Source organism: Lygodium microphyllum, chromosome 12 (assembly GCF_053477565.2).
Source record: "Lygodium microphyllum isolate KBCC chromosome 12, Lygodium_microphyllum_v1.1.10, whole genome shotgun sequence".
Classification (NCBI taxonomy): Eukaryota; Viridiplantae; Streptophyta; class Polypodiopsida; order Schizaeales; family Lygodiaceae; genus Lygodium; species Lygodium microphyllum.
In genome coordinates this window covers 105,734,181-105,878,359 of record NC_141146.1, presented here as the reverse complement: position 1 = coordinate 105,878,359, position 144,179 = coordinate 105,734,181, and the positions used below count along the sequence as shown (strand labels likewise).

The 144,179-nt window shown below is 40.1% G+C and overlaps 1 protein-coding gene across 4 annotated transcripts; it reads right to left on the bottom strand.

Moving 5' to 3' along the window:
• Positions 1 to 44,999: 44,999 nt before the first annotated feature.
• LOC148028135 (actin protein 2/3 complex subunit-like protein) lies at positions 45,000 to 110,161 on the bottom strand. 4 transcript variants are annotated; one of them, XM_087689814.1, is made up of 12 exons: positions 109,799 to 110,161; positions 91,173 to 91,368; positions 90,553 to 90,615; positions 90,361 to 90,472; positions 90,169 to 90,273; positions 89,989 to 90,062; positions 89,804 to 89,909; positions 85,741 to 85,816; positions 59,497 to 59,685; positions 59,167 to 59,290; positions 46,040 to 46,267; positions 45,000 to 45,766 (listed from the first exon to the last, which is right to left on the bottom strand). In XM_087689814.1, exons 1-12 carry the CDS (start codon positions 110,137 to 110,139, stop codon positions 45,722 to 45,724), a joined length of 1,659 nt encoding a protein of 552 aa, XP_087545940.1. In that variant the 5' UTR covers positions 110,140 to 110,161; the 3' UTR covers positions 45,000 to 45,721. The 4 variants fall into 4 exon arrangements, with proteins under 4 accessions (XP_087545940.1, XP_087545939.1, XP_087545938.1 ...); XM_087689813.1 differs by lacking the exon at positions 85,741 to 85,816 and adding an exon at positions 85,633 to 85,693 and having other exon boundaries at positions 45,000 to 45,796; positions 109,799 to 110,159; XM_087689812.1 differs by having other exon boundaries at positions 45,000 to 45,796; positions 109,799 to 110,157.
• Positions 110,162 to 144,179: the final 34,018 nt, after the last annotated feature.

The window sequence follows — 144,179 nt, the reverse complement described above, 5'->3', positions numbered from 1 at the left end:
GCTTTGATCATATACTCTCGCACTTCGGGGAGTTGAAGGTATAACATACCACCATCGAGGTTGTCGGGGGTTTGGATAGAAGATTACTTATTCACAAATACGTACAAAGCGAGTTCAAACCATTGTGACATAAACCATGTCGTATTACAATTAGCAAGCAAATGACTCTATGCACTTGTTCACAATGGGCCGGCAACACAAAGGTGTCGCGCAAATCCGTCCATTTTTTTCGGAATCTATTTCGAGAAATCCAGATGGACCTCGTCAAACTGTTGCTCCAACTCCTCCAAGTACCACTTTAAACCACTGCACATCGAATAGTATCATGGAGAAGCTACGGTAATCCACCGTAATAATACTTTGCAAGTTCCCAAAATACTCCATCTCATCCACAACCGTGTTCAGATCCGTTGCTCGTCACCGGCTCTCTTGCTCGAACCTTGCCATGATACCACAGTCCATTGCGGAGCGCATTTTGTCAATACGCTCCACGCGAAAATGCCGTCCACGCGACCACGCTGCACTATATATTTTGTATTGTACATTGAAACACTCAAATTAGATGTCGCATATAAAATTTAGATTCAACATATTCTAAACCCCTCATCACCTTTGGACTACATCCCCTCGAGAATTCCCACTCCTCCATTGAGACCTCTGTCCCTTCGTTGGATGCTGCAGTCAAGGCTCCATGCAACCATCGTGTTGACATAAACCGCGGCATCTCCTCCATGCCTTCGGGATATCGAATCGGTTGATAACGCGTACTACGTCAGAATTCAGCTCGCGCTTCCTCTCGATCTTGCCTTGCAATCTGGTACTTGGCGAGCCACGTCTCCATGGAGGCATGGTGCAACATACAAAAGCGATTCACCTTCTCTTCCATGGAGGCATCCATTCTTTTTTCTACCCCATTTCCAACCACCACATCTCCAGTCAGTCTATCATCGTCCTTCAGCGTCCATAGCATTTCATTGTCTGGTTCCACCATTGGTAGTCATTGTGAGATATGCACTAACGCCTCTAACACCAACCAACCTTCCGCCATGCTACCTTCTGGCCGAGCTCGTTGTCGCACAAAGCCTTTCAGGGTTTTCATGAAGTGTTCCAGGAAGAACATCCATCGCATATGGACAGGTCCAGCAATCTCCACTTCGTTCACAAGATGCACAAGAAGGTGGACTTGTATCGTGAGCATGCTAGTGGGCAGGTATTTCTCAAAGAGATAGACCGTCTCCACTGCTCCTCGCCTCGCGGATTCAATAGAGGATGTCTTAATCTCTTTCTGTGAGATCCATTGTGCCAAAGTCGACAACTTGTAAATGGCCCAGCGAATTTCTGGAGTAAGGCATCCTACGATCGCGATCAGTAGGACAAACTGCCACAAATGAGAAAGCATTATGAATAATGGCCACTTTTCAAATTGCAAAATGCCCACGCTAATTACAATCCATTCTGTTCACAAAACTGGCATATCTTATGCCAATCATGGGATTTTAGCCCCGACAATTAGTCATCTTTAGAAAATGCAAACCTGAGAGAACGCATCATACCCGTCGGAGTGCGGATAGACTTGATTACTTGCTTCACAATGCGCTCTTCTTTAGTGGACAAAACCCAAGGAGCACGAGGAAGCTGCACTCCACCATCAGCACTCGACTGCGGCCAAAGCGCCTCCATCTTACCTACCTCCTTCAAATCCATTCGTTCCTCTATAGTGCCTCTCTTTCCTGTGATGTGATCCCATAGCAAGCTGCCCACATTCTTAAAAATATGCATGGGATCCAACAAGTGGTTAACCTGTAAGTGGGTCCAATATGGCAACTCGTAGAAAACTGAGAACCGTCGCATTCCATTTGGATGTGATTCTGGGTTTACCATTTTCAGCTCGTACCAGCTTGCGGCATTCATACGTATTGGAGGTCGTCCAAGAAAACCTTCCCTGAGTTCATGATCCTCAGGCAAGAAAGCGGCGTGTCCTTGATATACCATCTTCTTCATGGTTCGTGACCTTCGGGATTCTAACTGTGGCCCACACAATGGACATGCATGATAACCTGAGGTAACCAGACCTGTAAGGCGAGCCACGACCTAGTGAATACTTGATTGAATGAGATAAAATATAGATATTACCAGCGAGAATGGAGGTCTGCTCACCTGAGCACTCTCCCAATCCCGAAAAGTCATGCATCATCCATATGAGAATGGCTCGAATGTTGGCTGACCCGCCGACCATCGCGCCTGCTCATATCTTGCACAGTGACCCCCTCCTCCCACAAAATCTTAAGCTCATCGACTAATGGACGAAGATACACATCCATATTTTTTACTTTGTAGCGGCCTGGGACGACCAAGCTAAGGATGAGATGTCCTTTCTTCGTAGAAAGCCATGGAGGGATGTTGTAGTTGACAAGCACTATAGGCCACACACTGTAAGAAGTTGAGTGCAGACCGAATGGGTTCACACCATCCATTGCGAGACCGAGCCGAAGATTCCTTGGCTCTCGTGCAAAGCCTGGGAAGGTAGAGTCAATGTGGCTCCATGCGCGCGAATCCGCTGATATTCGTTGAACTCCATCCGTGGACCTATTCTGCACATGCCACGTTGTCAAGCTTTCCATGCCGGACATGCGAAACATGTGGTTTATGCGGGGGATGAGCGGAAAGTGTCTGAGAACTTTTTGAGGGATGGTTTGCCCTTGCAACTCCTGTCGATACCTATGAGCACCACACTTTGGACATGTCTCCATAGTCTCGTATTCATCTCGAAACAATATGCAAACGTTGATACATGTATGGATGTTATTGTAGTCCATGCCAAGCTTCCGTAAAGCATGTCGTGCATCATCACGAGACTCAGGCATGGTATTTGCAGGTGGTAATATATGATATTTCAATAACCTGAAAAAAATCATAAAACACCTTGAAAAAGCACAAATGTTTGTAACAATAGTGTCAAAAAAAAAATCAATGAAGCCTATGTGCAAGGTACCTGAATAACTCGGCCATACTCGTATCGCTCCACCCGTATTTTGCTTGCACACTTAAGAGTGCAAGCAATGTCTTCAACCGAGATACTCGGCACCCATCATATAATGGTATGGATGCTTCCTCTCTAAGCGGATTAGATGTCTCGACATCCATGGGAATCAATGCATCGATCATTGCCTCCATATCAGGCTCCAAGATTGTAGGTAGGTCGGGAAGGTTGTCTGTCTCCTCTAGCATTGACGGTATAGATTGGCCTTGCGAGTGGTGAATTGGCTCCTGCAATCCATCCATCGCACGTCCACGAACTCTTATAATTGGCCGCAAAGGGTGCACTCCCCCTTGGGACGAGACATCACCCCCTGGATAGAAAATTTGCCAAAAAGACCCAATCTTATTGTGTATGGTTTTCAATTAGCTTGCGAGTACAATGCATGATTAATATTAACTTCAAATTACCGTTTGCTGAAAATCCGCAATCGTCTGATCAATGATCTCAGATTGAAAATCGCCAAATCGTCGTACGTGTTCTATAGACAATCGGCGTTTTCGTCTAATTGCCAACTTGCATTGAGAGCAAGGACATGGGACACACTGATTAAGATATGCCTCGTGATCTTGAACAATAAGACCTTCGTTTTCCATCTTATCTACATTACAGCAAACGAGGCTCAAATGGATAGCTTTATGGAGATGTATGTCAAGTTGCAAGTTGACCATAAGCTCTTGCATTGTACATAGTAGTTGAGAGATTTATTGATGTTATATCTCGGCCCTATATCATGCTCAAGGATTTGTTTGTCCCGGTAGATAATTATTCGTTATTGTAAAAAAAAAAAGCATTGGTTCATAAGGTTCATGAGTCGAAGACTAAATGTTTGGACTTGACTAAAAGATTGGATAATGGCTTAGATGCTAAAAGGAAAAGTGATGAATATGTTACTTCATCATTGCAACAAAAAGATTGGTGACAAGGATGCTATGATTAATGAAGTTCTTCACGAGGTGAATATAGAGTTGAAGGGGATGGAACACGATTCTTCTTTGGGATTTAATGGTGATAAGTCAATTATTTGTCTTCTTGTACAACCATTATACCTTATATACCTAGCTACAGTCTCTAGGTTATGTACTTTGAGTATCTTAGAGGGGCTCTACTAGGATTACTTATACAACTGTACTAGAGGGCTTTGAGTATAAGTAATCCATTTATGAGCATCATTGAGGATCTCTTAGTCTAATAATAAATCAGTCTCAACAAAAAGCATCTTAGAAATGTGGTTTTTTTGTCCTAGGATCGCGTATTAAAATTAATGCCATCTATGAAATTTATCAACTATAGTAATAAAATTTGTTTCAATCAATTCTACTCATAGTCATAAGACCTGAGAGAAAATATCCTATGCTCAATTTAAGAGATTAACACAATATTAGTGAGTTTGGGAATCTCCCAATTTCCATTTTTTGAATACTAAAGAGGTGGCACCCGGATAACATGCCCATAAGTTTCTCAAAACCATATGATGTGACCTATCATTGGAAAGCACTTGAAAAATGGAATCTATTGAGCAATAGAGCGTTTGATTTGGAGTTATAGTGTTCAAGTTATGACAAATCCAAAGATTTGACCACGTGTCCCAAAATTATGGGAAATTCCCATATTCCCCAATATGGTGTTGATTCTTCTTCTATAACAATACTTTTGGGTTCATTTTGATGAAGTACCGTAATGACCATTAGCTAGGGTATCATTTTCTTTTAGTCCTTCCATTGACTAGTCGGCATGATTTCTAATTTGTTATGCCTATAGAGTTAATACAAAAACAATGAATTATGCATATCACAATTAGATCCCCTACTTGGACATTATAAAGGACATGACCAATTTTAAGCCATCTTAAAGAGTCACCAATGTACGTGGCCCATGGCAAAGCACATTGCATACCATTATCGATAAGTCTATTATCGTGCATCTTAAATCTCCTAATCAGACTTTATAAAGTGTATGACTAATTTTTAGCCCTCTTAAGGAGTCGATGTAATGGTACCCATAAAAAAAGCAAAGTGGATACCATTACCATAATCATGGATATGCTATCGTTCCAATATATGTTATCTTTCTCTTTCTCTCCCTCTCTCTCCCTCTCCCTCCCTCTCCCTCTCTTTCTCTCGCATTTCCTCTCCCTCTCACAATATATCTTAACACTCTCCAAAAGCAAAAGGGAGAGGGAGAGAGAGAATGCACTCTCCCTCCCTCTCCCTCTCCCTCTCTTTCTCTTTCTCTCCCTCTCTCATTTCCTCCCTCTCCCTCTCCCTCTCCCTCTCCCTCTCCCTCTCTTTCTCTCCTTCTCTCTCATTTCCTCTCCTAAACAAGCAAAAAAGAAAGTGATTTAAACCTTTAATAAGCAAAAGGGAGAGGGAGAGAGAGAATGCACTCTCCCTCCCTCTCCCTCTCCCTCTCTCTCTCTTTCTCTTTCTCTCCCTCTCTCATTTCCTCCCCCTCCCTCTCCCTCTCCCTCTCTTTCTCGCCCTCTCTCTCCCTCTCCCTCTCTTTCTCTCTTTCTCTCTCATTTCCTCTCCTAAACAAGCAAAAAAGAAAGTGATTTAAACATTAAATAAGCAAAAGGGAGAGGGAGAGAGAGAATGCACTCTCCCTCCCTCTCCCTCTCCCTCTCTTTCTCTTTCTCTCCCTCTCTCATTTCCTCCCCCTCCCTCTCCCTCTCCCTCTCTTTCTCTTTCTCTTTATCTCCCTCTCCCTCTCTTTTTCTCTTTCTCTCACATTTTCTCTTCTAAACAAGCAAAAAAGAAAGTGATTTAAACCTTAAACAAGCAAAAGGGAGAGGGAGAGAGAGAATGCACTCTCCCTCCCTCTCCCTCTCCCTCTCTTTCTCTCCCTCTCTCTCCCTCTCCCTCTCTTTCTCTCCCTCTCCCCTTTCTCTCTCATTTCCTCTCCTAAAGAAGCAAAAGAGAAAGTGATTTAAACCTTAAAAAAGCAAAAGAAAGACAGAGGGAGACTCACCGATGAGATATGGCGAGTGTGGGGCGGCTCCTCTTTGCGATGAAGGCTCCTCCTCTTCTTCACGAACAACGGCGGCAGCGGCGGCGGCAAGTCTTCTTCCTCTCCTTCTCTCATGACGGTCGCTCTCTCCCTCGCTCTCGCTCTCAAAACACAAAACGTGCAAACGTGAAATGAAACCGTGCTCGGTTTCAGCCCGCTTTTTTCCCTGTGAAGCGTCGCTATTTGCGTCGCAAGCGACGCCGCTACCCGCTATTGCTACTAGCTCAAATCCTTGTAGTGTAAGTGTGTGTATGTGTGCATGCACGTGTACACACACATGCTTGCATGCCCATGTATGTGCATGAGCGTGTGAGAGATATATTCTATAGTATATTAGAATTGAAAAAAATCTCAAACTAGTTTCCAATCCTAATTGAGCACACCTCAAGCTAGATTTAAGAAGAGAGAGATAGTTGTGTTTGGGAACAGATGGAGGAATCAGAAGAGTGATGAATGGTAATTGTGTCTAAATATGTGTATTTATGTGATCATTAAATCACATTCATCACGAATCACACTAAGCCATAAGGATGCTACATAGACCACCATGATGGTAAGTGATTAGAGAGCAAAGGGTAAATTATGGTGAGGCTATAGAGATCTATCCTATCAAAGCCATGAGATTGTTGAAATTACTTTTCTGTCTCTTGCTTTGTATACATCTCTCCTTCAATATAGAGGTAAATAATCTAAAGAGGAATCGTGGTGCCAAGAGATATAGTGTTCATGTGTGTGTATACCAAAGGAATTCCCACAAGGACAATTGATTAATACTTTTCCATGTTAACTTTAGATTATAATATGCCATCATCACACTTATCTTAGCATAGTGCCTATGATATAAAGAAGACTCCAAGATACAAGAATTAGCGACAATTATTGCACCAAGACTTACATGGTCAACCTAGTTTAGTATTAAAGAATTGAGTAGTAATGTGCATGTGTGTATGTGTGTGCATGCATGCACACACGTGTGTATCATGTAAGGACAGAAGGCTATTACAAAACTGTTATAATGATATTCGTGTGTGTGTGTGTGTGTGTGTGTGTGTGTGTGTGTGTGTGTGTGTGCGCGCGCGCGCGCGCTCGTGCACACACACACACACAATAGGGAGTAAGGCTCATCAAGTAGTCCTACTCCCCACTACAAATAAATGTACTACCAAGATACTAAATAGTACATTAGGAGTATATCATTAGTAGATCAATATATCTATCCTTGTGTTCGATGTGTCAATGTGTTGTATCTTAATGCAACATATATTCAATATTGATTTGAAAGGCTATAAGATTAACCTCCTCATATGCAAAAGAATCTAATTGTGAATATCACTATAATATACATGTAAATTATCAGACAAGAGGTGAGCAATGCTAAATTAAAGTAATAATTTAGAGAGAGATTTGACAAATAGTGATAACCTTTCAAAACATTAGGATATGAAGTACCCATAACACCCACAAGAACTATTCGATTATTATGGAGCTAGAATTTAGGGTTTCCAATGTAAACATCACAATAATGCTCCCAATAGGATACACCCAATGGTCATAGCTTGTACAAAACCGGTTGGTTTGGTGTAAACCTAGATTGACAGGTACTGTTTTTTAAATATAATTTTGTAATGTTTCAATAATCATTATGATACTAACATGACCAATGGTTAGTAGGGACACAAGAAATGTGTGTGTTTAGTATAAAAATCCCCTCAAAAAATGAATCGTATAGGGTAACTAAAAATTTAATAAATTATTACAAATTTAATATTTAATTTAAATACATACAATGAGATATGATTTTAAATATGATTAGAAATTACAATCAAACAAGGATCCTTTGTATATGAAAAAATATGTGTAATTTATATTTTGAGATAGTACCCGAACAAAATATCATTGAAATGAATATAAATATACATAACATGTTGAATATTCTCGATATTAATACCTAGGAGTAGTCTTTTCCATGCCTGACTAAGTGAAGTGTCCAATTATTACTTGCATCCATATAAAATAAAAAGATGAGAACCTTAGCTTCTAATACGTATTCAAGGTGTCAACACAAGACCCAATTGTCATTCTGATCGCACCTACAAAGCTAGAAAGACTAATGCTAAGAACATGTAGGAGGTGTCAAGTATTACATCCCATGATTTAATCCAATGAAACATATTAAAACAATAAACTTTAGTATCCTTAGACTAAATTTCTCAATCCTTGAACTCTAGAGCATGAGTGAACAAATTCTAAGGTTACATCAATATCTCAAAACTTCCTAGTCTACAAAGTTCCTCAATCTCATTCAAGAGATATGAAAGATCGCCATGGATCTTCAATCCTACCGGTAGTAATATTTAATACAATAATGTATTCAAGTACACACAATAATCAAAGAAAACAATTAAACAATTGTAATGCTACTCACATTTGTCAATTAGGCATATGTATTTTGAAAGTTCATTGTCGTGATGCTGCACATCCACCACTACTATGAACCTAAGGGCAGAGCTTTTCACTAGGAATTTGGACCCATTAGTCAGCATCATTAGGAATTTGTTTTCCATTGTGTTTGTCTTTTTGTTTGCATTCTGCATTACGCACGAGCACATGTAGATAGGCTAGGCACATATTCTTCAGTGCATTCATTAATTTTTGTGTCGAAGCATCAGTTGATTGATTGCATATCATGGATCCGACATTGCATAAATCTCAAATCATATGAATAGTTGGGCATCACGTACATTTTTCCATGCATGTTCTCTAGGACACATTGCATAAACATGTATATATGGAGGAGTTCTCATGATTTTGTGGGAGATACTACATGCAACAACCTTTGCCAATGGAGATTGTGGAAGTATGTTTTATGTTCAATGCGAAAAAATTCACAAGCAAAGATGAATGTGCAAAACTTGTACAATGTATGGATGAACTTGTTCAAGGATTGGATACCTTATACATTTGAATGTTAAGAATAGTTGTTTCCATGGAAGTGCCAATAATATTGAAGAAAAGGCATTCAATGACAAAGGGGAGGTTGTCTTATCAATGTGATTTAAGGGGTTTAAATTTGGATGGTGAACATGAAGATTGATAGAGTTGTCTTCCAGATTTGGGATGTGACACCACTGCGCTTGAACCTACCCTCGGAGCTTGCATCACAAGACATTGCCATTGAAGGAGGCTATTGAAGAGAAGTGGACCTAAGTGGTATCATCAATTTCAGTCCAGAGGGAAGCCATGGAGAGTTCATACAAGTAGAGCCAACTAACCAAAAGGAAAACAAAGTAGACGAAGATGTAAACTTATTCTTGGTTAATTTTACCTAGATCCACTCAAGAGGAGTCTAACATCTTTGGAACTAAGAGATGTGGTATCTACAACTGCTCTATCTACAAAAGAGCAACATATTACCCCTTCAAATGGCGATGAAAAGTTTGTCGAGTCTTCATTTTCGAGACAACCTAATGTGTAAAGAACAAACAAAGATAGCCATTCGCAGGATAAGGAAGGTACATTGAGTAATGTGGATGCTTCAAATCGCAACCAACATAAGTCACCGTAATCCGGGGCACGAGACATCTCCATCCAAATCCTTGCCCCGAGGATTGGGTGGTAAAATGCTCTCTTGATGCTTCATTGGTTCTGTCAATAGGCCCATTGAAGGATTCCTGAGAGTCCTTGAGAGATGGTGTAGACCTTGCATTTTGCGTAGGGACATGTGACCTCTTGACAAACATTGATGATGGCCGTTTTTGTGATTTGCCTTTTGCAGAAGAACCACCTTCCTTAAGATTCTGGTGTCACTGATTGTGATGATGAATTTCTTTCTTTAAGTTCTTGTTGTTGCCATCCACAACCACTTGTTGCAAAGATGCAACATACCACAATTTTTTCCTTTTTGGAAGGGGGGACCTTTTGCTGAACAATGACTTTGGTCTTGAAAGAGGCTTTACAAAGATTACTACATCAGCTTGACCATTCTCTTGGAACTTGCCTTAGCTTTCTCCTAGCATTGGTGGCAAGAATGGGAGATTGCTTCCTAAGGTGTGACTGCTAGCGTTTGGGATTGGCCTTTATGCCTGCAATATGATGCCCATGGCTTGTTCCAAGCTCCTTCCCCTGGTTGATTGTACCAACATTGGGAGAAGCTACAAATGAGAAGTGCAAGAAGCCATCTACAAGCTCTAACGATATGCAATAGCTTTAACAGACACAATTTCAATCTCGTTATGGCAAGCAAGGTGTAGCAAGGGGTTTCTGTATCGCTTGAAGAGAAGCGACCTACTACTGCAGGGGAAGGCGATGTAGGGCTTTCGTAGCCAGTGTGGCTTTCACACATGGAAGCAGATCGAGAGAAAGGCCTTCTACATGTTGAATCTGAATGGCACTGGTGGTCCTAAGCTAACCATCTTCCCTCTTAGGATATAACAGCAAGGTCGTCAGGCTCATAGACAGCATCTAGACACAAAAAGAGTAGCTTATGAAGCTAGCTTGAGTTGAGCTTTAAGCTTCTCGCCTACTTTGAAGGTCATCATCAAGTTCCATGGAATGTCTTTTGAGTCGAGCTATGAGCTCCTTGCTCTCTTCAAAATTCTCATCATCAAATTCTACGAGAGTGGCTTGAGTTAGAGCTTGGTGCTCCTCGCCTTCCTTGAAGATCTTTCCATAAATCCAAACATTCCACCTTCTTCTCTTCTCTCTCAGTTGGAGATTTCGACCTAGTCTTTCCTCGAGATCTTTTGATCATATCCAAGAGTCGTTTAAACATGTATTTGGTCTATATCTTTAATCAAAGAATTTGTTTTCTCATTTGTCTTGAATCTAAAATTCTTATGGATAATTATTTTACGTTGAATTCTCCCATCACAAAGCATCCCTGTGATGAGTAACTTTCACGAACCCCTACACAAATTTTGTGTGACATCTGGTGAACCCGACGTAAAAGCATCGCTTTCTGACCATCAAGATGGGAGACTCTTCAAATAATCCACCCTCTTCATCAACGGCTTCTTCCTTTTCGACTGATGAGATGAAGACTTTATTACAAACTCTTTCTTCAACCATTATGATGTTGAATCAGCAGATGCAGTTATCTATGCATCGACAACAGCAGTGACATTTGCGCAATTGGATCAACAACGACTGTCGCATCACGATCAAGAGCATACACATGGTATGACCAAGGCAATCGAGGCTATGGTTAGTGAGTGAAAATTATTTGATGGCCAGAATGTTTCAGCCTACATTAAAGCCTTTGAAAGCCAAATGCACTTCTTCGGAGTTCCGACCAATTGGAGCAATTATTTCTTATGAATTGGCATGCCTGCTCTATTGGCTAGAATGACAGATTTGTTTGTGCAAGATTCTAACTTAAATGTTTTCAAGAAAGTGCTTAAAGATGAATATTTTCTCGAGGATTATGATATTGCTACGTAGAAGACATTCAAAGAGTGGGTTTATCAGCCCAACAAAGGACTTATTGCTTCTGAGTTGTTGCGAGAATTTGAAGAGCAATATCACTAGTCGGATGCACTAGAGTAAAGAGCTCTAAACTCAAACAAGGTGGACTTATTCTTGTAGGAGGCGGCAGATCCTGCACTTCAGGATGAGTTGGGAGAGCATCTTGAAGACTGTACACAGCCTATAGGATTGAAGATGGATTGTAAATATGCTATCGATGCGGTTTCTATACTAACAAAGAGATGGAGAGAATTGACCAATAGGACATATGACAACTCTTGATTTTTAGTTTTTAGCAATGCTGAAAGATCCTCCATAGTGTCCAGCATGATAGCCCATCATAGAGACCATCAGTAACCTCCTCATCAGAATCAATTTCTTCAATCTTCTTCAGGTTCGTATTCATCTCGATGTCGAAAAGCAGCTTGAATCCAAGTTGCTTCTCCGGCTTTAGATCTTTTGTCTTCGAGCTTTTTTTTATCTTCTTGCACTTTCATATTTTGAACGTCTGCCATACTCTGCTCTGGTTCTGAAGAATAAGAAGGTTGAAAAAAGGAATCATCATCTCTTTTTATTTCTCCTCAACAAGCTTTTCGACTCCCTAAGATTTCACCATCCTAAATTTGTAGGGGTGGATGAAATTGGGATTGAAGCTGGAGGTGGACTAAGTGACTGCAACTCCATTAACACAATACTAGTGAGTTTGGGAATCTCTCAATTCCCATTTTTTAAATACTAAAAAGGTGGCACCCGGATAACATGCCCATAAGTTTCTTAAAACCATGTGATGTGACCGATCATTGGAAAGCACTTGAAAAATGGAATCTATTGGGCCATAGAGCGCTCGATTTGGAGTTATAGTGTTCAAGTTATGATAAATCCAAAGATTTGACCTCGTGTCCCAAACTTATGGAAAATTCCCATATTCCCCAATATGGTGTTCATTCTAGTCATCTTAATTTGTAGGTCTTTTAAGTTCTTTAAAATCTCCTCCATCATACCATCGACGATGAATTGCAAAATTGCTAATTTCATGTTGCAAGAAAATTCGAGTGTTGAAAATTCTCAGCCAAAAGTGTTCTTTGCTAAAATATTTTAGCAAAAAGAGTTGGGTGTTGTTTATACACAGCAAAATTTGAGTTTTTCAGGGTATTTACTACAAGAGCTGAAATTTGTAGGTTGTAGCAAAGAAGCCAAAATACATACAAAATATAAGAGTTGACAAGAAGGTTAAATTACCTTTGGATAGTGATGAGGATTTGCCAATGTTTACACTATTTATGGAGATGGATATGGATATAAACGTCAATATGGTCAAGGCACAAGCAAGACTTGTTCCATTGAAGGAGGAAAGAGAATTTGGAGTCACGGAATTGTTTGATGATCAACCAACCAAAAAAGATCTAGATGCTATGGAAAAGATTTTTGCAGGAGAAAATACCAAGCGATTAGATGCTGAGATGATCTACGAAAATTTAATTACTTTGATTCGTCCATATGATCCAAGAGGATGCTGCCATATCCTATATCAACTTACCTACTTGTCATATTACCTAGATGATTACCCATATGATCCCGGTGGAAACAATGCTCCAAGTGGTAAACAAAGTGGCACATATCGGAGGATGTGTAGGTTTCGAGGGGGCGTATGTCGTCACGCTGCGTGTCCACCACTACAAACCTAAGGGAGGAGTTTTTCACTAAGAATTTGATCTCATTAGTCAGCATCATTAGGAATTTGTTTTCCATTGTGTGTGTCTTTTTTTTTGCATTTCGCATGACGCACGAGCACATGTAGATAGTTTAGGCACATACTCTTCAGTGCATTCATTAATTTTTGTGTCAAAGCATCAGTTGATTGATTGCATATCATGGATCCAACATTGCATAAATCTCAAATCATATGAATGGTTGGGCATCACATACATTTTTCAATGCATGTTCCCTAGCACACATTGCATAAACATGTATATATGGAGGAGTTTTCATGATTTTGTGGGAGATACTACATGCAACATCCTTTGCCAATGGCAATTGTGGAAGTATGTTTGATGTTCAATGTGGAAGAAGTCACAAGCAAAGATGAATGCGCAAAACTTGTACAATGTACAGAGGAGCTTGTTCAAGGATTGGATACCTTATACATTTGAATGTTAATGACAGTTGTTTCCATGGAAGTGCCAATAATATTGAAGAAAAGGCATTCAATGACAAAGGAGAGGTTATCTTATCAATGTGATTTAAGGGGTTTGAATTTGGATGGTAAACATGAAGATTGATAGAGTTGTCTTCCAGATTTGGGATGTGATACCACTGCGCTTGAACCTACCCTCGGAGCTTGCATCACAAGACATTGCCGTTGAAGGAGGCTATTGAAGAGAAGTGGACCTAAGTGGTATCATCAATTTCAGTCCAGAGGGAAGCCATGGAGAGTTCATACAAGTAGAGCCAACTAACCAAAAGGAAAACAAAGTAGAAGATGTAAACTTATTCTTGATTAATTTTACCTAGATCCACTCAAGAGGAGTCTAACATCTTTGGAACTAAGAGATGTGGTATCTACAACTGCTCTATCTACAAAAGAGCAACATATTACCCCTTCAAATGGCGATGAAAAGTTTGTCGAGTCTTCATTTTCGAGACAACCTAATGTGTAAAGAACAAACAAAGATAGCCATTCGCAGGATAAGGAAGGTACATTGAGTAATGTGGATGCTTCAAATCGCAACCAACATACTCGTCGCCGTAATCCGGCACGAGACATCTCCGTCCAAATCCTTGCCTTAAGGACTGGGTGGTAAAATGCTCTCTCGATGGTTCACTGGTTCTGTCGCTAGCCCCATTGAAGGATTCCTGAGAGTCCTTGAGAGATGGTTTAGACCTTGCATTTTGCGTAGGGACAGGTGACCTCTTGACAAACTTTGATGATGGTCGTTTCTGTGATGTGCCTTTTCCAGAAGAACCATCTTCCTTAAGATTTTGGTGTCGCTAATCGTGATGATGATTTTCTTTCTTTAACTGCTTTTTGTTGCCATCCACAACGACTTGTTGCAAAGATGCAACGGACCGCAAATTTTCCTTTTTGGAAGGGGGGACCTTTTGCTGAACAATCACGTTGGTCTTGAAAGAAGCTTTACAGAGATTACTACATCATCTTGACCATTTTCTTATGAGGGGAAACTTGGAGCTTGCCTTTTCTTTCTCCTAGCACTGGCGATAGGAATGGGAGATTGCTTTCTAAAGTGCGGCTGCAAGCATTTGGGACTGGCCTTTATGCCTGCAATATGCTGCCCATGGCTGTTTCGAGCTCCTTCCCCTGACTGACCGTACCAGCATTGGGAGAAGCTACAAATGAGAAGTGTAAGAAGCCATCTGCAAGCTTTGACAATATGCAAAAGCTTTAACAGACATCCATCTTGCCATGGCAAGCAAGGTGCGACAAGGGGTTTCTGTATCGCTTGAAGAGAAGCACTACAGGGGAAGGCGATGCAGGGCTTCCATAGCCACTGTGGCTTTCGCACATGGAAGCCGATCGAGAGCGAGGCCTTCTACATGTTGAATCCGGATGACACCACTGGTCCTGAGTTTACCATCTTCCCTCTCAAGATATAACAGCAAGGTCGTCAAGCTCGCAGACAGCATCTAGACACAAAAGGAGAAAAAAGCTCAAGATAGCTGAAGACCTTTGCAGTGAATGCGAAGAAAGGAAAATTAGAACATGGTGGCATTAAGAGTACTCTGTGGGAGCATCAAAGAAAAACTGAACCTGTCGATCTCAGACCGAATATGACGACAAAAAAAAGAGGAGGATGATGAAAGTGGCAACTTTTAGAATGATATGTTTAACAGCTTTAAAGCTATTAATGCCTTAAGGCTTTGGCAAAGAGTTAAACGTTAGCTTTTAGGAAAGCGTATGGCATAAAAAGCCTAAGGATTTGTTGGCAAAAGTCAATAGCATAACGTTGCTTGAAAAACTATATAAGAGGCAGTAATGGTGCTCTTAGGGAGGAGAAGGCCAGCATAATCAAGTGAGAGAGGCTAGAGGTGGAGCTTGTATCCCTCGCCTCTTCGATCTCGCCATCGAATTCAAGAGAGAAGGCTTGAGGTCGACCTTTAAGCCCCTCGTCTACATTGAAGTTTCTGACACCCCATCAAGTAGCTTATGAAGCTAGCTTGAGTTGAGCTTTAAGCTTCTCGCCTACTTTGAAGGTCGTCATCAAGTTCCATGGAGTGTCTTCTGAGTCGAGCTATGAGCTCCTTGCCCTCTTCGAAATTCTCATCATCAAATTCTACAAGAGTGGCTTGAGTTAGAGCTTGGTGCTCCTCGCCTTCCTTGAGAATCTTTCCATAAATCCAGACATTCCACCTTCTTCTCTTCTCTCTCAGTTAGAGATATCCAAGAGTCATTTGAACATGTATCTTGTCTATATCTTCAATCAAAGAATTTGTTTTTTTATTTGTCTTGAATCTAAAATTCTTCTGGATAATTATTTTACGTTGAATTCTCCCATCCCAAAGCATCCCTGCGGTGGCGAGCAACTTTCACGAACCCGTGCGCAAATTCCATGCGACACCGCAAAATGGTGGGGCTAGATAGTATTAATATCATGACAAAAAGAATCGTGATGAAGGAACAAACTCCCATTATTTGATGGATCAAACTAGCAAGCATGTGGATCAAATGTGTGAGCAAACCTATAAATAGCATGGGCTTCAATGAATGTCATGCACTCTTTGGAATTATGCCACTATTTTGTGTAATGCCAAAGTAATCGAACAAATCAATTAATCTAGCTTGGATTTCTAAAAGAGGTGTATGTATCACACATGCATTATCCTTGTAGTGAGGCAACCAACACATAACTTAGCACCAACACAAAGAGAAGTTCAGGAGTGGATAATAAATTGCATTAGCATGATAGTTTGATGTTTTTATTTTGAGCTTTTGAGAAGAGCCATTCTTCATTGTGCCAAAAGATAAGGGTGCCAACTACCAATCAATATGGCTAATTTTTAGCATATTATTAAGAATCTAATTCGGTAGGATCCAAGGCTATACAACCCACCTTCTCATGTAAAGTCTCTTTTTTTTTTTTGAGAGAGAGTTCTTTTATATATGTAGAATGTATGCTAGATCTTCAAGACACGTCATGAGAGGTAGCTAGGAAGAAAGGGGTATGCACTTATAAGTAGCTACAATGTGTACTTAAAAGCCCCATCCCTTAGGCAAACTTAAAGAGATGGTTGGCAATATCCCAACAATCAATGGTACATTACTAGGGATCTAAAATAGTTTGCTTATAAACCTTCAAGTGATTTACTAAAGAAGAGGGGTTTTGTAAATTGTTAGAGATTGTCACTATCATAGAGGATAAAAATCCATGTGTGTGTGTGTGTGTGTGTGTGTGTGTGTGTGTGTGTGTGTGTGTGTGTGTGTGTGTGTGTGTGTGTGTGTGTGTGTGTGTGTGTGTGTGTGTGTGTGTGTGTGTGTGTGTGTGTGTGTGTGTGTGTGTGTGTGTGTGTGTGTGTGTGTGTGTGTGTGTGTGTGTGTGTGTGTGTGTGTGTGTGTGTGTGTGTGTGTGTGTGTGTGTGTGTGTGTGTGTGTGTGTGTGTGTGTGTGTGTGTGTGTGTGTGTGTGTGTGTGTGTGTGTGTGTGTGTGTGTGTGTGTGTGTGTGTGTGTGTGTGACTACTAAATATGTATGTTCAGTGAGGTAAGTATATATACAACTTGATATGCAAATGTCCATGGATCTTGTGTGTACATGTTTGTGCGTATAAGTGTGTGGAGAAAAATCAAGTACAGGTAGTGTGTGTGTGTGTGTGCATGTCTATGTGTACACACACATCTGTGCATTGTCATGTGGTTCTATGTCCAATAATTCAAACTTATGGGAAGTCTGGCAATGACTAGTTCCTATGGGTTTTCTCTAGCTATGTCTATGTTGCATTTCTACTAACTATGATCAATTGTCATGAAGTTTGAAGTGGATTTATACCTCCATGTGACTGCAAAGGAATAAGAACTTGATTCTAGGTAGCTAAATGGTCAATCTAATGACCGTGTATCAAATTTAAAGTGGATGGTTATTGCAGAAGTCTCCAGGATAGCATTTGTGGTTTGCATCACATTTTTTAGATGCTTTCTAGATATTGACCAACTTGTTTGGATTGCAAGGGAAAAAGCATATTGTATTGCTGGGAACTCTAGGAAAACACTAAAAAGCAAGCAGGAAGAAGACTTGTCGATGCTTTTTTTATGCATGTAAGAAACTGATGTTGGATCTTTAGGACTAAAGTGGACTGATTCGTGTAGAGAAAATAGGCAATCTACTATTGTACATGTAAGGAGTACATTGTTCTTCTTCAAATCTAGAAGAGATATGGCTTTTTATTGTCCTCAAAAGAGGAATTTATATAGACTATTTTGGAGTATTCATATTCTACTTTTGTAGTAAAGTAAAGCATAGATTATTGGGTTGAAAGCTCTCTTATAAGCTTCATGATATGGATTTATTGGCTTAGCTGGGCTGGTTTGGTGCTAGACTATTCATAAGCAAGTTCAGGCCCATTTTTGAGCGTGATATCTATTGTACAAAGATTGAGCTCAACCTCATACACAAGTAATATATCCTACAATTGGGTTTCATCTTACTCTTGGATTTATGCTACTTCTTGCCTTCTTTTGCACATTTTCTTTTCTAGATGCTACAAGATGAGTCCATATTTTTTGTGTAGAGAAAATAGGTAATCTACTATTCTCCATGCAAGGAGTACATTTTTCTACTTCAAATCTAGAAGAGATATGGCTTTTTATTGTCCTCAAAAGAGGAATTTATATGGACTATTTTGGTGTCTTCATATTCTACTTTTGTAGTAAAGTAAAGATTATTGGGTTGAAATCTCTCTTGTAAGCTTCAAAATATGAATTTATTGGCTTATGTAGGATGATTTTGTACCAGACTATTCATGAGCAAGTTCAGGCCCATTTTTTAGTCTGATATCTATTGTTTGATGCTTGATCTTATGCTGCATGGTAGACATTGAATCTTATGGGCTAAATTAAAGTAGGTTTTCTCTGAGACATAGCCTCACATCAATCATCTATGTATGAATGCATATGTTGCATAGAATTGAGCTCAACCTCATACGCAAGTAATATATCCTACAATTGGGTTTCAAATCTAACTCTTGGATTTATGCTTATTCTTGCCTTCTTCTTTTGCACATTTTATTTTCTAGGTGCTATAGAATGAGTCCATATTTTTTGCAACTTATATTCCATGGTTTGAAGCTATGCATAAATGAGATTTATGCAAAAGAAGCTACATGGGGTGAATTTAAGAAGGCTCTAAATGAAGAGTATTTCATAGAAGATGCAAGATTGGCTACTCATTGGACTTTCTTCAAGTGGGTTGTGAAACCCAATAAAGAGCTTGTAGCTACATAACTTTTGCACTAGTTTGAGTGCAAGTGTACAACTAAATGGATACTATAGAGTGGCAAGCTCTAGAGTCTGAAAACATAAAGTTGTTTTTGCAATTGATTGATCTTGCTTTGAAATTTAGCTTGGAAGAGCTCTTGGAAGATGAAAGTAATGAATAGGGGTTGAAAATTGAATAGTCGATATTAAAGATATTGTGTTTATGGTTGTCAGGATGCATGTTAGACCTATGTCTTCAATTTAGGCAAGGTAATTGAGCACATAGCTAAGCAAATGTTGAAAGGTGAGTGAAAGGTGGAACCATAAGCAAAAGCAACAAGAGAGGAAGAGCTATAGAGGATCAAGCAAAAAAGGAGAAATTGGTATGTGGGAACTCCAACAGTCACAATGTGTGACAAGCCTTCCCTTATTCTATTTGTCACACTAAAAGAATAATAATAAAGTAACAATGATGCACACCCCACCACATGCATTGTATAGATATGCCAATTTGTATACAAGTAAATATAGAGGCGACTAAGCAAAGGTGGCCTTTATCCCCAACAATCTCCCACTTAAAGGTGAATGTGCCTCATTGAGGAGTAAAAGAAAAAAATTAAAAATTACAACATGTACATAGAGTACAATAGGATGAGGAAATTTGTCATCTCATCCTATGCTCATCAATCTCCTAAGGAAGGCATATTATTCCACTAGGAAACTTTAGTGAGCACATCTGTAGGATTTGTATCCATAGGGATCTTGATAAGCTCAATGGACTTTTTCTCTACCACCTCTCTAATGAAGTGATATCCCATCTCAATGTGCTTTATCTTTGCATGTAATACAAGATTATGGACAAATTGAATGGCACTCATTGAATCAAAATGCAATGTAGGAGCTATAATCATACTACCAAGATCTACAACCAAACCACCTAAACATAGGGTCTCCTTAAAAGCCTCATTGGCTGCAATGTACTCAGCCTCGGTAGTAGATAAGGCTATGCATTTTTATACCTTGGACATCCAAGATTTAGCACCTCCAACATAGGTAAAGACATACCTAGAGGTGGACTTCCTACTATCTGCATGTCTTGGTAATCTGAGTCATTATAACGTATGACTCTTGTATCTTGGCTATCATAGCAAATGTATATATCTACAATGCCTTTAAGGTATCTCATGATCCTCTTCATGGCATCCCAATGTTACCATGCTAGGTGCAACTATATAACATACTACAACTCACATTGCAAATGCTATATCAAGATGAGTGGCTATCATGGCATTTATCAAACTTTTCGCTACAAATGCATAGGGAACCTTGGTCATCTCAGTCCTCTCATTATTTGACAACAAACAATTGGCATGACTAACCTTCACATGAGAAGGTAAAGGACAGCCAATAGGCTTACTATCCTACATATGAAATGGCTCAAGTACTTTGTGTACATACTCCTTTTGGGACAAAAGTTTCTTAGAGAGATTTTGCATAATATGCATACCGAGCATGTGTGAGGCATGTCCCATATACTTCATCTCAATTTTCTTTTTGTGATGAGACTTTAAGGTATCCAGCTCGGCATGAGCACTCCTAGCTATAAGCATATCAGAGACATATCATCAACATAAAGCATCAAGATAATAAGACTACTATCATGGGCCTTCTTTTTATATAGATACAATCCATACCACTACGGGAATATCCATGTGAATGCATAAAAGCATCAAGCTTATGCATATTTAAGCCTATAAAGTCTCTTCTTTAATTTGCACACTAGGTGTTTCTGGCCTTTCTCCATAAAGCTTGTAGGCTATTGCATATAAATGTCCACATGCAGGTCCCCATGTGAAAAAGTCATCTTAAGATCCATTTGATAAAGATCCAAATCCAACTAAGCAACAAAGGCCAAGACCAAGCATAGAGTAGTCATCTTAAGATCCATTTAATAAAGATCCAAATCCAACTAAGCAACAAAGGCCAAGACCAAGCATAAGGTAGTCATATTCACCACGAGAGAGAATATCTCATCAAAACTAACTTCATTTTCTTGCTTGAATCCCTTAGCAAACAATCTGGCCTTATATGCTAGCTTAGGGTGACTAGGGGTACTCTTCAACTTATGCATTGACTTGCATGGCAATACATGCTTTCCATCGAGGAGGCAAGGAAACTAAGTTGCATGTAGAGTTCTTCTGTAGTGAATGAAACTGAGGACGTAAAGCTCTAGTAGAGCATCTCTAGCCTAGATGTGGGGCATGCACGACTTCTCCTCTCTATCCAATATCATTATCCTACACAATATGCAGATCCTAGGCCACTAAATCATCAATAACCATAGTAGGCTATCTCACTAGGCTAACTATATTGTGACATGAGACTCCTATTGAAAGATCACCTTGCATATCTCAATCACCTGCTTTAGTCTCATATGTATCTTATTCTCATGGAAGATAACATCATGGATGTGGATAACTTTTTGAGCATGTGGATCCCAGAGATGATAACCTATCTCACTTGTATCCCCATATCCAAAAAGATACATTTGAAAAACTTGGGATCCAACTTATTATGCTCGTCTTTGGGGATATGGCAAAAAGCCTCACATCCAAAGACCTTTAAGTATGCATACGAGGGAGGTTTACCAAATCATATATCTTCCATAACTTGACCACCAAGAGTAGTTCATGGGGATCTCTTAATGAGATGCATGGTAGTAGTAATTGTCTCTCTCCAAAAATGTTGCGGTCAGCCTACTTGACTAAGGACTCTTTCATGTATAGTCATGTTCATGCACTCAACAACACCATTCTGGGGTGGGCTATATGGGGATATCAACATATGCTTAATATCTCTCTCATCACATAGCTACTCAAAAGCCTTAGAGACATACTCGCCCCCATTGTTAGACCATAGTCATTTGAGTCTATATCCATATTGGTTCTTAACCATGGCAAGAAAGCACTAAAAATTAGGTAAAACATTTAATTTTCACCCAATAGGATAGCCCCAAACGTTATGCAAAAAATCATCTATAAACATAACAAAATACTACATGCCACCAAGGATTGATAGGGTAAACATCCAAATGCACTAGAGCCAAATGCTAACCCATATGCAGCATAGAACTAAACTTATTATGCGACTTATAAGTTTGTCTACCACCACAAAGACAATGATCACATAAATTAAAAAAAGGAGTAATCAAAGGTTGGAAGATACTAGAAACATGTCAATAATTTCATTCCTTTCAAAGATATGTGCCCAAGGCGATGGTTCCATAAAGATACATGCAAACAATGAGTCATAGCCAATACATGGTCAACAAATCCAAAAACAAGCAAAGGGTAGAGGCTACCAACCTTGGCATCTCTAGCAAAAACAAAACTGTCACAAGTGATCTTCCAATAAGAATTGCCAAAAGATACATGGTACCTGTCATCATCCAACTGTCCATCTAAAATAAGGCTTTTCATCAAAGTTGGGACATGGCATACATCATGAATAATAAATAGAGCATCAATACCTACCCTAACATCACATTATGGTAGATATGGACTCTCAAAGGGCCTTTTATTAGGAGTTAATCTCCTTTTTAAGCAAGAGAAATTTGAGGTAGACCAATAAGAGAGGGGATGGTGTGTATATTTTGTTAAGTTCCCTTTCCACCTTTGATTCACAAGGGTAGTTTCTCCAAAAAGTTAAGCAATTTTGTGTCATTTTTCCTTTTGAAAATTGTGGCTCCTTTCCAAGAACATCTCATGGCATGACACGTGTAAAGGGAATTGGAGGGGAATTTCAATTTTCAAAATTCAAACTTGATTTTTGTTTTGAAGGCACCCAAAATGCAGTGTACATGCTACATGGCAAGAAGCATGATGCGTCAAATATCCAATACCATGAAAAGTAGAATTATTGGGTCCACTAGCCTTTAAAGGTAATAATTTCCTTGACATCATGTGTGGAAATAGAACCCATGATCTCTCGTTTAGAGGCCTAGGCTCTTACCACTAGGATAAAGAGCCAATAGTGAAAGAACATACAACTTGTTGCACAATAAACCAAAACATCTATGCTTATTATATTATTTTACATTAAAAATAGCCTCTTTTTTAGGATAAAACCATCATTACTCTCATCATAGCTTTCAAACCCACCACTTTGACCAATTGAAAAAGTAATCCTCCCACTAATCAATTTTTTATGAGGCCATTTTTAAGTCCATATTTTCCCTAATGCATGTGCTAATGATATCAAATGCAATGTCTTCCCCAATCTTATAGAGTCCATAACAGTACGGTAGCTATGAAACCAATGGTGATGTGAGGTAACATGAAATGAAATCCCTAAATCAAGAAGCTAACACTATGAGTAAGAAAATGATGCATCGATCAATTGAGTACCATGAATGTGCAAGAATATAATCATAATAACTATGCTCCCATGCATTTATCTCCTCTATCTTCACACTAGACTTAGGTATAATCTCAATAGACTTGATATTTTCTTATACTTCCCCCTTGTCTTTCTCATTGTGCATTGTATGGCATTGTGGCCTACTATGACCCTCTTACCCATAATAATTACAAAGAAGACTTACAATAATGAAACTTGCTATGAGATTACCTACAAGATAGAGAGTTTCTCGTGTTAGATTGTGAGGCTCTACCATGGTTATTATTACCATTTCCAGCATTTTTTCCTCTAACAATAAATGCATGAGAAGTGTGGTTTTCATCAATAATCTTCATGTTTACTTATTCTATCAGTAGAGCACTCTCTACATTACCGCATTTAAAACCATCCTAAGGGGTTTAGCACTCATAGTAGTACCAAAAATATCACGTGACTCAAGCAGTGTGAGAAACAAGAACAAAGACTTTATGTTATCCTCAAACTTGATGTCCTACAAAATAGGATGGCTAAAAATAGAGTGGAACTCATTCAAATGAGTAGACCTAAGCATACCCTCCTTCATATGAAGGCCCACAAGCTTGTTTAGCCAACACAACTAAGATGCACGACTCTGTTTATCATAAATATCAAGGATCTTCTTCCATAGATCATATGCACCACCCTCAATAGAGACAACATTGAAATACGCATGTTTAGACAAAGGCAGTATGATAGTGGACTTACATAACTCATCCCAATAGTCTCTATCCCAACCTTTTGGTTTTATGCCCTTTGTCTTCAATGGCCTAGCCTACTTCTTCTCCACCACCAAATCATGCCATATCGGTGTCTTCCAATGTCAAAAGTTATTACCATCAAGCTTCTCAATGTTGAAGATAGCACTATCAACTAAAGCATGAGAAGTACCTACCATAATGATTGCAAATGATAAGAGACTTGGCTACTATAATTAGAGTAAAATAGCCTTAAAACTAATCCAAAAGGGTGGGAAAAAGGATGGAAACTAAAAAGGATATAGCTCTCCATAAACTACAATCAATAGATTGCCAAAGCAAAATGTCTGCTCTACAAAAGAATGCTCAAAATAGTAATTATTATACTACTATATTGTATGTCAATCCAACTATGGAAAAATAGATAAGAAAGCAAGCTCCCACCACTAGGGATATTTGATAGTAACCATGATATAAAGAATACAACTAGCAGTGAATAGGCATAGTCCATCGATATTAAGGACTCTCATAAACTCAAAGTGTTAGTGAACTATACATCCCATAAGCATATACATCATGCATGTAAAAGATCTTAAGGGCAACTACATAGATTTGCCAAATGCACAACTAACTAAGAAAAGAGCAATGATGCTCATTACATGACTAATATGCATGTATACATCACTGACAAACTACTAACAAAAGTAAGTGCCAATGTCCAGAGCATACATCGAATCAAATAAGTGCACAATCAAAAGTAACTATATCAAATAGCATAGATGATAGCATAGACATAAATCAAGAGTGTCCCATTATCTTAAAGAAACAAGCTTTGCCAAATTTACGAGTAGAGCCCCCCTAGCAACCTCATCGCCTCCTAACCTAACATCCTCCCTAAAAAGAGACCTCTTGCATTGAGGGTTGGTCCTAACACCCTATGCAAATAAAACCAGCCCCTTGGTAAAGGGCTCTACCAGTAGCCTTGGGGGAGACCAAGGGCATACCCAAATTTTGCATATGTGGGCACAATATATCTTTTCTAAAATCCACAAACAAGGCAATCAACCTATTTCCAACTAGGAAACCATCTCTTTTCTTAGCACAACAAGCATATCTTAAAACAATCCATCAAAATTAGAGCATTTTCTTTTGAATATTCCACAGGAGAATATACATTCCACATATTATTTCCCCCTAGAGTACAATCATATAAAGCAATACATGATAATTCCCCTAGTGTTTGAGGGTATGATACTTCTCAACCCTCTTTTTTTTTTCAAAGTTCATAATCTTTTCTCCTAGATGATATAATGTGTTAGCATGCAACACTTAAACATGCATGAGCAGGGCATCTATATTTACTCTTGGTAGTTCTGTCCTTTAAGGGATAAATAATGACTAGTTTCTAACAAACAATTCATTTCCATATCCTAAGTTCATTATAAGTTGCAATTCCCTCCTAAATACACCATAATTTAAGGATATTCAAGGTTCTTGTCTACATAGATAGAAACTACCATTTTCCTTCATTGTTGCATGTAGTAACGATAGCTAACTAGATATAAACCAATCAACTACTCATTTTAATTAATCAAAATCCCTTTTAATCTATTCAAAGACACCTAAACAAACGTTATTGTGGATGGGACCTTGTTCACACATGCAACCTCTTGTTCAACTCCAATTGTCTATCAGTTTAGGACCATCACACTAAGCAAACATTTTCTTATGTGTTCTTTTCTCTAAACCCTTGCAGTGCCTCGAATCCGTATGTCTTTGAAGTAAAGTTTAGCAAGCTAAAATGAGATACATAGGGAAAAGTAGGGGGATACTTTGAGTAGGAGACAAGGATAATACAAGTACTATCTTTATCTCTATTCTTCTCTCTTTCCACACACACACACACACACACACTCTCTCTCTCTCTCTCTCTCTCTCTCTCTCTCTCTCTCTCTCTCTCTCTCTCTCTCTCTCTCTCTCTCTCTCTCTCTCTCTCTCTCTCTCTCTCTCTCTCTCTCTCTCTCTCTCTCAAATTCTCCCTTGCCTACTAGTAGAGCAGAGAAATGTCTTCTTAAAGCCTTAATAACCAAGGCATTATAGCATTCAAGCGAGTCGTAGATACCTAGTGCTTTCAAGAGTAGCATTTAACCTTTATGCGATTGTGATGCTAATGGAGATCATGTTCACACCTCTTGTGATAATGATTATAATAATCCAACTATGATTTTGGAAGGCTCTTTGATTGATTGTGAAGCTACGATGCTAGCATAATTGGTGATGAAAGGGTGGTTGATGCTCCAAGTCTGACACATGATAACATCGATGATGAGCATGAAGATGATGATGTCAATTGTGCATTTTTTGTAGGCAACAACCCTCTTTTTTTTACATTAATTTGTTTTCATTAAGGCATTACATTAACACAAAGATTTTAGAGCTTATAGGAGATCCCAAGCATGTTCTTGGTGTGGAAACACTAAAGGTTGGGACAAAAAATACATATGAGATTAAGTTTACCTAACTCGACAATTCTAGATCTATGCAAGGTGCAATCAAAAATGGTAATGTACTATGATATGTTTGTTGAGGAATGTAGTGGTAAATTGCAGTTTTTTATTAAATTAGATAAAAGTGAGGTTGCTAAGGGACTAAACCTTGAAAGAATTAGTATAACTTTGATGAATAGAGACTTAAAATTCGATAAGAACACTCCAAGGCTTTAATGTTCAATTAGAGGGCCATGTGTGGTGGCTTCCTGCATTTGAAGTTCCTATGAAAACATTTAAATTGCTACAACTATTATTTACACAAAAAAGCATTCCAAGCATCATCCATCATCAAGAACATGGTGAGATACTCTCAACTAAAGGGTATTATGGTGAATAAGTGGTTGAATGGCATCATGCAAGAGACTTTAAAATTTTAAAATGCAATTATGGAACCTCCAATTGCAGAAATCAAAAATATCCATACCTATATTACTTGATAGAGAGGGTTGAAGGAAAGGATAGGAAGAATGGTGGCAAAGGCTAACAATTGTTGCATTGACACTTGATAAAGAAGATCCCACTTTGAAGCCCATCTTCAACATTCCATTGGATTATGTTTGCATTATTTCATTGCATGCTTTTGTTAGAATTATGGAGAAAAAATTATATGAAAATATTTTATTTTCTCATTGGATGCAACTAGAAAAAGAATCCATTGCAACATGCAAGAATGTGGAGTGAGTGCTATCAAAGATTGAGCTACCGAAGCATATCAAGTAACAATTGAAAAGGACGGGAAGAGATAAGGAAAATCTAGTAACTTGCCAAAAAAATCATTGCTTTGGAGGAGCAAAGGCTACAATGTTTCATTCAGCATCTATCAATGAGAAAGGGAATGTCATAGTTTGTAGGTTGTAAGACTATGATGTGTAAAAAAAGCTATGTGTTGTGATTTCTAATCAAAGTAATGGAGGAAAAACAAGGCTAGAAAAAGCCATAGTTTGGATTAGTGTCAATAAATTCGCTCCCTCACTTTAGAAGATGGTGTTTAACAATGGATATAAGCAAGAATTTATTGATGCTATACATAGCTTCTACGAAAATGTGGTGGTGTGTGAGGTAAATTCTCTAGCACACATCACATGGTTTGTACTAAGTCAAGATTTTAGAAGTGTATAAATTGTATAAATTATTGAGCATATTTTTATTCATATATATTATGTACATTTGTAGTATATCCTTGAGTGCATGGGATATACTTTGTTGAAAAGTGAAGAAGCACCGGAATTTTTTCCACACAAGGGATAGAAAATTCACATTGGATAGCACATGGTGCATACCAAAGAAAAACTAATCATGGTGGAGGGGTGAACGGCAACAATCTATTTATCCAATCAATATATTGGTGGTACATGATCATAGTAGTAGATGAAGCTCAACTCTCATGAAAGAATGCAAATGAAAGTGTTGATGAATCGACTGCAAAAATTATTGAATCATGTCATGTCACTAAAAGATCATGTTATGATGCCTCGAATGCCAAAGAAAACCATGCCAAGTGGCTAGAAACAAGGCTTTGAGAAGATAGCAATGGGTTTGAAAAGAGCTAGGATAGTAAGGAAGAATATGCACATTGAGAAAGTGAAGATTTGAACCAAAAAACCCTGAAAGTATAGTTACCTAACATGTAGGATTATAAATGCCAAAAATGAAAACTACTATAGTCAAAATGCTGGCAAGATAGGCTTAAGTCCTAGGCTTAAATCCAACATTATAGTAATTAAATAATGCCAAAAATTAAAATGTAAAATGATGTAGAAAAAATACAAGAAAGAAGTTGCTAGAAACTTGCATTACTAAGACACATAGCGAGAGAGAGAGAGAGAGAGAGAGAGAGATGAAATACACATTAAATATTATATTAAAAACCTTTGAAATAAATAAGGCTATTAAAACTTTGGTTGCCAATCTGTCAAAGCGTTAGTAAAAGTTTCAAAAATCACTAAAACTACAAAACAAAATTTTCTAGATCCCATCTCACTATATGAAGATATTCTTGTTGTAATGCTCAACTCATTACAATTTATCTGTGGGACATTTTATAGATTGCCACCATGCCATCCTTTCCTAGATATGTGTTTTTGATAGCACACAGGTTTCTTTGCAGTTGGCTGAAAAATTTTGAAGTCAAAGTAAACCTGATCACTTTGGAAATAGGGCCCATAGATATTGTACTTGGTTGTGATTGGTTGATGACATTAGGCAGGATCACTATGGATTTCTCACAGTTATATATGGAGTTTATCTCCAATGGACAGCTCATCCATTTACAGGGAATTCCTAGTAGATCTGATTTTCAGCTTATCACCATTCAACAACTCAAGAGAGAGTACAAGAAGCGCTCACAGATATTTGTTTTGCATTTAAACAAAGAAACACAGGATCAGCCCAATAATTCCAAACCATCCAGCCTTGACAGCTCTTCTTGAGGAGTATAGAGATTTGTTTGAAGTACCTACTTCATTGCCTCCTAAGAGAGCGGTGGATCACCCCATTGATTTGGAGCCCAACTCAAAGACAATCAATAAGCCACCTTATAGACTATCAAAATGTGAACGAGAGAAAGTAGCCAAGCAAATCAAAGAGATTCTTGAAATGGGATTCATTGAACCAAGTTTTTCACCTTATGCATCTCCAGTCCTGTTAGTCAAAAAGAAAGATGGATCTTTCAGAATGTGCATTGACTACAGGGATCTCAATAAGATAACACTGAAGAACATGTATCCTATACCCAGGATTGATGATTTGCTTGATGAGCTTAAGGGGGCTCGATTCTTCACGAAGATTGATTTGAGATCAGGGTATCATCAAATTCGCATGAGAGAGGGTGATGAAGTCAAGACTGCTTTTAGGACTGATCGTGGGCTCTATCATTTCTTAGTGATGCCATTTGGGCTTACAAATGCTCCAGCTACCTTTCAAAGCTTGATGAATAAGATCTTGCAACCTTTCCTCTTTCAGTTTGTCTTGGTGTTCTTTGATGACATCTTGATCTATAGCAAGACTTTACAGGATCATTTGTCACATATGAGGAAGGTTTTTGATGTGTTGAGACATCATAGGCTTTTTCCTAAGGAGAAGAAGTACTCTTTCATGCAGACTGAAGTGGAATACTTGGGGCATATAGTCAGTGAAAAAGGAATACAGACTGATCCCAAGAAGGTGCAATGCATAAGAGATTGGCCAACGCCTACTACTACTACCTCTCTTAGAGGATTTCTTGGTCTATCTTCATTCTATCGCCGATTTATAAAGCATTATGCGGCAATTGCAGCTCCTTTGAATGACAGGTTGAAGAAAGAGGCTTTCTTTTGGGATGCTCTTGTAGATAGCAGCTTCAACCAGTTAAAGAAACTACTTACTTTTGCTCCTATCCTAGTATGTCCGGATTTCTCCAAAGAGTTTACTATACAGTGTGATGCTAATGGCCGTGGCATTGGGGCTGTTTTGCTTCAGGAGCATGGAGTAATTGCATTTGAGAGCCGTAAGCTTACAGATAAGGAGATGGCCATGAATGTTTATGACCAGGAAATGTTGGCTATCCTGCATGCAATCAAGAAATGGCACCATTACTTATATGGCAGCCGATTCAGAGTACATAGTGATCATCGGGTACTCAAGTATTTCCTTACTCAGTCAAATCTCACTCCAAAGCAACGACGATGGGTAGCTACATTACAGAATTATGACTTTGACATCACTCATACAAGGGGCAAAGATAACATAGTGGCTGATTCTCTTTCTGGTATGTGGGCATGCAAAGTGTCAGCCATGACAGAACTACATAATGATTGGATTGAAGAATTATAGGAGGCCTATCTTTTAGATGAGGAATTCAACCAAATCTTTCAGAAATTACAGCAAGGTCTTATGGAAGAAAACTCGCATTACCAGCTTAAAAATGGTCTTATTTGGTGGAAGGGCAAGATTGTTATTCCCTCTACTTCTTCTTTCAAGCGGAAAATTATGGAGGAGTTACATTCTTCGCCTCTAGCTGGATACTTGGGAGTTTTCAAGACTTATGACAGGATAAGCAAAAGCTTTTATTGGAAAGGACTGTGGAAAGATGTCAAGGACTTTGTTATGAAGTGTATGCCTTGTCAGCAAAATAAGGATAGCACCCATAAGCCAGGAGGTTTGCTACAGCCATTGCCTATTCCTACGGGTAATGGACTCATATTACTATGGACTTTATCACTGGCTTACCTACTACCAAGAAGGGGTGGAATAGTATTTATGTAGTGGTTGACAGACTCACCAAAGCAGCTCATTTTATCCCAACAAAAATTCAGTTTACTGCTTCTCAAGTGGCCAATCAGTTTATGGAGCATATTTTTAGACTACATGGATTACCGCAAGTGATTGTCCATGATAGGGACTCAAAGTTTATGAGTAACTTTTGGCAAGCGGTATTTACATCTATGGGCACTAAGTTAGTTCCATCTACAGCTTATCATCCCCAAACTGATTGGACAGATAGAGAGAGTTAATAAAGGGTTGGAGACTTATCTTCGCTATTTTTGCTATGATGTCCAAACCTCATGGGATTCTTGGTTACACCTGACTGAGTTTGCTTACAACAATTCCACTTATGCGAGCATAGGAGTTTCACCCTTTGAGGCTTTGTATGGTTACAAGGTGCCCTTACCCACAGTCATCTTTAATGAAAAGATCAATCCTCATGGGAAGGAAGAGTTGGAAAGAATGCAGACCCTTCTTCAGCAATGCAAGGTGAATCTAAGGAAGGCTCAAGATCAAATGAAGATGTATGCTGATGAGAAGAGGAGGCCTTTAGAGTTCCAAGAAGGAGAGTTGGTTTTGTTGAAAGTGCCCAAATCCAAGTACTCTACGTTGAAAGATGGATCCAGTAATAAGCTTGCCCACAGGTTTTATGGCCCTTACAGGATCCTTAAGTGGATTGGAAATTTGGCATACAAACTAAAGCTTCCCTTTTCTACAAAGATTCATAACGTCTTCCATGTTAGTCAGCTCAAGCCGTTTCTCAACTTTCACACTAGATGTCCCTTGCCTTTTTCTCCCTTAGGTTGTTGCATATAAATCTCATCATGCAAGTCTCCATATAGAAAAGCCATCTTTATATCCATCCGATAAAAGTGTGTTGTGCAAGAAATGTGAATACCAAGCATAGAATTGTCATCTTGACCACAAGAGAAAAGACTTCATCAAAGTCAACATCATGTTTCTACTTCAAACCCTTAGCTACCAATCTCACCTTATAAGTGGGCTTGGGGTGTGGAAGGATATTTTTCAACTTGTATACCCACTTGCATGGCAATGCCTTCTTGCTACTAGGAAAAGAAACCAAATCCCATGTCTAGTCTTTTTTATAAATAGTCAAACTTTAACAACATTGTCATGTCCCATGAGTAACTATCGTCTTTGTGTATGGCCTCATCATAAGAGAGAGGCTCATCTACATTTGTCACCGTAACATAATCCATGGAGGGCATAAAGTGCTCAGGTTGACATCTAACTCTAGTAGATCTCTAGTAGAGCATCTCAAAGTAGGTTGATCCTACACAACAAGTGGATCCTAGACCACTAGAATATCAACTGTTGTAGGCTATCTAGTTGGCAATATGGGAGAAAGAGGCTCCTAAAAGATCACCCTATGTACCTCAACTACTTGCTCAAAGGCTGCTTATGCACCCTTTTCTCACAGAAAACTATATCATGGCTATGGATAACCCTACGAGCCTGCAAATCCCATACATGATAGCCCATCTCACATGTATCCCCATAGCCAAGAAAGATACATTTCACAAACTTAAGATCCAGCTTATTACACTTTTCCTTGGGAACATGGCAAAATGCCTCATAACCAAGGACACACAAATGAGCATATGATGGAGGTTTCCTAGTCCATACCTCCTATGCAACTTGGCAATCAATAGTAGTACAAGGGAACATGTTAATCAAATGGATGGTTAGTAGTAAGTGCCTCAGTCCAAAAGTGCTACATTAAACCTACTTGGCCAAGCATACTATATACTTGAAACGTCTTGCTCATGGATTTGTCAATACCATTGTAGGGAGGGGTTTAAGGGGAGTCAATTGGCACTTAATACCCCACTCATTTGCAAAACTGCTCAAACGATTTTGAGACATACTCAACCCTATTATCTAACCTTGGGCATTTTAGCCTATACCCAAAGTGATCCTCAATAAGAGCAAGCCAACACTGAAAGGTAGACAAGACATCTTATTTCTACTTAATAGGGTAAGCTTAGACCTTATGTGAGTAATCATCAATGAAGGTGATAAAGTACTTTGCACCTCCTAGCAGACTGACATAGCATGGGACCATATACATCCAAATGAATAAGAGCCAAAGGCTCACCCACACACTTCATGCCAGACTTCTTTTACCTACTACGTGCCTGCCTGTAATAAAAACAATGATCACAAGACTCAAAACACTTATAGTCTAGGGACATAAGACACTGCAAATTGACAAGCATTTTCATTCCTTTCAAGGACATATGCCCAAGATGACAAAGCCAAAGAGATACATGTGGAACTACAGCCACAACCAAAACATAGTCAACTGACCCAGATACAAGCAAGAGATAGAGGGTACTAGACTTAGAACCACGTGTAATAACAAGATTCCCACTGGTAAGCTTCCATGAGGAATCACCAAAAGAGATAAAATAACCTATATCATCCAAGGTGCTAGTAGAGATAAGGCTCTTCATGAGAGTTGGTACATGACGTACATCATGAAGAGTGAACATGATGCCTAACGCAAACTACAACTGGATATAACAAATACCAACTATCTACAATCCCATGTCATTATCCAAATGGAAAAGTCTATTCATACTATGATAGGAGTAAAAACACTCTATATACGAGGGCTCACATGAAAGGAAGCCCCTAAATCAATCAACCAACACTGAGTATATCTTGACAAAGCATCAGCCAGATATGAAGCATCCAAGAAAGATACTATCAATATGAGATCGTCAGACACATCACACCTAGTGATCCTCCATTGGCTCAAAAGAACTTAGTGCACATCAAATGCATCCTATTACCTTGAGCATAAAAATCTAAAAGTCGGTGCAAAATAAACTCTATGGCCCAAAAGGAGAGGTAGCACAACAAGTGCCTATGGGTAGATACATATACTCTAGTAGTGTAGGGAGAAAAAATCAATATCGGCAAGCATCAGTGGGAGGTCCAATGATGCCAAGATAGGAGCATCCAATGATCTGCACATCTACCTATGGAGAAGTCCTCTAATGTCATCAAGGAGGAAGATGATGATCGCTAGTGCCGACCAAGGTGCATCACATCGCCCTTGCCACGTTAAATTGCCAATGCTAAAGTGTGGTCTTGACGTCACGAGTTGTTTCAATTGTTAAGCTCTTGGAAGCCGGATCATCATTTGAGGCACCATTGGAGGATGTCACAATAACGTGTCGAAGAGCAATGTACCACTTTGCTCACCTCGCCCTATCCATGGCGCCCACATCAAGAAATCCCCCGCATTACATCTAAAACAACCTTGGAATGCATAGATCATCTTGAATCAAGGGATTGGACTTTGTAGTTCCTTTTGCCGTGGATTATCTCCTCATGAAGGCCACATATCGCTTGGCATGAAAAGCACGATTCCATTTGGTCACACCATCCTTGGGTCTTCATCTTCTTCTTGAGGTGCCCCTTCTAGCACAAATCTTCGGGAAAGCACCTAAGAAGCATACATTGACTCCTTTCAAAGCTATATGTTGATGCACTCTCCTTGCAAGGTCCATTTTCCCTGTGCATATTATCCTTCTTCTTTTTTCACCACTATGCATGGAAGGGATGTAGAGAAGGAAAGAGGCCTGCTTGGCTAGATCAGACTCAACTATGCATGCCTCTACTGAAACCAATTGTGTTGGCTCTGTTTGTTCATATCCATCTCTATGATGCACAAATAGATGCAAAATCCATTGCTATTAAGTTGCCATACTACACCATCTTGCATTAGAAGGCCTTGCTTGGTCAATTGAGCTAGATCACCCACGTGTAAGTTAGAAAAGTTTGATGACAACTATCAAACCTTCTAGCCTATAGTGCAAGGGCCATCTCCCTCATTGTGTCCACCTTGAAGTAGCCATGTTTACCTTGATGCTTCAAGTAGGTCTAGAATATCTTGCACAAGCCGATACATGGGGGTGCCGCATATACCACCTTTCCTCTCATAGCCAAATCCATTTCTTTAGCTGTTAGTAACGGCCTCTTACTATTGAGATAGGAATTTGTGGCCCAAGTTGAGACCAAGCCTTCACACTTAGCCTCAGCAGCTACGTTGGGCTCCTCGCCAATCCGGATTTGTCTTTCATCACCTGGAGGGTGAACCTCTACACAACCTACTCAGTTTTGCCATGAATCCATCTGACCACAATGACGTCACCTAATAGATTGCATCCCTTTGGTCCTGAGACTGGTATGGGCTTGAATGCACAAGTAGACTTTGATGATGATGAAGATTCTCTAAAAGATACCCTCATTCGAAGTATAAGACTACCACCATCCTGTACCTCCACAACTTGAGTCCCATTCTAGAATATACATTCATCATTGTTTGTCCACACTAGGGGCACCCCATTACCCGTGTCTTCTTTGATGTATGAGTGCTCACCTCCCTTGCAATCAGCCACTATAGCACAATCTCTTGCATCGTCAATTTTGTAAGAGTACACTTGCACCTCATTGCTGAAGCAAACATGTTTCTCCTTGCAAGCTAATTTAGTTTCTTGAGGCTCCAGGGTTGACTCCATCATCTCCCCCTTCCCTTGTGGTTCGAAGCATCATTGGATTGAGCCCACTCCCCAACTTGGGCCTTCATCTATTTCCTATTTTCCGCTCATCTCTTGTTGTTATCAGCCCTCCTGGCCTCCACTATACATGAGTATGTCTCTTCACGTGGCCCCTCATGGCCCTGCATCTCATCACCATGCATGGCCCACTTCTTTATACTCGCCGGCTTCGCAAGTTCTTTGCAATCTAGTCACTAGACCTCATCATCCTTCTCTTCCTCCTCTTTCATGGCCATGTGTTTAGACTCGTGGCTCACGAGTTCTTTAGCACTACCCAGCCCCTCATGGCCCATCATCTCATCAACGACACATGGCCTGCTTCTTTATACTCGTCGACTCCATGAGTTTTACATAGTCTAATGCCTCATCATCCTTCTCTCTCTCGCACAAGCCATTTGTTTAGACCCGCGGCTCCAAGAGTCTTATCCATCTCAACCTCACACACAGCCATTCGTTTAGACTCGCAGCTCATGAGTTCTTCACCTATCGGTCACTTGACCTCACCATTCAACTCAACACAAAAACGGCTCGTCCATTGAGACTCATGGCTCCACAAGTTTCATCTTGTTCCTCATCAAACTCGACCATTAGTTTATCCTCCCAGCTCTAGGAGTCTTCTGCTCTACGGCACTCATCACATTCGGCCATTTGCTTAGACTCTCAGCTCACGAGTTTTTCAATGGTTGGTCCCATGGCCTCATCTTCTCCTTCTACAGTCATGTAACCCTCATCATCTAATTCACTATTTGTACCATTCACAAAAAGGGCCTCTAGCCTGCATGCTTTTCTCTCCTTAAACCAAGTCCTCACCTCATCAGAACATTTGAGCTTCATGCACCACATTGAGGTCAAATGATGCTCAAAACCACAAGACCAATGTCAGGGGAGTGGCCACAAGGATTGCCAAGGGTGCTTAGGAGCTCGGGGAGCTTGTGATGATACTCAGGTTGATTAGGGATAGAGGCTTGAAAAACATGCACAATTCAAGCTAAATTACTGCTAATGTTTGCTACTATTGTTGGGCCAAATGATGCACAAGAGAAGCTCCAATAGGTCTCAAGGAAGCCCTTGAACAAGCCTCAAGTGATGGGAAGAAGCCGGGAGCTCAATTCATACATTGGGGCAAGGGATCCATGGTTGCCCCTAGAATAGGTCTCAGGGAATCTCGAATAGGTCTCAAGGAAGCCTTGGAACAAGCCTCAAGTGATGGGAAGAAGCTGGATAGCTAAATGCATACATTGGGATAAAGGATCCATGGCTGCCCTAAAATGAATTGTTGAGGTATTTATGAGCTGAAGAAAACTGAAGGGGAAGAGCTCCTCGATCTCAGATCTAATACCAATTGAAGAGGGGGATCCTTGAGTGGAAGCCCACGAGTGGAAGCAATAGCTATGGTGAAAGGAACAAAAGAGCAAGAGCAAGAGAAGACACAAGATGTGGAAACTCCAATTGTCACAATTTGTGACAATTGTGACAATTTGTGACAATTGTGACAATTTGTGACCTACCTTCCCTTATTCTATTGCCATTGAAAGAATAAACAGTAAAGTGACAATGATGGACATCCACCACCTACAATGTACAGATGTGCAAGTACTGTCACTATAACTAATACACAAGCGGCTAGGCACAGGAAGCTTTACCCCCAACACGCCCCATAGATCTACAAGATGCCTTGATAAGGGCTTAACCACAATCATTGAGCATAGTTAAAGAACATAATATATTGGGATTGAGGATCACCCAATAAAGGACCTCATGCCTTCATAAAGAGAATGCAAGGGCAATGGCAATTTGATGCAAGGAAGATGAAAAAGGTGATACAACTTGCACCTTTGTTCCAATAAAACAAAGTAGTGGTGTTCAAAGGTATTTTGATTTGCAACAAATTGGGCCACTAAAAAAAGTAGTGTCCCAAACTAAACTAGCCACCTCAACAATGGAAATTTCATGGCCAAAATAGAGGGACAAGAGGAAGAGGAATAGCTACCATAGTAATCATCATAGGAGAGGAAGAAGAAGAGCCTTCAATGGATGCCAAAATAGAAAGGATGATTCATGCTACTCTTGATAAGGAGAGACCAAACTGCCAATTCTTGGTAATTTAAAAACCAACAAACCATCAAGGTAAACCCTTCCAAGTTTTGATAGATTGTGGAAGTACTCATTCCTTTATTTCTTGGGAAGGTGCGCAAAAATTAAGGATAGAGATTGCACCAATATTTAAACTCTTACTAGAGTATCCCCATCACACAACCCTAAATCTAGATTGTTTCTTTGTAGTTCAAAAAAATCTTGTTAAAATAATGATAGAAAAATATAGATAAACAATGTTGATAATCTAAAATCACAACTATTAGATACTTCAGGATCCTTGTGGATAACCGAGATGTCAAGTAGACGGACAATAAGCTATAAATACTTAGAAGGAAACTCAATTAGTAATTACCCTCTCATGATGGCACCTAGTCCTCGTGCCTAAAGCAAGTTAACCTAGCAAGAGATCCAAAATCATGACTTAAACCCACAAAACTTAGGGCCTAAATGGATGATTACGCACAAGAGCACTTATCATACTGCTTGATGCATTGAAAGGAATGTTTGAAATGCTTATGGTTTCTAAATAGAATACCATGGTTGAATTTATGGTTGAGTGCACTAGGCCTCCCCCAAGGATAGTGTGATGGCTCTATACAAAGGGAGATAAATAACCGCTTCAGATACGAGGACTAGCATCAAACACTCTCTATAGGGACTGGTTGTATAGTAGGAGGCACCAAGCAGTCAAGGGGGCTCTAGCCATGATTCCTTGGGTATGCTAGGACTAGTTTGTCCCCCTGCAAGGTTAGGTGGATCTCCCAGAAGGCCCAATGCTAGTTGAGGGCGGACATGGTGATTTATTTTGACCTTCAAGTGGAGTTTGGATACAGGCTTGAATAGTTATTGAAATAAATATAATAATATTTTAAATAAAATTTTATTTATTAAAAATATTATTTTATTCATCTTTTTTCCTAAGTTATGCAAATAAATATTGTTTAAAAGGTTTCATTAATTAAATTTATTTTTATAGGTCTAACTAAGTTGTGTTAGATTAACTAGGAAACTAAAGAAACTCTTTGAGGGAAGTGAATGGTTATAGATCCATGATGGATCTTTTCTATAACACGGTGGTTTTGGTTGAGTGAGAGGCTTCCATCGTAACTCAAACATTATAATAGGCAAAGCTAGGAAGGGCCAAACATTAACTATCCTAGGAACCTAACCGGTTTCGTTTTAAGGGGTTGAAGTTGAGACTATACCTCATACGTAGAGGGATCTATGCACATTGCTCCCCCTCATTTCTCACTCTCTATGAACCAAGTCTATTGCTTCAGCTTGAGGGATGATAGCTTGTGGGGTTGAGGCAAAGCTACCCTTGTGAGGTAGGCTCAAGTACTTCAAGGTTACGAATGTTCGGTTATTCTATTAAGGAGTTTCAGATGGCAATGAGCTTGATTACTTCTTGATGGACTCCTAAAATCCATGCTATTAGGATCCATTAGATAAACATGCTACATAAACAATATGAAAACTCAATGCTCTACATAATTGTATCATCGTGGAAGAATGGAATGGGCTAAATAAACCTACCATGTCCTCTTAGATGTGGAGGATTAGGGATGCCCAAGGGTCTATGTATGAACTTAAGTGCATAAGGATGAGATAGGGAATAAAGTTAGGAACAAAAAGCATGACGTTTGGCAAGATTAGGGGTAAAACCAAGTTGTGTGGGAGAGAAGAGAAGGTTACAAGCACTTCACTGCACCAAATTCTTAGATGCTCCAATCATGGATAGCAAGACCTAGAGAAAGGGCATGCACAGTCACATGAAGTGTGGGAAAAAAACAAGAAAGAGGAGGGCATGAAACCCAAGAGGAAGGGGAATGTTGTGTGCTACCATGAACTATTACAAATAGGGATTTATTTGGTTGTCCTATACTTGACTATTTTGATGTTTTCTTGATTCACTCCTATCTTGCCTTAAAAGACTAAAGTATAAGTTGAAAGCTCAAAGGAGGGTCCTTTGGTGATTCAACACACGGCTTATCATGTCTATATGGGCTGAATAATTTCTAGACTATTCATATGTATCTATAAGATTACTTTTGCAATACAAATATATTGTTTGATATCCACACTTGTATATGATGATTTATTTGCATATGGATCTGAATATAGTTGGGTTTGATGTGTATGCTATATATGGATTTTACACAAGATTTTATGAGTTATACAAAAGCTACAATTAGGGCTTGATTTAAATCAGTTCCCTTTGCTAGTAGGTGATACCTTCTCTCTTTCTTTTCATCTTCTTTCACTAAAATCCATATACCTATATTACAAGCTCTTCTTTCATGAGACCCAATGTCTTTTGGCCATACATACCAAGTCTCTCAAAAACATGAGGAGATCAACAATGATATAGAGCTACATGATGCTCTTCAATGATGCATTGGAGGCTATCATTGAGAGGTGGTCAACCCGAATGCTACCACATTGCCTAGGAGAGGGCACCTCAAGAGACGACCCCACATCCACAAGGTAAGCTTTTTTTTATTTTAAGTAACATTGGAAATGGGTTGTAGCATTTATCACATTAACTTTTCTTTATTCCTATTTGTGGTAGGACCCCTCTTCCATAGACTCAAGCCATGCAAGGTTGCAGTCATGTCACTTAAGCTGAGGGATCTTCTCAGTCTACTCTAGTTGTGTCTCCTATAACTGTAACAAATTTAGACACATTAAGAAGGACTACTTGAATCAAAAAGCCAACTATACAAGAATCATCATTTCCTTAACAATGTAATGAAACCCTTCTCTAAAATGTTTTATTGCACACGCTCTTTCAATGTAGTGCTAAAGGCCTCATGTATCAAGGGGGGAAACATACACCCTTAGATGTGGTTAAGTGTTGTATCCCATAAGCCAAGAGAGAAAATTTTGTCATATCGAGAAAGCTATAAAATAATGTACTTGGCATAATTGTCAATCAAGCAAGCCTCTTTCATGTCATCATGATTCTCTACTCATTCTTCTTCTTTCCCCCATAATCAATTCTCGTATTCATTCTCAACCATGTTTTGCAACATACCAACATCCACCAATACAAGTAGTAGGTGGCTGCCACTACAAGTAGCAACTGCTAGTATGAGTGATAAATTGGTAGTTTCCATGAATACTAGTATAATAGGTAGCTACCATACCTATAAATAACTACTAATATATTTGGATGGAGGATTGATAGAGATTCTTTTAAAGATGAAAAGTTTATGGGCCAAACCGAGTAGTTTCCTAAGGTTTTGGCCTACCTTTCAACTTACCTCTACTCTACTTTGAGACTAAATCCTATTTTCCTATCTTCCTTCATTCTTTCCTTGAGATTGTACTAATTAAAGGTGTTTTCCTCTTCAATCTCTCCATGGTGATGGGAGAAAAATGCTAATAATCTGATCATGTGAAACTAAAGGGAAGAAAGCTCTATTCCCCCATGATGTGCAATAGTAAAATAACAAAGTATAAGTTAATATTAAAAATACTATATAACTTTTTACATGTGAAATAATTTACACTCCCACTACTTCGAATATCAACTACCAAGTGTCACTACCTCCAACCCGAAATTCTAATAGAGCTAGTGTGCCACCTTATCATGCATATGCCAAACTATGTTAACATAGCTATGTGTGCCTATCATCAACTCATGTGACCCTACCTTACCCGATAATTACCAAACTATCACGGTTGGTCACACATTGGCTAATTTATATGCCTCCATCCTTGAGCATGAGTTTAGCTATTAGGCAAAGGTGGGATCTTAGAGCACAAGCTAGTTTCAAGACAGGCTTCCCTACACTAGATCACATCCTTACACTCAAAATGATTATTGAGGAGGATAGAGCTCATGGTAAATGGATATATTGGTATTTTGTGCATTTCCACAAATCCTTTGATACATTATAGAAAACCAAATTGTTGCACATGCTATATGATTTTGGAGTACTGAGGGAGCCGATCTAGGGGACTTTAGCATTACACAAGAGGGTCATCAATAGAGTAGAGACACCTGAGGGTCTTTCAACACACGTTCATTCAAGCATTGGGGTAAAACACGGATGTCCCCTCTCTCTAATGCTTTGAATTGATAGGATCTCCTTTATCCCACATAAGATCATCAAAGATGAGTGAGGAGCTACTTCAATTAAAGTAGAGGTGCTCACCTAAACACAAATATGCCCATGACTCACTCTTGAGTCCTCCTGAGAACTTGCCACGGAGAGGAATATCTCATGGTGGTATGCACAAATGTCATCGTGTTTTGAGCTACATGGCTTTAACATGGACAAACTAGTCCCCCTTTCAACACTCTATTGATACACCATCTCTCATCATTCAGAGATTAGCAAGATTATTAGGGTGGACCTCACTCAATTGGATACTAGGAAGACATGGCTAGCATGAAAGCATGAAGTAGGGACAAAGATGTCTTTCTAACAAGAGCATATTTTCCATACCACAAATTATGGCTTTATTGTTCATCCAAGGTACACGAATACCCACATTTTTCATGGGATTAGATGTGTTATTGGCAAGTTAGAGTCTAAGACTAGTGCCATTGGTTGGCTGCACACATCCTCACACCAATTAGAGACTCAAACTAGCATATATAGGTCCATACCCCCAGAGGAGTGTGTATGCTAGATGTGTCAACTAGAGCCAAAGATAGAACATCACTATGTTTGTCATTGCTCAACCTATTATGAGGTTAGAGTGCTTTCATTGCCTCCTCAAAGATGGGTTTGGGACACCATCAAGAGTCCTAAATTACATTGATGAATGATGCCTATGCCTCTTCCTCCTTGAGATAGGATAGCTTAGAGAAACTCTCATCAAAAGTAGAGCTCCAATGTGCCAAAGACCTAACCAACGAGTTTAGATTTGTGCCTATTCTCTTATGTGATAAAATGACATGCTCATATTCCATTGTGCCATGAGTGTTAGTGACCTTGTCATGCAAGATTCGTGTTTCATGAGTTCATCTTGGAGAACCATTGAAAAGCCCTCAACTCTCATGACTCCAAAGCTAGGATGGTATACATATTCCCAACTATTGTAGTGCATTTGTGAAACGCATTAAATTTTCTTTTTGCACCTTAGTAAGCATGCAACTCTTATGAACATTGAGAACTTCACTCTTACATCACATTTTATCATTGGTTCATCTTTTGTCACCCACATTGATTTCTATGTGATTATATGGCCTTAGCACATTTCAAAAGATTGTTTTCCATTCTCAAGGCTCAACAAATTTGCTTCTTACTATTTGGCAAGCATACTACACTTGGTATAAGCATGCACACCTTTATCCTTATCTTACATCTAACAAAGGGAATGCAAGCTTCCACATCAAGTAATGACTCCTTGTGGTAAAGTCTAATATTCACCATCCTAAATGTATCTTGTACTAGGTGTGCTTCACTAAATGCATTATACTTGTCACACACGATAATCCATGCAATATCAACCATGAGATCATGATATTTGGTACTTTTTGTCAGAAGGGTGCAAACACATTTGCCAATCCATTGCCAAGGACATTTCATGATTTTCTACTGAAGCCAAGAAGGGAACCTAAGCAGATATACCCTCAATTGTCAATCGCACTAATGTTTGCTAATATGCATGTGCAGTAGATGTCCAAGTAGTAAAAGTACTTCTTGGACCCAAATTCAAAGCTTCATCATAGAGCCCATGTTGTGCATAACAATAATGTTGTATTATAAACCAAAGGTCTCTTTCCCTCAAGATTTGTGAAGAGATATACTATTACGAGTTAAAAGATCTACTATTTCAAATAGACACCAAACAACCATCCATCTGCCTTCTCCTAGGGTCATACATGTGTTTCGGTAGATTCAAGAAACTTTTCAAAACCATTTAATACTACGTTGCCATGATATTGAGAACTATTTGCTATAAACTATACACGTGCACTGGCATGCTCACTCTTTCCTCGATATAAATATAGCAAGGCTACTACATATTTACAGAAAATCAATATTTACCAAGTTGTAGAGCAATACTCTCTTGCTCAACACCAAACCCTAGTTTACATGCACCTCCATTAATATCGCAAGGGCAAAACCTAGGGGAAGAACCTCAACTGACTTCCTACCCTAGTTGCAAGGTATACCAAATGACTTTCTCAATTGTCCTAACCAACCGAGCAAACATAAGCACCAAGACCATGAGAGGAACACACACACCAAGTTTACAACTAGGAAGTAGAAAAATCGATGCACAAGAACTCACTTGGCAAAGTGCACACATTTGGTTGAGCTAGAGAAACAATTCACAATGAAGGCGGCTACAACTACTAAGATTAGAAGTGAAGTCAACAAAACGACAAGAGTACAAGAGATGCAAAAACAAATCAAAACGTACATGAGACACAAAAGGATAGGTATAGCGCACACTATTTTTTCAATAGCTAAAGAAGCAACATTGCAAAGATTGAAATCCATGCAAATCTGCCACACCTCCCTAATAGCCAATATGAATTAACACAAGGAACTAGATGTAGCTCAAAAGGTTTTATCTTACATAAGCTAGAGATCAAAATAAGACCATTGTTGGAATAACAAGGATTCAATGACCACATGGAGCATCACCAAGCAAGCAACTTTGGAGTTTGAAGACATATAAGATAGAATTTATATTGCATAAGCTAGAGATCAAAATAAGACCATTGTTGGAAAAGCAAGGTTTGACCGACACAAGGGGACCCTACCTCACCACAATCTCTCTATGCTAAACAAACCCATGAGAGATGTCCTTATATGAGAGTGCTTCCTGAGCAATTCCATATTGTATCAAGCTCACAATCTCTATACGCCAAACAAACCCATGAGAGATGTCCTTATATGAGAGTGCTTCCTGAGGAATTCCACATTGTATCAAGCTTAGACATCATTTTGTAGGACATGGAAAACTCCTTGAATTTTCAGAAACATTTTGGTCTCTCAGGCTGATTTGGCCTTTCGTAGACGTTAATATAACTCTCTCTCTCTCTCTCTCTCTGCATGTGCGTGTGCGCACCTACGTCCTTTGGCAACCACTGCAATTTGTTCATCTTGTTCATTCATCTCCTTATACTCAATGAACATGTCATAATCAAACACACCTGCATTTATTTATATTAAAACAGAGGAGACAGAGCCATTCTTCATTATAAAGATGCAGAATATAAGGTCACCTCCTAAATTCAGAGATAATAAAACAGCTATTCTCTTCATGTTTTCTTCATGCCTCTTATTCTAATCTAGAAATGAGCCTGCTCAAAAATGCATGCCATGAACGTGGATATGCAAAATCTTTTGATCCACTTTCTCACCACAGGTATCTCCTGTAGAAAGTTAATTTATGAAAAAATCTGACATGATTACATATGAACACTGCTAGTTTTGCCTCAAATTTGCAGAATTGCCATGTAGAGGGATGGGCTACTCCTTACAAAGTCGAAAATCACTGATTACATTACAAAGAACTGAGAGAAAATCAAGGCAAGGATGAAACTCATCTGTTATTTAATATCATTGTAACAAAAGTTGGCCATATAGTTACATGATCAGAATTCATCTCAAGGATAACTATAAAGCACCCCCCACCCCAATAAAAAGAAAAGAAAAACCCAAAAACACCAAAAAAAAGAAAAAGAGAATTCATCTCAAGGATAACCATAAGGCAGACATGGATTTGGAAATAGCTGTGAAAATGGTACCAGATACAGTGGTCCAAAAGACTCGAGTGTTCTTGCATACCATTGTAATCAATGGAGTGATGTTTCATGAAGCGTACAGAATCAACACGTCTCTGTATAGGGAAAGCTTATGCCCCATTCTCTCTTCAAAGAATTAGTGCTCGATGTATACACAGACTCAATTTTAACAACACCAGAATATCTACAAGCTAACTTCCTCCACAGCAAGCATTCCAAACTTTGAGTGTGCCAGTAACTTCACCTGCATAACCTGCATTGGCCTCTTCACCCAAGGCTGTGTTGGATGGAATTTTTGCCGAAAAGACATTGCAATTTGTACCAGCATCATTAGAAGATGCTATTGATCTGAAAACCTCCATGCTGGGAGATTTATCAAGCTGTACAGCTCAATTAACATCTTCCTGTGTTCGCACAATGTCAGGATATCATGCACAAGAAACATCAACAGCTCAGTTCCTATGAATCCTCGTAGTCTCCATCCTCACGACTGCCTTGATACACCTGCAGAAGATAAGCAGCCCGATTGCGTACCTGGCCATTTATCAGTAAGGCCTTATTAAACTGCAATTAGCCCAGTACGAAAGAAATTTTGAAATTCCAACCCAAGGTGGCCTTTTCTGATTTATAAGGCATCATTAAACTGCAGTTAGACCAGTAGGAAAATGTTGAAATTCCAAGCAATATAAAAACAACAAAAAACAAACAACAGATTTACTCTCCCCCACCCCCAAAAAAAGCCACAAAATTAATTACATAAAAGTAGTCAATGCTTACTTTTGAGGCATATGGTTTCCAGTCTGTACTGGAAATCTGATAAGAGCAGGACTTTAAAAAGAGAAGCCAGGACTCCAGTTCTGGGGAACCAAACTTCAGAAGGGAATTCGACCACAGCCAGATATCTGCCAGAGACAACTGATGATACAAACTGACAAAATCGACACCTTTCTTGAGATCAACTTTTTGGAATATCGAGAGTAGCTCCCAGACACTACCACCAACCACCTGCAGAAAATATTCATCTTTATATGAAAAACAAAGGTACACCAGGCAGAAATACATAGATCACAGCTTAAAAACACACAGTAAATAGCACTCATGAGAAATAAAGGGTTTTCTGTTATTTTTTCATGAAGTAGAGATATTTGGGATGAACAGCAGACTTCTCCAGAGTCAAGACTCCAGAAAATTAAAGGAAATCCCAGACTTTGTTGATAATATTAGGATCAAGCATTCCCATGTTGTATGAGCAACAGCAAATATGCTCTACTCTTTGTTCGTTCCAGAAAGCCTTCGCCAATGCTATTTTCATCAACCAACAGAAACATACTGCACCTGGTAAAGCAAGCTACACCCTGTGGTAAGGCATACAAAAAGACATTGTGCAGGCTGTGTGCAACACATACACTCTAGTCTCTTTCTCTACAGATCACAGGGTTTGTTGTTGCCAGTGGTCTTGGGCTGCGTATAAGTGCTTTTAGAGGAGATCATGTAGAAATTTTGCATGGGAGATCTAATCAGTTCTCGAGAGTGTTAATAGCAGTTGGTGAGAGCAATTTACAATTAAGAGAGCAACCAAGGTTAGACAAATCTGTGAAGACGAAACCACCCTTCCTTCCATGGATGGGTGGTAATCCCCTAATTACAACCTGGTTACAGTAGCAACATTTATTACAAATTTGAGAAATGTAAATCAACTTATAATCTTGGAGAATGGACACCCTATTGGCCCCAAAACTAGCACCCGTTTCAGTATTTCCTTAACTTATTTGAAGAAGAAATTGATATACGATGGAATTTTCCCAATCCCTTTCGGTATTCCAACTCCCCTTGCTGTCGAAAATGACCAGCAAGTCTTCAATCTGATTTGCCCCTTAATTCGGGCAATCGATTGGCCTTTATCTGCTTTGGTAGAGATGGAAAATGCCCAAAATTCAGCACTTGAATTTGACTGAAAACAACTTCAAGCCTGTTGAATCCAAGTCTTGGAGCTTCCAATTTCTGGCACACTTCCCAAAGCTACTGCTAAACCCTAATTTCTGCTGCAAATTAAGATTTACAGCAAAGCAATCTGAAGTTTATCAACCTCTGGTGATCTCAATGTTGTAATCTTCCGAGCAAGGCTGTAGTAAGATTGAGAGATGAGACAGAATGCTAAGGAGAGACAAAATTCAAACATTCTTCCTGACGAACTAAAGAAAATCAGTCATTTACTACTGTTGCCCTGTCTCAACAACCTGTAGATGCTATCACCTACTATTGACTAGTCTTCTCCTGCTCTTGGCTACCTCAGAAGGTCCTCCAATGGCTGCAGATCAAACCAGCAACACCTCCTCCCTCTCTCTTGTAGGCTGAATGCACTAAAAATGCCTCTCTCCAATCTCTAAAGACGTTTTTCAATCTTGCATGGGCATTTATAACAAGTAACAACCTTCCCAAATGATTTTTTCAACATTATCCATAATTAAATATTAATTTTCAGTCTTTAAATATTGAAAATGAATCTAATAACTATTTCGATGCCCAAAAAAATAATCTAACTAGCCAATAATTAAATTGGCTAGGCAACTTCCATTCCCAAGTGTCTCTTTGCCATCTTTGACCATCAAATTGGCATTATGTACCATTAAACGCCATTGCTTTAGTGTCACCGATTGACATTTATGTCCAAATAAATGACCTAGGCCAACAACTGACACTAGATACCACCAAGTACATGTGTGGCATAACTTATAGCAACTTTTGCCTTTGGCATTGAAAGATGACTTCGGGAAAGACAGGAAAAAATGATGAAAACCTCTGAGCACCAATGATTCTTCTCCTCCCAACCACGCCTAGATAAGTGCTGGCACCTCTCACTCGTATTCCTTTGCCAGTCGTCCACTTCTCTGGAGTCCTACTATTCTTGGACTCTCTTACTCTCTAAACTCCCCTTAACCCCGTTCGGGCGCCCAAGAGCCCGGACGGTCATTCTCGTGCATATTCCCCTAGATTTACCTTAATGTCACATTAAATGTCACTTTTAATGTCACATTTCATATTTATGACCTTAACGTGACATTAAATATCACTTTTAATGTCACATTTCCTTCCCCTTAAGAATCGGTTTCGTCCTCGAAAACGATACTTGGAAGGTCTAACTGTAAATCGGGAAACCTTTTCTTTAAAGTACTTACTCGCTCCCATGTTGAACTTTCTTCTGAACAATCTTTCCACTTAACCAAACATTCCTGATAAATAGTATTCCTTGTTCGTCGATTACGAACATTTAATATTTTTTCTGGTTCATGTGGATTAGATTGGTCATAGAAAAGCTTCTCAATAACATCATTTAAGATTAGATTATCCAAATCACCCAGCTTCTTTCTTAATTTACTTACATGAAAAACTGGATGTATTTTACTACCGACAAGTAGTTGGAGCTTGTAAGCCAATTCTCCCACCCTTTTAAGTATTATGAAAGGACCACAATACCTTGGTGAAAGCTTTGGACATTGTCCCTTTTTCATAGTTTTAGTTTGTTCAGGCACCTTAAGATAGACCAATTCTCCTTCTTCAAAGGAGATGTCTCTTCGGTGAGGATCTGCATATGCTCTAGCTCGATTTTGAGCTTTTTTAATATTTTCTTGAGCAAATTTTAACATACTATTCATATCCTCCAAAAAGTCTTTAGCTGCCTGAACCTTTTCCTTATGCAGTCCTACTGCAAAAGGAGCTCTGGGCTGAAACCCATACATTAACATAAATGGACTATATCCAGTGGAAGAGTGCTTGGCACTGTTATATCCAAACTCTGCTATCGGTAAATACTCTTCCCAATTAGTTTGCCTTTTACTTACATATGCCCTAAGCATATCTTCAAGAATTTGGTTAACCCTTTCAGTTTGCCCATCTGTTTGCGGATGATCCGCCATACTCATGCTAAGTTTAGTATCCAATTTCCTAAATACCGCACGCCAAAAATGGCTATCAAATTTTCTATCTCGATCAGAAACTATATTTGCCGGAAGGCCATACAATCGGTATATGTTCTCTACGAACAATCTAGCCAATTCTGGTGTTTTAACATCAGTTGAAGTTGGAATAAACCTAGCCATTTTGGTTAACCTATCCACAGTTACCCACACGAAGTCGTGCCCCCTCTGTGTTCTAGGTAAAGCAACAATAAAGTCCATGGAGATACTCTCTCATTTTCCCGAAGGAATTTCTAATGGATGGAGAAGTCCTCCCATTTTTAATCTTTCAGCTTTATTAGCCTGGCATTTATTACATTTGATCACATAGTCAAGGACGTCCTTATTCATTCCAGGCCAATAGAACTGCCTTTTAATAAGACTATAAGTCTTATTAACTCCTGGATGTCCCACACTAGGGGTATCATGACACTCAAAGAGTATCTGGCGCCTTATTTCTGTATCTTTCAGGACACATACCCTACCCTTGTAGAGTAAATAACCATTATCAATGGTAAAATTCTTCCACTTGAATCCAGTTTGAGCAACCCCTGATGCTCCATTTCCTTGTTGAACATCCTCAGATATTCCTTCCTCAATAGAAGCACTTTCATTTGGATCCCCATTTTTTATTGCTTCCCATATGTTGGAATATGCCGGATCAACCTGGGATTTTCCTTTTAAAGATTCAAGCAAGTTGGAAGTGAACTGAGTAAAACTCAATTCATTAATGATGGGCATTCTGCTGAGTACATCAGCTACTATATTATACTTTCCTTTTCTATATCTTATCTCATAGTTGAACTCTTGGAGGAGTTCGGCCCATCTGGCTTTACGCCCGTGTAAATCCGGTTGATCATTAAGCCACCTAATGCTTTCATGATCCGATAAAATCAAAAGTTTGGCACCATACAAATAGTGCCTCCATTTCTTCATTGCATATACTATTACATATAGCTCCCTCTCATAAACAGAATAATTCTGTTTTGCACGGTCTAATTTCTTGCTTTCAAAAGCAACTGGTCGACCTTTTTGTAACAAGACCGCGCCTATTACCTTATCACTGGCATCAGCTTCAACCACAAATGGTTTGTTGGGATCCACTATTAATAGTACTGGAGCTGTAGCAATAGCTACCTTAAGTTATTGAAAACTTTCATTTTGGTCTGTTCCCCAATTAAAACTTTTCCCTTTCCCTTTAAGTTGGTCTGTCATTGGAACAGCTATTTTGGCATAATCTCGAATGAATCTACGATAAAATCCAGATAAACCTAGGAAGATCTGCAGCTCTTCCAGGTTCCTTGGAGGTGGCCATTCAATAATTGCCCTTACTTTTTCTGGATCCATGTTGATTCCCTCTTTCGAGATAATATGCCCCAGATATTTGACCTCTTGTGAAAGAATTCACATTTAGTTTTCTTCGCATAAAGGGAATGTGTTCTTAACAGTTGGAATACTAATTGTAAGTGTTCCAAATGTTCGTCTCTTGATTTACTAAAGATCAAGATATCATCCAAAAAGACTACTACAAAATGTCCTAGATAGGGCCGTAAAACACTATTCATCAGCTTCATAAAGGTAGCTGGTGCATTAGTGAGGCCAAAAGGCATCACTAAAAAATCATAATGCCCGTATCTAGTACGAAATGCCGTCTTGGAAACATCTTATGCCTTAATTCTTATTTGGTGATAGCCTGATCTTAAATCTATCTTTGTGAAGAATTTTGCCCCTTGCAATTGATCAAAAAGATCTTCCATTCTGGGCATAGGAAATTTATTCTTCACTGTTATTTTATTAAGTGCTCTATAGTCAACACAAAGTCGCATAGAACCATCTTTTTTCTTTACCAATAAAATTGGTGAAGCCCAAGGTAAATTACTGGGTTGAATAAACCCTTTATCCAGGTAATCCTTAATTTGTCTTTCAACTTCTTGATGCTGTGTTTCACTTAACCTAAACGGTGGTTTTGAAATTGAGTGTGTATCCTTATTTATATCAATTGGGTGATTTATATCACCCCTATCTGGTGGAAGGCCACTTGGTAAATCAGAAGGAAACACATCTTTAAAATCATCTAACAAACTATTCAATTCATTATTAACATTCAACTCACAAACATAAGAAAATTGTTGCTTTATATTACAGAAAGTAAAAGTATTATGTACAAGAAGATACCATAGCATATATACCTCACAAACTTCCTTCTTTAGCAGCTTCTGAACTTCAGTAGAACACAGCAAAGGATTATCAGATACTTCATGTTCACCTTGAATGACAAAAGTCTTACCATCCCTTTCAAATTCCAGTGTATTATGGTGATAGCTACGTTTTAAGGATGGTTCCAATCCCCATAGTCACTCCCTCCCTAGAGCAATATCAGCTCTTTCCATGTTCATTATTTGGAAATCAAGCTTATCTTTATATCCTTGAATCTCAATTTCCAAATCGGATACCATTGTATCCCATATTTTATTGTCTTGGCCTTGCATCATACAAACAACATATTGATGCTCACTGTTTTGTTGGGGAAGTTTCAATTTTTTGACAAGTGCATAATTTATAAAATTATGAGTGGCAGAGTCATCAATCATGACTCTAACCCTTTTTCCAGCTATCAATCCATGTACTCTAAGTAAATCATGTAGCCCAAAAGTAAGCTGCCACATAGAAGTTGACATACAACACTTATGTTGTATGTCCATGTGCAAGACCTCTAAAGATTTATACTTTTCATGGCCCTTTAATTCTAAGGTCTGCACTACATGGATTTGTTTTTTTCCCTTGCCCTTGTCCTTATCCTTTCCTTTGTCTTCCCCCTTTTTCTTTTGAGGGCAATTCCAAGCAGCATGGTTAGGGGATAGGCAATTGAAATACAACTTTTCTTTTTTGGCCTTATCAAAGTCATCAGGACTTAACTTTGGCCTCATATATGGTTTCTTTTCAAAAGGTTGTTTTTTACCCTTAAAAAATGGCATTTTCCTTTTAAATTTTCCCACAAATTTTGAGGTTTCCAATTCCTTAGACTTGGGCTCCGTATCAGTGAGACTAGTGAGTGTACCTGGACACATACTATCTTCATAAATTAATGCAAATTTAATTGCCTCTTCCAGCGTCTTAGATAAACTCCATTTTACTTCCTTTCTACAGGCTTTATCTAGTCTCCTAATGAATCCTCTTGTTTTTTGGAATTCATCTATTCCTTCCAGTTTGAGGATTATCTCACGATATTCCTCCAAATATGTCAGCAGGGGTCTTCCCTTTTGTCTGACATAATCCCAATCTTCCCAATTTCTTTCCATTTCATTTTCAGGAAGAAATTCTTTCAAAAAGAAAAATTCAAATTGAGCCCAGGTTTCAGGTATGTTATTCGCCTCCTTTAAAGTTCGCCACCACTTATATGCTTTGGGCCCCAAAGTTAAACTAGCCTCCAGTGCTTGGAGATGTGGTGGGGTATTTTTTAATTTATGTAAATCTTCCCATTTTTGGAGGAAATTAAAGATTGTGTCTTTATTCCTATCTTTTTCCTCCCCGTAAAATTGAGGTGGTTTCATATCCTTTAGAACTGGATTATCCCTCAATTTATGGTAAGGTTGGGATTCCTTAAGATCTCGCATAGTCACATCTAAATCTTTCGATGAAGATGGGACATCTGAGATTTCTATCTTATTTTTATCTCTTTCCAACAATAAAGTTAATTGAGATTTTATTTCAGTAAGTGTTTGAGTTAAAAATTCCATTTGAACCCCCTGAGTTTGCACACGAGCAGCAAGATCATCGAATTGCTCTCGCGTAGCAAAAAATTCTTCCCATTGTTATTCTTGTATTTCTGGTTCATGGGGATCTACCATAGGTTGGTCCCCAGAACTAGAGCTTTCCATTACCCTTTCTTTCCCTTTTTCTGCCATTAATACACTGGAATTGGAAAGCAAAAATAAGAAATTTGCATACAAAGTAAAGTACTTCCCTGATTTTTAATGGCAGGCGGTGGTTGCTGATTTGGAAAGAAGCCCGAAGAGTAATGAACAAATTTTATCTTCCCAGACTAGAGCAGTAAAGCAGTCATGCTGGAAATTCAATTTCCTGACTTCAGTCGTGTATGACATTCTTCTGTCCCTCTCACAGCAGTCGTGACAACAGTCGTGTCATGTCCATCTCACAGCAGTCGTGACAACAATCGTGTCACGTTTCACATTTCGCCTCCGTCTACTGCAGTCGTGTCCCGTTTCCTCGCGACCCCACGCCTGGTCCTCGCAACCCCACGCCTAGTCGTTTCGTCTGAACCTTTTTCCTGCCCGTAACGTATCACATTTATGTGACGTGGCACGTCTCACTTTTTTTTTCTTCACGGCCCGTCGAGTTTTCACGGTGCCAGATACTCACACGACCTTGCGAAGGGCTGACGACTTGGCGGGCGACTGACGACCTGGCGGACTACTGACGATCTGACGAACGACGGATCTGGCCGTTGAACCATAGGCTCTGATACCAATGAAAGATGACTTCGGGAAAGACAGGAAAAAATGATGAAAACCTCTGAGCACCAGTGATTCTTCTCCTCCCAACCACGCCTAGATAAGTGCTGGCACCTCTCACTCGTATTCCTTTGCCAGCCGTCCACTTCTCTGGAGTCCTACTATTCTTGGACTCTCTTACTCTCTTACTCTCTAGGCTCCCCTTAACCCCGTTCGGGCGCCCAAGAGCTCGGACGGTCATTCTCGTGCATGTTCCCCTAGATTTACCTTGATGTCACATTAAATGTCACTTTTAATGTCACATTCCATATTTATGACCTTAACATGACATTAAATATCACTTTTAATGTCACATTAATGTCACAGGCATCCTGTGATTTCCTTGGGTCCTGAGCTCATAAATTTACTCTAACCCCAATTACACCTCACATGTGCAACATTTACTTAACCATGTGATTAAAAATTAATCCACATGTTATGTGAGGTTTCAAAAATACATGTCCTCATGACAGAAGACCAAGTATAAGAGCAAGTTGTTGGTTAGTAACTACCATTCGCTGAAACTTAGGGATTTAAAGTAGAATCAGCTACTATGTAGCTAGTTTGAACCGCTCTAGTAATCTTAAATAAATACCGCAAGGAATACCAAGCTTTTGGGCCAAGCTATATCTTTTGCCTCTGAGCAAGAGCATTCTAGCTCCCAATGTGTGAAGTACTCTATAACTGAATTTGTGAAAATGCTTGACAAGTTAAGTTAATTGCTGCCCTTTGCTAGTGTGAAGGACGGTTTTATGGTTCTCTTGCCATGAGCACACCATCTTCTTTAATAAGGTGAGCATGCGGTTGTACAAGTTAGTCACCACACTTTGCTAGTGTAAAGGACAGTTTCCTAGTTCTCTTGCCAGGACCACACCCTCTTTTTAATGGAGGTGTGTGTGTGGTTGTATCTAATGCAAGCAATTAAATCAAATTTCAGCAATGTATTTCAGCAAAAATGTCTCAAAGTTATGATTTGTAGGAAATTCTGAAATCATCCAAGCAAGAGGAAACACAGCATGTTGATGATGCTTTGGGTGGACAGCCAATGGATCAGCATATGCATGTGACTATTTCTCAATCTCGTGAGCGAGAGAGGGCTAATTTAGAACAGAGTTGGTCAGTGCAGCTAACAGGTTTGATTGGCTTTTTTATGCAGGGCTTTTGTTCAGCTTCCCAAATATCAAAAAATGTGCTGAATTATTGGATCCTTGGACTAGAAGGAAGAGACAAGGTTCACATGCAAGGAAACCGAGTCTGGTTCTAAGAAACAGTGTCACTATCATTGCAAATGAGTGGGCTGATGGTCACTTTTGTTACATTCATGTAGTTCTTGCCTATGCTCATTAAAATTTTCACTTCCCATGATGGTTAAGCACAAAATTGAGTCTAGACTAGCTATGTCAAGTTTGGTCAAAAGCCATCCGTAATGTTGATGCCCAAGATGTTGTTCAAGTGATAGGGGATAGTGAAGCAACAAACATGGCTATTGGGCCCTCTCTCTCAAAGGAGAATGTTAGCTTCATAGCTTGCCATACTTTGTCTCACATTGAGTTTAGAAAAAGATCACAAAATGGAGATTTTCTCAAGTATTGTGGCACCCTCTTTGTCTATATCTTATCATGTCAAAAAGGCCGAACAATTTGCAGAGTATTTTGAAATAGATTGTCTCCACTCATTGTCCCATCTATTGTACTACCAAGGTGTTAGAATTTGCCAATTCTGAGCAATGCACAATGTAGCTTATGCAATGTGGACACTTATTAAAGTGTCAATTTAGGGTATGTACACCTAGTGTCTTCGGACATTAAAATAGTGGCACTAGGCTCTAGAGTAAATAAACCTAACTCTAGTTAGTTGGTGAAAGTGTGGTTAGGCAAACCTTAGTTGTACTTTCCACCTATCTTATCAGTTTAGTAAGTACACTCTCGTTCGGCTCTCACACTATCTACAATCTACTATTCACTCTATGGTTTCTCTCTTCTCCATAGCTAGCTGTTCTTTTCTACATTTGGTATCAGAGTGTTCGATCATCATGACCCCTCGAGCTCCAAACCGCTACCATCTCGACTTGGTATCATAAAGCAGGTGAAACTGTTGTGAGCTCTCCAGCTAAGCCTTTGCCACCCCATCATCTTGTTAGTTGCCTAGCCAATCTGCTACCACCACCAGCCGGCTCTGCTAGCTCCTTGCCCAATGGCCATTGCTCCTGCAACACCACTCGGCTGCACTGCTTGCAATGCCCTGACAACGCATGTCCCTACCACCACCTGCGCCGCCGTCGCTTGCGTTGTCTACAACACCACCACCAACCCTTGCTACTCCCACCATTCTACCCTGCTACACCTCCTACTTGTGCCACCACCTCAGCCACAGCAACACCCCCAATTTGTTGCCGCTACCTCTGTCCTGGACAACACGCCCGCCTCAGCCCACCATTGTAAATATGTCCAGCAATTGTCAACACTTCAGAATCCACCAATATGCTTCCCAAGGAGGAAATCAACATCTAGAAATTTGGGGCTTTTGCCTAATTGAGCTCTCGTGCACATATCTCCACCAAAATTGCCAATATTATGCAATTTCTTCCAAATTGGTGCAAGAAATTTGGGGCTTTTCTAATTTTTGGGTGTTGCACACACCCGGAGGTGAAGTCCAGTTGCTGGTTGCTATGGGCACATCCGGAGGCAACATTACACCAAATTCAAGGCTGTAAGTATGAAATCTATTCTATTTGTCAAAATTTTGTTGACAAAATTTGGGAATTTTGCTTGGCATGCATCCGAAGGCAGCAAACAGGTGCAGCAACAACATTCAATTCCTGTTTGGTTAATATTTGGCAAAAAAAAAAATCTAAAGATTTCGGGATTTTCAACATCAAATTCGTATTTGACATGCATTCCAAGGCAAGTGCAATGGTACAGTAGTGAATTGCTGTGTATTGCAGATTCAATACTGTTTTGTACAGCCTTTGCACACATTTCAAGGCACTTGATAGTTTTAGACTGTTTTTGGTATTTGCAATCATATCCCGTGTTGGGATCTCAATACTCATGTTTGCACTTCAGCTTGGAAGTGTTTTGTTGCAATTTGTGCATTGCAGCAATGGCTCAACAAGGTCACAATGACCACCACAACATTTCGGGTGTCCTCATTCAAGAGGATAAATCAGATGGCACCAACTACTCCTTGTGGAGTTCTATGGTGTGCACTCTATTTGTTGCAAAGGGTCTTTGGGATTTTGTGACCAGCAATCAGATTCTAAGGATGCACAAGCTTTATCTTTGATTGCTCGTTTAGTGAAGAGGGCAATTATACCTCATATCTGGTCATGTAAGACCTCAAAGGCAGCTTGGGATATCCTTAAGCAGATGTTTGCAGCGTGTAATGCGGCTAGATCCTCTTACTTGAGAAGAGAATTGGCCAATGCACACATGGATGAGGATGATGCTATGACAGATCACCTCACTTATATTCAAGAGTTGAGAGAGCAATTGCTGAATATTGATGAGGTGTTGACCGATCATGAGATGATCAACATCACCCTGGACTCTCTTCCAGAGTCTACTATAAAAAGATATACCCGTGATACAGATAAAGGAAAAAAGAAAGGAAAATGCCACATGCCACTATTATAAAAAGCCAAGCCATTACATTGAAGAATGCAAAAAAAGATTGGCCAAGAAGAAGAAGAAAGACTCCAGTCGAGCCGTCCAAGAAACATTGGCCACTTGGTCTTCGGATGGTGATGCTACAACCAACTTCCTCGAGGAGGATTATGCATTTTTGACATGTAGTTATGACACTTCTAAGGCTAATTCTGCATTCAATGCTATTGACACACAACATACATGGTACTTTGATAGCGGGGCATCTAGGTCATAGTTACTAGGAACAGGGTATGGGGAACCATGAACAAGGGGAACGCCTAGAGTCAAGAAACGGGAACAAAGGAAATGGGAACGGGAACCCCCAAAATGGAGGGAAAGCCCAGATTCATGAAACGGAAATAAAGGAAATGGTGCGTGTGCGCGCACGCACACACACACCAAGGAAAAAAATTACACTTGGAATCTAGAGATATGAATAATTGAAAATGCATAGAAATGACTTTGTTAATTTAATCACAAAATCATTGATCAGCCATATGGCATGTACACATAATTTATAAATTGGCCTATTAACAGCCTATTTCAATTTCAACCATAATCCATAACATTAGAGACAATAATCAACGATAATAAAGATTTAAAACATTGTGATCAACAATGTTGCATAAGTCCAACAAATGTGCATTGCAAAGCCACAAAATATGAACTAAAATACAAGTTACAATAGCTCCTAGTTGATGGCAGGTCAAGATAATAACATGCAACCTCTGCACTCTTGCAATGGCAAAAGAGGCCACAAAAGCTATCACTCCATGGCCATGGCAAAGCATGACAATGGAGTTTGGATGTGCAAGTAATCATTAGAATTTTCATTTTAAATACTTTATGGCTAATCATATTGAAGAGAAAAATTCAACAATCACCTGGATATCTACTATAGTGATCGGTGTGTCACTCATATTGGCACAATACCCAAGGTGATTATGTTCATAAAGCTTGGGCTAGTGCCCCAAGATTGACACGCAAAAGTCTCCAAAGGCTTCCCACTTAGTTGGTCGATGGGAAATTGCAACCAAAACCTTGCCTTTGTTGATGAGTGCAGCATGGGTGACCCTTGGAATGAGTTTCCTCACTATGCTCATTTTGTGGCTCATTAGCCAAACTATCTTTAGGAATTCTAGGTCTTGATTTCAGACCCTTCATAAGCTGGTTTCAATGAATGGGGACTTTGTTAAATGATGTTGAGTACATGGTCATGATTGTCTGAACTTTCCTTTGATGAGCTCGTGTTTGGAGGCAACATGACCCTTACACCATAGAAGCAAAGTCTCAAATACAACATTTGAGTATGAAAACCCCAAACGCACTAAACATATGCTAATAGGTGAAAAGTAGCATCTTAAGTGCTGAAATCAAATAAGGTCCCTTGCAACCTAGGGTTCATCACAAAAACGAGTGGAGAAGAATCATCAGAACAAGAAAGTGGCTTTGAGCTTGTACTTTTTCACATTAAAAACTCAATTTTGTTTTCATATAGAACTCCTATTCTACAAGGTTCTTTATGCACCTCAAGAATTCAAATTGAAAGTTCAGAAAGTTGCTGACTGATATGGTTAGGGGTAGCACGCGATCATCCAATTTGGCTCTAGATAGGCTATGCCACCCTTCTAAATTTTTCAAGTGTGGAAGCCACTTGAATCTTCTGCAGCATTTATTTCAGCTTACTTAAGAGTAACGGTGCATACAGGAAATCCCTGCATACTTTTGCTTGAAAAGCCTGGAAGATCCATTATGTCTCAAAGTGCAGACTGCATATTGAGAGAAAGCCATACCTTTTCAGTTGTGATTTTTGAAAGAAAGTAAAGTGCTACACTACGTTGCAGGTCCTTTGTCCGCCTTTCTGTACTGTGCAGACTGCGTGTTAGCCTCAAACAGTTAACCAATGATCTATCAGCTCTGCAAAACATCACACACAACAAATACAAATAAATAACTACAAAAGGAGGCCTCACCAGAAACAGTTCATATCATTTGCCAAAAGAGAAGAGATCTTTAAAGTCTCATCTTCTCAAATACAATTAAACGTGTTCAAAAGGTCCTTGTCCAGAAGTTCAGGTTGTGGAAATGAAAGGGCGTATTTGATATTTATCATCTAGAATTACCGTGTCATAGAGATTGCTATGTTGTCACAACTAGATGGCCATTCATCCTCAGTGAAAGACATGATAATGGAGCTGAGACAATCCTGTATTGATATGCCAAAGCACAAAAGATGCCGATCTAAGGAAAGGGTGGCTACCAGCACCAGTAAACTCTCAGTGTCTTTTACTGAATAAACTTGCTGTGTATGCCTTCAATGACAGAAAGAAATAGAACAAAGAAATGAATTAACCCACCTCTCTCTCTCTCTCTCTCTCTCTCTCTCTCTCTAAGGATTTTGAAATAAAGTACATAAATATTGACAAAGGGCCTTATGACCCACCAGATGGTGTCAAAAACAGGTATAAAACAACACAAGAAGTCAGAAGACCAGTATGCCAAGAAAAGGAAGCCATGAAGTGGGTTACAATCAGGTGGAATGGATGATCTCCAACCACAGACAGCCACCTCTCTGAGGACCACACCAGTAGAGATCATGGAACTCACTTGCCACAATGGTAGTCCTCAAACGCAGCCCACATGACCAGAGATACTTCAGGCCGAATCAAAAATGAATATATTACGCATCCTCTAACTATGCCAAAGACCAGTCCAATGTAAACAATGAAAGAGGCAGGGATGGCCTGGCTGTAAAGCACATGAAAGGCAACTTGACCAAAACCCAGGAATGGATGATTGTATGATGTTGTGTTACTGTAAGTCTACACTCTGGAAATGCAACCCCAGACCTATCTAGCCACTAGGTAAGAAATGAAGACACAAGCAAGAGTCTTGTCACATATGGTGCAAAAGATGCAACTACCACAGGGGACCTTGCAGGTGTAGCAGCATTGCTGGTTGGGAGAACCCCTGTAAGGAGCCTCCAAATAAACACTTTCCCCTATAGGGAAGCCTAATCCTCCACAATTGATCTGATCACACCACTTAGCATTAATATCACATGGAAGACCAAACTGTTGAGAAACCATTTCTTCAGTTCATCACCTTCAGTTAGGGTTTCGCACTGACAACCCCAAAAAGGGCTGGCGCCGTCATTTCTGGGCACTTTATCAGTGGGCGCCCACATCAGTGGGGTACTACCCTAGACTGAGCATGCCTATTCATAGGCCACATCTTCCCACATTCTATATACTGACTGTTCATTCTTCACCTCTCTTCTTCTGTCATCAGATACCCTTCCACACTCTCTCCAACCTCTCCACTGCCCCCACACCCCTTGCAGGAGGACATCGAGGTTCATGGTTGGTGTCTTCTTCCTCATCATCTGCTGGAGTCATCCTCACATCTTGGCAACAGCCCATACACCTTGGCCAGAGCTCATACACCCTGGCGACCATCCTCTACAATTGGCGTCAATCTCTCTCCATCATCTAGGCACTCCTTGCTTGCGTTTCAGCCTTTGGAGGCATTCCCCACAGTTAACGTCTTCCCAACAGGCCCTACACCTTGTGTTTTGGGCCTCCAGCCATCTGGCGTCATCATCCTCAGCTGGTATCATCTTCTCCAGGCTCTCCACATTGCGTTTGATCATCATGGTGACTTCTGCTCTGACTCGTGACCTCCTCTACAGCTGGCTTCATCACCTGAGCTGCTGGAGTCTGCATTTGGAATCCTGGCCCCCACTTCCATCATTTAGCATCTGCATTTTGCAGCCCAGACTCTCCTCCTGGCATCAGAGGACTGCATTCTGCTCCATCGATAGCTGGTGATCACTCTCCTTCACTCAGACAGCATCTGAGAACTGCGGTCCACTCCTCGACAGCTATCCTTCACCTTCAGCATACATCTTTGATATTCCTACTGCCGGAGGACTGCGTTTCACTCCCTTTTCACTGTGCAAATACCCTACATGTGCTGCCGCCTGATTCAAACAGGACACAGTGCAATTATCTTCTGAGCTTCGGCTCCACTGTATCAGCTTTTCTCATTATAGCATGATTCAGTGCATTATCATTGTGTTCTTCAGAGTTTCTTTTCTTTCTCAGTGTTTGCCGTATACACTCTTTGTTCCACCCCGCAAACCCTATTGTCTCTTTGGTACGTCGTTTTTCTCTCGACATGGTATCAGAACCGGAGGTGCTCAAAGAGCTTCAAAGATCCTCTACATCAGAGAAGGCAGAGACAAGTTGCGGGTTTGGCATCTTCTTCTGACTACCCCCCATCTTCCGCAACATCATTGGAGGTGCTCAAAGAGCTTCAAAGATCCTCTACATCAGAGAAGGCAGAGACAAGTTGCGGGTTTGGCATCTTCTTCTGACTACCCCCCATCTTCCGCAACATCATTGGGAGATATCCTTCTCCTCCTCTCCCACCCTTTTCTAGGTTGACACTCCCATGATATGACTTCTCCATAGGCAGATGGACATACCACTAGGTGCTCCTATTGTGGCATCACCGAATACACCACCACTGCTTGCCGACTTCGAACTTTGATCCCCGCCCCCCTAGAGTATATGCCTCTTCCACCAAGCACTCCTTGTGCCACCTCTCCTTTCTGGGCCACAGAGATTGTTCGGCATCGGCTATCAGAGTACTCTGCTCAAGGCAATAAGACGCATTCAATGCGCACCAAGTCCTTTCGAGCACATGGAGAAACGATTGGCACTACGACCTTCTGGAGATCGTCACAATGCCAACGACAGTCTTCTCCCACTTATTTTCAAGTACAATGGCTTCCACGACCTACAACTCTGCAGTCCTCTCCATCAAGAGACTGTGATTGTTTGATACCGTCTCCTCGTCAATCCGCTCCTTCGAGAGATAGTGGCTACTTGACTCCTTCCTCTTCTTCGACTACCCAGTCCGCTCCACTAAGAGACAACAACTGTTGCCCACCTCTTGCTCATTCTGAGCCCCACCCTTTCCCACCCTCGACTACTCAGGTTAGAGAGGCTATCTTTGGGAGCTCTTCGACACCCTAGATACCTTCTTCGGCACGACCGGCAACACTTCCTTCATCATCAGACATTTCGAAGTCCGTGATCCATGAGTTTTTGGATTCCCTATCTACTTCAGCACGACCGGCAACACTTCCTTCATCATCAGACATTTCGAAGTCCGTGATCCATGAGTTTTTGGATTCCCTATCTACTTCAAAGGGGGATGTTATTTCTTTGCCCTCAAAGGGGGCATCTACTTCTTCTTCGACTTCAGCGGGGCCCCCTCCACCTCCCACCTCAAAGGGGGAACCTACTCCACATGACATTCCTCACCCATCCTCTACTTTCTTGGGGTGGCTGTCTTCCAGCAGTCATCTCTTCTACTGATACCCAAGAACTTCAAGTACCATCTAGATCAGGACCTCGAAGGTTCAACTGTGACTTGGTAACGAGGCCTCTGTATTCCTTCCAGCATGGATGCACGGAGCTAGTGGCTTCTCTCCCAAGGTTGAGTTTTGGGTTCTCAAGTTCACTCTATCTACTATTCTTTATTGCAGGTTCCCTTTCCGCTGGAAATCTTGGATCTTAGGGATCCTCTACATCTTCTTCCTCCTCTTCTCTTCGTGCCTTGGTCACTTGGTCAGCATGGAGCCACCTCTCGAGATCGAATACGGGTATATCCTTATGGTTCTTGGCACCACGCAAGTCCGACATTCCTCCTATGAAATGCATGTTTTCATCATCTTTGTACTAGAGCGCTTGGGCAAGTGAACAATTTCCCCACGAGGGACACTGTCCAAGTGGCACCTGCTGCATGAGCATTTTTCTGCATGTAGTATTGCATCTCTTCGCTCCTCTTTCTCCATCCCTTTTTGGGCTTGAGAGGGGGTGTTGAGAAACCATTTCTTCAATTCATCACCTTCAGTTAGGGTTTCGCACTAATAGCCCCAACAAGGGATGGTGCCCTCATTTTTGGGCACTTTATCAGTGGGGCGCCACCTTAGACTGAGCATGCCTATTTATAGGCCACCTCTTCCCACATTCTATATATTGATTGTTCATTATTCACGTCTCTTCTTCTGTCATCAGACACCCCTCCACACTCTCTCCAGCCTCTCCACTGCCCCCACACCCCTTACAAGAGGACATCGAGGTTCGTGGTTGGTGGCTTCTTCCTCATCATTTGCTGGTGTCATCCTCACATCTTGGTGACAGCCCATACACCTTGGCCACAGCTCATACACCCTGGCGACCATCCTCTACAATTGGCGTCAATCTCTCTCCATCATCTAGGCACTCCTCGCTTGCATTTAAGCCTTTAAAGGCCTTTCCCACACTTGGCGTCTTCCCAACGAGCCCTACACCTTGCGTTTTGGGCCTCCAACCATCTGGCATCATCCTCAGCTAGCGTCATCTTCTCCAAGCTCTCCACATTGCGTTTGATCATCCTGGTGGCTTCTACTCTGACTCACAACCTCCTCTACAACTGGCATCATCATCTGAGCTGCTGGAGTCTGCATTTGGCATCCTGGCCCCCACTTCCATCATCTAGCATCTGCGTTATGCAGTCCAAACTCTCCTCCTAACATCAGAGGACTACGTTCTGCTCCCTCAATAGCTGGTGATCACTCTCCTTCACTCAGACGACATCTGAGGACTACGGTGCGCTCCCTCGACAACTGTCCTTCACCTTCAGCATACATCTTTGATATACCTACTGCCGGAGGGCTGCGTTTTGCTCCCTTCACTATGCAGATAACCTACAAGTATTGCCGTCTGATTCAGACAGGACAATGCAATTATCTTCTGAGCTTCGGCTCCACTGTATCAGCTTTTCTCATTATAACATGATTCAGTGCATTATCATCATGTTCTTCTGAGTTTCTTTTCTTTTTCAATGTTTGTCGTACACACTCTTTGTTCCACCCCGCAAACCCTACTGTCTCTCTGGTACATCGTTTTTCTCGACACAAATATTATTTTCTTTCTGAGCCATCTTGTGATAAACCTAATTGCTAGATCACTTCAAAAACCATTCCTCCATACAAGTCCAAATCAACTGGCAACCCCACGAAACTCGAAAGTATTTATGGATATGATGGAAAGAATAAACTCGAGACCAATTGATGGCATCTCATACAGCCCACAAACCCAATCGTGCCACCCTAGATGATAAATTAAGTTGAACTCAAGACATGACAATGTGACACCATGATGCCTAGATTCGAGAATGTTCATGCGAGCTCCCATCCTGCTCAATGAAAGTATTAAGCTAAAAAATGTGTACCACACATTAAACGTTAATTAGCTCATTAAACAGCCCCAAAACTCAAATTCACTTAGTGTGCTTCAATGTCCCATAGACAAACTCCTAATTGGTTCCTCATGTATAAATAGAGAGTATGCTAGGTCACTCCAAAAACCATTCCTCCATACAGATCCAAATCAACTGGCAACCCCACAAAACTCGAAAGTATTTATGTATATGATGGAAAGAATAAACTCGAGACCAATTGATGGCATCTCATACAGCCCACAAACCCAATCGTGCCACCCTAGATGATAAATTAAGTTGAACTCAAGACATGACAATGTGACACCATGATGCCTAGATTTGAGAATGTTCATGCGAGCTCCCATCCTGCTCAATGAAAGTGTTAAGGGAAAAAATGTGTACCACACGGCAAACGTTAATTAGCTCATTAAACAGCCCCAAAACTCCAATTCACTTAGTGTGCTTCAATGTCCCATAGACAAACTCCTAATTGGTTCCTCATGTATAAATAGAGAGTATGCTAGGTCACTTACATGCCTTGTTTTGCATCTTACCCCAATTCTTCTCAACATCCATCCATCAAGTGCCTCATTCAAGTAGTGCCATGTGAAGGGGTGAGTGCGCAATGGAGTGCGAGATCAAGGCATTAGCTGAAGAATTGAGCTGAGCTTAGCTAAGCTAAGAGTTAGGGGGAGTAAACGCAAATATAGGTGTATCATTGTGATGGTACACAAACAATAAAAGAATGTATTTACATGTTAGGGTACATTAAGGGTGTGTTCACACCCATAAGACGGAGACGAAGGGACTTTACACCCAACAACCTCCCACTTAAAGGCCCGAAGTGGTACCTTTAAGCTAACCAACTCCCATAAAAGAATGCAATGCCAATCTTGAGCCTTTGCAAGACACTTAGTGAGAATATCTGCAAGGTTATCTTGGGTTTTAACCTTAGTTAGTGTGACAAGACCATCATCCAAGACCTATCGAATAAAGTGATATCGAACATCTATGTGTTTGGTACATGCATGGAGCATAGCATTCTTAGCTAGACATACTGCACTCTGGCTATCACAACCAAGCACTAGAGTACGTGAAGACGTGAAGAAAGACCAAAATCCTTGACCAGACAGCCAAGCCAAATAGCTTCCTTAGAAGTTTCAGTGGGCTGAAATATATTCAACTTCTTTAGTACTCAATGCCACAACTTTCTCCAATCTTGAACACCAAGAGATAGCCCAACCAACCAAAGTAAAAACATACCCATTGGTAGATTTCCTAGTATCAAGATCTCCTGCCATGCCTGAATCACAAAATCCCTACAACTCTAGTTTACCCTTTCCATAGCATATACACTTTTCTTGTGTACATTTCAAGTATCTGAAGATACATTTCACTGCTTCCCAATGTGGCTTGCTAGGGTTAGACATAAATCTGCTAACAACTCCCATTGCATGAGCAATGTCAGGGCGAGTTGCAACCATGGCATACATCAAAGATCCACAAGCTGATGCATAAGGTATACCCTTCATGGTACTAGCAACTGCATCATCCTTAGGGAAATCAGATTTGCTAAGCTTTGAATGTGGCGGTAAAGGCACACCAAGAGGCTTAGCATCAGCCATATCAAACCTGTCACGTACTTTGTTGATGTACTTGTCCTGTGAGAGAAACAACAAATGTTGCCCTCTATCTCTTTTAATGTGCATGCCCAAAATGTGTTCAACTTCCCCCAAATCTTTCATGGAGAAGGCTGAACTCAGCGGCCTTTTAAGAGCATTCAAAGTACTCTTATGCTGTCCTGCAATCAGCATGTCATCCACATATAAAACCTGCACAATAAGGCTTCCATCATCAGCCTTTTTAGTGTATAAGTAGTGATCTACATGACTGTGTTCAAATCCATGGCTAAGCATAAAGGTATCAAATTTTTTGTACCATTGTCTAGGGGCTTGTTTCAGCCCATATAAGTTGCGTTTCAGCTTACAAACCAAATGCTCTTTTCCTGGAATAACAAATCCTTCTGGCTACTTCAGGTATAGCTCTTCATCCAAGTCACCATGAAGAAAAGCAGTCTTCACATCCATCTGATCCAACTCTAAATCCAAGGATGTAGTGAGAGCAAGCATAACACGAAGAGTAGTCATCTTCATCACTGGTGAAAAGACCTCTTGGAAGTCTATGCCTTCCTTGTATGTATACCCCTTAGCAACAAGCCGTGCCTTGTACTTGGACTTCCCATCAATACATTTCACTTTGTAAACCCATTCATTAGGGATAGCTTTCCTATCCTTGGGCAAAGGTACAAGCTCCCATGTGTTATTTGCATATAGAGACTTCATCTCTTCCTGCATAGCAAGCTCCCACTTTCTCTTGTTTTCACATGATTGTGCCTCTTTAAATGTCAAAGGCTCACCCTCATCAATCAACAAAATGCAATCCAAAGATGGTTGAAACCTCTGTGGCTGCCTTCTGACATGTGTAGACCGTCTTACCCAATGATCTGTATTATCAGGCAGTGGGCCTACATCCTGAGGAATGTGCACACCATCACTAGGTAGCTGATTTTCAGCATTTTCTTGCTGCTGTAATCTGTTTTCAGCATGTTCTTCTTGCTATCCTATTTCATCCTATGCATCTATTTGTTGTCAATGATCTTCTAGCTTTAGCACAATAGGTTGCTGATCATTTTCAGCATCGAAAGGGATAGAACTTTCAACTAATGGCTGCTGAATGGCTGGGTGTTCATACTGAAATTTTACCTTCTTTTTGTCAAGATCACCATGTGTAGCATTTTTCAATAACTTTGCCTCATTAAATACTACATCCCGGCTGCAGACTATCTTCCTGCCTTGAGGAAGCCAAACTCTATAACCCATCTGTCCCTCATCTCCATATCCCATGAAGATGCCCTTGATGGATTTCATGTCTAGTTTGGTCCTCTATTCTACTGGTACATGCACAAAGGCATCACAACCAAAGACACGCAAATGGTCATATGAAACAAGTTTGCCAAACCAAACCTCTTTAGGAATGTCATTTTCCAATGCACGATTGGGAGAGCGATTACATATATGAACTGCAGTTTTAAGAACCTCTCCCCAAAACTGTTGCGGGAGATTAGCTGTGGACAACATGCATCTGACTCTCTCACAAAGTGTGCAGTTAAATCTTTCAGCCACGCCATTTGATGCACGATTATAAGGGTCTGTCAACTCCCTGTTAATGCCATGTATCTCACAAAACTTGTTAAATTCATTTGAGACATACTCACCCCCATTATCTATCCTTATTGCTTTCAACTTAAGCCCTTTTTGTGTGGTAACAAAAGCATGAAACTTTTTAAAAGCATCCAATACTTCCTTTTTGCTTTTAAATACATACACCCATCACTTTCTACTGAAATCATCAATGAAAGTAACAAAGTAGCACGCATCCCATACAAATTAACAAGCATAGTGCACACATCAAAGTGTACTAAGTCAAGAGCATTAGACTTCTCAATGACACCAAAGTAATAAGGAGGCTTCACATGTTTTCTATATAAGCAATCATTACAAAATTCAAGACCAGAGCCTTTTACATCAAATCTCCCTAAAGAGGAGAGAACTTGAAGGCCTTTCTGGCTCATAAAGTATTTTGTGCCAAGGCTCCATCCGTGAATGGACTTCGGCCACAGCCAATAACTTGCCAAGTAATGCTTTACAATGCAAGTAATATGAAGTCCCCCTTTTGTTGCCTTTAACAATTAGCATAGAGCCCTTATGAACCTTCCAAGATCCACCACCAAAGGTAGTAAAATACCCTTTAGCATCAAGTTGCCCAACTGATAGTAGACTTTTCTTTATGCCAGGTACAAATCTGACATTCTGCAAAATCAGCTCTTGGCCATTTTCAAGAGCCAAGTGGTGTCAACACCCTCTATCTCACATGCATAGTTATTACCCAAGTAAACCTTGCCTAGGCAGCCTACAATGTATTCAGAAAATGACTCCAAAGAGAGGGGGTGACATGAAAAGAGGCACCGTTGTCCACTATCCATGATTGTGACAACCCATTATGATCTGAAAGTAAGGCATCAATTACCTCCCCCTTTTGTTGCCTTTAACAATTAGCATAGAGCCCTTATGGACCTTCCAAGATCCACCACTAAAGGTAGTAAAATACCCTTTAGCATCAAGTTGCCCAACTGATAGTAGACTTTTCTTTATGCCAGGTACAAATCTGACATTCTGCAAAATCAGCTCTTGGCCATTTTCAAGAGCCAAGTGGTGTCAACACCCTCTATCTCACATGCATAGTTATTACCCAAGTAAACCTTGCCTAGGCAGCCTACAATGTATTCAGAAAATGACTCCAAAGAGAGGGGGTGACATGAAAAGAGGCACCGTTGTCCACTATCCATGATTGTGACAACCCATTATGAGCTGAAAGTAAGGCATCAATTACCTCCTTTTTGGTGATGTGCATATCACCTGCTGCTGCCATAATATCTGCATCATTACATGAGGCTAGAACAAGTATCTCTTCAGTGTCAGAAAGCTCTTCAATCACCACACTAGATACAACATTTTCCTTGGCAACTTCTTTTGAGGAGGAGTTGTCATCATCTTTCTTATCATCCTTCTTTTTCTTACCCTCCTATTTTTTTCTTTCTTGCTCTTTCTTGAGGTACCGGCAATTGGGCTTTTTATGCCCTTTACACCCACACTGATAGCATGTGGCATTCTATTGTTTGCCCTTGCTTTTCCTTCTACTTTTCCCTTTACTGGCTGCATTACCCCTCTTTTCAGACCTGCCTCTTACATGGTAAGCTGAGCCACTACTTTCGCCACTAGACTTTCTTCTGATTTATTCATTAAGGATTGTACCTCTAACACCATCAAAAGTCAAAGCGGGGTTGTTGCTAAGTGACACAACCAAAGATCCCCAGCTGTCAAGCAAAGTCATCAACAAGAAAATAGCTTTCAATTTATCATTGAAAGCCGCCAAACCAAAGTCCTGCAATTGACTCAAAACTCTTGTAAAAGCACTCAAATGCTCAAATGCTAGCTTAGACTCATCCAACTCCATGTTCACAAGTTTACGCATAAGATGCACTTGATTCACAGGAGTTGTATTTTCATAAGTGTCCTTAAGCTTTTTCCATATAGCATAACCTGTATCAAGACGCTTGATGTTTGTAAGTACATCATCAGACACTGCCATCTTAATGTATGCAATGGCCTTTTTATTAAGTCTAGCCCAATCTACATCTGTCATAGCTGCAGGCTTAGTCTCCAAGAGAGCATCTTCATAGTCCTTGAGAAACAAAATGCCTTGCATCCTATCTTTCCACAAGTCAAAGCTCGTTCCATCAAACCTCTTGATTTCAAAGAGGGATTTAGTGTCACTGCTATTAGAAGCATTTGCAGCCATTTTTCAGCAATAAACTAGAAATTCAATGCTACATTTTGTGACAGCAAAAATGAGCTGAATTTTCGGCTGATTTCAGTCCAATTTTTCAGCAAATAATAGCAAGATTCAGTCCAAGTACATGTACAGCAGTAGAACGAATGACTTTCAGCAGTATGACTGCAATTTCAGCATACATTAAATGCATACATCACTGCCAAGTAACTCCCACTTCAGCAATATCACCAAAAATACATATGCAACAATCCCAAATCTGCAAATGATCACTAAGACTGCTGCAATATGAATAATCAGCAAATACATCAACTCAATGGGAGCTGTCCAACATGTATACTATATACGTATGTGTTCGTATTATCTTCTGATACCCAAAACACGAAGAAATCTCCGCAATTTCTCCAAAATCGCACAAGCGGGAGACAAAAAAGCTCAAATTACTCGGCTTATAACCACAAGATTGCTTCAGCAATATTCCCAAAGTGCATTTCATGCATTAACTTTGGCAAAATCCACAGATTTCAGCAAAAGCCCCAAATTTTCACTATCAAATCTCCCCCAATTGCATTAATACATGTTACCAAGAGCATAAAACGGGCAAAATTAGTAAAATTTCGCAAAATTTTGCAAAAGCCCCAAATTTCTCAAGTCCAAATGTGCACCAATGTTAGCTAATCTAACTCAGCGGAACAAAATTTCACCAATACAGCAAAAGCCCCAAATTTTATGGGTCCAATGTTGAGAAATTTCACTCAAATGAGTAAAATTTCAGTAAATTTGGCGAAATCCCCAATTCAAACACAAACAATGTCTGCAATTTCTGACGCAAATCCTCAATTTTGCATGAACAGCACTCAATCTGGAAAAGCCCCAATTTTCTGGGCCTAAATCTGCACAAAGCTGCGCATTGTGCTTGCACGCGCGAACACATTGAAGAGAGGAGATAAAATAACCCAAAATTTTCTAGAAAAAAAAACGGAAGATAGGTCCATTGACCCGCTGTCCAGATCTGTGACCTGTCAGGCGCCACATCGCCTACCCAACGACCACCCATGATGGTCGCGGGTCGCGCTGGCACTTGGTCGCTGGCGTGTTCCGGCTGGTGGTCTGCAACGTCACGCTCCATTAGTCTAGTGGCTCCACTAGATTGTGTTTCACTCTAGTTTGCTGCCACAACCACCTCCAGCTCTTGCAATGGTTATCCACAACTATAGTTTTCATCCTATTGACTTCTTCAGGCTGCATTTTGCTCCAATTATTGTCCTCTACATTCAGCCTACTTTTGTGATCATCTCCAATTGTCGCCCTTCAGCCTAGTGACTCCTATAGGTTGCATTTTGCCTCGGCTTGCCAACTTCATCGTCATCTAAAGCAAGTCGTCTTTGCATTTTCAGCACTTCTGTTCATCAGCCTCTAGTCCAACTCATGGTTACTACACTCAAGATCCATCTCCGGTGGATGACACACATCAATACCTCCCTCAACTTGCTCCCACGAGAGCCGCTGGCTGTTGGACAGCTCTCCCCTGGAGCATTCTATATATTTTCATTCATTCATTATTCAATTATCTTCATTTTTGCATTTTTGCAATTTTGCAATAGTATTTGAGTTCATGGTGTTTCAATTGTGATTGTACATTGTGTTTTCTTTTGTAAATCGTGGCATATATTATCAAAGCTAGTGCTCTTTTGGCGACTCTCTTGAGGCATTATGGTCTTGATTTGGAGGACAACACTCCATCATCAGTGGCACCTACTGCATGAGCATTCTTCAACATATAGCATTGCATCTCCACCTCACTCTTCTCTTGTTCCCCTTTTTGGGCCTAAGAGAGGGTGTTGAGAAACCCTTCACCCGCAATTTGCGGGTGACGCAATTTGCGTTTTTGTGTTTCTGCGTTTTGCGCTTAGAGTTTGCAGCCCCAGAAAGGGGCGCCATCCTAGACTAACTGTGCCTATTTATAGACCACTCTCTCATTCATTCCTCATGGCTGATTCATTCTATCCATCACCTCTTCTCTCCAGCCTCTCCACTACCCTCACATCCCTTCAGGAGGACATTGCGGTTCGTGGTTCATGGCTGTCATCATCATCTTCCTTGTGCTACGGCACCCTTGTTCCTTTGTATCACATTCACTCCATGATTCAGATCTTCATCATTCCATTCATCAGGGTTTCTTCTCTCTTCTCTTTTCTTCTCCATGTTGGCCGAGTTCACTCCGTGTTCCTCACCGCCAACCCTACTGTCTCGCTAGTACGTCATCTTTTGATACCTACAACACCCAAGCACTGAAATAAGAGAAGGTATCGAACTTGTGCTTGAAAAAGCATACCGTGGTTCGTATATATACCTAGAAAAATCATCTGCTATCGAAAAAAAGTATAGCACGCCATTTAAGGCGACTGTGGATCTGAAACCACAAAGATAGACATGATTGAGCTAAAGGGGTTCCTCAGCACAAGTGGTAAACTACTTAGAGAAGGATGTACGATGTTGCTTACCTACATAACATGCTTTACAGACCTCACGAGATAGTTTGAGACGTGGAAGGCCCTCAACCATCCCTTAACACGACAACTCATAAAATGGCAATCAGCACTCAAAAGAACGTTGGTGCCACATAGGTTGGGTCTCTTTGAGATCGCCATTTGGCCAATTGCTCCTCTGAGACTATCATAATTTGGGTTCCTAGTTTGGCCATTGCAACACCGTTTTCAAACCAACGTTTTTCAAATTGACTTCGACCCTCTGATTGTTACTTTAGTTGCTCTATCTCTAAGAGATTTGGTTGGCAGAGCACATCATTGAATGTCACAGTTAAGCGTAGTTCGTCGGCTTCCTCGTCAGAGGTGAGTCGCATGCATTCATGCAAGAGCTTGTTATAGTGCTCGTCAAGATGTTATTGCTCTTCCCAGGATAGGGGAAATGGCAAGTATTCTTCAAGCTGCTCCTTAGGAAATAAACCCATGTCCACAAGGGCGTAGACATGTGCGAATACTTTGAGTTTAGCATCCAACTCAGTTAAGCATTATGCGACACTTCTATGTTCAACGAGGGCTTGCTCGGCTGCTATCTCATGCTTGTAGTGGCGAAGGCTTGGAAGCGATGAAACTCTGAATCATCAACGGTTGGCTCAGTAAGAAAATTGATCATATGATAGGGGCCATTAGGCTATGCCTTGCCGCAAGCAATCACTAAACCAATCTAAGAGTCTAGAACCTCGACTATGGTTGCTGTGAAGAAAACTGCTCGCCCCAACTAGCAATGTTAATAAACGGACAACAAGTTCACCCCAAGCTAGGAAACATGATAGACATCATACAGCAAAGCTAGATCCAAACCTTAGTTAGTGGCAAAATTGACACAACCCTAGGCTTGAATCTTGACGGAGGAGTTATTTCCTACACGGATTCTCCTGGCTGCAGGGGCTCGGGCATTGAAAATGTTACCCATAACAGTCATGTGATAGGTAGCTTCACTATCCACAAGCCAAATAGGTACTGATGTACTCGATTGTGATGAATGGGCCGTCTCTATAGTCACCTCGTCAAGGGACAACTCGCATATGCGAACAAGACTTACATCCAATGTCGCTAAGGAGATAATGTGGGCCTCTACAAACCATTCAAACAATCCTCTGGAGTTTAGTTCGTCAATTGTGATGACTGATCGATGGCAATGTGGGTCTAGCCTCACCACTGCCCCTGCTAAGGGTGCACCACCATGTTTCCCTTCCTAGGGATTACCTGACCAAGTGCGAGGGTCTGATTCTTTGATTTTGGCTGTATGATTCTTGCCTTAGATTAACACTCGTCAACATAATGACCAATCTTTTGACAATGTTGACAATACCAATTCTTCTTAGCTTCATTCTGCCATCCAAGTTTAAGAGTTTATTGTGTGGATCCTTAGGATTCACTAGTCTTGTTTTGATTTTGATTTTGATTTGAAATTTGTTTACCCTTACCTTACGGCCCCTTCTGAGAAGATGCAACGAGAACCCCCTCTTATCAAGGATGTGTTATGAAATTGATCGAACAACCGTGTGCAACGCAACAGCTGACACTCAAACTCATAAAATGTGAGCATCTGAGGCTGTGAAATTCTGTTGTACAAAACGGAAACATTTTCTTGGCAGCTTGTTAAGAAATAGGATAACCCCCTTAAAGTACTTAGGAGCCCCAATGCTTGAGAGCTCAACGAGAAAATGTCACTACTCAATCAACTTGACTTTCAAGTCATCCTTGTCAGTGATTTAAAAAATTTGGAGCTCATGATCCAAATTGATGCAAGGGATCCTATCCTGGTATAGTGATTAGTTAAGTGTGCCCAACGCTCAAATGCTAAGTCGAAATATTGAAGCTGAGAATGAAACTCAAGTAATAAGCCCTACATAAGTCCAACAATAGCGAAGACATTACGAGCCTTCCATGAGTGGACGACCTCGTATGGAACAGCTGCAAGATCAAGTTGGGGTTTCAATCCTTGCACTAAATCCCATAGATTCTGAGAGTTTAAGATATGCCTCATCAAATTAGACCAAGTGATCTACTTTGATCCATTGAAACATGTCTTGTCATTAAAATAATACTTGACAAAAGAGAAGTTAGAACCATCAGGTATCTGTGAAGGTGGATAGATGGGATAATGTGGAGGATAAGATGGTGTTGGTGGTGGTGTATAAAAAGGAGAAGGAGATAATGGTGGATAGGAAGAAACAGACTACTAATGACCAATAAGTGCTGATGCAAAGGTATCGAAACTATCATAGTTCCATGTGGTACCGTAGGTGAAGGTGAAGACACTAGGATACAATAGCCTTGTCCAAATGTCGACTGGCATATAACATGATGACTAGATGTTCCACTAGGTAAAACCATAGAGACAAACTGCGGCACTAAACGATCCACACTCAAGTATATCTAAGATGCACTCCTAGAGGAATAATCCAAAAGTAAGCGTATGGGAGATGGAGCCTCCGTTACAAATACACCATCCGAAAACGAGTATAAAGAGGTCCTAAAGGTTGTGCCTAAATGTGCAAAATCCCCCGATGTGGTGTGTGGTGGTAAAGGTAGTGCACTTAATGAAAGCACAAAGGAAGGTGCAGTGAAAGATGAGGGAGGGATGGATAGGAGCCCAAATAAATTAGTGATAGATATTGTTGTGGAAAACATGGTTGGTTCCTTTTGTCCATTAAATGCATTAGATAAAGATGCACCTACTCCAAATTGACCATGAGAAATAAAATCATTTGAAGGAAAAGAAAGGGAAGAAATACTTACAAGTTCTTCTTTTAACTTCTTACCTAGTTTTGAGTTCATAAAGTAATACATGTCTTCCTCATTACCTAGAAAGTGGTGTGTAATTTGAACTAGGTTCCCCTTGCAGATAGCCAATCTATAGTGGAGATTCGAAAGGTTCTGCAAGATCATTAGTTTTGTGCACCGAATCTAAAGAAGATAACTGAAGCTTACCTTCAACTTCCTACTCAACCTTATGCATAGGATGAAATTATTCTCATCCGTAGAAATTTGATATAATCTATGAACTCCATGGTAGTCTAATGGTTCTCCGCCCATGTTAGAGGCCCACTCCTAAATATTTCCGCCCCTGTTTGACTATGGAGATTGAAGCGGTAATGTGAATACATTCAAAGTTATCTAACCCTTCTACTGTTCCTGCTTCTACAATTAAGCTTTCCAATCAAAGGCCAAGGTTTCTTAGAGAGTACCTAGCTTTGATACCATGTGACGGAAGGACTAAAAGAAAATGATCCCCTAGCTAATGGTCATTATGGTACTTCATCAAAATGAACCCAAAAGTGTTGCCATTGAAGAAGCATAAACTAATGACAATTAGGATCAAGGTAACTCAAAGACGATGAACACAATGAATAATGAAGTGAATGGCTACTAATAGTGCTCATATAGTAAACACACTATGCAATGAAACGCAACAAGACAGTCTCCATGTGTCGAACACCAACAGACACAGCCACAAAAGACTGTATCTAATGTGGAGATGCAATAGGGGAGAGAATATGCAACAGAGAGAAAACCTAGCGATTGTACCGTACTGACAAACGCGAGTTAACTATTGATGGGCGACATATGAAAATTGGTGGCGACAGTGCAAATGCTAATGATGACAGTTGGAGGAGAGAGATTGACTGCAAGAGCAAATAGGATGATGATGGCGACAGCTCCTACTGATGGCGATTAAATACAGATGATGGTGACAATTAGTAAAGACCCTAACAATAGCAAATGCAAGTTTTCCAATGATGGCAACAGCTCTAGGAGGTAGGGGATAAGTGAGAGATTGAAATCAAATGCCAAATAGATGGAGACTACAATGGAAGACTCTAACCACGATGTCCTCCGTGAATGGGATATGGCAATACAGATACGGCTCCTGAGACCTGCAAAAGTGAGATTGAGAGAGAGTGGTGGACTACATGCCTATTTATAGAATGTTTGGGGCACCCAAATTAAGGTTTTGCATATGGAACACAATGACTCTTTGGGATCGTATTTCTTTTTTAAGTAATAAGGTTTATTCATTAATTAAGCGTGTTTTGGGGTTGTTTAAGTCCGGCTAATGTATTTTTAGCTCAGCACACTCATCATTTGTAGGCTCCCATCTAGAAGCCAAAGTGAAAGCTATGAAACTCACAGCCCTCTACAAAATCGACTAGAGAGGAAATAAGTTATCATATAGAGGCATTAGGCTATACCTTGATGCAAGAAATCACTAAATTACGTCTAAGTCTAAAACCTCAACTATGGTCACAATGAAGAAAACAAAAGCACATGCAATAATCAAGGTTTTTGATTCTCCATATTCACTATTCGACACTTGCTCACAAATCTATTGTAGCTTACTATGTTCTCTTTTCTTACACCAACAACATGCTCAAATGAAATAGAAGGTAATTTAATAGGTACACTATCTCATTGAGAGCATAATACTACCTCAAGGCCTTCACTCATGGAAAAGTTTGAGCAGGCACAATGGATTCCTAAGAGAAAGGTGTCTATAGTAAGTTAGTTGTGTGTAACTCCTGTAGCTCGGACAAGCCAAGCCTTCACAATAGCCGCAAGGCATACTTTTTAGTAGAGCATCAACTCCAATGCCATGTGAAGGTATGCTAGGTTTTGTACTGTGAAAATACAAACTGTACGAACACAACTAAAACAAAATAGCTCAAGCAAATACACAAAATGCAAAAATAGGAAAGAATAGAGATGAAACTGAAAGAATAATATATGTTGAATGAATGAATCAATGAATGTAAAAAATGCAACAAAGCAGCCCGACAAAACCGATGACCCCCATGGGAGCAATCAAAGGAAGATATCAAAGTGTATCCGTTAGCCTGCTTGTGCTAGTCATGTCAATCTATCATCTCTTGGTTGTGAGCTCTTGTCAAAGTCTGATGGAGATATAGGAACTCTGGCAGTTTAGGTGCATTTTCTTTCTTTGTTAGCTTCCAGTGTGCATTCCTAGGCCAATTACTGCTTTCCATAGTCTTTGCCATCTGGGATTTTTTTGCGGTGTCCCCTATTTTTCCTGAAATTTCTTTCTATGTGACCAGCATTTATTGCTGGTCGGCCAGCATTTATGGCCTCTCCTAGATCAAGTCAACCAGTTTTTTTGTGCTCTTGCTATTTATAGCTGCACCCCCCACTTGGCAGACACGCACACACTTCAATATTTTCTTTGCAGGTTTGCTTATGGAACACTTACAGCATTCTTGTGCATTTGAGATTTGTGGCTGTTTTATGAGCTTAATAAAGGTTGAATGTATAATGTACCTTTTTAGCTTAACATAACCATAGTCACATAGAATGGGAATGTATAGATGGAAAAGGACTCCTTTCAGATAGAAAACAAGGGCACTAAGTATATTATGTCAGATGGGAGAGGATCGAGGTGCAGCTGAAGTGCAGTAGACAGTGTGAGAGTGAGAGACAGAGTTGAGCACGATACCCAATGCAATAGTATTGAATAGAGTATTAGCTGAAAGTACAAATGATAACCCTTATACCTTAGGGTTATAAGGGGCTGTTCACACCCGAACACAGTAAGTGCCCGTAAGTGTGCACCACAAGCACATACAAAATAGTACACATAATCTGGGGGAAAAAACCTCTCCTACCGAGAGTAAAAAGTGCCCCAGTGTCCTAGTGATCACCCGCACACTCCCATATGAGCGTAGGCGTAAGTAAGGCGTGTGAGATACCCAACAAACCCCCCTGGAGTGAAGAGTGATCAAGTGTACAAGGATCATCCGCCACCAAAGGGCGTCAAATTCAAAGCATCGCGAAATGCTTCAAATTTGTCTCGTGGAAGAGCTTTGGTGAAGATGTCTGCCACATTGCTGGTGGTAGGACAGTAGACAAGGCTGATATCACCTGCATGTAGCCTCTCTCTGACAAAGTGGTAGTGAATCTCTATGTGTTTCGTGCGAGCATGAAACACAGGGTTCCGTGCCACTGCAATGGCACTCTGACTGTCAGTATATAAAGGAGTAGGCTCCGTAACAGATACATCCAAATCAGCAAGTAAGCGTCTAAGCCATACGCACTCAACTGCAGTAGTGAAGGCTGCCTTGTACTCAGCTTCACATGACGACGTGGCAACAGTGGATTGTTTCTTGCTAAGCCAAGAAATGCATGACGAGCCAAGAAAGAAACAATTGCCACTAGTGGAGTGACGAGTATCAAAATCACCAGCCCAATCAGAGTCACTGTAAGCATGTAACTGCAGTGGTCCCCCCTTGGCATAAAGCAATCCAAGAGCTCTAGTACCCTGCAAGTAACGAAACACACGCTTCACAGCTTGCCAATGCGACATACGAGGCTGATGCATGTACCTGCTCAAAACTGAAACGGCAAACTGTATGTCTGGCCGAGTGTGGCATAGATAGATGAGACATCCCACTGCTGGAGCATAAGTATGGATATCAAACAAATCACTGTCATCATGTAATGACAGTTTGAGCCCAGGTTCCATGGGTGTACAAACTGGCTTGCAATCCTGTAAGCCAAACTTCTCAAGAAGTTGCCCAATGTACCTTGACTGACATAATCCAATGCCTCTAGCATCATGTACAAACTGGATGCCCAAGTAATAGTGCAAAATACCCAAGTCAGACATGTCAAAAGTTTGCTGTAAATTATTTTTGAATGCTGAAATCTGATCAGCATGTGTTCCAGTGAGCAAAAGGTCATCTACATATAGACACAAAATCAGCATGGATCCCCCCTCTTTATGTACATAAAGGGTAGACTCAGATGGGCTGTTTACAAACCCCTGACTAAGCAAGAAAGCATCTATCTTTGCGTACCAAGCTCGTGGAGCTTGTTTCAAACCATATAGAGCTTTTTTCAGCTTGCATACTAAATTTTCTGAGCCTTCAACTGCAAAACCAATGGGCTGCTGTACATACACTTCTTCCTGAAGTTCCCCATGTAAGAATGCAGTCTTTATATCCAGCTGATGCACTTTCCAACCAAAATGTGCAGCCAAGGCAATCATAGACCGAATGGTCGTCATACGGGAGGTAGGAGCAAAGGTCTCCTCATAGTCAATGCCCTTTTTCTGTGCGTAGCCTTTAGCTACCAGCCGTGCCTTGTACTTATCTATGGATCCATCTGCATTCCTTTTCAATTTGTAGACCCATTTCGTACCAATGGCACGCTTGCCAACTGGCAAAGACACCAAATCCCAAGTATGATTCTTATGAATAGAATCCAATTCAGCTTGCATGGCTGCCATCCAATGCACACTATGTCGTGCATCCTCAAAACATTCAGGCTCCTCGTTATCATGAGTACATGCTGCCATAACAAACTCCATGGAATGTGCTGAATCATGCAGTCGAGTTTGCCTTCGAGTACGACCAGCCAAGGGTGTTTCCAAATGACTATCTCTCATAGTCTGCGTGTACCATCTAGGCACCTGTCTTGCTTCCTGACTGTGTACAAGTTCCTGCTGAATTTCAGTTTCAGCAATGTGCTGATTTACTGCATGTTCCATAGGAGCAGCTGGCTGAACATTAGGTTCATTTGCTGAAGTACCAGCTGAATCACCAAATGTGATGGGCAGCAGCCCTTCAAAGACATCACGGGCAGCCTGATATGTATCAAAACCAGCCAAGGATAATTCTGATTTTTCATCAAATACAACATCCCTGCTGACAAAAACCTTCTTGGTCACGGGATCATAGAGTTTGTAGCCTTTGCTTTCACTGCTATATCCCATAAAGATGCATTTTACAGCCTTGTTGTCCAACTTCTTTCGAAGTACCTGTGGAATATGGGCATATGCAAGACACCCAAAAGTACGGAAGTGGCCAACAGAAGGTTTGCGGCTGTGCCAAGCCTCAAAAGGTGTGACGGTTTTCAAGGCCTTGGTAGGGCATCTGTTCAAAATGTGGCAAGCGCACATGACGGCTTCCATCCAAAAACTATGAGGCAAACTCTTTGCCTTCAGCATACATCTGGCCATCTCCATGAGTGACCGATTTTTCCTCTCTGCTACCCCATTCTGCTGTGGAGTATATGCAGTAGTGTACTGATGGATAATGCCCTTCTGCTGCAAATAAGAATTCAGCATAGAGGACACAGCTGGCGGAGTTGGCGGGGCTGCAGGCGACACACAGGAGGTGACGGGGTCACAGGATGTAACGGGCACAGGCGGCAGAGGCGGGAGCTCTGATAGACAGGTGGCGGGTGGCCTTTAGCAGTGACGTGGCGCTGAGTGACTGATGACCTGATGACGGGCAGGACTGAGCTGCAAGTGACGTGGCTGCTAACGAAGGTACAGGCTGCACGTGCTGTACCAGACAGGTACTGACGAGCTGTCAGTGCTGACGCAAGTCCTCGGGAACCGAACAGAGCTGCTGACCAGCTCTGATACCAAATGTCAGATGGGAGAGGATCGAGGTGCAGCTGAAGTGCAGTAGACAGTGTGAGAGTGAGAGACAGAGTTGAGCACGATACCCAATGCAATAGTACTGAATAGAGTATTAGCTGAAAGTACAAATGATAACCCTTATACCTTAGGGTTATAAGGGGCTGTTCACACCCGAACACAGTAAGTGCCCGTAAGTGTGCACCACAAGCACATACAAAATAGTACACATAATCTGGGGGAAAAAACCTCTCCTACCGAGAGTAAAAAGTGCCCCAGTGTCCTAGTGATCACCCGCACACTCCCATATGAGCGTAGGCGTAAGTAAGGCGTGTGAGATACCCAACATATTAGAGATTACCACATCACTATAACAGGTTGACAAGCTTTGCAGCATATGATGATACAAGGGCCAAAAAGATAACTACTTCAATACAGGCTTTGCACAAAACTCTCACATGATAAAGAAATTATTAAATTTTCAAACTTCACCAATATACAAACCAAGATAGCTTCATCATACTACACGTTAGTGACACAAGAATGGGAATAGTGGCACTTATGGAGTGTGTTCCCAAGTTCCTTTTAACACCATGAAATAGATTGCCGTGTAACTATGACCATTTAACAATATGGTATAGAGGAGAAATGATTGAGCTCCAAAGCACCATGGAAGATCCGGAAACGAGCCAGCGTGGCAGAGCATCTGCAGTAGTGTTAATATGGATGGTCTAGCCCAAGGAGTGCAAACTAGATACACTATATGGAATAGAAATCCAATCATCAAAGATGTTGATAAACATCCTCCAAACGATGTGGATGATACAAGATGTGCCCCTAGTATCTACCACTTCTTAGCGACTCATAGGAATCCTGATTTCAGGTATATGCCCAAGTGAATGCACATTTCCAAAAGTCATGACTGACCCTGATACCAAAGGTCCAAAGGGAAGGGAAAGACCTCAATAATATCTTCAAACCCCTCTCTCCTCCTCCTCCTCCTCCTCCTCTTTTTCTTCTTCTTCTTCTTCCATCATCTTTGGGTTTGTCAATCTCTAAACTTCCAGATTCAAGTTTTGCTCATGCAAAGTCGAATGCCAGCTCTTCCGCCTAGAGCATGAGCATCTGATCCATCATCCATCAAGGAAATCGACACATGATGAATTTCGTCAGCAATGAAGAGACTAGGAATCAGCCATACCTGTCTCGAAATCAGTCAGTAGAAATGAAAAAAAGGGAAAAATAGAAGAAATAGGAAAATGAATATTAACTTTTCGTGTTTAAAAGCTTTTAGAAATATAAGCCTTTGAAACATCAAATTATTAATTTATGGACCTTAGAAAAACAAATTAGGACAATTACACAAACAGAGAAAATTGTGGAGGGAGAGACAAAAGCCAATTGACAAGGAGAGAGAGAGAGAAGGATGCTGAGGAGAGAGAAGGAAAGGTTTTCATATGTAGGAATATGGTAGGAGATTTGCCAATTGTAATTGCACTTCACCAATGAAGAACGTTTCTCTTGTACTACATGCCAAAACCATAGATTTATCAAATGCCTACTTGCAGTCATATTTGGTCCATGTATTGACTGTCAGTCCAGAGATACATAGCCAGTGAACCCATTACCCCATCAAATTGGATCTTTGGAAGACCCTCTACTGCTCAGCATCATTCACACTTCAATTTGCTCTTTTAACCTACTCCAGTATTTGGGACTCTGACATAATCCAATTACATGGAATGCCTTTATTTTTCAGGACAGCATTAAGTGAAGGGACATATCCATTGCTTGCGAGTAAGTGTCATCCTATGTCAATCCCGGTATCTTACCCAAGGAGCATGCTGATCCTTGGATTTTAGCTGTTTCTACAGGCCCTTTTCAGTTCTAAATTCTTGGGCTTCATGATGAGGGGCTATGTATTTACTATTCATGTAAAAGGCTTTTATTAAGACAATGGACCTCTGTACAAACTTCCTTTTTTGTAGTTAGTACATTACCATGTGTTTTTCTCTTTGCAGGGGGGACAAGAAAAGGTGACTTGGTTGACTTGGCCATTTGATGATGGCATAGAAACAGGGAATGGCTGTTCCGGCTTGTAGGAACGGCCTAACACGTTCCAAACCCTCCAAGGAGGTGAAACGGCCAGGGAACGTCCCCTGCTGTTCCCAAGGCCATTCCCCCTGCCGTTCCCTGTTTGGAATGGCCGTTCCAAGCATGTTGACCGAAAATTGACGTTTTTTTCAGTTTTTTATTTTTGCTTGGGTCACACTCCTACCACATGTTCACCCATCTCCATTGCCTAATGTACACACACTAATCTCTCTCTCTCTCTCTCTCTCTCTCTCTCTCTCTCTCGGGTTGATGATTCAAAGTGTCAAGACAACCCACAAGCTAATTAGGAGTCCATGCAAAGTTCAAATTTGATGCATTATCAACTCTTGCAAATCACAATCAAATTTCAACCTATCCTCAATTCCAAGGTATTCATCCATTTATATTGTCTAATTTCAAGGGAAATTGGGATAATTGGGGCAATTCAAGGCAATTTGGAGCTATGGGGGTGATCAAGTCAAATTTGGGACATTTGGGTCAATTTCAAGCATTGAGGGGTATTGAGGCAATTAGAGGGACATTCTTTGGGGCAATTTGGGTCATGCAGGGCATATTTGGGGCACTTAAGACATGTGCTGTTCCTGTTCCCCGACCTTGGATATTCCCCCCGTTCCAGGGGGTCCCGTTCTCATTCCCGTTCCCCATTCCAGGTAACTATGGATGATGGGATTGTGCACTGCAAATGGGGAGATGTTAGAGACAAGATGGTGTTAAAGGCTGCTTTATTAATGCAGACCTGGATGACACGGGCATTGACTGCTTGGCAAAAGACTGACATTGCTGCTGAGCTTGCATGCAGATTGAGCACATTGAGTGGGAAGATCCATGGCCAACTAGCATGGCTGTCAAAAATGATGGGCTGAGAGCAAACACAATGAAAATAGCTTTGCAGAAGAGCTCATTGAGTTGTGTGCCATTGAACATCAAAGCAAAGAAGGCGCAGAGCTTTGCCACTGCCTGTTGGAAATGATATAGTGACTCAAAGAGAGGAGAAAACTCAAGCGAGTATTTCTTGATAAATTAAAGAAAGAGAACTGAAAAGACGAGTTGCATCACCCTGTTTATACAGGGGCCACGAGCTACACCAGCTACCTTACCCTTTATTTAATGCACCTAAAGTGTGTTCATATAGTGTGATTCATACTCATAGAAAAGGTGTTTTATACACATAAGCATGTTCACATACGAGGGAAAATATTCCCAACAAGATAATAGCAATTGGCCTTCTAGCCAGCACCATATGTAAAGCCAAAAACCTGCTAAGAGCACCATTAACCCAAAGGAAAATCATATTATCTAATACCCCAACTTCAAGAGCATATATTTTATCATACTTGCCTATTTGAGTTTGCAAATGCTTGCAAACGTATAATATAGAGTGGTTGTTTGGATAAGACATAATTGAGCTTTTTAGTAGTTCAGAAGATTATAAGCTTTTAACAAAAGGTATGTGGCTTTGCTTTTTGCCTTTATCCTATAGCACGTGAGATGAAATTTCTCATCTCATCTTTATTTCTAATACTCGCAACAAATTGATTGATGAAATTAAGATATGATACCTATAAAACAGAAAAGGATTTCTGGTCAGGTGACAAACATACCTGCAACATACTTCCATACATGTATGGCTCCTATTTTGCTTCACAGAACTACACAATAGGCTACTTTTACTAGCTAAAGAATGGTCCCACCCAAAAGCATCGTCGGACTCCTTCATTTCTGCTGCGTAGCTTATTAGGGAGGCTAAATGTTCACACAAAAGCCTCCCCAATGAAGATAATAACACCTGTAATTTCCATTGGTCTAATCGAATGAAGAATCACAAGTCATATTGTCAATCACTGCCTTCCATTTACTTAGTGCTCTCAATGCGCTTGTTTAGATATAGTTCATTGACTGCATGTTATCTACACTTGTCATCGACACTGAAGCAGGACAAATAATTGGGACTTTGGATACTTTACAGTGGGGGAAATAAAAAGTTCATTGACTGCATGTTATCTACACTTGTCATCGACACTGAAGCAGGACAAATAATTGGGACTTTGGATACTTTACAGTGGGGAAAATAAAGTTTACTCTAGGTGCAGCCGAGTATGTTACAGGAAAAAAAGGAGTTCCAGTAAGTCATGTGGTTTCACCGTCTTCCAAAACATAAATTTTAGAAGGTAAAAATTATGTGCTTTATGCCCAGCCTCCTGAAAGAAAGCAAATGCCAGACGCATGTATCTTCAATTTAAGTTTCCATAGCATGCTTCTCACATTTTTTCAAAAGCCAGTAATGAAAAACATAAGAAGAAACTATCAATTTAGAAAAGGAAATTCAACTCATGCAAGAACAGTGACTGCCTAAAAAGTTGGGATTGCAACATACAGCAAAAGATTAATGCAAAATAAGAAAAGTTCATTGATCACAATCACATTCCACGTTGCTTCTGCAGAAAAGCATGCAACCTGTTTGAAAGCCTTTACACAGCAGCTCTACCAGTACACACACAACTACCAACTTGTGAATCTATCACATAAGCTCTCACTTGCAAGCAGGACAAGTAGCCACAGGATCACGGCTCTTTAGAATCCAAAAATGCCCGTCACCTAAACAACCAAAGAATGTCAAAAACAAACAGAAGACTACTGCTTACCTGGTTCTAAATGCCACACTCAGAAACTGTAAGAGAGATTCAAGATTGTGAGGTGGACCCTCAGGTTCCAAACTCGCTGGTAAAAAAGTAAAATTCAACTGTCACAATCGTGTTAAAAACATACTTATTTTCATATGATGTTCCTGTTAAAACTCAGGTGTGAGTTCCAAAATATAAAACAAGTAAACCCCACCAGACAGACAGCTAAATGAAGAAAAGAGTTTTTAAATGTAAAAAGCTCATGAATTCAAAACACTCAATTGACACTAAATGAAGAAAAGAGTTAAGCGTAAAAAGCTCATGAGTTCAAAAACTCAATTGACACAAACTAACTTCAAGAGACTGAAACAAAAGATATATCTGCAACATGATTTTGCTCTCCTCAATCATTAATGGTTCAATTGAAAATGCATGGCTTCATCAATTTACATTGTGCATAACCTAGTCATATTGAGCACTTTTGAAGTTGCAACTAGTGGCAGCCGGTGTACCTAGTTTTGCATGCTTGAAATTAAAATCTTACAATATAAGGATACCATAAACCTGCAACACTAAACCCTGAATCAGCAGATATGCCACACAACCATCTACAGGATTGAAAGGTCTCATTCTTAATAGCAGTGCAGACAGACTGGAGATCACTTTGTGGAGACCGCATATAAGTCTTGCCAAGACAATCAGTCTCAAGCTGTCACCCATCATGATGCCATATATCAGACGTGACATTCAGATGGGAATTGTTCAGTAGGATCCAGAAAACATCTTGCCTTTTGGAAGATTGTGAGATAATAGCATTCAAACATGCACAACTGAGAAGATGGAGAAGAACCAAATGGAACACTAATATTGATAATGCAAGGGGCAGAAGATTCACTGTGGCAGAAGACTGCCACAGCAAATTCACAATGCACTCCAGCCCCTATAAAAAACCTGCACAGTCAGCCCTCCATACTACAGAGTATACCCAATTAACCGTCCCAACACTGGAAGCTGTTAAGGAGTGGCTAAGATTCAATGAATACTCACGATCCCTAAAAATAAGAAGGGTTTGCCTTAAACAGGCATCCAGAATAGCCCACCACCTGTTAGACCAATCTAACATGTCTGATCAGTCCAACTGGAATAGTTGGCTGACACATGGGTCGACACTGCAAGTGCCTGCAAATCAACTCCCCAACCACGCCCACCCACCATATCATCAGCCCATCCTCGGTCACCATAGTCTTCCGGTGGACACAAAGAAAATGCCTCGTGCATGGGTTCAAACCGCAATGCCTTATGGCATAATGTCTCGGGTGTGATAAATAAGACTTAACAATGGTTGTATCTGTATTTCAGGGCCTCAACAGTTGAACAGGAAAGAGAAGAAAGAGAAAAGAGTCTGTGAGCTGCATATTTTTTCCTCCCAGCCTTGGCATAGACCAATTTTGTAATTAATTACATAAATGCTTAGCAAGTGTAAGCATGTCTAGCCCCTATGCAAACATATTAAATGGCTGAATCCCTGTATGTTGAATGGCCTAAGCCCTTGGTCAGAAGTCACTTACATGTCGTGGCCCCCTTAAACCCGGTACATGTATGTTCTATAATACACGGTCACAACTCCCTAAAATGATTCCTTGTAGATACTAAATTAATTAATTAGCACTTTAATTATGCAACACTTCCTTCCCCTTAGGAACTGTTTTTGTCTTGAAAACGGAATTGGGAAGGTCTAATTTACAAATTGCAAAACATTTCTTGAATAGTGCTCATGCGCTCCCATGTTGAACTCTCTTCTAAACAATCCTTCCATTTTACCAAGCATACATGATAAACATTATTCCTATCTCCTCTATTAGAAATATCTAAAATAATGTGAGGGAATGCTTATCAAAGACCTCTACTATCTCATTTGCAAGGACCCCTTCCTAGGGAGGCTCTGTTTCCTATTGGCTTTAACATCCAATATGGGAGGGGCATCAAATGGGTAGGATTAGAGCAACACCAATAGACACTCAACACTAGCACCGAGAAGGCATTTCCTCACCTTTCTTATCTAAATAGGGAGTCTCTGTTTCCTATTGGCTTTAACATCTAGTATGGGAGGGGCATCAAATGGGTAGGATTAGAGCAACACCATTAGACACTCAACACTAGCACCGAGAAGGCATTTCCTCACCTTTCTTATCTAAATTCTAGAGGAAATTGGACAATATTTTCTAGACTAGGGAAATCTTACTCTGCATCCAGCTCATGCCACACAGGACTTTCCAACAAGGCATTTCGTCACCTTTCTTATCGAAATTCTAGAGAAGATTGGACAATATTTTCTAGCCTAGGGAGATCTTACTCTACATCTAGCTCTTGCCACACATGATTTTGCAATTGGTTATTGGCTTGAATACGATAGGATTCATGTTGCCTCTGCTAGATGCAAAAAGGTAGTGGAGACACAAAGACACTACCTTTGGAATTCTCTAAGAGCTCAAGAGGTCTCTAGGAGAAATCTTAGGCTGGTCTTTCATGATGGCACAGACGTCTTGTGACTTGAGGAGCAACTGGTTGGGCACAAGAGATCTAGCCTAGAAGGATACTCAAGCGATTTTTAAATTTGTTGGAACATTCAGTACTATTCCGACAACTCTCTCAAGGGAAGTGATATTGTAGATGGGAGTTAATCACTGGTGTTTTAGTTTGGTAAATTTGGACAATAAGCTACAACCATGCCATCGAGACACATGAAATATCTAAAACAGACACTATAAGAAGATCTGAACACAAATCAGCCAGCCTTCAAGGGAAATGGAAGAGGTTGCACAGTACCTTTGGTGCAAAAGTCATGCTTGCAACTGCCATGACACAATAAAAGAGCTTAAGGATGTTGAACAACACCAGAAAAATGACGTCTATTATCTCATTATTTGGAAACTATTGACCCAAGATATCCATAAGCTTCCAAAATCCTCCAGGTTGATTCATATGAAGGCACAAGACTCTCAAGGGAAGGAAACTACAAGGCACCTGTTGAGTTAAAAATGCATTAGTCTTACTTAAACAGCCCCAAAACTTGCTTAATTCATGAAGAAACCTTGTTTATTTAAAAGAAACACGATCCTAGAGAGTTTCTGTGTCCAATAAGTGCAAACCCACTTGGGAGGGCCCAAACTTTCTATAAATACATATGCTGCCCTCCATTCAGCCCTCAATCTCATTTTTGCAAATTTCACGTGTTTCAGCTTGCTACCCACACCTTGTTCGCAAAGAACATCTCAATCGAAGCTGTCCATTGCTGTTGGCGCCTAATTTCCAACCCTCTTCTCGCAGTTTGGAGCTGATCCCAGCCAGGCGACTATTGTTCCTGTACTAACCTGCTGCCGTACTGCCTGCCACATCATCTGCAGCCTGCGTTTGGCAGTTTTCTCTCTCCTCCAACTGTCGCCAGGCTATCCAGCCTGCGTTTGGCAGTTTTCTCTCTCCTGCAAGCTGTCCTGCTTGCGTTTTTAGTCTTTCTCTCTCTTGCAGGCTGTCATGCCTACGTTTTTAGTCTTTCTCTCCTCACTGCCGTCTGCATCAGATCTGGCTTCTCACTATTGCGTTTGCTGGTGTTCGAACATCCGGAGGCTGCCTTGCTCATTACCCCTGCCCTAATCCTTAAGATACAGGAGTTCAAGGTTCAGTATTTATTCACTGCATGGTGTGTTTGCTGCATGAGCATTGTATATTCAGCAGTTATATCACTTCAGTTATTTTCTATGTTCATTGTCTCTGAGTTACCCTGACCCTAACTGAGTTCGTTTATCAATCTATGCTTTGTCATACGATTGTTATTTGTGTTTCTATGTCAAAGTATTTCTTTACAGCACCATTGTAGATGGGAGTTAAATCACTGGCACTATAGTTTGGTACATTTGGACAATGAGCTACAACCATGCCATCAAGACACATGAAGTATCTAAAACAGACACTATCAGAAGATCTGAACAGAAATCAGCCACTTTTCGTTTGGTGCAATAGTCATGCTTGCAACCACCATTACACAATAAAAGAGCTTGCAGCTGTTGAACAGTAGCAGAAAACTGACCGTCTGTTATCTCATTACTTGAAAGTGTTGACCCAAGGTATCCATAAGCTTCCAAAATCCTCAAGACTGATTCATATGAAGGCACCAATCGATAGCCTTTATTATCCTACATACCAAAAGCGACCTTAGTGTGAAACATCTAAGCCATTCACATTACTAGGAAGTTTTTGATAGCCTGCTCACACCTTTGAATTCTGCAAAAAATGACAAAGAAAACTGCAAGCCGACTTCCCCAGGTTATTGTCGATTGAGTATAACACTGACAAACTCAAAGGCAACTATCAAACATAAAACCAAACATTCTAAACATGAAAGTTGAAACTTGAAAATAAATTGTTAGAATCTATCTTCAAGTTAAAGCCTACTTGTGTTTAAGATCCAATGAAAAATCTCATTGTTGAGTTTGACACTCAGGGCAGAGAGCCATCCACTCCTCAAAAGCTGTGTCATTAACGCTTCTGCCATTGGCCCTGTTTACAATGTGCAAGCCTTAACATACAATGTCAAGGACAGTTGGACAATTTTCAAAAAAAACATATCCATATCCAAATCTATACCTGCTTTGTCCTGAACAGGAAACTCCTCCATGACTTTTCCACTTGCAGCAAAAAGAGATTCTACAATAGGATCTTTAGGCGTTACTTGTTGGATATTACCAAGCTCCTGCCTCTGTAAAAACTTAGCATGCTTAGAGAAAAGAAGAAAGAGGTATGAAGCAAACAAGTTGCTTGGAAAGTGATCTGCAGTACCCGTAAGCCAAATAATCTCTCCCCCCATTTAGGGACTTCTATAGTTGCTTCACCAGCATGAACCTGGCAGAGAAAAGGAAAGAGAAGCAGAAAATAGAGACAAGAAAGAAAGAACTTGTGTCAGTCATTTCAAGAAGGATATACAAAACCAATCATTCTATAGGCTGCTGTCAAGTTTCCAAAATGTTGGCTTCTCACTCAAGTGAGAAGAGCCACTGGATCATTCTGAGCTTTTAAGGTTGATTCACACTTGGGGAACTCTTAAGAAATTCATACTCAAAAAGATGCTCAAACCTGCTTTTTCAGCTCAATTATGATACTAGTGTTAAATGGTATAAAGGTACTAGTTATCTTAGTATTCAATATTTCCATCCATTTCATGCACTGCAACTATCTCTGTAATTATTATGTAAGCTGTTTTTCATGGACTTTCAGCCTGTCAAAAGAGATTTTGGAGTGGTCTTTACAAGTTGAAACCTTTCTGAAAATTTCTTAATGGTGAACAACTACTGAGGCCATCCTTTTTCTCTCAACTATAGACTTGCTGTATTAAAATTCAGCACCTTTTTGCAAAGGGTCTGAATAGTTATAATTATTAAGAAAGAACCCCAACAACATACTTGTTTCTCACACATGTCCACGAGTTCCTCAAATTGCCCTTCCTTTCGAGTCTTCCTCTTAAGATCATCACATGAATCTTCCGAATCAGAATCATAGGGGGAAATCTTCTTTCTTTTTCTTTCCCTCTCCAGCTTCTTGTCCCTCTCCTTGAGGTGATCTTTGAGAAGGTCATCAATATTCAAAGCCTTGGATCGCCTAATATACAGCAAAAAACTTGATGTCAGCCTGCCTCCCTCTCTCTCTCTCTCTCTCTCTCTCTCTCTCTCTCTCAAGCAAAGCTTAAAGAGAAGACAAGTAAAATGAGTGTCAAAGGGATGGAGGGAGCGTGAAAGACAACACAAGAACCTAAAGACCTCGAGAAGGAAAGTGAGGGCTAGGCTGCACAACAAACACTCACAATGAATGAACTTGAAAACCCAAAGAATGAAAGAATGATGAATGACATACAATGATAAGACAATGGGGGCCCCTAGCTTTCATGTCTCTGTGACCAAGGCTGAGGCGTGAACCACAAAGTCTGGCATTGACAAAGTGCCTGGAGATAACTCCAATGTTCTGGCTGTTCAAGGGAAAGCAGCTGAGAAGGAATCTGTACTATGAGGGAGTGAAAGACAGTCCTCTGAGTAGGTGGATGTCGAAAAAGACACCGGATGAAGGTGGACAGCAGTGAAGAGATAAGCAATCCTCCATAGCTGTGGGTGATGACAAGGATGATATCCAAGGGCAGCAGCAAAAACGAACTTGACTGTTGATGGAAGGACTTGTAGCAGCAAAAAACTTGAATGTCTACTGACTCAAAAAGCCTTCATGAAGGTCCATGGGCAACAGCAGCAGAAACGGCATTGTCTACTATATCAAAATGCCTTCGAAAAGATAGACTACTCCAAATGATAACTGGCAGGCTGTAACAGAAGTAGGAGCAGAAAATGCAGCAGTCCCGACTGAAATGATGACATGGCAGGTAGCAAGTTGGATGTTGAAGGCGACAAGAGGGTGGCCTATCCTAGCGTAGAACACACCGACAGCAGAATAAAACGCAGCCACGGCAGGTGTCATGCAGGGTGATGGACCTCCTCCATGGGTGGCAGCATGGTCTATGCAGGCAGAAGGTGTTGCAGCAGCCCAGACTCTGTAGGCAGCAGCTCCAGTGACAATCCACCACCCTACTACACAAGGGCAATCAACTGAGGGTAGAGGGAGCACTTTGTTGAAGACTGAGAGTGGTTAATAGAGACCCAAAGGAAGAGTGGACTCGAAATGAATGAGGATGACAATAGGGGCCCCCACAACAGTCCCTTTTATAGGGGATTTTGGATTTTGGTGCATATGTCATACCTTTTAGGGCTGAATTAAGGAGCAATGATTATGCATTAGTGCATGTAAATTGATATCTAATGCTAGCCTTTAATCTTCGTTGCTGAACACCCCCTCTAAGGCCCAAAAAGGCATCCAAGACAATGAGAGAGACATGCTCCACCCAATAATTAACTTAATAATGTAAGGCAATAAGTACACAGCCAGATCACCATTAAGGGCAACTATGTGGAAAGGGAGTCAATGAAGATGATCAATAGCTGAGATGGGAGCAAAACACAGTCCAAAGGACTGAAGAAGAGGGACGTGTAATTCAAGGAGGGAAGGAACTCCACCAAAAAGAAAACCTCTAAGGAAGAACAATAGACAAAGTGATAGATGAAGGTGCACAAAACTTGACCTCTAGAGAGAAGCCAACAACTCCATCTCCATGCCACTAAGAAAGCTAAGGCATGTCTGATCTTAGGCCTTGAGAAACAAGACATTATCCCCATCTCCATGTAGGACAAGATTTGAAGGTGCAGCCACCAAGGCATGGCTGAAAATTCAAGACTTTGGCCTAAGTAGAATATATAGATTTTATTAGTGGTATACATTTCATAGGTGTTAGGCTCGTATATGGGCACCTTTCTAGTAAGTTGGGGGGCCCATTTAGCACTAGCTCATTTGTCCCAAGTCTCGCCCTAGAGTCTATGTCACGGGGACGTGAAAATTTGAGATGCTTTAATCTTGCTAGTAACATTTGATTAAGTTATTAATCAAATGTGCAAGGTTGTTTAGCACATGTGATGCACATGGCAGTTATTTCATGGGAACGGACCAAGGACCCCGAGGATGCAATGGGTTTTAAAGGCAAAAGTTGTGTTAAGTTATGCGAACTGGGTTTTGGTGGTCAGTTGGTGCCAGGTTGGACCCTAGGACAACAGTTTGGCCATTAAGTGTCAGTGGTGACACTAGTCTAAGGGTCAACAGAGATTGGGAACCACTCCAAGTTGCAAATGGCCTGGCCAATTTCATTACAGATGGGCATGTTTAATTTTGGGCAGGTCAAAAGGGCTAAATTTAATTTTCAGAATTAATTAATTCTGAAAATTTAATTTAATGGCTGAAAATGCATTAGGAAGGCTACCACTTGGCAAAACTTTTCCATGCAACTAGGGAGAAGACTATTGGAGGGTGGTGTAAGCTGAATTGCAATCGTTCAGAGCTTGGTAGAGGGAGAGGAGGTGATCAAATTTGGCTCTGAGAAAGGCGACGACGACTGATCACACGCCGCGATAGGACAGGGGGCAGCAGGATTTCTCTTCTGCCTCAAGAGAGGCGGCAGTAGAAGAGGAGGGCTCATCAGCTAAGCTCAGCTGAGCTGAAGCTGTTGGTGCCATCATATTTGTCACAAAGTTACGAATCAAAAGATACATTTCAGATGATTTTCTCTCTCTCTAAAGCATTCTCTCATCTCCTCCAATCTATGCTCAAGCATTCTCAGTAATTCTCAGCCATTGGTAGTAGAGTACAGCCAAATTTAGTGGACAGCAGAGAGTTTACTGCTGTAAACACTAAATTACAGCAGTAATTAGGGTTTAGCAACCACCTTGGGACCCGTGCCATCAGTCAAAGGCATTGTACATTGAAATCAGCACCAAAAATTTGTGGAATTGTGAGGATTTGCCAACCCATCTATTGTAAATTTGGGGCAGCATTTGACCAATTGGGGTTCCATTAGAGCAAGTCCTAGGTGAAAATCAAGGGGCAATTTGCCCGAATGCTTTGCTGATTATTGGAACAGCAAGGGGCTTTTGAATCAGCCAAGGAAATCGTGAAATCTCGGCTTGTAATTTATCCATCAACAATTGAAATTAAAGAAATACCGAAAGGGGCGCCAGTTTTGGGGCCAACAGGGTGTCCACTGTCCTCATACAATGAATAAATGGGCAATGGAATCCTGATCATGATAGAAGAAATGTACAGAACAAGCCATAGATGAATGGCATGAGATGACCAATAGTACCTTCAGTCTACCTCTTTCCAAGTGAATGTGATTCAATGTAACAAGAATGGAGTGGAGTCTATGTAGATTGAAACCAGCCTTCCTTCTCGGATAGGGTGGTTTAACCTGATTAAGCACCTAACTACAGCAATTAGCAAATGAACGTTAACTGAAATGCCCACTTTACTTTCATAAACTTGGACAGTGGACACCCTGTTGGCCCCAAAATTGGCGCCCCTTTCAGTATTTCTTTAATTTCAATTGTTGATGGATAAATTACAAGCCGAGATTTCACGATCTCCTTGGCTGATTCAAAAGCCCCTTGCTGTTCCAATAATCAGCAAAGCATTCGGGCAAATTGCCCCTTGATTTTCACCCAGGACTTGCTCTAATGGAACCCCAACTGGTCAAATGCTGCCCCAAATTTACAATAGATGGACTGGCATTTGAAATCCTCACAATTCCACGAATTTCCGGTGCTGATTTCAGTGCACAATGCCTTTGACTGATGGCACGGGTCCCAAGGTGGCTGCTAAACCCTAATTACTGCTGTAATTTAGGGTTTACAGCAGTAAACTCTCTGTTGTCCACCAAATTTGGCTGTACTCTACTACCAATGGCTGAGAATTACTGAGAATGCTTGAGCATAGACTGGAGGAGATCAGAAAATACTGTAGAGAGAGAGAAAATCAGCTGAAATGTATCTTTTGATTCGTAGTTCTAATGACAAATCCGATGGCACCAACAGCTTCAAAAGGGGGGTAAAGCACCAGCTCAACTGGTGAGCCCTCCTCTTCTACCGCCGCCTCTCCTGAGGCGGAAGAGAAATCCTACTGCCCCCTGTCCTATCACGGCGCGCGATCAGTCGCCGTTGCCTCTTTCAGAGCCAAATCTGATCACCTCCTCTCCCTCTACCAAGCTCCGAACGACTGCAATTCAGCTTACACCACCCTCCAATAGCCTTCTCCCTAGTTGCATGGGAAAGTTTTGCCAAGTGGCAACCTTCCTAATGCATTTTCAGCCATTAAATTAATTTTTCAGAATTAATTAATTCTGAAATTTAATTTTAGCCCTTTTGACCCTGCCCAAAATTAAACATGTCCATCTGTAATGAAATTGGCTAGGCCATTTGCAACTTGGAGTGGTTCCCAACCTCTGTTGACCCTTAGACTAGCATTAATTAATTAATTAATGCTAGTCCCTAGTGTCACCACTGACACTTAATGGCCAAACAATTGTCCTAGGGTCCAACTTGGCACTAGCTGAACACCAAAACCCAGTTGGCATAACTTAACACAACTTTTGCTTTAACACCCACTACATCTTCGGGGTCCTTGGTCCGTTCCCATGAAATAACTGCCATGTGCATCACATTTGCTAAACAACCTTGCACATTTGATTAATAACTTAATCAAATGTTACTAGCAAGATTAAAGCATCTCAAATTTTCACGTCCCCGTGACAGACCTCCCCCTTGAAAACCTTGCAATCGTCCTCGATTGCACTACATTGGACCAAAGCAAAAGTATACTGCACTGGAATTTCAATTTGGCATGACAATCACCACAACATTAGCCACTGTTGTCGAACCGTTGCATATGCGTAAAACTTATTGAAAATATCCAGCTAGCAAACATAATAGAAAACTGAAAAACAATCCAAAACTGTTGCTAGTAACCATTCGATGCATCCATAACTCATGTTTCTCAACCGTTTTGACTTCAAAACCACATTAAAGCATATTCTCAACATAAACCATGGCTGAAACTGTCAATGACATTCGTTTACATGTGGCTGTCCATGGAATCAGCTGTAAACCATTAAAAACTGAGCATGACCTGATCATAAACTGATCATGGACTGATATGAGAACTGATCACAATGGCTGCAAATGTGACTCCAAACTGATCACAAGCTGATGGTAAAAAAACTGATCAGAAACTAATGCAAAAACTGATGCAAAACTGATACCAAAGTGATCATAAATGGTTCTGAAACTGATCAAAAACTGAGCTGAAACTAATCAGAAATTGATCTCAAAACCGAGGCAAAAACTCATGCCAAACTGGTCCAAAAACTCATGCATAAGTATACTCTTAGAGCCGCGGTGACAACCATACTCATATACATGTATCTCACAGTGACTAGTACACCGAGTAGTGACCTCATGGCAGACATACTGTCAACACACTACCTTGGATGTATGCTGAATACATCCGAGATCCACTTCATACGAGAGCTGTCCAAAACCGGTAGAGTGGAAGTGCTACCACCCCCTTGAGCATCAGGCAATGCTCGGGACCCCTGCTCTACTGAACCTGAGTAAGCCAGATCCAAAGTCGGCTCTAACTAAAAGGCATCGAGATAAAGTTGCAACAATTGAGGATGGTCTGCCAAGTCATCCTCTTCCATCCATTTTGCATTCATTGGTGAATAGTTTTGAAACTTCACCAAATATCTTCTGGAAATTTTACCTCTGACCTTCCTTTCCTTATGTGCCAAAATCTGCTCGGGTACCAAAATCTCATCTAGTTCCTCAACCTCTGGCTGAATTTGTGCTAATGATCGACTCAAGCATACCATGATACTTGAAAATGTGCTGGATAAATAATTGTGCCATATGATCAGCCTTTATCTTCTTCCTCACCGGAATGAAATGGGCTTGTTTGCTAAACCTGCAAATAATAGTCCATATCCCATCATTCCCTCTAGGTGTCCTAGGAAGCTCAAAGATAAAGTCCATAGCAATGCTCTGCCAAGGCCTATCTAGAATAGGCAAGGGCTGCAGCAAGCCCGGCATCTTTTGCCTATCATGCTTTACCTTCTGACATACTGCTCTACATCATGCCTCAAAGCTGGCCAATAAAAGAAATGCTCCACTGCCTTGACTGTGGCATCAATACCTCTGTGTCCTGCATACGGAGGAGCATGACTTTCAATGATCACTCTAGGTCTCAACTGCTTTGTGACACAGTCGTCCATGCATCATCAGAAATCCATCTCTTAGCATGAAATGCTCATGCCTTTGGCCATTGCAAAGCTGATCATAAACATTAGCAAAGTCCGAATCAACAGCATATTGCTCTTTCATGGCATCCAACTCAGTGTGATAAACCATAGTGACGGCTGAAATTTGTGGCTTACGTGACAGTGCATCAGCCACAACATTCTTTTGACCATCAATGTGTACAATCTGAAAATGAAACATAGAGAGAAAATTTGCCCATCTCATATGCTTCTCTGACAACTTAGTTTGCGTCAGAAAGTACCTCAAAGTCTGATGGTCTGTCTACACTGTAAAATCAGCCCCCAACAAATAATGTTTCCACGTAGACAGTACATGAATTACAACCAAGAGCTCTTTCTCATAAACCTGTAAATTCCTCTTTGCACCATGGAGAATTCGGCTCTCATAAGCCACAACTCGGCCATCTTGCATTAGAACAGTCCCAATGCTATTACCACATGCATCACACTGAACCAAAAATGACTTCCTTAGATCAAGCAACACAAGTACAGGATCTGAAGTCATCTTTTCCTTCAACTTTTCAAATGCTGAAATTTCTATTGCTATCCATCTAAATGGCACACTTTCTTTTACAAAGCATGTAATGGAGATGCAATTTCAGCAAACCCGCGTACATACTTCCTATAGTAAGAACATAAACCCAAGAAGCTGCAGATCTCATGAACATTCTTCAAAGCTGGCCATGAACGTATTGCTACAACCTTAGTACGATCCATACGAATACCATCAGCCGATACAATATGTCCCCAGAAGTGGATTTTATGCAAAAAGAATTCACTTTTCTTGTCATTGATAACCAGCCTATGCTTACGTAGCTCATTAAAAACAATGTCCAAGTGCTTTCTATGCTCCGTCTCATTCTTTAAATAGACAATCATGTCATCAAAGAAAGTACCCACAAATGCTCTATGTGGCCGAAAGATGCGATCCATCATTCAATTAAAAGTGGCAGGAGCATTCGTAAGTCCAAAAGGCATGACAAGAAATTCATATAACCCAAAAGATATCCTGAAAGCTATCTTAGGCACACCCTCCAATCTAATGCGTATCTAATGATACCCACTTTTCAAATCTATACGGCTGAATATTGCTGCCCCCTACAATCTATCCTTAACATCATCGATCCGAGGGATCGGAAAGCGGTTCTTTATCATGATCTTGTTCAGAGCACGATAGTCAATACATATACACCATGAACCATCCTTTTTCTGCACCAAAAGCACTGGAGAACAGAAAGGAGATGAGCTGGGCTGAATCAACCCTTTTTCTAACAGCTCATTTACTTGACTCATAATCTCCTGTTGGGCTGCACTGACTCTATAGGGTGGTTTATTAGGAGGGCTACTTCCAAGGATAAGGTCTATGCCATGATCTTCGGGTCTTTCAGGTGGTAGCTGCCTTGGAAGTGACTGAGAGAAGCAATCAACATACATTTTCAAAAATGACATGCAATCCTTCTCTAATTTAGACATATTTCCAACATTCTCACTATCATCCTTATCCTTAGCAAAAACTAAATACGCTGAAAGATGATTTTTCATTACTTTAGAAATAGCAATTGCGGATACAATAGGGACAGATCAAGTGTGAGTGTCTTTCCCTTATGTTGAATAGTGATCTCTTTTGCATATGAATCAATCACTACATGCATACGGTGGCACCATGGCATACCCAACAACACATCACAATCCTCAAGTGGAGCAATGTAAAACTCTTTGTTGTCCACATATCCCTGTATGTGCAACCGAAGCTTTCCAATGAGTGGTGTGACAGGTTTTGCATGACCCTTACATGCCATTCCAACTTCCCCCATGGCTCTCAGCTCACCCTCTTTGATGCCTAGACGGGCTGCCATGTCAATAGAGATGAAGTTGGCTCGTGCGCCATTAGCAAAGAAGATCAATGCATGCTGATTCCTAATTTTGCCCCATGCTCTACACAACTCAGTAGCATCATTATTGGGCTGATCACTAACAACATCGGACACCAATCCCACTGATGTTTTGGGCCTTTTATCCTTAGGATCTCCCTGACTTTCTGATTTTGCAGCTTGCTGCCTATTGGGACAATTCTTGGCAATATAACCCTCCTGTTCACAAATAAAGCATTTATTTGCAGTCATCAATTCCCTACGTTGTGCAATGTTTTCAAGCCCTTTCTTTGCTGTTTTGGCCTCTTTTTAGGCTGGTTTTCAGATTATGCCCCTTTTCTCAGCCTTAAACAACTTTTTATTCGGCTTCTCCCCGCTCTCTTGGAAGCCCGAATCCTTTCCACGCAGCAAAGCATCGGCTGTAGTAGCAGTCTCTATGAGCTAAGACATGCTAGACACGGTGGATTTTATGCAAAAATCCCTAATTCCTTTGGGCAGCCCACATACATATTTTTCCACTTGCTCATGAAGGGGTACAGCATGATAAGAAATGACGGGCAGCAATGCATCCCAAAACTTCTTATTGTATTGCTCTAAATTCTTGCATTCCTTTGCATCAAGCTTGTGCCAAGCTGTCATGATGTGCACCTCAAAGGTACTAGTCAACCAATTCGATGCAAACATTTGCTTGAATTGTACCCATGTTGACGGTGCTCTACCTTGCATCAAGAGCGTGGACCACCACTGCAATGCATTCCCCTTCAAGAAAGTGGTTGCCTTTCGAATCTTAGAGGATTCGGTGAAGTTTCCCCCTGAATAGGCTGCATCAAACTGCTGAATGAAGGTCAAAGCTTTCAGCCTATCTTGTGCACCACTGAAGGACTCAAACTTCACTGCTTTTCCACCCTCATCAGAGCCTTTTGCTTCCCCTTTGGGAGTCAAGTTGTCATACACTGGCTGCTGCAAAAAGGGTGCATTTGCTGTATTTACATCATGACCAAGCCCAAATGAAGCATTTGGATGACCAGTAGTCATTCCCTGAGCCCCATAAGCATTCGGGGGTGCAGATGCATTGCCAAACATTCCACTTTGTGCCCCAGGCATCAAGCCAATGCTACCATACATAGGGTTTTGCACATTTCCAACCATACCCGAAAACAATGGGCCTTGCACACCATGCATTGGCTGTTGCATAAATAGGGATTTGTGCCATGCATTCCTGTATGCGGCCCTTGGCCAACCATTGCATGAAAAATCGTACTACCACCAAAGTATCCTGGCTGCCCCATCATGGCATGCATGCCCAGCTGTCCAAAATCCATTGGATTGGCACTTCCATAATGGCCTTGCATTTGCATTCCTTGCCCCATAGGTACCAACTGTTTAGCTTCATTGGCCTCTTTAGGAGCTTCAAGTGAAGGATTTGGCACTACTTTCGGTGCATCTTGCTGTCTCGAAGGTGTAGAAGTTAACTTCTTCTTCTTGCAGTCCTTCGGAGCATTCAAAAATCAGGTGAACTAAGGATCCTTTGCCAATTCTGCAAAGAGATTTGCTGCTTTCCTCATCCGATTCTTGAACTAGTCATCAAATTCCTCTTCACTTTGCTGTTCATCTACCTCACGGCGGCTCGAAGGCCCTGCATCTTAGCCAACAGCAACATTTTCAGCTTGTTGTCCATCATGAGAGCCTTGTCCAAGATTAGGCATTGCATTTCCTTCATTCCCATGAGAATGTCCATACTAAGAGGCATCATCACTGCTTGATTCCATCTCACTGTATGAAGACATGTTGCTGTAATTTCTCACCTGAGCACAAAAATCAGCACTAGCACAAAGCTTTGGCTTGCAATCAAGTGCCTCGAGCTCACCAAATCAAGAGATTTAAGTGATTTTCCCGGCAATGGAACCATGAAACCAGCCTTCCTTCTCAAATAGGGTGGTTTAACCTGATTAAGCACTTAACTGCAGCAATCAGCTTAGCAGTTGCAATTCTTCTACTTTCGTTGCTCATTATCACATGGTATGAAACAACCATGTTCTTGGTTTTGGTGCTTCGTGCTACTATTATTCACTGTTTCCAGTATCAAATTGTTGCCTTTAGATGCTCCAAAACCTATTGCATGCTGGGTAACCTGTTTTGCTATTGGTCTAAGTTGTTGAACTTTGCATTTTCACTACTAGAGCTTCTCACTCCAGTTTTGCTCTCATCTCTATGTTTTTCTACTGCTTGGGTACGTGAACTATGTAATGAACTATGAAACTCCTGATTGTTTGGCTTGGTTGACCACGAGTAACCCAGGTATCTCTTGCTCTATTCCACATCCTTATCTTGCATGTCACCAATCTTTGGAGGCTGGAATTACTTTGTTTGGGCTATTGCACTTGTCACCATGTTGTTGCACCTCTCCAAGATTTTACATTTGCCAGCTTACTGCTCTAGACAGTGGTAAACTTTGCATTTTTGCTGATCTAATAATATGCACAATCTTGCATTTGCATTTTGTGTTCCAACTATGGAGAGGGTCCAATTTGTTTGTTATTGTTACTAGTCACTACACTCACTCCAATTTTGCTCTCATCTCTATGCTTTTCTATTGCTTGGGTGTGTGAACTTTGTAGTGAACTATAGAACTCTCGATTGTTTGGCTTGGCTGACCACGAGCACCCCGGGTATCTCTTACTCTCTATTCCCCATCATCATCCTACATGCCACCGATCTCTTTTCTAATTGGCTTGAGATTTCTTCACCATGGCCTAACCTTTATCTTTTGAGGCTTTTTACTCGGGCTTGGAGGATGCTTGGTCTCTGTGTGTCAACTATGCGTTCTTCATCTACTACTTCGACCGTGTTTCAAGCCTTCCGAATTCACTCCGCAACTCTGCACTCCTCAAGTCTTCTTTGAAGAATGGTGGTTTCTAGTGTGCTTCATTGAGTTCACTAGGTGGCCACTTTCCTACTGCTTTGGTGGCCTCATCCCTATGCTATACAAATGAGATTGTGCCATGCTTATTTCATGGTGATCATGTTGCCCACTTGACAATGGTAACCAAAGCTAAGATGGTTGGCATGTTCTTTGCTAGCATGGCCAGTTTTATTTAGCCTACTAGATCAACAGTTGCTCCTCTGACTCTCAACCCTTAAGTTGGTGGTGTCAGAAGTGGTGCAGCAATGGAAGCGTAAAGAATATGCTGAAATAAATGCTGAAACACAAGACAGAAGAAAGAATGAACACAGTAGACAGATGAGAACTCAGATGTATGCTCGGGAAATGGAATCCATATCGAACACGAGACAGCAGCATACAACGGTGAGTCACTGGCTACGTGGGCTCCTCAGCACCGGCTCCTCTCTCCCAGAAGGATCTCCACTGATGGCTGAAGTACCACAGACTGTGGAGGAGGAGCCCTATAAATAGCCACAAAAGTGGGGAGCATAAAATGCAGGTCGGCCAGCATTTAATGCTGGTCGGCCAGCAATAAATGCTAAAAATACATCATAAATGGCCACAAAAATGTGCCATAAAATAGTGCATAAAATGCTACATAAAATGCCCAACCTCTGCACACAGACTCACACCATGAGCTGACTAATATCTGCTAACACCCTCTCTCAGATCATGTGTGATCTGATACAATAAAATAATGATGGAGAATCATAAACTACACAACAAAGAAACACCAAAAGGACCATGGATGTCCAAGCGGTGAGTGGCCAGCCCACCACCAAGATGCCTCAGAGAGTATCTGATGTCGATGTAGATCATACCAACAACACCTGAAAATAGAGAAGACTCATAGCAGCTCTCTGTGTAATGTCACCTATGTCACTCAGGACAGACAAAGCCAATCTGCCAAACATGTCTCTGAACATGTGACCATGGATTCCCGGCCTTTGGCCAAACCACCAAAGTGTCCCCTCATGTGAGCTCCAGACGAAAGCCTCTCGCTCTCTGTCAAGAAGAATAGCTCATCATGAACCCAAAAATTAACACCAGTCTCTAGGATTTCACTGCCAGATACCGTCGATGCGTCAGGGACATCCCTCTCTGGATCCTGTGCATCTATATCAAAATATAGATGAGGCACTGCAGCCCCACCAACACCCGCTCACACTCCTCTGGCATAAGAGAGTCGTGAGGGATGACCGCATCACCACCACTAGAAAGCAGCCGAGGAAGGGGCCACCAAGCCCTTCCCGCGATCCGAAGAAGAGGATCCCTTCCGCGCCTTGGACTTCTCCTTGGTCGGAGAATCGGAGTCGGAGTCTGATGAAGGAGAGGACTCATCGGTAGAGTCAGCATCCCGCTTCGTCTTCTGCTCCTTCTTCCTGGAAGCCGCTAACTTCTTGCAGTCCTTCCGCAAATGTCCCTTCTTGCCACAGTGGTAACACTGGGCCTTCGACTTCTTCTTCCCGTCACCCCTCTCTGAAGCTACATAAGCCTCACCTCCATAATGTGCCGGAAGCCGCCCCTGTAATCTCAAGGATGCCTCATGCTCAAGAAGCATCGAGGTCATATGTGTAAAACTGACAGGAGTCGATGATGTCTGTGCCCACAAAGCATTGGCCACTCCATCAAACTCCGGGGGGAGCTTGTAGAGGACCGTCCCGACAAGATGCACCTCGGGAAGAGCAGATTGCATGTGCTGAAGCTGGTCCTGTACCTGCGTAACACGACGAAGAAAAGACTGAATAGTATCTTTCGGCTCAAACTTCATCTGTTGGAGCTGGCCATAAAGTGTGACGGCCCGCATGGTGGAAGGTGCCTCGTACATCTGCTACAACTTCTGCCATACTTCAGGAGACGTCCTACAGGAGGTAACCGCCGGTAAGACCGCTTTAGAAATACACCGAAGCAACGCCGAGTAAGCACGGGCATCGTCCGAGTCCCATGTGAGCACCGCTTCCTCATGGCTGTCCTCATCAAAGTCTTCAGGAAGAGGAAAAGGACGGAGAGGTCGAGCAAGAGCTCCACAGACGATGTACCATAGCCGCTTCTGCACAAACCAAGCTTTCATGACAGCACTCCATGTGAGATAATCAGGTCCATGTAACTTATCTTCACTTGAGGTGCACGGAGGAGCCATCTGGAGGAGGTAGAAAAGAGAAGTAGAAGAAAAGAAGGTCGTTTGGAGAGTGAGCACAGCCAAAACGCAACCAAAAACACCAAAAATAGTGAGTTCACATGCAATATAACCCAAAGGCTGACCAAAATAAGCCAAAAGCTGCTGCACAAAGTGAAAAAATCAGGTTAAAACTGCCAAAAACAGCAAAAACGGCCTGAATAATCAGAAAAACAGGAAAAAATAATGCTGTAAACAGCAAAACACAAGCTGCAAACTCAATAAACAGGGGCTAAAGACTGGTGCCAGCAGTTTAATGAAGGAAACACGGGCAGCAAAGAGTGGAACAGCAGTAAACGCAAATCTGTCCAAAAAAAAACGCAAAACGCAAATGCTGAAACACTGTCGCCAGCAGCAAATCAACAGTCGCCAGCAAGAAGGACAGCTGGCTGATCAACAAGAAGGGTGAAAATCCTGAAATCAGCAAGAAAACACAGCACAAATAGGTTGCAGCCTGAAATCTGATACCATGTCAGAAGTGGTGCAGCAATGGAAGCGTAAAGAATATGCTGAAATAAATGCTGAAACACAAGACAGAAGAAAGAATGAACACAGTAGACAGATGAGAACTCAGATGTATGCTCGGGAAATGGAATCCATATCGAACACGAGACAGCAGCATACAACGGTGAGTCACTGGCTGCGTGGGCTCCTCAGCACCGGCTCCTCTCTCCCAGAAGGATCTCCACTGATGGCTGAAGTACCACAGACTGTGGAGGAGGAGCCCTATAAATAGCCACAAAAGTGGGGAGCATAAAATGCAGGTCGGCCAACAATAAATGCTAAAAATACATCATAAATGGCCACAAAAATGTGCCATAAAATAGTGCATAAAATGCTACATAAAATGCCCAACCTCTGCACACAGACTCACACCATGAGCTGACTAATATCTGCTAACAGGTGGTTCCATGCATAGTTATCAAGGGTTTCTGAAATGGGAGGCATGAAACGGGTTTCATAAGTTTCATACGAGTTTCGTAAAATGTTGGAAACAAGTTTCATTCGAGATGAAAAAAAGTATAAAAGTTTTATATACATAGTATTATTGTGCATTTCTTTTTCCAACACCGCTTGATTTATGAGTACTTGCTCATTATTATAGGGTCGAAATAATTATTTTATTGGCCCAATAGTTGGCCAACTATTTGGCCTATTTATAGGCTAGTTGCTCTCCTCTAATCATTCATCATTTGCAGGTCCTATTGGAGAGGGGGAGACAATGCCAATGCCCCCACAACTGGTTATTCACTGTTGTGAGCACCTATATCTCATGTCTTGATATATGAATTCCATTTCCTAAGCAAACTTATGAGTTCCCTCTTTGTAGTGTTCTTATTTCTTCTCTCTCTCTTCTCGCAATCTCTCGTGTTATGCAATCTATTACAGCAGTCTTGTACGCTTCCATCACTACACCCACTTCTGACATGGTATTAGACATCTGTGTTAGGTCCTAGAATGCTATTTATGCTATTGCAAGTCTGCCAATTGCTGTTCCTGATTGTCCCTAGCTGCTACTATCCAGGTGACCTGCTTCTGGTGCCAAATGGCTTGTTTCTAACCATTTGCTGCCTATGTTTTCATTTTATGCATTATTTAATTACTGTTTGCTTGCATTTACTGCTGTTACTATCTGCATTTTCGGTTTTCCACTTCCCTATAAGCTAGGCGATTGTCTTTTCAAGCTCTATTGGCTGAGATTGATCAGATTTTCCCTCTTTCAATAGTCGTTTCTATGATCAATTGTTTATCCATTATGTTGTGAACTCATGATTCATGCAATCTATGCTGTGTTTTGGCTGTATACTCATTCTATTTCTCTCCTTTCCTTTATCTTTTGATCTCGTCCTCTACACGTGCCACCTCCCTACTACTCTACTAATGATAGACTTCATGGCCTTGACTACCCTACATAGAGTGCTCTTATGAAAGCATGGTTTGTGCATAAGCAATTATGATACGTGGTTTCAAGAGCTATTGTGCGGCCTCGAAATCCAACTCTCAAGAAGCTGTGCTCACATGGAATACATATTCTGCTCTTCTCGGATACATTTTTCAAGGTGGTTTTGTACATTTAGTACAATACATTCAGTACGCGAATATGTGCAGTTTAGTACATACACAAAAATTTCAAGAATAAAACATGTTTCATACATTCATTTAAAAAATACATATAAAATTATATATTAAATCAGCCTACACGCATATAAATTGTGCAACTTAAAGATAGATCATGGAAAGCACAAAGTTTCCATGGATTTGAAATCATGGAAAGCACAAAGTTGCCATGGATTTGAGTTTAGACAACAATTACAAGGCCATATAAGAGTCGAAACTTAAAACTAAAGTTGGGTAAACCGTAGTATATTCAATTGAGTGAGAGAAAAAGATGCAAAATGGCATTTGCCATGGTAGATGCTATAGCCTATCACTCAATGCTCATAAAAAGACTAAATGACAAAGTACAAAATGGCTCATCACTCAAGAGGACTCATCGTTGGGCCCATATACATCAGGTGGAGAGTCATCCTCACTAGAAGAAGCCTCAAACACCTCACCAAAGTCCCCATCACTGATGAGGTTCTCATCATCATCATCATACTCAAGCTCTCTAACTAGACCATCCTTTGCAAACTGCAAGAACTGCATGTGCAGTAGAGGAACTACCCAAGCCGAGCCTCACATAGGTCCTAATGGGTGGTGAAGCAGTGGTCCTAGTGCTCGCAACTCGAGCAACAACTCAACACCCCCCTCAAGCATATGAGACTCGATGATCAATCTCTTCGAGCTCCATGTAGAGATCCTTGAAGATAGGGATAGGAGAAACTTGGAAGATATAAGGGAAAGGAGGAGAGAGGAAGTAGGGTTCTTGAAGAAGATGGTGGCTTGAAGAATATTGAAGAAGACGAGCAAGCTGCAAACTGATTTGTATGGTGAGATAGGGGGGAGAAGGCTGCCCTTTTATAATGGCTAAGCCTTGTGGTAAGGGACAAGAGAAGAGGAAGTATGATTCATGAACAAGGGAGGAGTGTGAAAGAAAAAGTGTAAGTTCAAACTTCAAATAGTCCCAAAAAACAATCAAAAAGCAGCACCAACGGCCCGATTCTGCATGCGAGCAATGATTACCTTTTCAAAACAATTCAAGCACACGAATCCTATACAAAACCGTACAGTACAAGCATATGGAAAGGTACTGCATGGAATGTTTTGTACATGCACAAAATGCAACCCTAACATTTCTCAAAAGGTTCTACCAACGATCACCTCTTGCACAACAACATCAAAGGTGTGAGAAAGCTCCAGATGTTGTATACGGCTCCATCGACCATGCATGTAGTGACCCTCTATGGTTAGCTGGATGAAGGTCAAGCTACAAGATACTATCCAACCTTTCTTACTTTGTGTTACACTAGTATAGGATCAGCTTCAGCACATGCAATCTACGCTTCCAGATACCCATTTAGTGGGGATTATGCTCTATAAGCTCCCCTTGGAGTTTGATGGAGTAGCCAATGCTTTGAGGACCCAAACATTTCACACACAACGCAACCAATGAGCTATGTTTTGATACTATTGGATCTATTGTGTGCTAGATGACATATTTTGCTACTAGTCTGAGCTGTTGAACTTTGTGTTTTCAGTGTTGGAGCTTCTTGCACCCTATGTTTTTCATCTTCAGCCCTTCATCTACTACTAGCAACCTATTTCTATGTTGAGAAACATTTTCCATGCTGCAAGCGACTTGCTCAAATCACACTACACACACTCAATTAGTTCACTTAGTTTTCATTCAGCATTCTTCATTTATTCCATCTCCTCTTCATTTGCATTTTTTATGAACCTATTGTACTAATTCATACACTATGTTTAAACTACATACCCTAGTGTACACTCACAAAGGTGACACTTGCTTCTAGAGCACACAAATGTGCACTTGGCCGTGACACTTGCTTCTAGTGGACACAGATGTGCACCTAGCTAAGCTTGCATGGGATGAGAATTAACAAACTCCCTCCTTTCAACTAAAGCCTTGGTTGCCCTGATTTGTAGCTCAACCATCCCAAGCTAAATTGAGTGATATTGTGAGACTTAACACTAAGAGGATTGGGAGAGTCCAATGTAGTAACCAAGTATGAAGACCACTTAGTACTAGACAAACTTCTTTCATCCCTTAACAAATGGCTTATCACAAACACACGTTTGTCAAATGGCCTTAAATGTGCTATTGGCCAAATCCACACGTGACCACACTAGTTGAGGACAAAGATAGGGAGATACAAGGGTATCATAGCGAGGGATCATTTCTGTCAACGATAGACACTAATGAGCGCTACATATGCCACTACACTGTATATTATGTGATACAGGGAGACACCATGTTTCTTGAGACAAGTTTGGACTATTACGGCAAATCATGAAGCATGAGGATCAAGTATGCCTATGATAATTTTTGTTGGAGCTCAGCTCACACAGCCCCCTCTCTCTCTCTCTCTCTCTCTCTCTCTCTCTCTCTCTCTCTCTCTCTCTCTCTCTCTCTCTCTCTCTCTCTCTCTCTCTCTCTCTCTCTCAACATGGTCATTGAATCAAAGAATAATTAAATGTACAAGAGCCTGTTTGGCTAGCATGCAAAAGCCATATGCACGGCTAAAAAGAGAAGCTTCAAAACAACCACATGGTAGCTGCAAAAGAATGAAACTCTTTGAAGCCCTTGAACACTAGGAGCTTCCTGCACCGTCATGCATGAACGGTGATTGAAGCTGTACAAAAAACCTCTAACCATGGAGCAACTTCATCCATGTCAAGGATAACAACCCATGCCCGTATATGGAAGCCACATGCCACAATAATGAGCCTTTAATGTGGCCAATACGACCACGAAGTGTCAAATATAAATCCATTTCGAGGAGGCCAGATGTGCCAAAGCATTTCAAACAGGGCCAATCCAACGCATGAAATGATTCAAATGAGAATCTCTCTCTCTCTCTCTCTCTCTCTCTCTCTCTCTCTCTCTCTCTCTCTCTCTCTCTCTCTCTCTCTCTCTCTCTCTCTCTCTCTCTCTCTCTCTCTCTCTCTCTCTCTCTCTAAACGAAGAAAACGAGTGCGTGTATGTGGACACTGCTAATAATAAAGAAGGAAATTGTGCATACGCGAGTGCGCGCGTGCGTGTGTGTGAGAAAAACAGACAGAGAAAGAGAGAAAGAGAGAAAGAGAGAAAGAGAGAAAGAATGGAACGTTATTGATCTTAGCAAAGTTCCTTTTCTTTCTCTTGTATCGTCATTTCCGCCTCCATCGCTACATTAACTTACTTGTTCAAAGGCTTGGAGAAAGCTTCGCTAAGTCGAGGGGGGCTATCCTGAAGCCAACTGTCGTCCTCCATATCGAGGTCGTCCGAAGCCATGACAGGAAAGAGCCCCGGGCGAGGTTTCCCTCCAGCGGAAAACAAATGCGTCACGCAGAAACTCCAAACTCTTGGCTTGAAAGAACAGGGGGAAACGACCACTGCCCTCGCAAGCTCGTAGAAAGCCAAAGAAAGAAAAGGATCGTTAGGATTTATACATTCGTTTAGTGCTCTCCAAAAGACGCAAGCGGAGAGGGAAAAGCAAGAGAGTGACGGCTTTCTTCGTATCGAGAGTGTATCCGTAGACATTTAAGAGCGGGATTAGTCCTCGGAACCCATCCTTTGTATGACCCTTGAAATGCTTCCCGAGCGCGCCCCCCCCGCCCCGACCCGACTGCTGACATGGCGCAATCTTGCGAGTACGATTTGACGTTCCCATTTTCTTCCCTGCAATTTATTATTCTATATTTATCTTGTGTTTCCACTTCACAAATCTTTTGAGCCTCCCACAGCAAGACCGTCGTCTTATTTGTGTAGTCGTGCATCACTAGTTTAGGGTTACTATGATTTGCAAGGATACAATGAAGAACAGGAAAATAAACAATTGGAATAAGATTTATGTTGTCCTGCTATTTCTTAATACCACAACATAGTTTCAAAATTTTCTTTATAGCCATGGCACATCCAAGTAAACAAACTTGCGTGTGCTACCCTGCCATGTAAAGGTATTGCAAAGACATCGTGTGAATCTACATTTTCAAGGTCAGCAAAAGAAGAGAAAAGTTAAATTGAGGAGGGAGAAGCAACAATCTAAACTCTGCAGTTGAAAACATAGAGAGAAGCCTAAACATAACCAACCAAGAGTCTCAATGCTGATACACTCGTGATAGTATATGGAGTTTGGAGGCACTCCATCAACTTGGCACAATCCTGTGGATGACACTAGCAATGGGCCTTCTAGATCCTACAAGTCCATGATATCACAAACACCAATATAGAGTTACATGTTAAGTAAACTCGCTCGGGTCAATAGACTTAGGTGTGTCATAGCCCTTAGATTATTTTGATAGGCCTCTAGTCCTAAAGGGCATAATTTTCATGGCCACATCAACACGAATGATGCTAATAACAATTCAATTTTCTTAACCAATATATTAGATGTTTAAATGAATCTATAAGTGCTTCCACAAAATTTTAATAGACCTTAAGTCCTGAAGGGCATGATTTCCATGGATATATCACCACCAATGATGTCGATAAAAATTTAAAAGTTGTAATAGTAGATGTTTAAATGAATGTGTATATACTTATTTAAATGTTTATGTGTCAAAGCATTATGATGGTAGATTGAACTAGGAGCCGAGCCATGTGCAGTTCATATGCACTTGTGTGAGACAAAGAGTTTTAAGTTAATAGCATGTGGATGTTATGCTTTACTACAATCCCATAGATCCTTCGCATAGTCAATGAAGAACCACCAAAATAGACAAATTAAAGTTTACACCCTCGTGGTAGTCAAGTTGAGGGAAAGTGATTGTTTACAACACCACATCCAAAGTTCCCACTCAGCCGTGCACGCGCGCCACGGTAGTCAAGTTGAGGGAAAGTGATTGTTTACAACACCACATCCAATGTTCCCACTCAGCAGTGCACGCGCGCACACGTGTGTGTGTGTGTGTGTGTGTGTGTGTGTGTGTGTGTGTGTGTGTGTGTGTGTGTGTGTGTGTGTGTGTGTGTGTGTGTGTGTGTGTGTGTGTGTGTGTGTGTGTGTGTGTGTGTGTGTGTGTGTGTGTGTGTGTGTGTGTGTGTGTGTGTGTGTGTGTGTGTGTGTGTGCACGCGCGCGCACGTGCACATGCATGTGTGCGTATGAGGGAGTAAGTGAGTGCGAGAGTGTGAGAGAGACTATCCAAGCCCATTATAATCAATTGAAGAGTTTTGAGGTGAGTTGCATCTCCTTTTCTCTCCCTCTCCATGACTCCCTCCCTCTTTCTTTGAGAACAAAAAAGAAATATAATTTCCCTTTCGAGTAGATCCATGTGCTTGTCATGTGTAGATTCTAAATAAGAGAACATTGTTCATCTTTATCTCTCCTACTACACTTCTCCTAGTGTGACTTCATCTCTCTCCTTCTCTATCTCTCTCTTCCCCTCTATCTAACCAACTATAAGAAATCCAATCTCAGTTGAAATAATTCCATCCACTGGTTTGATCATGTTAGGAAAAAAAATAGACTAAAAAATGGGGCCCTTAAAAAATAATGTAGTTCAAAAGGTGGGCCCTTTGGATTGTCCAATAGGAAGGCAATATGTTGATATCATTGGAATGTGAACTCCAAATCTTGGGTTTTTGAAAATTGAGCAATAGACTCCTTTCCCTCTTTTCTAGTGAATTATCATTGCCATTGAAGCTTGGTGGGGAGAGTAATAAGGGTTTTGATCTCTCCGCTTATCTCTGCAAATTTTTATCTATATGACTATAGATTTTAGGTAAAACAAAGGTGCCCATCTCTCTCTACCTTTTCTCTTTTGTGGTGTTTTCTCAATAGGTTTTGATATTGATTCTAACTCTCGTTGTTGTCTTTTTTCAAATATCATTTTGGGTAAGAGATATAGGTGCTTTTGTGTGTGTGTGTGTGTGTGTGTGTGTGTGTGTGTGTGTGTGTGTGTGTGTGTGTGTGTGTGTGTGTGTGTGTGTGTGTTCTAATTTGCTTGATGTTGGTTCTAACTCTTGTTGTTGTCTTCTTATAGAGATCATTTTGAACAAGAGGCATATGTGATCCTCTCTCTCTCTCTCTCTCTCTCTCTCTCTCTCTCTCTCTCTCTCTCTCTCTCTCTCTCTCTCTCTCTCTCTCTCTCTCTCCATGTATGTATGTGTGTCTGTGTGTTTTCTCATTTCTACTATTTTTATTGTAGGGTTTGATGTCTGTTCTAACTTTAGAAACAATTGTTAGTGCAACGAAATCAACACAAGGTAGAGCAAAGATCCTATCTTCTATTTTGCAAATTAGTTTATATGTAATGTTTTCCTCTTATATATTACCAAATGTCATGTGACTGACTAGTTATTTTTGGTTAAGAGGGATTGATGTTTTGTTATACTACATCATTTTCAATAGGTTTTGATGAGTATAGCTTTACAATCTAGTGTTCTTGCAAGAATCAACATAGGGCAAACTAGAGATTCCATCTTATCTTCTGCGAATTAGCTTATAGGTAAATTTGCCCTATTTTTCCGTTGCCATAGTCCATGTGACTGAGTAGTTATTTTTTAGTTTTTATAAAAATGATATGTTTGATGAACATTTAAGTGCAATACAAGGTTTAGGTGAAGCATGTAGCTCTCGATCCACTTTGTTGTGGTGAGTTTTCCTCTCGTGTCAATAGATTGGGTGTTCAAGAGGTCAAGGTTGAGAAATTATTTGACATGTCAATTGCTTATGCCTATTCAAACATGCATGCAATTTAGATGTTATCCATGTAACTCTTGTATCATAGTACCCATATATCACACAAATATATAACAAGTCACAGGATATCTCAACTATCAATCAAAAGTATCTATTCACATCTACATGCCATTTGGCTACATCCTTGTAAGTACTACTGTGTATTACCCATGTAGTCATGCAATATATTGAGTCAAAATAGACCCTAGTCAATATAATTAATTCTATTTCTATGAAATTATACTTCTTAGTATTTATGTCTTGTTTGTTTCATTCTATTCCATATAAATATGATTCTCAATGTGAGTTTCAAAATCAATTTCCATTTAGATCAATGTATAAATGTACATGTGTTTCAATTTGGACATTTGGATTTGATTACAAAAGGGAAAATGTGTCTTGATGCCATGGTTGATTTGTACAACATTATCGTGATTACTAATAAGCATTACAATGCCTAGAGTTTAGGGTTTAGCATATGAGTTTTTACATGCATTGCTTAGATCATAATGCCAAAGATAATAACAAATGTTCTCTCAATAGAAGTACATAATAGAAAAGATGATGAAGGGAACAATGATACAAATCATTGTTTATCTTAGGTGCACATGCATCCAAGCATGAAGGGAGCTTTCAAGGTAAAAGCATTTGCAATAGAAGATGTATTGAAGCACTAGAAGGGTAGAATTTTAGCTCTAATACAAAGAAAGGTTGATCCCCATCTTGTGACAAAGGCATTGGTGCAACAAGTATTCGTGCATAAACAGATACATATTGCACCTATATTAAGCTTTCAAAAAAACATTGCAAACAGTAAGTATTTATAGTATATTGAGGATGAATAAATTGATTATATACATGTGACTAATTTTCTTGGATTTGTAGAAGTACATTCATATAGTTGTGAGTGTCAAAGTATCAAGAGTTTTATAGGTACTTTCAAGTGCTACCACATTGAAATTGATTAATTGCATTTTGAGGGGGTGTATGACCAAGCAACCTACTATTTCTTTTCTACAATTCCAACTATAGACTACCCAAGGATGGTCAAGAATATGAAACCCTAAGGCATATTTATATAACATATCTAAATAGCATGAAATGCCCATTGTATAGTCTTGAGATTGTGCACATGTATAGCACTAAAATCTCAATAGACATTTTGAGCCCTATGAATGCTAGCATTAGCTCAAAGAATGTGCATCTCAATTGGTTTATACTAGTTGCAATTTTTGTGTATATGTTCAATGAATATAAGGGTTTGAGATGTACCAAAAGCATATATGCAATAAAAAGTGCATTAAAGGATTGCTTAACGAAAATTATAGGCAAAACTTGGAAGGATTGTTGAATGAAACTTCTAGGCAAAACTTTGATATCACAAATCACTCATAGTCACAATAAGTGACATGACTTTCAAATAAAATTCTACCCTCTAAACTGAATACATTCTCATTTTTTGATTGTTTACCTAACTTTTCTTTCCAAATACAAGTACTCTATTGCTTGACAGACTTTATTCTTAGTATTTAAGTATTGTAGATGGAGGATGATGAAGTGTGAATGGTTGTGCCTTGACTAAGTCACGTGTGATAATACAACTATGGATGTTAGTATCAATATAATGGACCCACCTTGATACATTAGATATTATGCAATACTTAGTGATAAAAGTAATCAAAGATGTCGAGTATTTCATTAGATATCAATAAATTCAAGAATGATAACATTTGGGAATATCAAAGGCATTGTCTCAATTTTTTAAACTAAGATATTAATAGGAATTTTTGATGGAAAATCTTGAAGATTGAATTTTGATATTTTTAAAGTTTCTAAAAAACATAGAGTAGTGGTAGAATCATAAAGTTCATCAATGTGATTGCAATAGTTCAAATGGATACAAATTTTGAGTTCTAGATCAAATGTTATGGTTGTCTTAAGTTTTATCCTGTGTGTAGTAATTTTTACACGCAAGCTACAGTGCAAGTCTCAAAAACACTCAAAATAGGTGGCTTTGCATTGGTCATTGATGATGCAAGCAACAAAGGCTAAAAGCAAATCCCCCCCCCCCCCCCCCCCGGGGTCCCCTTCCCCCAAACTAGCATATAAAGGAGTGGAGGGTACCTCATAGGACACAACACTAGTGGAGTAGATACCACTCTATAGGTGTGAGTTAAATTAGAGGGAATATCTCTCTCTTAGCTTCTCTCTCTCTCTCTTTTATGATTGTGTGAAGGAGCTCTATTAGAGCTTCTCCCCTTTTATCCACACATGTGCAAAAGCTTTGCCAAAATCCACCAAGTTTCTTTCTTGTTTTCCACATGTGTGCGAAAGCTCTACCAAAACCTACTAAGCTTCTCCCTCTTCTCCACACATGTGGAAGCTCTATTAAAATCCACCAAGCTTTTTCTCTCTCCTCTAGAACCACACAAAATCTCTCTTGAAATGTGACTAACTTTTTTCTCCTTTTCCACAATTGTGTGGAAGTATTGTCAAATTTACCTTAAACAATAGCCCCTAACGGACATTATGAAGAAAAGGAGGTCATTCGAAAAGACACGTCTAGAGAAGTTGAGGAAGACATCTCAGTGAAGAATGTAGAAGATGGAATTGAGCATATAAACCATACCATACCAAGTCGCAATAATCATATTTGAGTTATTTACTTTTATATTTGCTTACTTTTATTTGGATTAAACGAGTTGCTTTAAATGAGCTTGTTTATTGCTTGTGCATTAATAAGAAAAATTAAGAGGATATGTGGCTATTAGATCCATATGACCAACAAAGCCATGAGTAGTTGGACTAGCCCCAAGGTCCATTTCCTTGTGAGGTAAACACATAGATTACCCAACTAGCTAAGTCTGTGTATTCCATTTCCCTTGTGTAGTTATTGATTTTGATGACATGGTGTCTCGAGAATCCAATACAAAATATTTTTATGACCTTAGGAACTTCTGCATATAACCATAGCTAAACTCCAAGAGAAGGAATTCCTTCTCAAGCAAAGTGAATCACTTTTGAGAAATGTACCTTTTTGCTGAGATGAGGACATCTCAAAATTTTAAAGGGGGAGCATATGTAATGTACCCACCCTGATACCTTAGATATTATGTAGTATTTAGTGATAAAAGTAATCAAAGATATTGCTATTTGTTACACATTAGTAACTTCAAGAGTGGTAACATTTGGGAGCATTGATGGCATTGCCTTCATTGATTTTCCCAATATATTAATAGGGATTTTTTATGAAAAATCATGAAGGTTGAATTTTGATATTTTTAAAGTTTCTCAGAAACTAAAAATGTGTAGTAGAATCATAGAGCTCTTTGCTGTGATTGCAAGGTTCGAATGGTTCGAATTTCAAGTTCTATATCAAAAGTTACGGCTGCATTTTAGGTTTTTGGGACTTTTAAATTCGTTAAAAACATGGATACTTTCAAATTTAAGTAAAATCTCTCCTGAGCTTCTCCCCTCTTCTCCACACATGTGCAAAAGCTTTGCCAAAATACATTGAGCTTCTTCCTTCTTTCCCACACATGCACCAAAGCTCTATCAAAACCTACCAAGCTTCTTCCATCTTCTCCACATATGCAAAAGCTCTATCAAAATTCTCCAAGATTTTTCTCCTCTAAAACTATGCAAAATCCCTCTTGAAAAACACCTAGTTTTTTTCTCATTTTCCACAATTGTGTGGAAGCTCTATCAAATTTACTTTAACCAATGGCCTCTAAGAGACGTAATGAAGGAAAGGAGGTCGTTTCGGAAGGCACTTCTTGAGAACTTGAGGAAGACATCCCAATGAAGAACATGGAAGTTGGCATTAAGCATATAAACCATACCATACCATCATAGTAATCGAGTTTGACTTATTTATTTTATATTTACTTACTTTTATTTGGATTAAAAGAGTTGCTTTAAATAAGCTTGTTTATTGATTTGAAAAGCTTGTATTCCTTGCTTTTGTATATCTATTTTATGAATTTTTCTTGCGAGTTAATAAAAAGATTTAAGAGGACATATGGCTATTGGATCCACGAGGCCAACAAAGCCACCAAGCAGTTGGACTAGCCCCAAGGTCCAATGGGAATGCTCGAGTGATTGAGATAAATGCAAAAGGGAATTGCTTGGTATCCAAGACAAGAGCTAAGTGGTAAAAAAAAGGCTAAGCACCTTGTTACTACATCACCTTAGGCAGCAGAGGAGCTCAAAGGGGCTCTAAACTAGTAAATCCCTTGGCAGACAATAGGAATATAGAGCTTTGTGATTCCTACTACTAGTTTTAGGGGTGGATGACCTTGAATATTAGTCAAGAGGTAAAACAACCATAAGGGGTCACGGAGTCCTTGTGGGGGACTAAGATGGCTTCGCGAAAGTTGGGATCCTCATTGGGGATCATAATAAAGGAAACCTCTCCAGCCTCATTCATCCTTTTGCAAGATCTCTTGAACCACCATTTTAAAGGATGGCTTTAATATCAAGAGCTTGTGACCACACTAGATTCACTTAATTTCTCATAGGGCCATGGTATCTAGTCACCGTTTTCTCTTCTTTTGTGCAAGTCTTTGTGCCATCCCAGAGGATGCTACACTTGTTGTCCCAAGGGGCACCATACACGTGGTGTTGCTAGCAAGGTAACAATGAGTACTCTGTTTGGTGTACCCCATGCAAGCCCAAGGAGAGAAGAATGGAGGAGATAATGAAGATAAGGAGGAAAGAGTAAACATAATAAGTCAAAATGAGAATATAATTGAACTTTTAACCATTTAAAACCCTAAATTGGCTAAATACAATGTTACATGTACAATTCATCATGTGGTGTCAAAAAATGGCCCACGATGCTAGCCTTTGGACCAGGGCCTTCTTGGCTTTTTTAAAAGATTTAAAAAAAAATCTCTTGGCCATATAATGGGTATGCATGTTAAGTTTTCTCACATTTTGATATGGTTAGATATTTATAAAATGATCTTATTCAAAAATTGGATGGATTGATAATCAAGGAATTAACATTGCAATTACTAAGCCTTACAAATTTGCACACCATGCAAACTCTGTAAAGACATCGATGGTAATGCATATAACGAGACATGGAAAAATTTCCACGTGCTTTCATGTTGAAATCAATAATCATAACATATATTGTAATTAAGTAGTCAAAAATACAACAAGAAGACTCATATTAATGTTGATAGTGAAGTTTAAAAGCAAAAACTTGGTTCATACTTTAAAGCTAGTAGAACAAATTATTGTTGGGACAAAGTCACATATCTTATACACATAGAGGACACTTGTTTGAAAAGATAACATCACAAACAATATTCATTCCATTGGAATGAGTGCATCCTTCATAGCTTTAAGATTTCTTACAGGTTGAAGTCCTTGGGAGATATAGTAATACACTTTGCATGGATTGCACAATGCCTAGCATCATTCATTAAGTCTACCAAAAAAGCCTTTACATCCCCCTGTATAGTATAAATACATTCTTTTATGAAGTGATCAAGTCTATCTTGACCCTATGGCAGAAACCACATCTTGCTTTCGATATAGGTCTTGCAAAATCTCACAAATAAGTCTTAAGAAGCTAGACTTTGAAATGATGAGATGAAAATAGTATTGGTACTTTCTTGATTTCTCTTAGGCCATTGTACTTGGCCTTCACATGTGTTTCTTGTGGGAATGTTGAGAGGGACTGCTCTCAAGGCAGCTTAAGGAAGCTAGGTTAGGTTGAGAAGGCGATGGAAGGCTGAGGAATGTCATTGTCAAAGTTTTCATCTAAGCCAATAAATGTTTGACGATTGAACTGAACATGATATGGGGCTCCAAGGGGAAGCTTCTTTGTGGCTACCTTAGACCTAGCCATATTTCCTATAAACTTAGTGAACGTGATAGAGAGTGAAGTGCAACTATATAGTGCTTAAACTTTAAGACTCATTCACATCTCTCTCTCTCTCTCTCTCTCTCTCTCTCTCTCTCTCTCTCTAATAATAAAATTATGTTCATACTAAATGCATTCTTTATTTTACTATCTTTGCTCTTTTCAAATCCGTTTGTTGCCTTCTCAACGGCCTTGTTTCTAGCCACTTGGCATAGTTTTCTTTAGCACTCGATGTGTCATAATGTGCTCTTCTAGTTATACGAGGTGATTCAATCATATCTATAGCCAATTCATTAGTACTCTCATTTGCTTTCTCCTACAAGAGTTGGGCATCATTTGCTACTATCATCATGTACCACCATGATAGTAGTTGGATAATTGGATTGTTACCATTTACCTCTCCACCATGGTCAGATTTTCTTTGTATGCACCATACGCTATCTAATGTTAATTTTTCATCTCTTATGTGGACCAAACTTCGATACTTCCCTTTTGTGCAAAGTATGGCCTATGTATCTCCAGAATATGCTATATAGACACACATTATGCATGAATAAACATACCCAAAATAACTTATATAATTAATATGCTTCTAAAATCTTGATTTAGCGTGTACCATATAGTGTGTGATATGACTTTTACCCCATGCTTGCATCATGTTTTCATAGTAGCTATATACATCATTAGTGAAACTTTCTTATCTTCATCATTAAATACCATCTTTTGAACTAAGGGAGCCAATTTATTGAGACTCATCCAAACCTTGGCTTTTTGCTAACCTTGCTTTTCCTCCATTATTTCAATCAAGAAGAACTACATCATACAGTTCCCCCCCCCCCATCATAGTCTTACGACCTATGAGCTATGACATTCATTTCCTCATTGATAGGTGCTGAAAGAAACTTCCTAGCCTTGGCTCCTTCGAAAGCAAGGTTTCTTTTGCAAGTTACAAGATTTTCTTGATATCATCTTCTTCTTTTCAATCATTACTTGATTCTCATGTAGTTCAAACTTTGATAGCCCTTGCTCCACATTCTTAGACATTGCAATGGATTCTTTTTTTTATTGCATTCTATAAGCAAGGCAAATATATTCATATATAATTTTCTCCATAATCCCAATAAAATCATGCAATGAATAAATGTGAATATAATCCAATAGAATGTTGAAGATGAGCTTCCATGTGAGATATTCTTTATCATGTGTTAGTGCAATACTTATCACTCTTTGCTTCTTCTTCTTCCTATCCTTTCCTTCCATCCTCTCTTTCAAGCGATATAGGCCTAGAAAATTTCCATTTGTACCATTGGAGATTCCATACATAATTTTTGTCTTGCAAGGTACCATTCAACCATTTATTCATCATACCATTCGACTAAGACCATCTTACCATGTTCTTGGCGATTAATGATGTTTGTAATGCTTTGTGCACATGAAGAAGGGCTATAGCACCTCAAACGTTTCCTTTGGAACTTAAAATGCAGCAAGCCACCATACATTGCGCTCTATTTGAACATTAAAATTCCTTGGACTGTTTTGTCAGACTATAATGCTTTATTCATCAAAGTGACACTAACTCTTTCAAGATTTACTCCCTTAACAACATCACTTTCATCCAATTTGTTGACAAGCTACAATCTACCACCATATTCTTCAATAGTTATATTGAAATATATCACCATTGTTGACTACGCCTTATTGAAATCCAAGTACTAATTATTGACCTTTGTAAACTCAACCTCTAGATATTTCACCCTTCATTTGGCTAAGATTATGGGTTTCCTTATAGGACAAGTATGAAGCTACATTTAAGGGGTTGAGCATCAAGAAGAGTAGGTAAATTTCTATGCCTTTAGCTTGCATTAGACATGTTTGGGATATTATAAGAACAATTATTTCAATACACTTCATATGGGGGTTGTATCCTTCGATTTTAATTACTACTACCATGCCAAGGAATTAGGAAGATGCACTATTGTACCAATTTTGAGCATCAACATGGCATGAGGCCACTCTAGTTATATACATATATCATGCATGAGCACTTGATGTGTGTGTGTGTGTTAGGAAGATGCACTATTGTACCAATTTTGAGCATCAACATGGCATGAGGCCACTCTAGCTATATACATATATCATGCATGAGCACTTGATGTGTGTGTGTGTGTGTGTGTGTGTGTGTGTGTGTGTGTGTGTGTGTTAGGAAGATGCACTATTGTACCAATTTTGAGCATCAACATGGCATGAGGCCACTCTAGCTATATACATATATCATGCATGAGCACTTGATGTGTGTGTGTGTGTGTGTAAAATGCATGAGCACTTGATTGAGTACCATAATGGAGTAGGCACACTGTTTGGATGTCGAAGGAAATGTAAAAATCTTAGGTTGGGAGAGTAAGGTGATGGATGAGTTAAGCCACAAAGGACTACAATATCTATGAGAATGGGGAATGATATATTCATGAGAATTAGTGAGAACGAGAGCAAATATTTCTTTTCCCAATGAGGTGACATTCCAAAGTTCTAGGTTGCTTCAATGTAGCTTGATACTACCATGTAAAGTTGTTGTGAAGGAAGCAAAGTTGGTGTGCGAAATCCCCCCTCCCTCTCCTCTTTTGTATCTCCTATGTCTCTCTTACCTTTTTTACCCTTGTGTGTGTGTGTGTGTGTGTGTGTGTGTGTGTGTGTGTGTGTGTGTGTGTGTGTGTGTGTGTGTGTGTGTGTGTGTGTGTGTGTGTGTGTGTGTGTGTGTGTGTGTGTGTGTGTGTGTGTGTGTGCATATCTCTCTCTACACCTATTAACCCCATCATGGAGCAAATGGAGGAAAAAAAGAACAAAGGGAGCACCAATAAGAGTCAAATAAGTTTTTCCAATACAAGTGCTACAATTTCATATGAGGAAATTATTGTAATTGTCCTTTCAAAGATGTTGTGTTTGATGTGAAATCAAAGCCATATATAAGAGAAGTGGAAAAGAATGAAACAAGCTATTTATGTGTGTGCAAACTTCTGGTCTCCTTATTCTCGCTTATCCTTTCATGATTTTCACACAACCTTAGAGGCTATGTTGGCAACAAACAAACAGGGAAAATCACTTTCGAGAATGGTGGGGTAAAAAGCAGGTAGTGAAGTAGTTTTAAATGATTGTTAAGTCTCATATAGAGCAATGAGCTAAAAGCTCACAAGCATAGGCTCACACAGAGTAATAGTTGGACATAATTGAAATAGATCTACGTAAAATAAAGGTTAAAGCTTTTTGCTTTGCTGGAAGGATCTGAGAATTTTTATAAAGTCAAACACTTGGGGAGAAAGCAAGTGGAAAGCAAAGAAAAGCTTGAGTTTGCTACATGTAAAGTAGGGAAAATTTGTAATTGAGATAATGAAGGCTATAAATATCCCCAAACTTGGTTGTGATCAGCTTGGGCAATTAGAGAACAGAAGTATAATGTGTCTTTGGTAACAAGGATGGGATCTTTGAGGTGATAACTGGGTGCCTAAGCCCAATAGGCTACATGCTAAAGAAGATTTGAGTAGAAATTCTATAGGTCTTTGGCATAAACTCCTAAAGTTCTTATAAAGAGCATTAATCTTTGTGTCATTAGAGTTTATTCAAGGAATTTCTTTTCGTTATATATCATCAGAGTTTATTCAAGGAGTTTCTTTTCATTATATAGTGTTTCATTACTCAATAATACAACGAGTTCTTTGGTGTCTATTCTTCTTATCCTTCGTCTTCCATTTTATTAATCAGAACCCCTATGGTTTGTGTCTATTCATGAATTCCCTAGACATTTGTTGAACCTAACGTGAAAGCCACATCAAGATTATTAGCCAACAAGATGGAAAAAACCATCTCTATCAGTAGGTCTATCACATTCTAGTGATGAGTTAAAGCAGCTTTTATGGACTTTTGATGCATATATGCAACAACAACAGCATTAGCATCAATTACTACAATAGATACAATTACAAGCTAATGTGTAGTATAAGGTTGCATCTATTAAGGCTATGGAAGTAGTGGAAAGCTAGAAGAAACTCTTTGATGGTCATAATATCTCGAGTTATTTAAAACTGTATGAATCTAAGATGAAGTTCTTAGGACTACGAGCACATATGATGAATCAATATTTCATACAACTTGTGACTTTTACCCTAAAACCATGCATCAATGAGCTCTATGCCTTGGGTCTATCTTGGCTTGCTTCAAGAAAGACTTGAAGGAAGAATGCTTTCTAGAAGACCTTAGGGTAGATATAAGACGAAGTTTTCGCAAGTGGATACATAAGCTAAACAAAGGCTTGGTGGCACAATAGAGCTATTACAAGAGTTCAAATCGAGATTTAATGAGATGGATGCTATATGGCAAGTAGCCTTGGAGCCCAAAAAGGTAGAATTATTCTTACAAGCCATGTATCCAATGCTTCAAGCACAATTAGGAGAACTCTTATTAGAAGATAGTACTTAGTCTATAGGTCTTAAGACTGATTGGCAAGATGCAAAGAACACAATCACTATGTTGGTAAAGTGGTAAATGAGGAAAACAAGATTGCAAAATAGTACTGTCTCTTCTACAATCCCTCCTATCTCCGTGTCTTCTACTATTCCAATTATGACTCCTACTATTGTGCTTACACTTGTTATGCCTACCTCTATTCCTATGCTTGCACTTGTTCTTATGCCTATGCTAGTACCAATACCTATGGTTTTGCTACTAGCCTCTATGGCTCCACGATGAATGAAGCAAACTCTTGAAGACATGGCTACGTAGACTTCTTATGTAGCTAAAAGTGATGCTTCCACTTGTGGAATATAGATTGAGAAGAAACCATAGAGTAAATTAGAGTTTTGGACTTTTTCTCGGATATGGCACATAAAGGAAAATTGTAGCAGTTAGAACTATCTTGCAGAACAAAATATAAAAAAAGAGATAGGGTGGGATGCTCAAGTAGACACTTACTCTATTTCTACATATCTAGCAAAGACCCATGAAGTTGAGGTACTTGTTGAGAGAAAAGAAGATAAGATGACGAAGTTCCAAGCACTTCTAAAAAGATTAGAAGGGGTGAGCCAGTTGCTTCACTTCCTAAACCAGGACTTGAACATGTCCTAGAAGATAAACAAAGAAAATAAAAGAAACAAGATGCATGTCTTAAGAAGCAGGCCAATTATAAGCTCCTTTTAGATATTGAGAATACTATTGATCTAAAGAAAATATTTGAAGAAGATATTTTAGATAGTAAGCTGGAGCTTACTCTAGGCAAAAACTTCGACAATCACCAATAAAGAATTTCATGACGTGATCATAGACATCATGAAAAGTTAAAGGCAAATAATCCACATACTATAGAAGGACAAAGTATTACAATTGAGGAATTATTCTGTGAAGAGCAAGCTGAAGAAAAAGAAGATGAGAACTGTGTAGTAAATGTTGTAGTTTGTCTAAAAGTCATAAGGAATATTTAGCCAATGCATTATGAAAAAGATGATGCTCCAATGATGGTTCATCGCATTCACTTTTCTAGACCACATTGGGCAGCACGAGTGACCACCAAGACAATGGTTAAGGTAGGTGAAATGGCTGCTCCATTATTGCTTTTATAGATCATGCTTTAGAGATCAATGTTATTATATGTAGAGTCTATGAGAGTGAGAAGTGGCCAGTGGATGTGGAACATGGATGGTGAATGAGAGCCGCCAATAATACTACAAGAGAACTATATGCTGCATGCCCAAATATCAAGGTGTCTATAGTTGATGCACCGGAAGATTTCCAGTTCTTTGTGTAGGACTCCTATTCTCATGATATTATTTTGGGTCAACCATTTACTATGGAAAGACGTATGGAGACAAAGGTGATGGATGACAATTCTGCATATGCATGAGTACATAGTAGAGATGGAAGAAGAGTAGTGTAGTTTATGACATTAAGTCTAAATCATCCCAGGAACAAAGATACTTTACAAGATGCCCCTCTTCTTGCAAAGGACCCAAATTTTCTCTAGGCACCACTATCCTATAGTTGATAGTGGAGTAAGGAGGGAAAAGCTCTTGTGTCTTGGTAGCAATTCTTTTTTGTGAGCTTTGTTGGATTTTTAGTATATAGTTCCATTTCTTTTTAGAAAAATACAATTATCTAGAGCTACCAAGCAATACATATGCATAAAGGAGAAAGATTTGAGGATTGCAAATGTTTTGCATGCTAATGAGCATATAGATGGGATGTATGATGTTTTGACAAAAATAGAAGATATGCTGAAAACTTATATGTAGAGTGGTCATAATGCTGCACCAGTGCATTCCTTAGACATGTTTCATGAAATTGCAAATTTTATGCAAAGATCAAAGTTAGAGGTTGGGGTAACTCGGCAAACAAAGTTTATGGCTGATTATTTTCAACCTATAGAATTTACTACTAAAGTATTTCAGCATCAAGTGTGTAGGGTTGTGGCTATGCAATCTATAGTGCATAGGGCTAATCATTTTTAGTTGAAATAGATGAGGAATGATTATCTTCAATTGACAAAATTATGTGCTACTCATTTGTAGCAAGATTTAAGATTTCCAATGGATCAAAAAGAGGCCAGAGTTGACGTGAATTACAAAACGATGGCAAAAAATGTTAATTTGTTATAAAGGGCTTCAAAGTAGCCAACTTTGAGAGGTCCACATCACATAGGGCACAAGTTTCTAGCACAAACTCTTGTATAATTGAAGTTTTTAATTGGTGGGTTCTTGCTACCAGAGGAGAAGCAGTGTTTTTAGGATATGCTTGAGCATCATGGCAGAGCATTTGCATTTTTTCCACACGAGATTAGTTGTGTAAACCTAGATGTTGTTTCCCCTATGGTGATTTTTACCATCCCTCATATTCCACGGAACCTCCACCCTATTCTAGTGCCCAAGGCACCCCTCTCAAAGTAGATTGATTTTTTGAATGAGAAGATTTGGATGGGAGTCTTAGAGCCATCATTTGCACCATACTCAAATAGGTGGTTTACAATTCCAAAGAAGAATGGGACACTCAAATTCATATAGGATATATAGCTAGTGAATAGGGTGATGATCATGAATGTTGGTACATGTCCAATTGTGGATGAATTCATTGAGGCATTTGCAAGTTGTACCATCTATTCTCTAGGTGATTTGTAGTCTGGCTATGATTAGTTTCAACTTGCCTTGTAGAGTATAGGTCTTACCACTATTTAGAATCTAATAGATCTTGTCAAGTTGTGTACCTTGTCTCAAGGTGGCACTGATTCTATTCCGCATATGATGAATGATATGCACAAGGTCCTATGCAAATATATCCCTGAGCTTACCATGCATTTCTTGGATGGTGTACCCATAAAAGGATGTGTAGAAGAAGAGAAGAATGAAAGTCTGAATGAGCAAGGACGTAGACACTTTGTTGTAGAGCACATTGCATATTGTGAGAAGATTTTGACTAGGCTTGAGTAGGTGAATTTGATGACCTTAGGATAAATTCCATCTTTGGTATGAATGAGGTTATCATTGTCAGGCACATGTGTGGTTACTATAGGTGGATGCTATTGGAAAGATTGTGGAGTATTGCTCTACTATAGTAGGGGTGAGGAGATTCACTAATGCTTGTGTATTTTATATGATTTGGATACCCCATTTTGCACATATTGCAAATGTTTTATGCCATCTACTTCGAAAGGGGCAGAGATCCTTCTCGGATGAGAGACATACTAGATCCATGGGAAAGTTGAAGAGATTGCTATGGTTTGCTCCTACACTTAGGAAAGTGAACTACACTTGTGGAAGATCTATTGTGTTGACTATTGACACTAGTCCTATCACGCTATTGGTCAAGATGTTCAAGAGGGTCATATGTATCCCATTCAGTTTGGGGCAAAAGTCATATATGAGAGACAATGGAGGTACCCACAGGTCAAGAGGGAGCTATGGGAAATTGTTACATCCTCAAGTGTAACAAGGAGTATTTTATTGGAGCCCCAGTTGTGGTTGAGATAGATTGCTTGCCTTTTCTAGGCATGATTACTAGTTTCTCTACCCCAGATATGGCTATGTTGAGATGGATTGCTTACATCATCATTGAATTTGGAGTTCAGACATATAGTAAGAAAGAAGAATCCAATTGCATATATGCTTTCAAAAGCTAGGTATGAGGATGAGGAGACATTGCTTACAGATGAGGATGATGCAAAGATTTTAGCTACCATTCTTGATTGTGTCTATCATGTTTCTACCAAAAAGCTTTAGCTGGAGAGTGGTTGTAGATAGGCCAGTATCTCAGTATGCTAACCAAAAGGGATGAATGGATAGATGTAGACTTCAGCAAGGTTTGAACAAAGGCCTATGGATATTTCTTGAGGGATGGAATGCTTCGCAAGCCTCGTGAGAAGAGATAAGGTCTACCCTTGCACATATCATGTGATAGGGCTACCCACTTGTAGGTTATGAGAGAGTTTCATGAGAGCCTATGGGTTAGTCATAGGGGGGTCTGGGCAGCATGTGAGATGATTAAGTAGAGGTATTGGTGGAAGAGCATGTACAAAGACATCTCTCATTTTGTGGAGACTTGTAGAGACTGCTAGATGTGTTCTTCAATGCATCATACATATGAGCTACATCCTACATACCCATTGAATATTCAATACAAGTAGGTAGTTGATATGGTTACTATGCTAATTGGCCATTAATTCTAGGGGAGTGGATGATTGCCAGTCAAGTGTATCAAAATTATCTCCATTTTTCTCAACAATATTCACAATCTACAGATCCTTCCGTGAGATTGACGGCTCACTTTGATTGGTACCTAGCATATATTCATAGACATTCACATAATGATCCAAAGGCCATTCCAAAGTTATGCATGAATGTAAGTGTGAACATTGATTTCCAAAAACTGGATGTACTATATTTTCATGCCCTTTATCTGCCTAGCAGATACCTTGTCTTGCTAGAAAGGATGTGCTGCCTTCAATTTTTCTAGAATCCTCCAAAATCTTTTGTAGATGAATCCTTATCCATGGATCATTTTTTAATCATCAAGCCTTAAAGAGGACTCATCTTCACTAATATCTTTGGATGTATCTTTTATGATTCATAATGATATATCTCTCTTTTGCAGATGCGATATATAGTCTTAGCTAGCAAAGATCATACAAATCAAGTAGAGGGCAAAGCATTAAGGACTAGAACTACTAATGTTATATGCAAGTTTCTTCTTGAAGAGATTTCATGCAAGTATGGATGTGTTGGAAAAATTAATGCAAATCGAGGTGAACTAGATGTAGACAAAGCTAGAGAATTCTTCTCTAAACGTGGTATCAAACTAGACCTCCGCTTACAATCCATAAGGTAATGGAAGAGTGAGAGAGCACATCCACCTATATTGATGGCATTGGCCAAAGCTTTTGGTGGATGGATTAGGGATTGGCCAAGGTACTACCTTTTGCATTGTGGCTTGATCGCACAACTCATAGTGTGACTACAGGATTCATGCTAGCAAAATTGATGTATGCCCACTAAGACTTGTGCCTTGACTTGGAGTGTGTTGCCTTGGCATGAAAATTTATCTAGAGCAGAGCTTCTAGCTCTTCACATTAGGCAGCTGGAATGGATATCAGAGGATGTGTAGTTGGCAATGGAGAGATTGAAGGTAGCCAGATTGAGAAATAAGGACAAACTTGGTAATAAGCATCGTCTACCTCCTATAGTTGTGAAAGAGGGCGACTAGGTCTTGGTATATGATAGCAACGTATAGAATCAACATAATGCCACTTGCACGATGGTGAAGAGGTGGTTCAGGCCATACATGGTGAAGTATGTTTACAACAAAGCTACCTATGTATTGACAAAGCTTGATGGGATATTATTGTAGATGCCTACTATTGTAGTGAAAAGGATAAAGATCTTCAAGAGGAGAGAGGATGAGGCCTATGCAGCTGAGGATTTTTTGGAGAATGAGTAGCATGATGGAGATACAATAGGAGAAGAAGCGGACATTGATGATCCAATAGATGATGTAGCACAGATGGACTTGATGCAGAAGATGAGGAGATCGGGTTATCTGTGGATCTTGGTAGTGATGGCCCATCTAGAGGATGTGTAGGTTGAGAGGGCGGTGGATGTCCTGGTGCTATATATCCACTCGGAAAGAACCCCAGAGGAATGCCAAACAATGTGGTTTTAGTATGTGATCATCAACATTGCTTGTGTGTGATTATTTCTCATGTGCTAGTGTGTGAACTTATAGCTTACGAATTTCCCTCCTACATAATGTGACTAGGCATTTTTGAGTATTTGGCAAAAACTATTCAAGCTTTTGTGAAGAGAATTTATTATTGTGTCGTTAGAGTTTATTCAGGGAATTTCTTTTCATTGTATATTGTTTCATTACTCAATAATATAGTGAATTCTTTGGTGTCTATTGTTCTTATCCTTCATCTTCTACCTTGTTGATTAAGAACACTTATGGTTTGTGGCTATTCATGAACCCCCTCAAAGTTTGGCAAACCCAACGTGAAAGCCACATCCAAATTATCACCAAGCAAGATGGGAGAATTGTCTCTACTAGTAGGTCTATCACATTCCTGTGACGAGTTGAAGCAGCTTTTAGAGAGTTTTGATGTATATGTGCAGTAGCAACAACAACATCATCAATAGTAATTGCTACAATAAATGCAATTACAAACTAATGCATGGTATGAGGTTGTGCTATCAAGGCTATGGAAGCATTGTAAAGCCAAAAGAAACTCTTTGATGGTCACAATATTTTGAGCTATTTAAAACTATATGAGTCTAAGATGGAGTTATTTGGAGTAAAGTGGATATATGAGTCAATATTTCATATGACTTGTGACTTTTTCCCTAAAACTGTGCATCAATGAGCTTTATGCCTTGGGTCCACCTTGACCTACTTTCAAGAAAGCCTTGAAGGAAGAATACTTTGTAGAATATCTTTTGGTAAATACGAGACAAAGTTTCCGCGAGTGGGTACCTAAGCTAAACAAAGGCTTTGTGGCAACAAAGCTATTACAAGAGTTCAAATCAAGATTTAATAAGATGGATGCTGTAGGGCAAGCATCCTTAGAGCCTAGAAAGATAGAATTATTCTTACAAGCTACATACCCAACACTTCAAGCACAATTAGGAGAAAACTTAGAAGACAAAACTCAATCTATAGGTCTTAAGATAGATTAACAGGATGCAAAGAACATATCACTACCTTGGTAAAATTGCAAAATTGTACGATCTCTTTTATGATCCCTCCTATCTTTGTACCTTCTCGTATTCCAACTATGACTCCTATTGTTATGCTTAAACCTATAATCCCTACTTCTATTCCTATGCCTACATTGGTTTCTATGCCTATGCCAGTACTAGTACCTATGGTTCTGCCGCTAGTCTCTATGGCTTCACCACCCAAGAATGATGATATGGATGAATTACTTAAAGGTATAAGATATCTAAATCTTGACATTGCTAGGATTGCAGGGATGACTATTGCACTGGAAAAAGTAGGTCCTTCACACACGCCGCCCAAGAAGGATTATACTAAGAGATGTATTTGGTGCGGTAGTCCTGAGCATTAATGCAAGGACCATGAGTTCCTTATAGATGATAGGAGAAAGAACTTGGTATTTTGGGGTCCAGATTATTGTAAAATCTACTTAAATGAAACATGAATGCCTATGATTCCAAACTTTAGCAAGGGAGGAATGAAGCAAACTCTTGAAGCAAACTTTTGTAGCTAGAAGTGATGCTTCCACGTATGGAGTATAGATTGAGAAGAAACCACATAGTAAATCAGAGTTTTGGACTTTTGCCTTGGATACAATGCAAAAGGGAAAGTTGCAATAGTCAGAACTATCTAGTGCAGGATAAAATATAAGAAGAGAGACTAGATGGGATGCTCAAGTGGACACCTACTCTACTGATGCATATCTAGCAAAGACTCTCGAAATTGAGGAACTTGTTGAAGAGAAAAGAAGACAAGATGACAATGCTCCAAGCACTTTTAAAAAGACTAGAGGGGTGAGCCACTTGCTCCACTTCCTAAACTAGGATCTGAAAATGCAATGGAAGATGAGCAAAGAAAATAAAAGAAACATGATGCACATATTAAGAAGGAGCCTCACTATAAGCTCCTTTCAAATATTGAGAATACTATTGATCAAAAGAAAGTACTTGAAGAATAGATTTTGGATAGTAAGGCAGAACTTACTCTTGGTGAAATCTTGGGAATTGCTAAGAAAGAATTTCATGATGTTATTATAGATATCATAAAAAGGAAAAGGTAGATAATCCATATCATAGAAGCATAGAGTATCACAATTGAGGAACTATTTTGTGAGGAGCTAGTTGAAGAAAAAGAAGATTAGAACCATGTAGTAAATGCTCCAGTATGCCCAAAAGTCATAAAGAATATTCAACTAGTGTGTTATAAAGAAGATGATGCTCCAATTATGGTTCCTCGTAGTCACTTTTCTAAATCACATTGGGCAAGTTAAGGTAGGTGAAATGGCTACTCCATGTATTGCTTTGATAGATCATGGATCAGAGGATCAATGTTATTATACATAGAGTCTATGATAGAGAGAAGTGGCTAGTGGATGTGGAATATGGATGGTGAATGAGAGCTGCCAATAACACTACAGGAGATCTATATGGTATATCCCGAATATCAAGGTGTCTATAGGTGATATACAAGAATATTTTCATTTCTTCGTTCAAGACTCCTATTCTCATGATATTATATTGGGTCAACCATTTATTATGGAAGCATGGATGTAGACAAAGGTAATTAATGATGGTTTTGCATATGCACGAGTATATAGTAGAGATGGAAGAAAAGCAATGTAGTTTATGATTGTATGTGTAATCATCCCACAAAAGACCCCGAAATTTCTCTAGATACCACCGTTGTAATGAATGAAGTTGAGAGGAGAAAGGAGAAGAGCTAACGAGAGAGAAGGAGAGCAAGAAGAAGAGAAAATAAGACTAGGAGAGAGAGAGAGAGAGAGAGAGAGAGAGAGAGAGAGAGAGAGAGAGAGAGAGAGAGAGAGAGAGAGAGAGAGAGAGAGAGAGAGAAGCCATGGAAGCTGGAGATGAAGGTGAAGAGTATGTTCTTGATAATAATTGGTTGCCCTAATGTGGGACTCTTACACCTTATATACCCCGGTCAGTGGTGTCTAACCCCTAGTTTGTATGTATCCTGCTTGTTACAATCCATCCCCACCCTGAAGGTTTTTGCCCTAAAAAACAAAGAGAACTGGAGGGGAGTGATGGGCAGGCTAAGGGAGGGTTGCAGAGTACTACTCTAAGCCCTTTTACAATGAAAAATGGGTGGGTAAAGACAAGGGACATCATGCTATTTAGGACCAGCTTGCTTAGGTAAATGGGTCATAACTTTTGATAGGCTGCTCCAAATGGGGCATGCCACATGTCGAAATGGAGCTTATAACAAGTACTTTCAGCCTATGTAGGATGCACATGCCTGAGATTTGGATAAGTACAAAACTATTCTAAAATAGGGCGTAGTCTGCAAGTAGAGGGTGGTCAAATGGGGCATAACCGGCTAGTTTTTAGTCTATTGGACCTCTTGGAGATGGGGGAATTCATTGACAATGGTTTCCAGGCACCAAGAGGCTTCTTCTAGGGGTAGGCCTTGCCATTTGATGAGGTATTCTTCAATGGATCAAGACCTTAAGTGCTTATCTTGTTGCCCAATGATTGCCTCAAGGATATACTGAGTGATGCCTTCTTCATCGATGACGGGAAGTTCTTCCACATAGTTCACTGAGGAGTCCATGAAGGGTTTCAACTGGTTGACATGAAACACATTGTGGATTTTGGTGGTAGGGGGAAGTTCTAAGTGGTAGGCCAAGTAACCAACTCTCTTTAGAATCCGATATGGGCCATCGAAGCGGTGGGCCAGCTTGTTTACTATTGCCCTCTTTGAGAGTAGAGTAGCAGGACTTAGGCACTTTCAAAAAGATCAATTCCCCTTTCTAGAATTCCAAATGCCTTCTTTTCTCATCAACATAGAGTTTCATGTGTGTTTGGTCCTTTTGAAGGTTCACTTTACATTGATGAAGTAAGACTTGCATACGATCCAACTTAGCCCGACTCTGAGGGTTTATCTTATCATTAAAGAAGATTGTGGGGAGGGGAACCTTATACCCATATAAGGCCTCAAAAGGGGAAAATCCAATGTTGGAGTGTATGGAGTTATTATATGCAAACTCAACTAAGTGAAGCCACGTATCTCAACTGTTCTAATACCACTTGTAATGAATGAAGCTAAGAGGAGAAAGGGGAAAGAAGAAAATGACCAAAGCCTGAAGCTCTAATACCACTTGTAATGAATGAAGTTGAGAGGAGAAAGGAGAAGAGCTGAAGAGAGACAACGAGAGCAAGAAGAGGAGAAAAGAAGACTAGAAGAGGGAAGAGAGAGAGAGAGAAGAGGAGAGAAGGAAGGAGGAAGCCATGAAAGTTGGAGATGAAGGTGAAGATTAGGTTCTTGATAATGATTGGTTGCCCTAATCTGGGACTCTTACACCTTATATACCTCGGTTAGTGTGACTGGGGGTCTAAACCCTAGTTTCTATGTATCCCGCTTGTTACAACTATCCTATGGAATGATGACCATGTAAGGAGAGAAAAGCTCTTGCCTCTTGGTAGTAGTGCTTTTTCTTCGAGCTTTGTTGGATTTTCAATAGATAGTTCCCTTTCTTTTCAAAAAACTACAAGGCTACGTACAACTGCCAGGGTGTACATATGCAAGAAGGAGAAAGATTTGACGATTGCATGTGTTTTGTAGGATGATGAGCATATAGATGGGATGTATGATGTTTTGACTTGTGTACACATAGTGTCAAAAATAGAAGGTATGCTAAAAACTAATATATGCAGAGTGGTCCTATAATGTTGCACCAATGCATTCTCTAAACATGTTTCATGAAATTGTAAATCTTGTGTAGAGATAAGAGAAAATGATGACGTAACTTAGCAAACACAATTTATGTGGTTGATTATTTTTAGCCTACAAAATTTATTGTTGAAGTATTTCAGCATCTAGTGTGGAGGGCTGCTCTTATGCAGTCCATGGTGTAGAGGACTGAACATTTTTTGCCAAAAAAGTTTAGGGCTGATTATCTTTAGCCCCTATAGAATTATGTGCTACTCATTTGCATGCAAGATTTGATTTTTCTAGTGGATCATAGAGAGGCCAACGTTTACACGAAGTACAAAACAATGGCCAAAAAGGTGAAGCCAATTACATGACCACTTTCACCTTTGATAGTGATGAGCATCACAGAGGGCTACAAAGCAACCAACTTTGAGAGATCAAGAGCACTTAGGCCATAAGTTTTCTACAGAGACTCGTGTAGAATCAAAGATTGGAAATGGTTGGGCTCTTGCTGCTAGTAGAGAAGCAATGTTTCCAAGATATGCTTGAATGTCATGGCAAAGCATTTGCATTCTTTCCACATGAGATTGGTTGTGTAAGCCTAGATATTATTCCCCTATGGTGGCCTTTACCATTGCTCATATTCCATGGAACATTCGTCCTATTCCAACAATGCCTATGGCACACCTCCCAAAGCTCGTTGATTTATTAAATGAGAAGATTTGGACGGGAACCTTAGAGCCATCATTTGCACCATTCTCGAATAGGTGGTTTATAGTTCCAAAGAAGAATGCGACACTCAAATTCATATAGGATATGCATTCAGTGAACAAGGTGATGATTAGGAATGTTGGTACATGTCTAATTACGGATGAATTTACTGAGGTGTTTACAGGTTCTACCATCTATTCACTAGGTGATTTGTACTCTAGCCATGGTCAGTTTTAGCTTGCCTTGGATAGTATAGATCCTACTACTATGCAGATTCCAATAAGTCTTGTTAGGATATGTACCTTGCCTCAAGGTGCCATTGATTCCATTGCTTGTTCATTTTTTGAGTTCATGTGTTCTTTGTAGTATTCTTCTCCTCCTTTCTATTATTGCAGTCTACTACAATAGTGTCTCTTGCTTCTATTGCTGCCCCCTATAGTATCGGATGCCTATACCGTATGTGTGTTCTTATACAATCCTAGCTCTGCGTTGTTGGTATTGCCCATATCTGCATTTTACTAACTGAGCATGGCAAACATATTATCATGACAGTATCTTGAATGCATGTTGAATACTTTCGAGATCCACGATATGTTAAAGATGTCCATCACTAGAAGAGTGGAAGTGCTACCTCTTCCTTTAGCATTAGGGAATGCTTTGGACCCTTGCTCTGTTGAACATGACTGAGTCCCCAATCTGAAGTCGGGTCTAACTGAAAAGCATCGAGGTAAAGCTAAACAACTAAGAGTGGTCTACAACTTCATTAAGTATCCCTTGCAACTTCACCCAGTATCCATCCATTTAGCATCCTTGTTGCAAAACTGTGGGAGCTTTCGCTCAATCGCCAAGACCCACGGACCGCTTATTATTTCAAGCGTTTCAAGCCGGGCACTAATGGCTACCTCTCACATAGCTGATGCACCATCCATATCTACAGGTGTAGTGATCTTATCTCCATGCCAATCGAGTTACCTTCTCTCCCGCGCACTCCGGTAGCTCCACGATCCAAGTGTAAGCCTCAAGAAAGCTCCATCCTCAAGCTCCACGCTCCAAGCTCCATCGCCGCAAGCAAGAGAAGAGAAGAGAAGAGAAGAGAAGAGAAGAGAAGAGAAGAAGAGAGGAGAAGATAGAGAGCTTCTCCTCCCCGGTTCCTCACCCTCACACACTCACTCCCTCACACTCTCACACTCCCTCTCTCAAGCACAAGCTCAAGCAAGCAAGAACAAGAAGAACAAGAGGAGAGCCACTTTTGGCCACACACAAGAATGAGCTTCTCATTCACTTTTTAACTTTATATACAAAACCCTAAATTCCTTTGTGGGCGGTCATCCCCTTATCCCCTTTTTTACATGGTCGGCCATGGCCTAGGCCCTTTTTCCCATTGTCCTTCTATCTTCCTAGCTTCCTTTCTACTGCCCGTCTACATTTACAAATTGCACGGGTGAGAGCCCGACGCTCCTTGAATTAAACCATGATGCGCTTGCGCTCTTTTACAAAAGTATTGACTTGCACCTTTCTCCTTTATTTAGGAATTTTCTCCTTGTGTATCTTTGTCTTCCATTTCACTTTGCCTTGGCCTTTGTCTTCTGCTTTAGCTTTTTCGGATTTTCCACCTTCGTTCGTTTGAGGGTTAACAAAAACAAATTGTAGATTGAGAAGATTTTGACTAGGCTTGACAAGGTAAATTTAATGCTCTCAGGATAGAAATCCATCTTTGGTGAGGTAATCGTTGTTGGGGATGTGTGGCTACTATGGCAAGAGACCTTCCCTTATAGAGGTGGATGCTATTAGAAAGATTGCAGAGTATTGCTCTACTACATTAGAGGTGAGGAGATGCATTAGTGCTTGTATGTTTTATATGATTTTGATATCCCATTTTGCACATGTTGTAGACATTTTGTACCAACTGCTTTGGAAGGGATAGAAATTCTTCTCAAATGAGAGACATACTAGAGCCATGGGGAAGTTGAAGAGATTGCTACAGTCTGCTCCTACTCTTAGGAAAGTGAACTACACTTGTGGAAGATATATTGTGTTGATTGTTGAAAGTGGTCTTATTGGCATAGGTTGGATGATGATGAGGGTCATAGGCATGCCATTTAGTTTGGGAAAAAAGTCCTAAATGAGAGATAGAGGAGGTACGCACAGATCAAGAGGGAGATATAGGTAGTTGTTATAGCTCTGAAGTGCAACAAGGAGTATCTTATTGGAGCACCAATTGTGGTTGAGACAAATCACTTTCCTTTGCTATAGGCATGATCACTAGTTGCTCTACTCTAGACATAGCTATGTTGCAATGGATTGCTTACATCAAGTCATTGAATCCAAAGTTTAGGTGAGAATCCAGTTGCATATATGCTTTCCAAAGCCAAGTATGATGATGAAGAGACATTGCTTGCATGATTATGATGCACACATTTCAACTACCATGCTTGATTATGTCTATCATGTTTCTACCATTGAGGCTTTCTCAGAGGAGCTTTATATTGGAGAGTGATTATAGATAGGTCAATATCTCAGTATGCTGACCAAGAGGGATGAATGTACAGATGCACAATTCAAGAAGAGCCTATGGATATCTCTTGAGGGAGGGAATGCTTTGGAGGCATCTTGAGAAGAGAGGAGGTCTACCCTTGTGCATAATCTGTGATAGGGCTACCTAATTGTAGGTTATGAGAGAGTTTCATGAGAGACTATAGGCTAGTCATAGGGGGTTTGGGTGACATATGAGAGAGTTTCATGAGAGCTTATAGGCTAGTCATAAGGGGGTTTGGGTGACATATGAGAAGATTAAGGAGAAATATTAGTGGAAGGGCATGTACAAAGAGATCTCTCATTTTGTGGAGACTTGTAGGGACTGTCAGATGTGTTTTGTAGTACGTGATAGGGATGAGTTGCATCCTACGTACCCATTGATTATGCACTACAAGTGGATAGTTGATCTGGTTACTAAGCTAGTGGGCCTTTGGTAAATGTGAAATATAGTCTTAGCTAGAGAAGATCGTACAAATCAAGTAGAGGGAAAAGCATTAAGGACTAAAACTACTAGTGTTATATGCATGTTTCTTCTTGAAGAGATTCTTGGTAGGTATGGACATGCTGGCAAAATTATTGTAAATTGAGGTGAACTAGGTGCAGATGAAGCTAGAGAATTCTTCTCTAAACATGGTATCAAACTGGCCGCAATCATTGCTTACAATCTAGAAGGTAATGGGAAGAGTGAGAGAGGACATCCACTTATAGTGAAGGCATTAGCCAAAGCTTGTGGTGGATGGATTGGGGATTGGCCGAGGTTGCTAGCTTTTGCATTGTGGGCTAATTGTACAACTCAAAATGTGACTAGGATTCGTGCCAACAAAGTTGATTATGGATAGGAACTAGTTATGCCCACTAAGACTTGTTCCTTGACTTGAAGTGTGTTGCTCTAGCATGAAATTTTATCTAGAGAGGAGCTTCTAGCTCTTTGCATTAGGCAGCTAGAATGGAGATTAGAGAATGTGTAGTTGGTAGTGGAGACATTGAAGGTAGCTAGATTGAGAGATAAGGACACATTTGATAGCGTGCATCATTTATGGCCTAGAGTTGTGAAAGAGTGTGATTTGGTGTTGGTATATGATAGCAACCTAGAGAATCAGCATAATGCCATTTGGAAGATGGTGAGGAAGTGGTTTAGGCCATACATGGTGAAGCATGTTTATGACAATGTTACCTATGTATTGGCAAAGCTTCATTAGAAAGTATTGCAGGTGCCTATTGCAAGGAAAAGGATAAAGATCTTCAAGAGGAGAGAGGATGAGGTCTATGCAATTGAGGAGATTCTGGAGAATGAGTAGTATGATGGAGATATAATAGGAGAAGAAGAGGACATTGATGATCCAATAGATGATGTAGCAGATGGACTTGATACAGAGGATGAGGAGATCGGGTTATTTGTGGATCTTGGTGGTGATGAGAAGGGGTAATGTTGGCCCATCTAGAGGATGTGTAGGTTTAGAGGGGGTGGATATCATGGCATTGTGCGTCTACTCACAAAGAACCCTAGAGGAATATACCAAACAATGTGGTTTAAGTGTGTGATCATCAATGTTACTTGTGTGCGATTATTTCCCATATGTTAGCATTTGAAATCTAGCTTAGGAATTTCCTTCTCGCACAATGTGATTAGCCATTTTCTATCTCTATTTATTTTCTTGTCAATTTCAATGTGTATGCTACTAATTCCTTCCCTTGTACAAAGCTTCACAAGAGTGTGCACATGTTGCATGTGTGCTTGTGTAAGAAAAATATAAAAATGATGCTAGAAGGGCTTCTCTATATATTGAAGAAGCTCGAGAACCCTAGGATGTCAGTAAGAATGCTCCATGATCAAAACTAAGAAGTCCTATACAAAACAAGGCCAAAAACCAAGAATAAAAGCTCCAAAAGTGTGAAATACCTCTAATTCAAACAACAAGTGAATGTAAACTCAATAAAATCTGAGCTTGTTTCAAGAACACAAGATCTATGAGGAGCATTGTGAGCTCACATAAGTGAGAAATAATGAATGATTGCTAATGATTGGGGCTTTTTGCCTTATGCTTTTTGGCCTCCCCTTATTCCATTTGTCACTAAAGGAATAAAGAATAAAGTGAGAGTGATGGACACCCGCTACTTATAGTGCATAGGTGTGCGGGTATAGTATATAATGACTAAATGTGAGCTGCTAGACACATGTGCACTTACCCTCAACAAGCCATAACCACATAACCCCCTAGCTTTTCCTATTAGCCATAGCCACATATCCCCTAGCTTCTCCTAGCCATAGCCACACAACACCCAACTTCTCTCTTTCTTTCATCTCCATATCTACCACCATTCTGAAGTATTCATACTCGCATTTCTCTCCTCCTAAGTAGTATTCTTCTCAAATCCATTCCAACGACATCTACATATTAGTAAAGGAGACTCCATGATTCCATATCTGCTATCTATGTACATGATATGAAGGATGAGCATGGCAAATGGGAAGGAGCATTGTTTGACAAGGATTGCAGCCTTCAACAATAGGCCCTCATCCAGTTTGTCACCATGTTGTCCTACAAAATCATTGGAAGGGCAGAGTGTTTGGGTTTTGGGAGACTAAAGATGGTGGCCTTGTTGCATTAGTTCAACATGTGTATAGTGTGGAAAAGAACTTGAAACTACATGGTAGGACTGCTCAATAATTCTTCCCTTAGAAAGATAAGTTTATGTTATTAACTTTTCATCTGTTATTGAGATATTTACTTCTTCTCTCGTATTAAACATTCTTCCTTTGAATCTTGTTGGAGGATCAACCCTTTGAGAAGCTTGTTTGGGATATACAAAGCTCTACATGTGGATATGGGTGAAATAGTGATAATCAAAAAGTCATTACAATATATTCTAAACCACAATCTTTTCTTTTGATTCTTTATACGTATTTTCAATTCATTAATATTGTATAGTTTTCATTGTTTTGTATTATTCTTAAAATATTTTTCTAAATCTATTAAAAATATTTGATAGATTTAAAAAAAATAAAATTTTAAATCCATTGCCATTAATGTGGCCTCATTTTCATTTTCTAACTCTCCAACCACTTATTCTCTCTTAAGCACCCTTATACTTACCTCCTACACTCCTCCTCCCTTAATGGATCACACTTTTTTCAACTTCATAGTAAATACTTACACTTGCCCTTGGCTTGGTAGTGGATGTCATTGTACGATTTGCTTGATGGGGGCCACGAGGTGCATTAGAAGAGGAGAAACAAAGTCAACAATAAAAGTATAGAATAAGAAATGAACTAAAAGATCTCGATTTATATGAAACCTAGTATTAGAGTTTAAGAGGAATTCACACATGGTTTGACATATGTGCCTATTTTGACCATTTCCTTCACCTTGTCATGTGCTATGTTGCATGTGTATATACTACATATGTATTTTGCCACATTTTTTATTATGTGCTTGAAATTCTTGCTTGAGAGATTTGGCTAATGTGGTAGCCTTAGCATTCTCCAATGTGAAACATGTGGCATGAGCATGGTAATGAGACTTCTCTATCCCTTGGGTGCTCCACATTTCCAAAGACCCATACTTCTCCAAACAATATGATCCATGAGCATATAATATATGCTCCAAATGTATGGAGCATTGGAATTAGATGTAAAATATCAAATTATACAAATATAAAAGAACATGTAAGTAGTAAAGTTGAAGACATACCATGTTATGGGCACTCTTGGTTTCTCTCCATGCATTGATGATAACTAGTGAGAGCTGAAAAGATGAGTGGGTTGCCTCTTACCCACCCATCCTCCAATCCTCACTAAGAGAGCTAAAGAAGGTCACCACCTAGCCAAAGGGAGGATGGGCTAGGACATCCCTTTCCTAAGTGAATGGAAAGAACCAAAACACAACTTCATAATAGAGAATTTGTAGCCCATCTTAAGGAAAATGAAGATGATGGAAGGTTAAGAGAGGTGATGGCTCATAATTTCTACCATGAACATATATATAACATGACGAAGTAAGGATTCCCCACCAATAGACCATATGGCAAGTCTTACTTAATAAGTTTAAGTATGAATGTAGAGGGAGAATTAGAACAGAGTACATATGATATGGACACCATATGATCTAGATGTCATATTAGAATATGAGAGAGAGGGAGAGATATGAGAAGAGAGGGAGATAAGAGGAGAAGAGGTAGAGTAAGCTTGCCATTATGTATTCATGGAATGCTATATAAAAAAATAGATTCACTCATAGCTTATCTCAAAGAGATGGACTAGCATGAGGGTGTTGCATAATGCGCTCTTAGTGGCTCCCCTTTGGGCTTGGTGATCTAGATTGCTCTCATGTGCTTGTGATTGTGTTTCTTTGCATCTCCATGGGCACCTTATATAGCCTCCATGAGGGATTATATTAAGCTAATCTTATTGATTAACATAATCCTAGATGATATATGGCATCTTTGATAGTATGGAGAATAGTGGATGGGAAAAGTCTCCACCTTGGTCATCATGTAAGAAGCCAAGGGTGGTGGTAGACAAGCTAGAGAAAGGGAACTAGATTATAAGAGGTGGGTGCTCGAAGCACATTATTATAATATATTTACAAGAAGGATAAAATGGAAAGTTAATGTGATAAGGGTGAAAGAGAGAAGAAAATTTCATGCAGCCAGCAGTCTGCGCCTTTGTAACTTCAAATAGGTGAAGAATCCAAAAAAAGTTTCTTTTGCATCTTTGTAGACCAGGTTGAAACTGGTCGGGCAATGTAGGAATTTTTTCACAATTTGATTTTTCTTGGGATTCATTAAAATTATTAAAACGATTTTCAAAAGTTGCTTTGACTTTAATTCCTTATATAACAAGCATTCTTAAGACTAGGATCTCTTTTCAAATTTCTAATGTTTGCACAAATCTTTCCATAGCTCCCACTTTAAATTTGATGGCTTGCCAATTGTATTGCTTAGGAATCTCTTTGCCTTCTTCCCACTCATTGATATTTTTTGTGCTATGTCATAAGTTAGGCATGATGTTTTCTAATCCTTTTTGTGCTACATTATAAGTTAGGCTTGATATTTTTTAGTCATTTTTAATATTAATCTTGCCTTCATTTACACCTAATGAATTTAATAGCGTCTTAACTTTATCAATAGCCACTTCATATTTGGATGGAGACTTCATTGTGTATCCATAATTGACATGCAACTTTAGTAGCTTATCAAATATAAGCATGAGATAATGCCAAGTGTAAAAATAGAAATTCTCAAGATTAAATCAAAATATGGCTTTCCAATTCTTGTCAAGACATGACCTATTTGGTGGTGTCTTTCTATTATAGGTTAATGCTCCTTTGTTTCATTCAACATTATCCACTACCTCAGAAGAATTGTTTGTTTTCATGCAAAATGGCTAAGGCAATGATACTAATGCTTTAGTGTCACAATTAAACATAAACTTTAGTATCTTGAGATTGTTGCCCAATGCCAATCAACATTGAATTCTCAGACTGCTTCCACGTAGAGTTTTTTACCACTTGATATGGAGTATGTTGGAAGATCTAAGAGAATAATATGGGTCTCCTTGGGCACTTTGACTATTGCTAGCCACCACCAAATTTCCTTTTCCAAATATGCACTAAATGGTGAGACAAGCATGCTATCTTTTGCATAAGTCGTGGTATAATTCATCAATGTAAGACCCACCCTCTCCAACTTGTGGCCCTTTACAATCAAGCTTGATTAACAAACAACAAGGTTGAAACAAATCTAGGCAATTATAGTTGGTATGAACTCAGTAGAAACAAGTGTAACATATTGAATCCTCAGTGATATATTATGACAAGTCAATACATTTTGAAAATTGCACCTTTTAGAAATGAGCCATGATGTATTGCAACTTAACTAGGTCAACAAAAATACTGTTAAAGTTATCATAGTCATAATAAGTTATCTTTTCAGATTTGGTTCTCTCCACTTCCATTTATCAATGATTAGAAAATATTCTCCTATTGAATAAGCAATGGATATATTTCGCGCTCATCTCTTATAGCTCTAAACTTAAATAGATGTGGAAAAATCATGTGCTTTATTTTGCTACAAGCCAATGCGTTTCCTATCATATTGTATGTAACCTCTTGTAGGCTTGTCAACTAACCTTGGCTATATCAAATGCTATTTGAACTTCTTCCACAGACAAACTACTAATAACATTTGTAAAAATGTCATTTAAAGTAGCAAGATAGTGTGCTTGATGTTGAGGATATTTCAAAATCCCAACCAAATGCTTGTGTTTTAAGAACACCTTTAGAAACTCCATATGTTGATTCTCACATTGGCCTCCAACATCATTGAAAAGGTTCCTTTAAAAAATATACATTCTTAGGTAATGTAGTAATTCTAGATTGTCTTTAATGGAAAATATAAAATGAGTATTTCAACTTGCAATATGATTAGGAAGATTTTGAGAAAAAAACCCATTTTTTGTGAAAACTCTATAAAAGTTAATTTTAGGATAAAAATAAATCTAAGTTATTGATGATGCTCTTTGAAATGAGTGGTGGTCCCATCTTGGAGAATAAAAAAGACTAGCTACTACGAGGATGAAAAGAAAGGGAGACCCCCCCTCCTTTCTAGGTAGGGTCCAATATACAGAAAGTAGGGTGGAGCCTAGGAATGTAGGGAGGCCAACAAAAAAAAAGGTATGCAATGATGATAATTGAAGAGAGACTAATCCAAGATTAAGGATTTCTAATCAATTACTTATTATGAGGTCATTTTTGAGCCTATATTCCCCTATTGGAAAATATCATTAGTTTGGTTCACCAATGTTTAATGGACTAGTTGCTGCCCTAAACACTTAGCGACAATCCAAGCTTTAATGTTTGAGGAAATTTTTA

What these genes read in the sequence shown, in the direction of transcription:
- LOC148028135 (XM_087689812.1), bottom strand. Translation starts at nt 110,139, where the DNA reads ATGTCTACGGATACACTCTCGATACGAAGAAAGCCGTCACTCTCTTGC. An exon ending in AAGTAATGAGATAACAGACG is followed by an intron (nt 85,817 to 89,803) that starts GTCAGTTTTCTG and finishes CTTTTTTACCAG; the next exon opens with CGAGTTTGGAACCTGAGGGT. An exon ending in CAAAAATCACAACTGAAAAG is followed by an intron (nt 46,268 to 59,166) that starts GTATGGCTTTCT and finishes TATTTTCTGCAG; the next exon opens with GTGGTTGGTGGTAGTGTCTG.